General features: G+C 38.1%; 2 protein-coding genes and 1 pseudogene across 5 annotated transcripts; all 3 read left to right on the top strand.

Moving 5' to 3' along the window:
• Positions 1–29,499: 29,499 nt before the first annotated feature.
• On the top strand, positions 29,500–85,366 carry Cenpf (centromere protein F). Its single transcript, XM_077802828.1, has 18 exons — positions 29,500–29,661; positions 31,048–31,244; positions 37,159–37,265; positions 37,676–37,767; positions 39,883–40,174; positions 41,731–41,933; positions 49,455–49,580; positions 50,534–50,662; positions 59,518–59,640; positions 65,166–65,301; positions 67,826–71,223; positions 72,816–74,936; positions 75,483–76,217; positions 77,436–77,588; positions 78,018–78,177; positions 79,304–79,780; positions 81,487–81,665; positions 85,163–85,366. Exons 1-18 carry the CDS (start codon positions 29,500–29,502, stop codon positions 85,364–85,366), a joined length of 8,994 nt encoding a protein of 2,997 aa, XP_077658954.1.
• LOC144256934 (sal-like protein 4) lies at positions 54,439–57,591 on the top strand. 4 transcript variants are annotated; one of them, XM_077802812.1, is made up of 2 exons: positions 54,439–54,568; positions 56,888–57,591. In XM_077802812.1, the coding sequence occupies exons 1-2, from the start codon at positions 54,439–54,441 to the stop codon at positions 57,589–57,591; spliced, it is 834 nt and encodes a 277-aa protein (XP_077658938.1). The 4 variants fall into 4 exon arrangements, with proteins under 4 accessions (XP_077658938.1, XP_077658937.1, XP_077658936.1 ...); XM_077802811.1 differs by having other exon boundaries at positions 54,439–55,554; positions 56,881–57,591; XM_077802810.1 differs by having other exon boundaries at positions 54,439–55,573.
• A 36,610-nt stretch (positions 85,367–121,976) lies between the features above and the next one.
• Positions 121,977–128,642, top strand: LOC113182198 (squalene synthase pseudogene; annotated as a pseudogene).
• The last annotated feature ends 14,371 nt before the right edge of the window (positions 128,643–143,013 follow it).

Raw genomic sequence — 143,013 nt, 5'->3', positions numbered from 1 at the left:
GTGAAATATTTCCAGTGTGATAACTGGTATTGTGTTTATGCTTAAAATAAAGAATTTCCTTCTTTTAGAGTTACAAATTGAAATATTTATGGTTGAAGTTTCAGACTTCTGGGGTTTGCTTTCAAATAACACAGGAGTTGGGGAATGGATAAGGGTGTAGATAAAGCAGGTTGGCAGTGTTAACAGTGAGGTGATGGCTGTTGAAGCTGGGCGAAAGGGATGTGGTAGCTCATTATGTTATTCTGCTTAATTTTGTGCAGACTTGGTGGAATAATAAAATTAAAAATTTAATAAAAAGTTTTAAAAGAAAAACATAAAATTAATATATTCTTGTTTCCAACAATATCAAAGTATATCATTGGACAGTTTTCTGTTTTCACAACCCATTTTCACCTTTAGCAATCCCTCAAGGTAATCACTTTAATTCTCTTCTATACTGTTGCAGACAAAGATCTGATGTATGTGTACACATGTGTGCAAAAACAAAACAAAACAAAAAAAACGGTGAGGTAGCCAGGCATAGTGGCGCGTGCCTGTAATTCCAGTGACTTAGGAGGCTAGGCAGGAGGATCATGGGTTCCAAGCCAGCCTCAGCAATGTTGAGGCACTAAGCAACTCAATGAGATCCTGTCTCTAAATAATATACAAAAAAGGGCTGGGGATGTGGCTCATTGGTCAAGTGCCCCTGAGTTCAATCCCTGTACCAAAAAATAAAAATAAAAAGTGAGGTAAATCATTAGATGCCACAATATGTTGACTGTGGTCAATCCACATTTTTAGTTGGACATAGACAAGATTTTTTTTTTTTTTAAAGTCTGGAGATACATAGATAGACCAATAGACCAAACTATTCATCATATGGTAAGAAAAAAATGTTGCCAGTTGTACCAAATTGGTAATTTAAACTTAGAATAAAATCAAGGTGACTCACTTTGAAGAAGAAACAAAAAAAATTCCAAATGTAGAAAACAAATTTGTTTTGGATTGGATAGAAAATTTTTCACTAAAGGAAAGATGCATACATATACCAAGGACTCCCTTTAATTATGAATAAAAATTTTTGACTTTGACATTTCATTTAATTTATACATAACTTTTCAAATTTATTCACATGTACATACCCCATGTCCTCTGATCTGGATTTGAAGTTAGGAGACCTGAGTCTTTATAAGGTAACCCTTGTATAGGGCATGAAAGTTATGATTCAATCTTAATGATGCAGTTTTTTTAAGCCATCTTATTCAACTAGAATTATTTCATAAAAATAGCTGGTTAATGGCTGGGGTTGTAGCTCAATGGTACAGCACTTGCCTCGCACTTGTGAGGCACTAGGTCCTATCCTCAGCACCACATAAAAATAAATAAATAAAATTAAGATATGGTGTCCATGTATAAACAAACAAACAAAAAACCCAGCTGGTTAATCACAGTGGACTTGTCCAGGAAAGAGAAGGAGAAAAGAAAGCTCAGAAAGCATAAAAATATAAATAGAAGCTAAGAAAGATGTCTGTATGGGCCTTATTTAAAAACAGAGAAAACTTAGTTCCCACGGATCTTATTATCTCTCCTCTAACAAGAAGCAGGAAAATGGATTTATAGGGTCCTCTGCACGCTGGGAACCACCTACTCCACCCATCTGTCAAGTCAGCTCCATATGTTCTATAAATTCAATGTACTCTTTTTGTGAATTTTTAATTGGGGGGGGGAGCATGTTTTCTACCCAATTTTTCTACGAACTCCTTATAAACATTTACACCATTGTATTTGTGCAGAATGCAAACAATTACAGGCTATATACAGGTTAATATTGACCAATGCTACTTATCCTTTTCTGTATGTATGATAGTTAACATTTAATTTTACAACATTTAGTAAACCTCTACTGTTTGCTAAGTGCTGATAATACACAGCTGAGGAAGACATATTTTAGGTTGAGTTTTTAAATACCTTCCATTTTTAGACTGAAACAGTTTTTTGTCATTATCTTTTGAAATCTTCCTTTATTTAATATGGCATTTGCAATGAATATTTGTTTTTTGATAAAGACAAAGGGTGTATTTTTTAAAAATAATAGAATACAAGGAAAGTTTTCAATAGCTAGTTTGTTTGTTTGTTTTATTTTTGTTCAGTATCAGGGATTGAACTCAGGGCCTCACTCATGCTAGGAAAACGCTTACCACTGAGCTACATCCCCAGGGCTTTTTTAAAATTTTTTAATTTTTAGACAAGTTCTCCCCAAGTTGCGCAGGCCAGCCTCAAACTTGCAATTTTCCTGCCTCAGTCTCCAGAGTAGCTAAAATTACTGGTGAGCACCCCCACGCCTAATGTCTCTTTTTCTTGAAAGAACATTATTACCACATTATCTGTATTCTTTAAAAAAAGAATTGCCACTGGGTCTGCTGGCAAATGCCTGTAATCCCATAGGCTTGGAAGGCTGATACAGGAGAATCACTAGTTCAAAGCCAGCTTCAGCAATGGTGAGGCCCTAAGCAACTCAGTGAGACCCTGTCTCTAAATAAAATACAAAATAGGGCTGGGGATATGGCTCAGTGGTCAAGTGCCCTGAGTTCAATCCCTGGTACCTAAAAAAAAAAAAAAAAAAAAAAAAAATTGTTCAAATTAAATAATACTTGACATGAAACTTTAAAAAATATTATGAGATCATCAAATCATGAAAATGGGAGTAAGATTTATTAACCTAAAGAAACAGTGTCGAGACAGATGCAGTCAGCTGACCTCTAGGAATTTGGTGGTGCTGTTTTGGAGGCAACCATACTTACATTTTGCATAGTTCATAGGTCATTATATTGCCAGTGACAAACTATTTCATATTTCACCATTTATGGTAATAAGACTTTTCCCCAGAAATACTATAAAGTTTCTGTGATATATTGTCATCAGTTGCAATCAAAATTTCTGTGTTGCATCAACTGAAGATAAAAAAAAGGAATCAAAAGATTTAAGAAAACAATCCTTAGTAGGAACACTGAACACCATTTCTAGCTACAATAACATTTTGCTAAGAGAACTGTAAATGAACAGTATAAAAGATTCTAACTTCATTATTTTTAAAATATGAGATTCATAGAAAGGAAGGAAACAATGCTAAAATAGGGACCAAAATATTTCAGTGTAAATAGTAGCTGTTCTGAAAAGTGAATTACATTTTCATGCGTTTTTTCCACATTTTTAAATGGCGCATTATAGTTGTATAAAATGGTTGGATTTGTTGTTACATATTCATACATGCACAGAATGTAACAATATAATTTGGCCAATATAATTCTCCAGTATTTTTCCTTCCCTCTTCTCCTCCTTCCCATTGGTCCCTTTCCTCTATTCCTCTACTGATCTCCCTTTGATTTTTCATGAGATTTCCCCAACATTCTTTTCCTTTTTGTGTGTCTTTTCTTTTTAATATTTTTTTAGTTACAGTTGGACATGATACCTTTATTTATTTATTTATTTATTTTTAAATATTTTTTTTTTTAGTTGTAGGTAGACACAATACCTTTTTATTTCATTTATGTGGTGCTGAAGATAGAATCCAGGGCTTCACACATGCGAAATGAGTGCTCTACCACTGAGCCACAGCCCCACTCCCAATACCTTTATTTTATTTATCGATTTTTATGCGGTGCTGAGGATCAAACCCAATGTCTCCCATGTGCTAGGCAAGTGCTCTACCACTGAGCCACAACCCCAACCCCTTGTGTGTGTGAAAATAATGAGTAAATACACATCTTTATTGATTTTCAGCTAGTAAATCCACTGGTGTGGATTTTAGGGTAGAAAGCAAGTACTCTAAGAGAAAAAAAAAAACTGACAAAATTCCCTAAGTATAGGGAGATTAGTAATTTCTTAAACAAATTCTGTTACCATGAAAATACATAGTAATATGTGGTTGCATAAAGCTATCAGTTTCCTCATAAATGTGCAGAAATAAGTGTCATTAAAAAGTTGGCAGAGTAGAGATTTATGCTCCATGTGTCAGAGTCCTCTGCTCCAGCTGTTGGCTGCCATGCCTGGCTGCTGGAGCACATGGCTATGGCCTCACTGTTTGACATGTAGTGAGCTCACTACAGTGTCTCAGCAAGAGTTTGTAAGAGGAGAAAGTGACATTTTCATTTGTACCAAAATTGGGATTTCATCAGAGTAGTTTAGTGATGCCTAACTTTGGAGAAAACCTATAAAAATTCCAGACTTATGAAATAAATATGTATGGGGTGGCTTCTCATTCAAGGTAAATCACCAGGACTATAAACAGAGGCTCTTTTATAGCCTGTGTACCAACCAGTATTGATTATAATTATACATTCAATATTTACACAAATTTTCACACCTACACCCAGGATTTAGGGCCTGGACTTGAGGTCAGACACATGAGATTATTACAAGTTGTCAGGACCAGCTGTGTGACCCTACAATGCCCTTATAGGCCCTTACTGTATAGTAAGGGAAAATGGACTAAAGATTCTTTTCAGTCTAAAATTATATGATCCTCTGATTTTTTCCAAGACAAGCTCTCTATTATTCAGAGGCATTAGAAGTTCAGTTTTCTCATAAGTTTCTTCTCCAAATGTCCCATTTTGAAGAGCCATGGTTTTAGCCAGTGTTATATGAACTATACTAGTAGTGGACTTCCCATGGTTCTAGAACATTGCATCTAGACTTTTTGAGACACATCAATATAAACATAACCTTTCAATCTTCAAACACCAGCACAGAATTCTCCATTAGTACCAAGATATTTTACAATTAAAATATAATAACAATTGTCTTCTCTAAAAATCCCTGAGAAAGTTAATACATAAAATTTTCTCAATTTCCTGTGTTTCTCCCACAGTTTCTTAAATTTCTAGTGCCTATTACCACATGTCTATTACCAGAGGAGAGCAATATAAACAAGTAGCAAATTAACATACATAGAAAAACATAGAAGATCACTGACATCTAGTTCACAAATTTATGCTTACAAACTTATGGCCATAATTTTCTACTCCTATGTATATTTTTATTATTTATTAACTCAACAACTATATCTAGGTTCCAGTCCTTGCTTTGGACACTAGCTACAAGTGGATTCAACAACAGACTCTTTTTCTCATGGAAGTTATCGTCACATGTGGACATAAATGTCAAATAAATTATATCAGATATATTCATAAATACAAATTGTACTAAATGTTATGAAGGAACAAAAAAGAAACGATATTAAGAAAGGGAACAAGTCTCTTAACGCAGAACTCAGGAAACTCGAAACTTCAAAATAATCCATCATCGATTTAGGGCATGTCCTGTAGACCAAAACTGTAGGTGGTCTCAGAGGCCAGAATGGAGAATAATGAACATCTTGTCCTTCCTTTCCTCATCTTTCCTCTCTTGCTTCCTCATCTCTAGGCACTCAGATACCAACTTCTCTCCTTCCTTCTTTCAGGAAAACAAACAAGCAAACAAAACCAGACCCCCCTGAATACCCAGGAAATCCAGGGACCACCTGGAATTAACCATGACAATGGTCTCCCTGTTATAAATAGGCTGCCAATGGCAAACCAGAAAGTCTGAAGCCAATAACACAGCCCACACCAGAACTCACTGTGCTGGGCCATGCTTCCAAACCCTACCTTCATTTTTCTGTCTTTATTTTGTTGACTTCTTGGCAGACTTCACATGTTGACTACCTCTTTCTTGAAACCCAGCCTCTTTTGGCACACTCTAATTTTTGTTTAGTTTCTTCTATCCATCTCTCTGGCTGCTTTTGCAACCTACCTCTAAATGTCAGATTCACCCAGGTTTCAAGTCCTGGATTCTCTGTCTTCTCTCCTTAATCACTTTCATTCATGAGCCTTTAAAAGTATCCTATAAAGTGATGACTTCCAATTCTGAAACCCCTTCTTCTGCACTCTAGTACCAAAACTAAACTCTTAATTTGGATTCTTTCATCCTGTGCTTCTCTTGGTCTACATAATTTCATTAAGTAACACCACCATCAGCTGTTCAAGCTAGAAATCTGGAAGCATAAATTGATGCTTCCAGCTCCTGCTTTCTCCCTCCATTCCATCAGGGAGTCTTGAGTCAGCCCACATCTTCCTCTCCTCTCTGCCAAAGCACTGGATCAAGCCTCATAAATTTCTACCTGAACCACTACAGTAACCTTTGAAGTTTCTATCTATTTCCATTTTTGGTGCCTTCCAGGTTTCTTCTCCATGAAGCATCTATCTTTCTCCAAATGAATAATCTTCAATAGCTCCCTACAGTACTTTGAAAGACAAGTCCAAACATTTTACTAAGTCATGTATGAGCCAACTCTGCAAACCTCTCTGCCCTCATCATGGACCAAAGCTCTTTGACTCACTGTATCTAAGACATCCTGATTTCTTTCTTTCTTTCTTTCTTTCTTTCTTTTTTCTTTTTTTCTTGTTGTAGATGGACACAATCTCTTTATTTTTATTTATTTATTTATTATATGTGGTGCTGAGGATCGAACCCAGGGCCTCACGTGTGCAAGGCAAGTGCTCTACCGCTGAGCTACAACCCCAGCCCCTGATTTCTTGTTTATCTCTTCTCTTTTTTTTTCTTCCTTCCTTTCTTCCTTTCTCCACCCTCCTTTCTTTCCTTCCTTCTTTCGTTCTGAGGATCAAGCCAAGAGCCTTGCACATGATAGGCCAGATGCTCTAATACTGAGCTACATCCTCAGCCTTCTACTCTCTTATTTATGCCAACTTCTTTTCTGTCTCAGGGTCTTTGGTATGCTCTTCCCTTTGCAAAGAACACAGTTAACCTCGACTTTTCACATGGTTGGCTCCATATCCATTGAGGGCTCAGTTTAACTGTCACTTCTTCAGTCCTTCCTAATCACCCATCAGGATTCTGCAGAGAAACAGAACCAGATAGATAGACAAACGGGCAAATGGATAGATGAATGAATGGATAGATGGATAGACAGGCAGACAGAGCTTAACACTTTGTAAGGCTGGCAAAGTCTAAAATCTGTAGGGCAAGCTTCCAAGCTGAAAACTCTGAGGCAGGGGCTGATGGTTCAGTCTGCTGATGGCAGAATTTCTTCTCCTTCCTCTGAGAAATCTGTTTTTTCTTTTAAGGCTCTTCAAAGGATTGGATGAGGCCCACCTGTATTGTCTGGAATAATCTCCTTTACTTAAAGTCACCTGCTTTTAGATATTAACTGCATCTACAAAATGCCTCCACAGCAATACCTAGATGAGTATTGGGTAGAATAGCTAGGTCCTATAGCCCGGCCAAGTTGACACATAAAACTAACTAATCACACCCTGCTAGAAAGATTGGACTTTTGCCATCTTTATTTTTGTGTGGTAGATAAATGTATCTTATTTCCTCATACCAGTATCTTGATAAGGGTCTAGAACATTTTTCTTGTTACTATTTCCAGGCCTGGACTGAGACACTCTTGGTATGCAACAGAATTTCTTGGTTAGGAATGATTTCCTTAAATACTCCCCTCAATTGTGTTTTTTCAGTCCAAAATTTTACCCATTAGAGATAATACTTAAGTGTCACTGTTAAAATGTAAGCTCCACATGTGGTAGTGATAGTTACCTCTTACTGTGAATTCTAAGTAGGTGTTGGTAAGAAAAGGGAAGAGGGACATGAGGTTGACTCAGCTCCCAGTTTGGATCAGGCCTCCCTCTGACTCACAGAAAAATACCTTCCCCAACCTCTTTTCCGTCTAGTCTTCATGTTTATATTGAGTCACAGGAAGGCATGGTGATAGCTAAGGCACAGATTCTCCCCTCTCTTTATCATGGCATCCTGTAATCTCTGAATAGACGTTTTTTGCATTTCAGGCTAATTTTTCCTGAATACTTACTGTCTGATGGTCCCCAAATTAGAATCTAGATGTGTTGTTATTTAGTATTTATGAATCCATAAGTTCTTCTTGCAAGAAAATAATTTTCCTATGTTGAAAACTATAGGAAATTATACCCTTTCCTTATTAAGAAGAATAGATGCACACTGTCCTGGACACTGGTAGTACCAGCTACTTGGGAGCCTGAGTCAGGAATTTGGTGCCAACCTGGACAATATAGTGAAATTCCTTCTCTGGAAAAAAAAAAGGTATATAAACTATAAAATGTCAGAGGAAAATATTATTTGAGAGAGACAGAGTCTCAATTATTTTTCAGTGCAAACAATAATTAATAGGCATATCCTATGGAGAATAATGCTAAATTCTGCCTTATCAAAGAATATAAAAATTGCAAATACAGAAGTTCACTAACTATAGTCAGATGACCTCATTAGCTATAATTATGCTAAGTTTCCCAAACTTGGCAAAATGTAGTGTACTGACAAATTGGAAGCAGACCAAAACTAGATATGATTTTCATATTAATTGTAATCAATATTAAATGTGACAGCTACCTGCAATCTTTGCACAGTGAAGCCACGGAGAGAGGCCAGGTGGGCTGTGAGCCATGTGGGTCACTTGCTTTGTCTCCTTCTGTGATAATGGCCTTCCACCCAACTGACTGAGCACCTCCAGGGTCAGGTAGGGTGGGAGTGGGGACAGGATATTATCTTTAATTTGGTCTACTTTGCTTTTCTTTAGAAGTATCAAAATAAGGGTACAGAGGTTGAAATTAATGGGGTGGAAATGAGATTCTGAATTATCAGTGCATTTCAATTATCTCTGCTCACCCTAGCAGGTTGACTGCACCCAATTTCCTTTAGGTACAGAAGTCCAGAGAATTACTTCTCTCCCATGGATGTACTATTCCCTATCTCTACCTCTATTATTTTAAAGGGAGATTTTAGCACTTCAGGGAGTAGAGAAAAAAATATATATGTATTTGTTGCTTTTTGAAAAGCCTTTAAAATATTTTTGTTAACAGAGAAAAGGTTTTCCCTAATGTCTTTGCAGCACATTTCTGGAAAGCCCTTCCTTGTTATTTCTCTGCATGTGTTCCCCAAAGTAGAGGACCATAAGTGATATAATATACCCTTTATGTACTAACTTCTTCCTCTGTTCATCCTGTCCTTGTTGGAAGAATAACTTCATTCTTTGGATTGTTTTTGAATTCTAATGTCAGAGAACTTTTGCAAAAACCAAATATGGGCTTGCATGGATGTTCAGTGGATCAAGAAGTTAAGTAACACACTGTCTTGGTGTAACAGCAGAAAAAAGTCATGTTCTACCTCTGTGGGTACAGAAAACAATGACAAAAGTCAGGTAAAGGGATCATAAAGTCATTATTCTTTTTGTTTGTTTCTTTTAAGAAAAAGAAACATACATCCAGGAAAGAAAGGAGAAGGTTTTTTTTTTGTTTTGTTTTGTTTTTGTCTGTAGTCTATCAACTATATCAAAACCTCTACCATAAATAGTGAAAACCATAGCAACTTGATGGCTTATGGGAAAGTCTTTCATAGAGTAAGGCTTTTTGGAGGACTTAGGGTTATTCCTGGAAGAAAGTTTGGGTTAAAGGGAGGTGGGGAGACAGAATTCCAAGCAGAATTTGTAAGAAGGCACAGAGGTGGGAATGAGCTGAGTGGTGGTGGTCGGAACTGAAGAGGCTGTCTCTTCCCACCCTGACATGGGAGGGGACTGCTTCAGAGGAGATGTACTAGTCTCTTCCTCTCTGAAGGAGAGACAGGGACAGGTCTCAGCACGACAAGATTGGGTGGCCTGCACTGGTTCTGTTTGGAAGAAGTCTTCGTTAAAAGGTTTTGAACTAATTAGTCCTCAACTCAGCCACATTAAAATACAACTCCTATCATCCTCTTTATCCCTGCTGCCCCAGCTGAAGAGTTTGTCTTTTTGCCATAAGACCTTGAAAATCTTTGGAAAAATAGGCTGGGTATGGTGGCATACGCTTATAATCCCAGCGTTTTGGGAGGCTGAGGCAGGCGGATTGTGAATTCAAAGCCAGCCTAAGCAATTTAGCAAGGCCCTAAGCCACTCAGCAAGACCCTGTCTCAAAATACAATATTAAAAAAAGGTGGGTGATGTGGCTCCGTGATTAAGCACCCCTGAGTTCAATTCAATTCCTAGTATCACAAAAAAGAAAAAAAAGTTGGAAAAATGGGGCAGAAAAGAAAAGGTTAACAGTTTTTCCTGACCAATGCTGTTCAAATAAATTTGAATATGCTATTTGAATAAGTAGTATTCTCTTAGTTTTGTTTTCTACTGAAGATTCACATCAGACTTGTAGCTACTCCTTTTAAGAAGTTCTGGAACTTTCTCTCTCTCTCTCTCTCTCTCTCTCTCTCTCTCTCATACACACACACACACACACACACACACACACACATCCGTGCACATGCATGCACAACTTTCAGAGTTGTATCTTCCCTCTCTCAGTTTCCAGTAGGTTCTGACTTGGGCCCATTTAATTCCGCTCTAGCGGCTGAAGGCGGTGGAGGAAACTCCAACATTTCACTTGCAACTCCTAACAAAGATATGGCTGTGTATACAGCCTGCATCGGAAAACACTGAATAATCTTATCACTTGAAAAAGCTCTGCCATTTCTTCCCCTGGGGGAACAAATCCTTTTGGCCCAAGAATCTAATCATGTACTCTTCCTCCTTTCCCTTTTACTTCAACTCCCTTTTTTCTCTTTATTCCCCCAAAACTTCCAAGAAGATCCTAGGGAAGGTTTGGAATTTTCCAAGTTTGATTCTCAGTTATTTTGAAACATTCCTTTTGGGGCTATACACGGGTGTATGGATGTTTGTTAGATACCATCTTTACCCAGATGCCTAACTCTGTGTTCTGCCTGCTCTGTTATCTTCAAGTAAAATCCAAATCTCTGGAAGGAACTCTTTTTTTTTTTTTTTTTTTAAATAACACCTGGTCTGGCACCCAGAACCTTAAGATCTGGAAGCCACTGCAGATTCTCCAAGTATAAGAATCAAACCATTCATTGTCTGGCCTTGGGGGTCTGCCAGCTGAGAAGGAACAGGAAGCTTGCTTGTGAGTGGCAGGAATATGGAATGCAGAACTCCAAGTAGTTACTTGCTGTGGTTTAAGCTTCGTTAGGGAAATTAAGAACAATGTGAACTTCTCTTCGAAACAGCATTTCTAACCCATAAATACCTGCCTAGAACCTAAAGTCTTTGAATCCACTGTAATATGTGCCTTTTACATAATATTTTAATACCATATTAGTTTTTTAAAACCAATTTAATATGGTCCTAGTGTACAAATTGCCTAGATTGCCAGTCTGATTAGGTTGCTATTTAAGACTCCAACAGATCAAATATCCTCCCTAAAAATCCCTACTGGGCATTTTGATGCTTTGTATAAACCTCAGCCAGCTACTGGACAACATTTCTCATGGGTCACACTTGATTTATAGTTCACCAATTGGTAGAGGGGTGGGAAAGGGGTGGCAGTTTGAGAGGAAGGTTCTGCGTTTACTCTGGTTAACCCATGTGTGCCCTTAGACTCTATGTTTGCTGGCAAGCCAACTCATTTTCAAATCCCTTCTTGGAAAAGGAATTCAGATTACATAATCGTGAAAAACAAACCTGTTGCCACCCAGCATGAGCCAACATGTTACAGTACATGATGGCCCAAGGTTATTAAGCCAGCACCCAGTTTCACGCACCAAGGAAAATGAAAATTTGCAAGTTTTGTTAAAGTTAGGTTGCTTTGTCATGGTGACAATAGCTAATTCACCTTTCTCGAGTCAATTCAGGATTCCTTAGGACCTTGGGTTAATTAAATAAATGCTCATTTACTGCTAATTAGTGAAGAATGATTATTAGCAATCCAGAAGCCTATTAGAGAATTTCTTTGGATTAGGTCTTCTCAGTAGGAAGATCACCTTGGCTATTCCTAGTCACCCCACAATCCCCATCAGCTGTGTTGTTGGATGGGAAGCTTTTCCGGACACTGGCCATGGGTGGAGTGTAATAATGAACACTATGTAGAGTAGCTCTCCACATCATAAATTATCTATTAATTCTGCTGAAGAATTCTGGAGTTCTGAGTGGGGTTTTTTTTGTTTGTTTGTTTGCTTGTTTTATTTATTTATTTATTTATTTGCAGTGCTGTGGGTGGAAGCCAGGGTCTTGTGCATGCTAGGTACATGCTCTACGGCTGAGCTATATCCCCAGTCATGGGTTTTAAAATTTTTCATTTCTGGGGGGTTTGGAGATAAAGAGGCCGTATCTAAATTTTATTCTACACTACCTGGTTTCAGAGCCATATCCAGACTCTGTCTTTAAATTCCTATCTCAGCTTCTCAAAGGAAATCTGTCAACGTCAGCTGTGGAGCTGAATAGGTGGCCAGACATTAAGAGAGGTTATTTGTTCATTTCAGACAGGTAATCAGGGGAAGAAGGTTTTCTGCCTCAAGCAGAACTTTGACCTAAATTTCTATTTTCAACATAGAAGTGAAAAAAAAAAAAAAGAAAACAATCTGACTCATCAAATTAGGCAACATATAACTCAGTGTATGACCTTTTCTGTGATTAATATACCTTATAAACTTATTATGGGGTGTGAAAATTACTTTAGTCCTTCTAGCAGAAATTGTAGGCAATTAGATGACACAATCTGTCCAGAACAATAAGTACCAATAGTTATATTGTGAGTATTTACCATGCGGTTTTGTGCTAAGGGCTTTACATTGATTCTTTTGCATAATTCTTATAACTATCCTACCTACTAGGTGAAGAAAGGTGAAGAGAAGTTGCCCAGTGTCTCACAGGTGGTCGGTTGTAGCACTCAAGCTGTTCTTGGTTTTGATGTCTCCATCTCTGGGCTGTGCTGCCTCCTGGCTGCCAAGAAATCTAGAAGGTAAGAATAGCACTTCTCAACTGCAGTGGTCAGCAGGTTGCCTTTACATGTCCTGAATACAGATTCTGTTATATTTGAATTTTTCAGAAATCATGCCTTTTCACTTGGTAATAAAAGAATCATCAGCAAATCTGAAAAGTGTGACTAATTGCTTTCTATACATTGAAGTGGTCCTGCTCTCTGATTCTTAAATCCTTCTTCTGGAAGGGAATACAATAAATAATTTTATGCCCTTTATCTTTTAGGTATCTGGTCAGTAGAGATCAGCTAGGAGAGAACTTAGGTTCCTTCAGCTATTCTTCCCTTTTCAATTTCCAAGAGACTAAGGTGAGAGAGATGAAGTTTTTCCTCAGTTTATTTGTGGTTCATCTGCACTTCACCTTGGCCACTGAGCTCTTGGGCAGGACAGAAAGGAAAATGATTATTTTCAAACGTTTTTTTCCCATTCCTCTCCCGGCTTTTATCAAATAGCGGGGAGAGTACAGTCTGATGATTTCCCACTCTTTGGGGCTTTTCAGTTCACCACTCACAAAGTCTACATATTTTCTTTGGAAACTCTTATGTGCCCAGCACTGAATGAGGTGTGAAGGTTTGAAGCTCAGCCTTTTGGGGGCCACACTGAGAGCTGAGTCTCTGTGAAGTCAGGTAGGACCCCATGCTATGCAGACAGGGGCGGGGCATTTTAGGGCTGGGAGGATGAAGGTTCAGTCAAGACACCCCTGGGAAGGAAGGGAAAGGAAGTGAATATCACCAGATATTTGTCAGGGTTTTTCTCTGGTTGGAGAAGAGAGGATTGCAATACAAGGGAATCCCTGAGTTGCTGCCTATTTATTTTGCAATATACCAAAGGTAAAGAGCACCTCTTTTGAAACCATGGCTCACCGGCTCCCCTCCCTTAAACACATGGAGGTATGAAGTCATGTAATAGATGTGGGGAGACCACCATCCCTAGTTTTTTTGGGAATCTCTCAGTTTTAGCACTGAAAGCCTGATGTCCAGCGAAATTCCTCCATCCCAGGCATATTGTCAGATTGACCACCCTACCTGCTTCTTGAAATTCAGCAAGTTCTACTATGTACCTTCATATGTAGGTAGGGTATGAGGCATATGATTCTATTTTGCTTAGAATCAACTGAGACAGTTTTTATTTTATTTTATTTATTTATTTTGGTACAAGAGATTGAACCCAGGGGCACTTAACAACTGAGCCACATCCCCTGTTCTTTTTCTTTTGAGACAGGGTCTCACTCGGTTTTAGGACCTTTGCTATATTGCTGAAGCTGTCTTTGAACTTGCGATCCTCCTGTCTCAGCCTCCAGAGTTGCTGGGATTACAGATGTGTGCCACCATGCCTGGTGAGACAGTTTTAAAATGTTACATATTCTGGTCCTTCTTTTCCATGTCCTGTATCCTAAATAGAAGGACCTTGACCCAAATTCGTTTAAAAATATTCTAGAACTATTCTTACCGATTGGGGGCATAAAGGATTTAATTGTTTCTCAAATTTGAGCTTCAAATAGGGTGACCATACACTTTAGTTGCCAAATTAAGACAATTTGAGAATAAAAAGAGAAGACTAAAATTATTAAAAATTTATATTTGTAATATTTGTTTACCAACAAAAAATATTTATGTTGTTGGATCTATAAAATACTTTCATTAAAAAACATTTTTGAAAACCTAAATGTTTTTGAAGACCACATATCCATGTACATTAAAGCAAAACTTTTGAATTTTTTTTTTTTTTTTTTTGGTGGGGGTTGGGGGGTGCCAGGGATTGAACTCAGGGGCACTCGAATACTGAGCCACAACCCCAGCCCTATTTTGTATTTTATTTGGAGACATGATCTCACTGAGTTGATTAGTGCCTTGCTTTTGCTTAGGCTGACTTTGGCCTTGTGATCCTCCTGCCTCAGCCTCTCAAGCCACTGGGATTACAGGTGCCAGGCTCTGATCATGTTTTTTTTTTTTTTTGATGGACCTTTATTTTACTTATTTATTTGTATGTGGTGCTGAGAATCAAACCCAGTGCTCACACATGCTAGGCAAGTGCTCTACCACTGACCTACAACTCCACCCTCTTGAATTATATTTATATTGATTATATGAATATTAAAAAAAATAGAATAATTGTCATTGGTACATACTTATGCACTTTATTTGGTTTCTTAGCAGTTTTTTTTTTTTTTTTTTGCTGATAGGACCCAATTACTGAGATGTTTCTGTGGTACATTTTTTCCAATATGTTTTTATTGTTTTCCCATAAATTTCAATTGACTCTATAGCCCACAATGTATTCACCTGAGAGATTATTCTTTGGTAAACACAGAACAAGTTCTGTGAAACAGAGGAAATTCTCAATTCTATTCTGTTTTGAAATGCAAAAATATTTCGGTATAGTTGTTTTCACAGATATCCTCTGTTTGCCTCCATTTGTATTAGATTTTGTTAATGAACATTCTTTTTTTTTTTTTTTGAGAGAGAGAGAGAGAGAGAGACAGAGAGAGAGAGAATTTTTTAATATTTATTTTTTAGTTTTCGGTGGACACAACATCTTTATTTTATTTTTAAGTGGTGCTGAGGACTGAATCCAGCGCCCCGCGCATGCCAGGTGAGCACGCTACCGCTTGAGCCACATCCCCAGCCCAATGAACACCTTTTTTAGGACAAAACATCAATAAGGTGTCTCTATACTTCTTTAAAATATTTTGTGTATACGTGCTTCAAATTTTTTAACTTTTCAAATTCTTCCATTCCATTCTGCTACAGAATATACATTTTAAAATTTCTTTTCTTTTTATTCATTCTCCTTCTCCTTCTTCTTTTTTAATGATGCTGGGGATCAAGGCCTTTTGCATGCTAAGCAAGTGCTCTACCATGGAGCCACAGCTTTAGCCCAAGAATACAAATTTACAAAATAAAAACAAGGAACTCCATCAAAAGACTATTTCACAAATTTATATATTCTACGGCACAATTATGGAATTTCAAAATTAAATCTCCTCATTTAATTCTTCCTTGCTCTTATAGGATAACTTTCAGTATCTCCCTGTTTAAGTTTTCTTGTAAGTCTAAAATCTTCATAGAACACCTCTGCACTGTAGCTTTCTAATTTGGCAGAAAATTTACTGACAAGGAATAAAATATTTGCATCATCAGAAAATGTGTTCATAGAATCCTCACAAAACAATTTTATCTTCAATATTCAACTTTTCCTACTGAATCTGTAATAGTTATAATTGATTAACTTTCAAAAGCTTTGATTCCATGGATTTTATGAAAAAATTGAGCAAATATGGGAATTGACTAGTATTTAATTTGAAGCATCTGGTGACACAAAAAATAGGAATCACATAGCTGTTTGTAGAGTTCTGCTAATTAAAACAAACACATCAACAGCTATTGCTTCATATTTCAAACCTGTCCAAGAAAATATTAAAATAACATTTAAGGTTTGTAAGCAATTCTAGAACTTCTTTAGGATATTTATCTTCTTATTTTCATCACTACAGCCCTCATGGAGGGTAGTAAACGTTGATAAACATTTTATGTATGTTATATATTCATTATCAACTTTACTGAGAAATGAAAATTCTTTACTCAAATTTTCATTTAAACATATATGTTTCTGCCCCAACTCAATGCTGGAGATGGAACCAAGGGCCTCACCCAAACTAGGCGAGTGTTCTACCACAGAGCTACAATCCCAGCCCTTGAACATGCACTTTTATTTTGTTTTGTTTCTTGAGCACTTTGTGGATCAGAGGAGGGTTCATTACAAAATTTTCAACAAGTTTACCAAAAAAATAAGTAGTTATAGATTTACCCTATCTAGTACATGACAAAACCTATTTTCCAGGGTCATTCACAACACCCTATTGTTGTTCACCAATTTTTCTAATTTCCCACATTTCACATTTCACATTGTTGAACTGGCTTCATCATCTCACTGGCCCCACCAGAGACCAAGGGAGAGTGAGTCATACAACAGGTGGCCAGCAGGGGCAGCAGCCACAAACACTTCTCCATGTTACAGTGGTGAGTTGTCCCAAGCTACCTGAAGGCACCACATTTTATCAACAAGCATGCTGTATGCTGTCCTACCCATGTCAAGAAAGGTTTGGGAAGAGTGAGAGGGGTTGTCTCTGATAGTTCAGATTCAACACGTGCTAAACTCAGTTTGTAGCACATGTATCACACACATAAATAGAGGAGATTATGGTAGCATGCCACTTGCTTGCTTCCATGCCACTAAGAACAATAATATTTCACTAAAATAATAATGATGGGCTAGATGCAGTGGTGCATGCCTGTAATCCAAGCTATTCTGGAGGTTGAGGCAGGGAAATCATAAATTCAAGGTCAGCCTGGGAAATTTGGCAACACCTGGTCCCAAAATAAAAAGGGCTGGCAGGTAGTTCAGTGGTAGTGCTCTTACCTAGCATGGTCTAGGCTCTGGGTTTCATCCTCAGTACTGCAAAAAAGAAACAAACAACAACTCTAGAACATCAGCGAGGTAATAGGAAAATTGAGGTAAAATAGGAGGTATGTATACCTTCTCTGTTGGGCTCCCAGGTGCTTCATAAAATGGACTTTAGTACACTATCCCAAACCTACTCAACCAGAACTAGGTATGCTTTCAAAATAGGCATTTTATTTTATATATATATATATTTTTTTTTGGGGGGGAGGGTACCAGGAATTGAACCCTAAGGGGTACTTAACCACTGAGCCACCTCTCCAATCCTTTTTATTTTTTATTTTGAGACAGGGTCTCACTGAATTACTTAGGACCTTGCTATGTTGCTGAGTCCAGCCTTGAACTTACAATCCTTCTGCCTCAGCCTCCCATGTCTCTGGGATTATAGGCATGCTCCACTATACCTGGTTTAAGCATTTTAAAACTGCTTTCCATGTTATCCTTAGGGACACTAAAGTTTCCTGGTGTAAGTAATTCTCTCACCTTTTATTCTGAGGTGTCAAGCCACCTGATCATAGTGCTCAGAAAAATCATGTACTTTAATCCAGGGTTAGTCTAGTACCTAGACCAAAATGATTATTGAAAGAAATATAGAGGGCTGGGGATGTGGCTCAAGCAGTAGCGTGCTCACCTGGCATGTGTGCGGCCCGGGTTCGATCCTCAGCACCACATACAAACAAAGATGTTGTGTCCGCCAAAATAAATAAATAAATAAATAAATATTAAAATTCTCTCTCTTTAAAAAAAAAAAGAAAGTAATATTGAGACAATATGATCTTTAACTCAGTCATGTGATGAGACAATTTGATCTTTAACTCAGTCATGTGATGATAAAAACTGTCATCTCTTTCAGCAAACTTGTCCTACAAGTTGGCAGGTTCATTTTTGATTATATTATTTTCTTGTTGGAAATATGGACTTGTAAAAGCCACTTTCTTTGAAAATCAGGTTTCTAACCAAAAATAAAACAAATGTAATAAACATTTTTTTCTTTAAAACATTTGTGTTTTAAATAATTTAAATATTTTGGAAGCTATGGGCATTAGGTAAGTGTTTTCCTAAGAAATGCTACTGAAATCTTTTAGAGATTTTTTTGTTTTTGTTTGTGGTACATATAATAGAACTCAGGAGGGCCTTGTACATGCTAAATGCATGCTCTACCATTGAGATACACCTCCCAGCCTTTGAAATTTTTTAAAAATGTAAATTATTTTACTTCATTCATAAAAATCTCTACTGCAAGAATATTAAGAAAGTGTTCCAAATTTCTGTAAAGTAATTGATTCCAGAATGATGATATTTTATCTATTAAACTATTTTTTTCTTTCCCTTTTCTTTTTCTTTTTTGTCAGTAACTAGTTGTATGAATTACAAAAATCTTAATTCTACCTTCAGCTATGAGGCACTGGGTTCGATCCTTATAATCACATAAAATGTGAAATAAAGATATTGTGTCCACCTAAAACTAAAAAATAAATATTAAAAAAATAAGGATTTAGACTAGTGAATGTCCTATATTCATTCTAGTTTTCCAAATTTATCTCTTTTTTGAGTGTTTGAAATTTCTTATCATCTTATTATTTTATTATATTGTTAGTAAGGAAGATTAAGTAAGTAGTAGGATTATGAGCCATTGTGTGTGTGTGTTTTTTTAAATTTTTCTGTCCTTTAAATAAGCAAATGTGATTTTAAAAAGAGAGGGAGCAGGAGCAGAAGAGTGAAAGAAGAGAAAATGCAGGAGAGAGAAAGAGTGCAGGATGTGGGACTGGAAAAGTTTACTTTCAAAGCCTTTCTTAGGTATAGAGAATCACCTAGTGGTGGGAATAGAAAAAGCTCTTAAAAAGTTGATCCTTTTTCTTGTGCTTCTGGACATACCACTAAGTAGTGTTCTCATGCTTTGTAATCAACTTACCCAAAACCTACTGAGATGTTGAACTTTACTTTCGTAAGGAAATTCATTTAAATCATATCATTTGAATATTTAACTTTTATCCCCAAGACTTTCCTAGAAGTTCCCTAATATCAAGCTTTGAAAATAAATTCTTGCCCCAAAGAATGCGTTAAATTCCTTATTCTATACTCAAAAGGACTCTAGGGACATAAAACAAGCACTAGAGAATGGTCCTTACCTACAGAACCTTCTGGTCAGAAACCACCATGCAGGCCAGTCCCATGATGATGACACTTTTAATTTCCCATGTCAGTAACTGAGGTTCCATGTACATAATAGAAGTTTTTACAACATTTGGGAAAGCAGCATGGATATTTTTGCTTGCTGAAATTCATGCAGCATAGGTGTAAGAAGCCTTCTGTTTACTTTGGGTTCCTTCCCAAACAAAAGTCAAATGTACTCAGATGGAAGTAGTTGATTTGGTGGTTTATTTGAGTGATGATTTCAGGAACCAACTTGGTGAGCAGGGAGAGAGAGACTGGGAAGGAGGAAAAGTCAAATATCAGGATGCAATAGTACTATTGTTGCAGTAGGTACTGGGCTTGATTCTTCCGAATCTCTCAGAATTGCCAATGTGGAGGATGGAAGGTTAGGATGTTTATCCACTGGCTCTTGACCTCCTTTGTTGAGGTTCGCCCCTGGAAGTCATAACTGCCCCCACACTTCCTGACTGTGCTTGGGTGCTGGACAAGAGGGTGCCCTCCACTTCTGAGAAAGCCTGGAGCAGAAACACTGAGAGATCCATAAATTGAACTTGAGGGACGAATAGTCTGAGTCTTCACGGAACTGTCTATCACACCTGTGGCTGAAATCACAGGTAGGCCAATGGAATGTCTTTATGTGCTATAGCCCACCCCCTCCCCTGCTCAGATCCATTTGTCCCTATATTGAGTTCATTTTTTTCATTGTGTTATCAAGGTGGTGGTAGCCATAATCTCTAAAGAACACTTATTAAAAGAGAATTGAGCCAGGTGCTCTGGGTGCATGGCTCAGTGTGGGGTGGGCGGGATAGGAGGATCACAAGTTTAAGGACAGCTTTAGCAACTTCTCAAGGTGCTAAGCAACTTAGCGAGACAGTTTCTCAAAATAAAAAATAAAAAGGACTTAACTACTGGCTCAGTGGTTAAGCAGTCCTGTGTTCAATCCCTGGCATCAAAAGGGGGAAAAATGATGGAATTATCTATGGTCTCTGCTATTATAACAACTCCCAAAGCTATGCCTCATATTCGAGTGGTCTTTTCTACCACTCATCCTAGATTTCCCCAGCCTGGGCCAGTGTCATCTGGTCTAATTTATTTGCTTGGTCAGGGATCCCAGAACTTCATCCCAGAATGTTCTGGCATTGGGTTGCTTTGCCTTGTTGAGCTATAGTAACTGTAATTGCTTGTTCACTGTTTTTCCTAGACACAAAAGCAGATAGGAGTACCCCAATGATCTCCTGAGTTCTAGACACATTTTTCTTGTCCCCTTTTTGTAGTAGCGAGCCTAACTTTTCATGATAATCGGGGTGGATCAACCTCTCACCAACCAGTATTGTAATTCCTTTCTTTGCCTACTAGTTCACCACATAAGAAAATCAGAAAAAGGTGTAGCTTCAAGTTTTGTGGAACACTTCTTGTCATAGGAGTAAAGTTCTCCACTCTTCACCTTACTCCGTGGATCCTAGAGTAGAAGGAATGAGAAGCACAAATGCCTGGGCGAGGTGGTACACACCTGTAATCCCAGCGGCTCTGGAGACTGAGACAAGAGGATTGTGAGTTCAAAGCCAGCCTCAGCAATGTTGAGGCGCTAAGCAACTCAGTGAGACCCTGCCTATAAATAAAATCAAAATAGGGTTGGGGATGTGGTTCAGTGTTTGAGTGCCCCTGAGTTCAATCCCTGTAACCCCAAGCCCCACCCCCACCAAAAAAAAAATAGAGAGAGAAGTGTGCAAATGGGTTATTTGGAGCAATAGTGAGAAGAGTCAATCCTTCCATTTTTGGTTTCTAGACCTGTATATTCTGGCTATTGGGGACATTATTTGAAATACTGGCTCAATGCTTTTAGTGCATTATAAAGGATAGCTCCCTATTCTATGAGATATTATCACTGAACTGATGTCTTAATTGAGTCTTTTGTAAAGCATTTTAGTTTGGTATTTGTATTAGCTTCCCAGGACTGCTATAACAAAGTTCCAAAACCTGGGTAGATATAGAACAATAGAAATTGTCTTACAGATATGGAAGATGGTCTGAGATTAAGGTGTTGGTGGATTGGTTCCTTCGGAGGGCTATAAAGCAGTATCTTCCAAGCCTGTAGCCTAGCTTCTGGTGGTTTACTGGCAGCCTTTGGTGTCCCTGTCTTGTGGCAGTATCACCATAATTTTTACATGATATTATCCCAGTGTCTCTGTATTCACACATCCCTCTTTTTTAAAAAAATATTTATTTTTTTAGTTGTAAGTGCATACAACACCTTTATTTTATTTTTATGTGGTTGGTGCTGAAGATCAAACCCAGTGCCTCAGGCATGCTAGGTGAGCACTCTACCACTGAACCACAACATCCCTCTTTTTGTAAGGACATATTCATATTTGATTAGGGTCCACTGTAATGACCTTATTGTAACTAATGATATCTGCAACTACCCTGTTTTCAATTTAAGTCACCTTCTGGGGGTTAGGATTTCAGGATGTGAATTTATATAAGACACAATCCAACCCACAACACTGTCAGACCAGCTATGTTCAGGAAATAAGTAGGAATATGGTAGAATAAATGATACCTATGGTCATGTATATATTTCTCAATAAAACGGGTCCCTTGGTCCAAAGCAATAATAGTATGCAGGATCCCATAGGCCTATACTAGATATTCTCTAAATTCTCAGAGAATAGTACCTACACAGCATTGAAGAAAAAGTAGGTATCAATTCTTTCAGGGTAGAAGGAATCTCATGCAACTGAATTGCCATGAAGGAGCTAGCTATTTCTACTTAGGATGGTTCCATACTGAGGGCTTAGTGTTAGTCTTCTAACAACATGGCTATTTATCAGAGATAGTGGCGATGCCTGTCTGGTGAGAGGGAGATCACGCTCTTAGGCTCATGTATACCCACCACCCCTAATACCATAGCTACTCTGATGATGAGTTGGTGACTGAAGAGATCCTCTGAAAAATCCAACAAATCACCTTATCCACTCATCTGTTTCCTGCTCCTCTATAGTGGGTGTTCTGTGGTGGCACTGACATAAGACAGAAAGGCTTACATATGTTGTTCCCATTCCTTTAATTCCTTTAAGGTCTATTCATAGTCCTCTCAAACTCTATGGCTCCAATAATTTAATCTTGCTCCTTCCACATCTCTGACCTATCAGTGAAATCAATCATTTCCCAGGAGTACACTCTGAACTCAAACTACAGTATGCAATACCTAATCGACTGCTCTGCTCACAGCTCTGTCTGGTGGAGTTGCTCTGCTGGAGTAGTACTGCAAGAGCAACAGTCTATTTCTAGGGCATACCAATATACTAAGTCATCTCATCTGTGATGACTTCTTTGTGGGCTAGTTTTGGGGAGCCCACCATAAGGCCATAAATGTACATTGACAGGAACAGTAGATGTGATTTGTGGCTACCTATTTATGTAAGTTCTTTGGACCTGCTTGAGCCTTATTATAGGATGCTTTATTGCTGCCCTCATGAGAACCTCTGACATTGTGGTTTTGACAACACTCAGTGATAGACAGTTCTGTTTACATATCTAATGTTCCACAGTCTGTGCTTAGTTTTTTATCAAGGCCCAGTAGCACAATAGGTGCTGCATTTTAAATGGTAAGTCATTCTATAATAGAGAAAACATGTCTTTGCTCCAGAATACTTGAGAATTTGTGTAAAAGATCTTTTACTAAAGCTTGCTGGAGGGTTAACCTTATTTTCCATGGTTATTGCCATCGGTTATGGTTTGAATGTGAGATGTCCCTCCCAAAACTCCTGTGTTAATACAGGAATGTTCAGGGGTGAAATGAATGGATTGTGAGAGCTGTAAACCTGATCAGTCCATTCTAGTTTGAATGGAACAACTATGTGTTAACTATAGGAAGGTGGGGCTTGGCTTGAGGAGGTGCATCACTGCAGACCTATTCTGAGAGGGTTCATCTTCCCTGTGGTCTCTACCCACCCCCGCTTTGCTTCCTGGCTGCCATGAAAAATGGAGTAGCAGTACTCCACCATACCCTTCCACCATGATGTTCTGCCTCAACTTCAGCCCAGAGCAATAGAGTTGGCCCACCATGAACTGAACTTCTGAAACTGTGAATAAAATAAATTTTTTCTTCTCTAAGTTGTTCTTGTCAGGTATTTTGGTCACAGAAATGGAAGCCTAACTGACACTAGCATTGTTAGATCATCCAAATGATATGGCCAAGCACAAGATGCTTAATTGATTTTGCATTATAGTGGTTTTCAGCTTTCTTCTGGGCCATTGTATGAGTTTTTCTGGTTACATAGATCAAGCAAAACTCAAGTATGCTGTTCAACTCTATCTTTTCCTAGGAACACAGTATAATCTATTAGCCATAGTTACAGGTCCTTACCGTCTAGTTTCTACTCCAGTTGTGTCGTACATTGTAGAAATGATTTTCATTTTGTTTTGACAAGATGGTTAAATACTGGTCCTGGTCTAGGACATTCTGGAATCCTATCTTCCACCTCAACACTTCCGTGCCCAGTTCCATAGTAACATGTCCTATTGTCAATCCTGGCCTACAGAGGTCAGCTACCACTAAACTTCTTAAAGACATTGGTGTTCCACTTACTAAAACGTTCTTTATTACCTTATTGAAGGCATTGTTCTCTAGGCCCTCCTAGAATTGATAATCAGGTGGTGGTCTTAAGTAATAAATCCAGTCTAACTTTCCTATTTTCTTGAGACTTATAATCCTTTCAGTACTCTTAAATATGGTTCTATTATCTCAACCTCACTAAATGTCAACTTCAGGTTCAAGTGGTAGGGAGCCATCCCCATAGTACCAGCTCCAGGTGCCCTTGCCAGGATGTTAAATCCCCTGTAGAGAGAGAGAGTTCTCTAATGCCTGTAAGCCCTAACCTACCAGCTCTATATTTTATAATCCCTTGCTTCCCAACTTCTTTAAGATCTACTCTCATACTATGCATCCCTGATTTCAGCCAGCACAAGCTTTTTTCAGTAACTATTTCAGAAGCTATTTCCTGGCATAAGGAGAGGTATAGAGACAAGGAAGGAAAGTGGGTTAGGGATTACAGAGTCTTGACTAGAAAAATCATCATGAAAGGTGCTGACTTGGACACATTTGAATATTTCCAATTTAGGTCTTATCTCTTTCATATCAAAGTCCTAACTTAAAGAAATAAAATCTCAGTTATAAGACCAACCTGGAGGCTTTTGAAGTAACAAAGAATTGATGGTAGGTAGGACTATGTATGGGGCAGTAAGAATGGAGCACACAGGACAGATTTGGGGATATTTGTGGGGGTCAGACTTGATATGATAGAGAAGAAGCAGACAAGGGTGACTGTAAAGTCTCCATCTTGGGCAGCTGAGTGAATTGGGATATTATTTATTCAGAATGGATAGTTGAATACACAAGTATGAAATTTAAGAGGAGACCTGGGTTATAGATGCAGATTTGAGAATTAAATTTATTGATGGTTATAGAGATTGCAATACTGCTGGAGCCAAAGGAGAGGATATATAAGTCAGAATTTGGGGGAGGCCACAGAAGGTGAGATTTACAGAAAAGAGGACCAGAGAGGAAGCAGTGATGCAGAGGTGAAACTTAGGAAATCTGATGTGGGTCTCCTGAGTCTTTGAATATTTATCTGCGCATTCATATCTATGCATTCTGTGGGAAGTTTGGAAAACAACAACTGTCAGGAAAAGAACAATTTGGGGGAGAGCTGTGAGTCATACATTCAAAAAGCTCATTCAGGGCTACAGGTTGTCTGAGTTCCCATGAACCAAGAGTGGAAAGAACTTGCTAACTACATGGGGAAGTGCAATAGAAACCCAGAAGAAACATGTCTTAGAAATGCCCTAAATAGAGCGAGGCATTGGGCTTGATCTTCAGCACCACATTAAATAAATATATAAATAAAGGTACTGTGTCCATCTACAACTAAAAAAAATACTAAAGAAAGAAATGGCATAAACAGCCCTAGAAGAGAGGCTACTCTCAGAATCATCTTTATGAAATTTAAAAACAGGGGCTGGGATTGTGGCTCAGCGGTAGTGCACTTGCCTAGCACATGCGAGGCCCTGGGTACAATCCTCAGCACCACATAAAAATGAAATAAAGATATTGTGTTCAACTACAACTAAAAAATAATAAATATTAAAAAAATTTAATAACAACTCACAAAATAAACTAAATCTTGAGTAACCTGTCAGAATTACATGTGTCATTCTTTCGAGCAATAAAACAAAATTAAAAATGTAGAATTTACCATATCTGGCATACAATTAAAAAATCTCTATAAAAAAGGAAAAAAAAAACCAGGAAATGAAAATCTTAACCGACAAGATAATAAGTCAAGAGCTGGAAGTAAAAATTCAGTGGACAAAATGAGCAGCAGAATAAATATTAGAAAAGAGAAGATCAGTAAACTTGAAAAAATATTAGTAGATCCTTTCTAAAAGGAAATATAGAGTGGAGAAGAAAAATACTGGAGAAATAAATAAAGCCTCTGTGACTTTTAGAACCACATTAAGTAGTTTAAAACCAATGAAGTAGTGGTATGAGCATTGCCTTCAAAATGTTTTTGCTTGTGGAAAGAGAACTATACAATTGAAGACAAAGAAATATCAAAGAAATTACTAGAATAGTTTTGTCACCTGATTCCTTTGCTCAAGAAGGGAATGTATTATTTTTGTTTATTCTAGAATGTAGCACAAGGCTTGGTTATTCAGTGGCCCCTAGATAAATATCTTCTAAGTAATGAATAAAATGAACGTTGTGCATTCAAACCTTTAAAATCTTCTATTATTTTTCTTTCCATTTTTATTTTCCTTAGGCAGTTAATAAATAATTGACAAATTAGGAGGCAATGAAATAGCAATTGGTGGGCTGGAGATGTGGCTCAGCGGTAGCGCGCTCGCCTGGCATGCGTGCGGCCCGGGTTCGATCCTCAGCACCACATACCAACAAAGATGTTGTGTCCGCCGAGAACTAAAAAATAAATATTAAAATTTCTCTCTCTCTGTCTCTCCTCTCTCACTCTCTCTTTAAAAAAAAAAAAAAAAAAAAAAAAGAAATAGCAATTGGTGTTGGAACTAGAATTTGGGTCAAATCCCAGAACTACCCGATACTAGACTGATCTAACTGTGTTCCACAAAAGTTCTTCTTCCATGTGTTCCCTGTTCTCCTCTTGGGGATTCAAAGATCTCAGGGAACTTGATCTTTCTTCAGATGGCAGTTTTATCTCTAAAGAAGATGTTTTTTAAATTAATATACGTGCAAAAATAAAACAGATTTTACTCAAAAGGAATTTTTGAGTCTGATGGAGGAACCAACTATGGCCATAAATATAAGACATGTCAAAAAACTTAAAACTGAAGTATAGCCAAGTTCTAGGAAAGAACTAGGAAATAACTATTTTTAAGGGGTGCGTCGGGACAGAGAGTTTTCATAAAGAAAATGCCTTTTGAATTGGGTACTGAAGGATCAACGGAATTTCAGTGAAAGGTGAAGAGCAGACCAGGCTCTAGGAATACTTTAATGAAAGGTAGTGTTTGGAACTTATTGAAGAGTACAACACATTAGACGTATATTAATTTAGCAAGTCACAGTTTGCTCTTGTGTTTAGAAGCTTACTTGTAGTTGAATAGGAAAAGAAACAATTATATAAGAATATACAAAATCAGTGGGCTTCATAAAAAGGAGAAATTAATTACATCCAATTTTGATGCAATATTTCTGAGTCTGATGGAATATTTTCCCCTCAGATTCCGGTTAGCAAGTGTTCAGAATCATCCCCTTCAAAACCGGATCAATAGAGGTCAGCAGGAAAAAGGGGGAGTCTGTCTGTCTAGATCCAATTTCAAATTACTTGGCTTCTACGTGCTTCAGTTAACTTTTAAATAAGGCTAATAGTTCTCTCAAAGAATTAAGAATTTTCGCTGATTGAAGAATGCATGACAAGCTTAGTACTTTGTATTAACGTCTTAAATTTAATACAGAAGTAGATATGTGTAAGTTTTCACCAGACAGCACCCTCCTGCAGTCAGTCCGCGATAGGCCACACCTTTCTAATCGAGCCGGCCCATTCCCTGGCTCTTGGGGAAGTAGCTGTTCAAAACTTTGTCCAGCTTCAGCAAAAGCACATGGTCTCCGTCTCCAAGGCAACAGTAAAAATGCTTCTGAGCCCTGGCGCAGGCACCACTAGCAGTGAGGACTGGTTTTTTAAAATTCATCCAAAAGAGCCAATCAGAGGCGGCAGGCCGAATGAACGGAAACTGATTGGTGCACATCTCATTACAGTGACCAATAGAATTGAAGGGGAGTTTGGTCGGGACCGGAAGTGGGAGAGTGGATCGCGGGCAGTTTGAATTGGGATCAGGGCTTCAGCCTCGCGGGGGTTGCATCGGAACTGGACACTCTGAGAGATTGTTTTCTCTCCTTCCAACAACCTTAGAAACAACCTTAGAGCAAGGTAGCAAGGTGAGCGTACTGCCTGCGTCCCGGCTCTGGTGGCCGGCCCAGTGACCGCTAGTTGCTGCCCGCGGATGCTGGTCAGGGCTGCCTCTGACTGGGCAGGGCTGCCTCTGACTCGCGCTCGCGTCCCTGTGGTGCTGGTGGCCGGTCCCACTCCTAACCGCGCTGGAGTGTGGGGTGAGGTTCGTGGGGTGGGCCCACCTCGGCTCGGGCTGAAACGGCTCCTACTAGGTAGCGGAGAAGCTGTTCCGTCACGGACTAGCACTTTGGGGGAATCGGTTTCCTCCTCCTTAAGGTAACAGAACTGGAGATGACCAGGTATTTTCAAGCAGCTCTCCGGGAACCATGGCTTCTATTTAGAAATAGGAACCTAGTCCTTTGTTGTTTTGGTCTGGGCGGCGGAGTTTGTGCCTATTGTTGTTTAGAAGATGGTTGCTCTTCCCTCTTCTCACTTTTCCTCTCTTCCACATTTATTGGGAAGGATCTGTGTGTCAGGCTCTGCTATGTGATGACCCAGAAATGAATTACACGAATACTGTCCTTGAGGACCCTGTCCGGAGGAGGCAGAATACTTAACCAGCCCCGGGACGGGACCATAGGCGGGGACTCCAGGTTTTTAGTGAAGGGGAATTTTGATAAAGGGAAAGGTGAATGCGGGCCTGAAAAGCTGGGGATGGGTGGGTCACAGAAAAGAATTGCCTTGGGGATTTTACAAGGGTTAGGTGATTGAGGCCTGAAGAGTGCCCTGTACATACTTAATATAATTAAGACAAAGCATTTTTCTGGAAAGGATGTTAGTCCTGAAAATCCTCCTTGCTGGAACCTTCACATACAGAATTTTCTTCTACCTTCTTCCTTCTCCCACCCAAACCATGCTCCTCAAATTTTATTTTTCAGGTTTACTTTTTTGTTCTTTTGTCCCAGTGGGTCAGTACAGATGGCTGAGAGCTGATGCCTTAATTTGTCAAAATGTGTGTTAATTATATATGTAGCATATATTAAGTATATTTATAAATATAAATATATTTAGATAGATATATTTACATAGCTGTGTGTTAGACTTTGGAGTGGAAAAACATTTAACTTACCAGTTTTCCTTGTTTAAATTCCCTCTATCGTCTAAGTTGCTCTTTTTTATCTCGGAAAGTTTTCCCAGAAGATGAGGGATGAGGTGTGAGTGGTAATTATTGATGTGAAGAGGGAAAGAAGAGAATTTGCAAATTAATTTTGTACTTTATTTGTTTATAGGTAGGGCATATTTCACCTGAAAACAACCTTAGAGCAAAATATTCATGTTTTGTGTAATGAAAGCAAACTAAGCAGTAGAAAGCAGGTAGCCATATAAGAAGTTAAAACTGAGACAGAAGAAAAACAAAAAGCAAGGGGAAACCCAACAAATGTATTATCTACTTCATAATCAGAATTATTGGTAGTCACCTTTCAGAGGATGGAGAAAATAAATACACTGCATTATCTTTTGAAAGTTGTCATTTTTTGAAACTTGATTCTTTGAGGTAGTCTCTGACTTTAAGTTTCCTTTTACTGCAGTAAGACCAACAGTCTAGTTTTTCTTTTCAGTTTTCTTATAAATGTTGGAATAATAAAGCAAGGAGAACAGAATGAGCTGGGCTTTGGAAGAATGGAAGGAAGGCCTCCCTACAAGAGCTCTACAGAAAATTCAAGAGCTTGAAGGACAGCTAGACAAACTGAAGAAAGAAAAGCAGCAAAGACAGTTTCAACTTGATACTCTAGAGGCTGCACTGCAAAAACAGAAACAGAAGGTATCACAGACATTTCACAGTATTCATTTGTTTTTTGGATTAATTATTTCACCTTTAAATTTAGAGAGAGGGCTGGGGTTGTGGCTCAGCAGGAGAGTGCTTGCCCAGACTGAGTTCGATTCTCAGCACTACATATAAATAAATGAATAAAATAAAAGTCCATCAATGTCTAAAAAATACTTTTTAAAAAATTTGATTTAATTAGTTACAAATGACAGGACAATGATCTTGACATATCATATATTTGAATCAGATGGGATATAATTACTCATTTTTCTGAGTGTACAGGTTGCAGAATCACATTGGTCATGCATCAATGCATCAATGTCTAAAAAATACTTTAAAAAAATTAGAAGTGATTTTGTGTAATCCCCTTCCTTCTCTTCAGACTTTTTTTTTTAAATTTGTTTTAATTTTTTATTCTAATTTGTTATATATGACAGCAGAATGTATTACAACTCATAATATACTTATAGAACACAATTTTTCATATCTCTGGTTGTATACAAAGTATATTCATATTGTTTGTATCTTCATACATGTTCTTAGGGTAATGATGTCCATCTCATTCCACTGTCTTTCCTACCCCCTTGCGCCCTCCCTTTCCCTCCCATCCCTTTGCCCTGTCTAGAGTTTGTCTAATCTTCCCATGCTCCCCCTCCCAACCCCACTATGTCTTCAGACATTTTTAATTGCCTCAAATTTTCTTGATCTTTTTCCCCTTTTTGGCCTATTTACTGATATTTAGGGCTATTGAGTTCCTTTTAAACATCTGTTTGGGAACCTGAATTGGAAATTGCAGTTGCATTTCACAGCAAAGGCCAAAGTTTCTGGCTTCAAATCGGGTTGTCATTACAGTCTTTTTATAGAAAATGGAGACCACTTTCTGACATGCGCTTTTTGTCTTGGTATTCCCCAATTTCTCTTCGGGGCTAGTAAATGAAAACTTAAATAGTACTTCTTTCTACCTCTGTATTAACCAACAAAGTAGTGGTATGATCATTGCTTCTCAAAAATTTTTTTTTTTTTTGCTTGTGGGAGAATTTTCTGATTTCTTGCAATAACTGACTTTAGCCAGACTTGAAAATGAATTGCTGAGGGAGAGGTATAGTGTTCATTTGTAATTTTTTTATTCTTAAAACGATGATAAAGCTTGACTTGCTAGGATGAGTAGAGGTAGCCCTGACCAAAAGATAGTGTAAAATGTGATTTTGTAGAACTTTTCTGTTTATAGGCTTCAGAATGTGGTGACCTAAAATTTCTGTGTTCAGAAACATTGATGTCTTGCTTATTACAACTGTACCTCAGAGGATTGTTAAATCCACAAGTACACTTGGTAAATTCGCAAAATAAGGGACCTGTTTCCTTCCCAATGATTCTTATTAGGTTGAAAATGAAAAAACCGAGGGTACAAACCTGAAAAGGGAGAATCAAAGATTGATGGAAATATGTGAAAATTTGGAGAAAACTAAGCAAAAGATTTCTCATGAACTTCAAGTCAAGGAGTCACAAGTGAATTTCCAAGAAGGACAATTGAGTGCAGGCAAAAAACAAATAGAAAAACTGGAACAGGAACTTAAAAGGTAATTTATTTGAATGGGATTTATATGAAAATTATTTCTATGTCATCAGATACATTTATTATTTTCTTTAATGATATAGTTGATATATTTTGAAATATATTTTTCCTCTGGTGGAGTAAGCAGTGATTCAGTTCAGTTATGACATGGCTCAATACAAATTCATCAAATGGTTGCTTATTTATTCATTTAACTTTATTAGGCTGGTCCATGCGATAGATGCTATATTGGTCACTGGGATGATACAATAATGGATAATAGCTCATTTGTTAATAATGGTCACTAATAGATGGAAGGAAGTGAAAGCATGGCTTATCCTGATGGCTCATGTTTTCTCTGGCTGGAAAAGCTATTATAGAGAATGAAGGGGAGAACTAAAACTAGGGAATTGTGAAAGGATTGAGGAGCAAAAAAGGCCCAGTTGAAGTTGCAGATTAGAAATTTGTAGAAGAACCAATATGGAGGAGTGTGTAGGGTGGGGTGAGGTGAGGGTTTCTTATAGCATCTGGGATCTGAGGTGCTGAGAAACTGAATAGGCAGATTGGTTTAAGTTTGCTTGGGGCAGGATAATGGGGTTGAATAAAATGGAATAATTGAGGGTAAAGCAAAACTAAGCAAAAGAATTCTCATGAGCTTTAAGTCAAGGAGTCACAGAGAATGGTTTAAGTAATATACCATAGGTTCTAAGCTGGACGGAGTAAGTAAAGTCCTGAAGAGGTTCCTACTGAGATTCTTCTCTGAGAGTTCCATCTTTCATTTTAAGCATTGTACAATCAGTTTGCCAGTTTAAGCAATAAAAAAGTTGTTTAGTGCCACTTTCATTAAAAAAATCCCCCAATTGGAAGTGTTGATACAAATAAATTCAATGGAGTGTAATCATTGCTAGCTTAGAAAGGGTATACTCTTGTTCTAATGATAGAATTTTGTCAAAATAATAAGGGGTGATGCCGCAGTCTGGCTGGGCACAAAATAACCGAGCCGCCACAAGGCACTTAGGCACTTGTACGTTCAAACAGGAACTCCTTTATTGCTCGAACGCCACCCACAGTGGCCCTTCCAGGAACACCACTCCAACTGGAACTCCCCCCACCAGATCATCACCCACCAACTTGAACTCCAAAGTAGCCTAAGGTGGACAGCAGGGGTCTATATACAGTTGAATACACAGCTTAACTTAACTACCATCATCTCAGTGGCTTGATGGCCTCACCTCTCAACCACTCCCTTTGGCAAAATGCCAGGTGCCACCCCTATTTGGAGAAAGCCAAATGATTCCATAAAAGGTAGTGGGTCCATTTCAAAGATGCCTAATGATGAAGGTAAGAACATGAAATCCACACATTATGTCCATCAAAATAAACTCCAGATACTTAGAGACATTAAATGTAGAAATCATCAAAGTACAGGAATAAAACAAATGAAAGTTTGCACAATATAGGAGGATTTCTAAACCTCAATGTGGAAAGCAAGGATTCGGCTGTGGCCCTCAACAGAGTGATAATAGCTTAAAGGACTTAGGTACATTGTCCCATTGACTCCATAAACATACACAGAAATTAAAAAGTAAACAACCACCACCTTATTTTTGAAGTAACTTGAGACTTGAAGAAAATTTGCAAGCCTAGTAGAGTTCTTTTATATCCTTTATTCAGATTTCTTCTGTTGTTAACACCTTATATAACAAAGTACACTCCCAAGCAGGAAATAACACTGATTTTGTACTATTAACTATAGATTTCATTAGAGTTTCACTGGTATTACTAGTCATGTCCTTTTTCTGTGCCCAGGATTCCACACTGCATTTAGTTGAGGTTTTCTTTGCCTCTTCTAAGTTGTGATGGTTCCTTATCTTTTGTGACCTTCATATTTTGAAAAATACCTGTCAGTTGTTTTGGAGAATGGCTTCAATTTGGGTTTGGCTGATGGTTTTTTTTTTTTTACTGATTAGATCAGTGTTTCTGAACAGTAACCCTCTTGATGTTTTGGACTGGATTACCTGCTTATTGTAGGATAGTGGACAGCATCCGTATCTCCTAACCACTAGATGCCAGTATCATCTACTCCATTCTTTTGGGATGATCAAACAAGTCTCCAGGCTTTGCTAAATGTCCTTTGGGAGAGTGAAATTTTCTCTGGTTGAGAATCACTGGATCAGATTGGGGTTATGAATTTTACTGCAGAAGTACCAATGTGCTTTTCTCCATGTAGCATATCAGATGTCTGTAACTTAAGTTTCTTCCTTTGTAAAGGTCTGGGACCACTACTATAAAGTTACTGTTTTTTTCCTTTGTAACTAATGAATACCTTGATATCATGAAATTTTTCTGGCATAGCTATAATAATTTTAATTGTAACTGTTACCGCTGTTGACCGATGAGGAGTCCTTGCTTCCCCAATGTTGAAGAATAACACCAGAGAAGCACGCTGAGGCAAGGTCAGAGTAGAAATTAGAAGTTTATTGAAGGACAGCAGAAAAGACTTCTCCCGGAGGAAGAAGGGGACCCAAGAGGTAGAATCCGTGGAAGTGCGGTTGTTCCCCCTTTTTATAGTTCTTTCAGTGATGGAATGTAGGTTGAAAGGCCCGAGGGGTGGGACACAGGTGGGCCAAAGAAGTAATCTGGACAGGAAGGACTTCATTAACATTCCTTTGGGATGGGCTATCTTCAAATCTGCTGGGGCTGTTCATTAACATTTCTTTGGGATGACTTGGGTCTAGGGCTTTTCTTGGGACTTCATTAACATTCCATGAGTTGTCCTGCGTTTCCTGGCATTCATTCAACATGGCCTCCATTTTAGATCTTACTCCATATTAGACCCGATTTACCTAAGTACACTGACTACCTAATTTTAAATCTGGCTTCATAACTACATATCAACAATATTTTTGAAAGTTAAAATATTTAAAAATCACTTTCATCTTTCTGTGAAGGTGGTAATTTTCCTGTATAAAAATCGTTTTTCTAATTTTTCTTCCTATTCATGTAGAATGATGGCTATTTGTAAGTTTCATGTTAAGAAGATAAACTTCTATCTCACTTAGTTCTATGAGAACAGGAACCTTTTCTTCTTCTTTTTTTGCCGGTAATTTTATAAACATTTATTTTAAAAATACTACAGAGGAGAGATTTAGATTAAACACACACACACACACACACACACACACACACACACACACACAGTCATATTCAGAAACAAAAATGTATTGGACCAAGGGAGAGAAAAGGGGACCCCTTGGCTTCCAGAAGGGAGTACAGTGGAAAACCATTTTATACATCATTTATAAAAGAGCATGTCTATAAAAGAATAGAATATACATGTATAAATGCAAAATATAGTGGCACATCATGTAAGAAGAGAGACCAGTACCTCGTGGACACGGGGAGTGGGAGGGTGTGTGGCTTTGTCTCAAGGCTGCTGGCGGTGTGTTGTTGAACAGGGACCTCTTCTATCTTGTTCAGTGCTATATCCATAGCACCTGAAGTGGTATATCTTCAAATATTTGTTGAAGGAATCAAAGAAAGATAATTAGTTTTGGAAGACAGGAGTTAGGGAAGTAGGAAGCTCACCTTATTATGCTGGAATCTCTGCTTCTTTGGAAAGCACATTTTGGGAGCTGGATTTAGAAATACTGGTTTTGGTAATTTAGGTAGAAATAGAAATGCTTATATTTTTAACATCTTAATAAAAGGTTACTATTGTATACATTTCTATATTAGATTGCAAAGTGTCATTTGGTAGCAATACCAATGTACACCCAGGTTTGTGCAAGACATCTAGCAACTATAAATATTATCCATGTTAATAGTTGTCACCTGGCACCGTGGCATAAGCCTGTAATCCTAGAAGCTCAGGAGGCTGAGGCAGAAAGATTGCAAGCTTAAAGCCAGCCTCACCAATTTAGCAAGGTCCTAAGCAACTCAGTGATCCCCTGGCTCTAAGCAAAAACATAAAAAAGGGCTGAAGATGTGGCTCAGTGATTAAGCACCCCTGGGTTCAATCTCTGGTACCAAAAAAAAAAAAAAAAAAAAAAAAAAGTTGACACTGTCGTCCTCATGGGGTTAGGACACTTTTATGGTATATTTAGTTTAAAAATATTACCAGGCATGGTAGCTTATAATCCCAGCTACTCTGGAAGCCAATGCAGGAAAATTGCAGGTTCAGGGCCAACCTGGGCAACCTGTATAAAAATAAAATAATTATTAGCTATATGGTTATACATACTGATAAAATTTTAGAGTATAGAAACTTGAATGTAGGTTTCTACATTATAAAAATTTATGAGTGCAATAACTATAGATTACAGAAAAGATTGAATATAATTTTTAGATTCTTACTGATAACTTTCAAATGGCAGGAATTTATTTTCTCTATCAGTAGCTACTGATTAAGTTTCCGGAGAGTCTTCAACAAGTTAGACTTAACCTTTTAGAATATTTGTCAAAAGTATAGATATTGGCAATCTCAAAGGTTCAACATAGTAGAAACATTTTAATTTAGTGCTTTATTGGTAGCAGTGTCTTTTATTTTTCTACCTGGGGTGGAAGGAGGAAAAAAAATGTTAAATAGTAGGATATATTTTTTACTCAATATTAAGATAAAGTATATATTTTTTGTTTATAAATGAAAGGATAGTGAAAAGGAAGTAAGATGTGAATTTGAGAGGGAAAAGAAACATTAGTTTTGCAAGGTTCTTCAAAATTTGTCTCTAGAATCAGCTTGTTACGCCTTTTATAGCCTATACACTTGCACTGCCAATATGGTACCCACTGGCTACATATGGCTCTTAAAATGTGCTCCTAATTGAGATGTTTTGTAAATACATATTGCGTACTTAGTTCTGAAGATTTACTACAAAAAATGTCTCAATTTTAAAATTTCAAGTCAAACTGAGAGTATCTCCACAGTGGCAAGTTAACAAAACGTAAAAATTAATTTCACTTGTTTGCTGTTGCTCTTTAAATACTAGCAGAAAATTTCTATTGGGCATTGCTTTCCCAACTGTAAGCTTTCATGTGCTGAGTTGTCATTATTTTTAGCTCAATTGGTGTTTCTTCATTCCCAGATTGAATTGGAGCTGGGAGAAGTTAAGGGCACTGACTTATTTCCTTTACTACTTTCTTCACTCCTTGCTTTGAGTAATGTACTCAAGGAAAGAGAGCATATCCTTAGCCATTTTAATAGGGTGTTGATTTTATTTCTTACATTAAGCAAAATTTGAGACATTAGAGACTTGCAAGAGTTGAAAATTCTTTAACATCAGAATTGAACCCTTTTTTAACTTGGATTATTTTGTTCTGAGATATATTTAAAATTTATTTGAGGATAGGAATATTATTCTATTCATATATAAATTACTTAACTCATTTCTTTGTAACTATTTCTAGCCATATATTTTCTAGGTGTATATTATTAATTTTTATATAAAAATGTCATATAATGCCTGATCTAGACATCAAGACTGATTTTGAAATGATTAAATATCATAAGTTGTATCATCCATTCTTGTGATTTGTGATTGCTTCAATGATATAATTTTTTTCCCCATGTTTCCGAAGTTCTGAGTTCTTATAAGTCCCTATTCTTTCTTTGACTTAGAATATAAAATTTGTTGTAATATATCCTCAACCCTCCAACTCTTTGCTGATGTAGTGGTTATTACAGATCTTCATTAAAGTCTTTATAACATTTTAATTATTGGTGTATAGTTATATTTCTGTAACTGGACTCCATTCTTTTGAGGAATTACTGCATTTATAATTAGCACTTATTAAATTAATTTTTATTCAATGTCTATGATTAGTAGTTCTTAAACAATGGGTTTCTTTGTAAGTCCTTTTTCCACTGGTAATGTATGACATTGGTATTCTGTAGCCTTTCTTCTAACTGATTTGTCACCTTTTGCATTATTTTCTAACAGGTATAAATCTGAACTTGAAAGAAGTCAACAAGCTGCGCAGTCTGCAGATGTCTCCCTGAATCTGTGCAATACACCACAAAAACTTTTTGCAACTCCACTAACACCAAGTCATTATTACAGTGGTAAAGATTATTTTTCTTGGTATTAACAGATTTTTTAATTTGAGATTTTAATTCTGTGAAAAATTAATTCAACTGTGAATTCAGTTTTTAATTTCGGTGTTTAAAAAAATTCAATGGCACGTCTGTGGAATTATGTTGAGCCACAGGGGTAAGTGCTCACCTTTTCACTTTATCTTTGTATGGTGTGTTTTAAAACAGATTGTTTCAGAATATTCCTGTGTCTCCAAGTATGTTGATACTTGATCAGTTTTTTGATCTGTTGCCCTAACCAAATGTTCCTTCTACTTGGTGCTCTATGATACTCTACCTCTTGACTATCACAGTGATTATTGATCTGTGAATTCCTTCATGAAATCAATGACTGAAATAAAATAGTATTTGTTGTCTATGTTTAGGTTCCAAGTATGAAGATCTAAAAGAAAAATATAATAAAGAAGTTGAAGAACGAAAAAGATTAGAGGCAGAGGTTAAAGCCTTACAGTCTAAAGTAAGTTAATGATGGGCTCTGTAGTGTAGAATATGCATTCATAGAAATCCTTGATTATAGGATAGAACAAGATTAGAGAAGAATCTGTTTTATGTAGAGCTGATGTTTTTTTTTTTTTTTCTTATACTGGAAACAATTCCTGGCTCATGGGTAGTGTTAATTCTTAGTTTTAAAATTAGGTGGGAGTGAGTAAAATAGAGAGGTTAATTTGACCTTAAATTCTAGGAGAACCATAGCCATATAATTATTTCCTTATTAAGATCTAGGGATAAGAAGTTTGTTTGGAGAGAGCAGGACCCAAGAGTTATTCCTGATACTGGCTGGCTTTGGCACCTGGAGGCGGCTGCTTCCTATATGGTCCTCTGATGAAATGCGATTGCTACTAGGGACATGTTATTTGTGACATGTTCATTTCGGAGAAGAATGTTATCAACTCAATTTTCTCAATTTTTTAAAAACATAAGCTGCTGAGAAGGGGTTTGCACTCCATTTTGATATGCATAAACAAACAGAAAATGGCAAAGAAGTTTATTCAATGTCAATAAAATTAAAAAATAATGCAGGTTTCTACATGTAGTTCAGGGATTGACTTTGAAAATACCTGATGCCTGTTGAATTTTACCTTCATCAGTTCTGTTCACATGATGTCATTTTCTTAAAAAAAATCTAAGTTTGGTACTTATAATACATTTCCTAGTTATGAACTATTTTTTTTTTTTTTTGGTACCAGGGATTGAACTCAGGGGCCCTTGACCACTGAGCCACATCCCTAACCCTATTTTGTATTGTATTTAAAGAAAGGGTCTCACTGAGTTGCTTAGTGCCTTGCTTTTTGCTGAGGCAAGCCACTGGGATTACAGGTGTGTGCCAACACACCTGGCTCCTAGTTAGGAACTTAATGTAATAAACATAGAAACTTACTAGGTGGCATAATTCAGCAAACAGTTTTGGGTGCCCCTTTAACTTTTGAGAATCAAAATCAACCTATATCATAGAATTTTTTTTTTTTTTTGGTGTTAGGGATTGAACTCTGGGGTGCTTAACACTGAGTCACAACTCCAGCCCTGTGTTATATTTTATTAGAGACAAGGTGTCCCTGAGTTGCCTAGGGCCTCGCTAAGTTGCTGAAGCTGGGTTTGAACTCTTGATCTTCCTGCCTTAGCCTCCTGAGTTGCTGGGATTACAGGAGTGTGCCACTGCACCTGGCTATTTCTTAGAATTTTAACAAGTATTTACCTTCTCATGCCTTTAACCCTTGTTTTGAGTTCACCAAAGGCATTGTTCCTCAAGATGAATGAAAAGTAATAATTCTCTCATTTGTCCTAGAAATGTCATGTGCTTTGTCATCCAGTTCAGTCATTGGTACCTGTTCTGCCCCTGACATTGTTTCTCCCATAGTTACTTTATGTGGAATGTGAATCTTCATCAACACTAAACCTCTTCCTATGGCAAAAAACAAGTTCTTGGTATAAAAAGTTTAACGTAGCATCTAGAGCCAAGTCTTAATATTTGTGAGAAAGAGCAATTCATAACTGTAGATAATTCACAAATGTTTGTATTCTGTAATATAAAACATCCTAAATAGCATTTTTGGGAGAAGTGATATGGTTGAAAGGGTTCTGCAGGCTAATATTTAATTTTGATTCTGAAGTTGTAGAAAGGTGACCAACGATAGGCAAAGGAAAGCCAATTTTGGTATTTAAAATGTCAGCAAATACTCACATGTTGAATGGAGTTTATAAGCAATGCAGAAAAAAGTCCTTTTGAAATAGGTCAGGTCTTAGATGATACGGCTTGCCCCTTCAATGACAAGAAGATTGACATTTAGAATATTCTATCACTGCAAATTGGGACTTAATGGTTTCCTTGACTTGATGGTATGCAATGCAAGTGTCAACAGCTTGTAATTTTAGCTTTATATTCTACCTGAAAATATTCTACCTGAAAAGAAATAGTCTTGTGGGGCTGGGGTTGGGGCTCAGAGGTAGAGCACACGCCTAGCATGCATGAGGCACTGAATGCAATCCTCAGTACCACATTAAAAAAAAAAAAAAAAAGAAATAGTCTTGAATATTGCAATTTCCAATGGTCTCTAAAGAGTTTCTGTTTTTACAGAAAGCTAGCCAGGCTGTTCCCCAAACCCTCATGAATCATCGGGACATTGCTCGACATCAGACATCATCATCTGTGTTCTCGTGGCAAGAGGAGAAGACCCCAAATAGACTTTCCTCTAATTCTCAGAAAACTCCAAATAGGAGAGATTTCTTTGCATCTCACATTTTTGGGGAAGAAGAGGTGACTCCAAGCAGATCAACTTTTCAAACAGGAAAAAGAGATTTTAGTAGCAGTGGCTGTGATAATTCTAGCAATTCTCATCTTTTGGATCAATGTAAAGCCCAAAATCAAGGTAATTTCTATAGCTAAATTAAGTTTAAATTAAAATTTTCTGAGATAACTTCAGAGGCATTTCCAGATATTTTTATTCCTGGTTCGTGCTTATGTGTTTTAGACACATCAGTGGTCAACATCCCTGACTGATGATGTGAAATACTGTCTTTTCAATAGTAAAAAAGACATCACAGATTTGAAATGTACTTTTATTTGTATTGAAAGCTGGTGCCCTGAGCCTTTAAAAGTTGGCTGAGAGGCTTAGATTTATCTTTCCTGAAGTGGAGCAAGTAGGTTGGTAGCAGTTTGCACTCTCCACACTTCTTATCTGGCTCCTGTTGTGGCCCATGGAAAAAGCCTATGTTCTGACCAACTTTGGCCAGAGGCAGGGTGTGTATCAGCAGAGCAGCTTTTCCCTGCACTGTCAGGCTGTCCATATGGGAGCAAACCTGTAACCCTGGCTGCTGTGTCACGAAGCAGCTGATAGCCAAGTGTACCAGGTGGTGTTTGGGAATCTACTCTGGAGAATATGGTAATTTACAGTACTGTGATATATTGGAAATCATTCTCAGTGTTCACTGGTGAGAGCTGTCATGCTGCCAGTGCCATTGGAAACACTATTGTGTGCATGTAGGAAAAAAATGGAAAAAAGAATCAGTGTTAAATTTGGTAGTATGAGAGGTTCATGCCATCTTGATTTTTACTGAAGATAAAGCTACCAGAGACTGAACAAGGGTGAATTTTTACTGCTTAGCATTATTTTTGGGCACAGAACAAATATTTTTTACCAGTGTATAATACCAAGTGGTAATTTTTATTTTTTGATACCAGGAATTGAACTCAGGGGTGCTTTACCACTGAATCACATCCCTAGCCCTTTTTTATTTTTATTTTTTAATTTTGAGACAGGGTCTTGCTAAGTTGCTTGAGGCCTTGCTAAGTTGCTGAGGCTGGTTTTAAACTTGACTATCCTCCTACCTTAGCTTCCCTCATCACTGGGATCACAGGCATGTATCATCACACCCAGCCAAGTGATAATTTTAGATTTTAGGTGTTTGTTGTACAAGTTGTACTTTTTTTTTTTTTTTCCAGCTCTGTAAGATGCTGTTTGTATTTTAGAGAAGCATTTTCTCCCCATATTTCTCTGTGAATACATAAGAAAACCTATTTCTCTGCTTTCTATAGAATATTTAAATACAAATGAGTTGGGTGTGGTGGTACACATCTTTAATCCCAGCTACTGGGGAGGTTGAGGCAGGAGGATCTCAAGTTCAATGCCAGTCTAGGAAATATGGTGAGACCATGCCTCAAGTAAATAAGAAGGGCTGGGGATGTATGTAGCTCACTGGTAGTGTACCATTGGGTCTAATCACTAAAACTACAAAAAGAAAAGAAAAGGAGGAAAAAAAAAAGACAATAGATATTAACCACTGAAATTAAATACAGTTAGTTTCTGTGTGTAATAAAAATTATTTATCTCACCAAAGATTTAGAGTAAAGTAAAATACATAATAAATTCTGAACATTTTGTAAAAATATATATGAATTGGAGTTTGTTTTCATTTGTGGTTTAAGAGCTAAGAAGCAAGGTTAATGAATTGGAACTACGTCTACAAGGACAAGAAAAAGAAATGAAAGGCCAAGTGAATAAATTTCTAGAGGTGCAACTTCAACTGGAGAAAACAAAAATAGAATTAACTGAAAAGGAGAAAGTTTTGAATAGAAATAAGGATGAACTGGTGAGAACAACAGCACAGTATGACCAGGCAGCAACCAAGGTACTTGACTTTCCATGAATAACTAAAAAGTTGCTATCTTTTCATACAGTTCTTTGGAAAGAGTGTTTTATACTTAAGTTTATAAAATAAATGCTTGTAATGATTTTTGTTAGCGTGTTCTAGGCAGTGTTGATGGAGTTAAACTAGAATTACAGGTCTAGAATCAATCATGGCTGAACTTTTTCCAGTTGAGTAACTTTGGGCAAGTCACTGGTTTCTTTTATAAAGTCTCTGGGGGTGGTGAAAAATGCACCTGGCATAGTGTATGGCACGTAGCATAGGCACTTAAACAAATAGAGGTTTTAAACAGTTTTGGAAGATGTGCTGGAATTTAATTGATCTATTCGTGGGATCCAGTAAATATACTCTTTGCCATAGAATTTTTTTTTAATATTTTTTAGTTGTAGATGAACATAATGAGTGTATTTTGTTTATTTATTTATTTTAATTTGTTATATGTGACAGTAGAATATATTACAATTCGTATTACACATAGAGAGCACAATTTTTCATATCTCTGGTTGTACACAAAGTAGCATCACACTTGTTTATTTATTTTTTATATGGTGCTGAGGATCAAACACAGCGCCTCACATGTGCGAGGCAAGCGCTCTACCACTGAGACACAACCCCAGTCCCTTGCCATTGAATCTTAAGACTAGCCTTCCTATTTCTTTGATAATTTATTTTTGCTTTGGCCTGGATCTACCTTACCAGTTGTCTCCTTTTTCTATTACTCATTTGTTCATTCACTCATTTATTTATTGAGTGCCTACAATATATTAGGCACTGTTCTAGACCTGGGGATACAGTGGTAATAGACAAATATCCTTGCCTTATGGAGCTTCATCTTAATGGAGGGAGGCAGAAAATAACAAAAACAAATAAGTAAACATAGATAGTATAGTATGTGGTAACAAGTATTATGGAGGAAAATGAATTATATCCTAAGACTAACAATAATGATTTGAAGTCTCCTGAACCTAATCTTCCTCTGGGCCCATTGTTTGCTTTTATCTTCCTGTCTTCTTGGAGTATCCTGCTGTCTTGGACTAACTTTTTTTGTGGTACCGGGAATTGAACTCAGGTTCCTCAGCCACTGAGCTACATTCCCAGCCTTATTTTGTATTTTATTTTATTTTATTTTATTATTTTTTAAAGAGAGTGAGAGAGAGAGAGAGAGGGAGGGAGAGAGAGAGAATTGTTTAATATTTATTTATTTTTTAGTTCTTGGTGGACACAACATCTTTGTTGGTATGTGGTGCTGAGGATTGAACCCGGGCCGCACGCATGCCAGGCGAGCGCGCTACCGCTTGAGCCACATCCCCAGCCCCATTTTGTTTTTTATTTAGAGACAGAGTCTCACTGAGTTGCTTAAGGCCTTGCTGTTGCTGAGGCTGTCTTTGAACTCAGGATTTTACTATCTCAGCCTCCCAAGCTGCTGGGATTACAGGCATGCACCACAGCACCCAGCCTGGTCTAACTCTGGATTTTTAATGTGTTTCTTATTCTTGTGAGCTCCTTTCCTCATAAGATATTTTCTCTGGGATCCCCTTTGTGCTTTCTTTGGATAGGTCTGTCTATCATTCCTTCCTTTCTTCCTTTAATTAAATAATTATTATTATTATTATTTTGTTTTGGGATAATTATAGATTGTTGCAGTTGTATAAAATACTAAATTGTTAAGGTAGCGGATTACACTGAATTCTACATATTTGAATGAGTCTTACATTTTGGGAATAAACCCCACTTGGTTTTATTTATAGTTGGTATTGTTGTATAATTCTTTTTATATATTTCTGAATTTTATTTGCTAAAAACTAGTTTTTTGTGCATACTTTCATGAGGGATATTGGTTTGTTCTTTTTTTTCTACCATCTTGGTCTGACATTTGTATCAAGGTAATTCTAGTTTTATAAAATGAATAAGAAAGTCTTCCCTCTTCTTCAATTTCTGAAAGATTGAAGACAATTGGTATATTTTCTTCTTTATGCATCTGAGAGAATTCTCTAGTGAATTTATTTGGGCAGGAGATTTCTTTTGGGGAGTTTTAGAATGATAAATTCCATTTCTTTAGCAATTATCAAACTATTAAAGTTACCTATTTCATACTGGGAGGATTGGAATAGTTTGTATATTTCTCTAAGTTGTCAAATTTATGTATTCTTGTCTTTTGACTTTTGATATGCCTACATTGTTAATTTGAAGTGAATTTCATGTAGAATGTATATAGTTGAGTGATATTTTTTAATGCACTCTTCCACTGTCCGTCCCCCCCCCCCCCTGCCCCACACATTTTTTTATTGGTCCATTATAGTTATTCATACTGATGGGATTTATTGTTACATGTTCTTACATGCACGTGATACACAATATAACAATATAAGTTGACCAGTATCATTTCTTAGTACTCCTTCTGCTCCCCATCCCTTGGTCCCTTTCCTCTTTGCATCTCTTTGATTTTCATGAGATCTGCCCTTATCTTTGTTTTTCTCTTTCTCTCTAGCTTCCACATATGACAGAAAACATAAGACCCTTAACTTTCTGAGTAACTTCTATAATGATTGTACTGGATGTTTTATTATATACACATAATTTATCACATTCTATTGATGACTTTTCTTTTTTACCAGTTCTAATAAATTATAAAACATTTATCTTTCTTTTCATGCTTTTATATCCTTCCCTATTTATAAAATAATCTTCTTAGTTTCTATGGGTATATTTGGTACTATATTGACTTGTAATTTTGGTATCAATTGTTGAACTTATTTTAAAAAGCTCAAGAACAGAAGGAGGCCTGGGTTTGTAGCTCAGTGGTAGAGCACTTGCCTAGCATGTGTTTGGCACTGGGTTCGATTATCAGTACCACATATAAATAAGTAAAATAAAGGTCCTTGGACAACTAAAAAAAAAAAAAAAATATATATATATATATATATATATATATATATATATATATAGAACAGAAGGAGTTTGTTACATAAGTTTATATTGTTGCTTAACTTGTTCTTTCTTTCTAGATGCCTTCCAGGGATCCTTCTTTCATCCTTTCTTCTCAGTTTAGAGAACTTCCTGTACTCATTCTTTTAAAGTAGGTCTGTTGGCCACACATTCTTTCAATTTTCCTTCACTTGAGGATATATTGTTTTCATCTTCATTCCTAAAGGGTATTTTTGCTGCATTGAGATTTTGGGTTGTCAGTGGTAGGGTGTTTTTTCTGGGGTCCTAAGCTCCCTCATCAGTCTGCCACTGTCTCTCCACTCTTTCTTATGTCCATCTTACTGTCCAGAGTTTTTATTTGTTCTTATTGGGATTAATAGGGAAAAGTGTGTTTATTCCATCTTTCTGGAAGTAGAAGCTGTTTTTCCACATTCTCCTCGTGCAGTGCTTTATGCAGGGACCCCTTGAGGAGCACTGACTAGATGTGTGAAGGAGCAGTGGAGCCTTAGTGGGACGTGGCCTCTCTGGATCTGTGCATTTATTCTGTTGACAAAGAGTGTGTAATAGGAATTTGGTCTTTCAAGATAGAAGGAGTTGGATTTGAGCTCTGGCCCTGCTACATTCTAATTGTGTTGCTTTTGGAACTGTTTAATTAACTTCTGAACAGTCAACTAATCAATAAAGTGGTGTTAATGATGATAGCTGGGCCGAAGGTCAGTGTAAAGATTGAGATAATTTTTGTAAAGGCTTTAGTACCTGGTACAGCGTGAACATGTAATGAGATTAGTTGTTATTATTATCAGAGCCTATTGTTGAGTTCTTATTTAATTAAGATAATTGAATTCCTGCTTGGCCAGGACTTCTTGTATGTAAGAATTACCATTATTCTTTTACAGTTTATCTTGTTAGTTTTGTTGAGACAAAAAATCACCAAATCCTTGTTCTAACATATCTGATGAAATTTTTTTCTTAACAGATCTTGAGTTAATTTGTTTGAGTAGACCAGTGCTGAGAACATAAATCTGGCTTTCTTTCTATTAGTGTTCCTTCCAGGTTCCAAACACTCATTTGTTTAATGCTTTCTGGATTCCTTTTTTCTCCCAACTAGCTACAAATTCACCTTAGCTGAAAATCCAGTTTGTGAAATGTTTTGCTGAAGTTGTTTTTCTGGCCTAGACATTACAACTACTTATTAAATAGAGCTAATATAATACTGTTTTTTTTTCAGTACTGGGGATTGAACTCAGGGGCACTTGATAACCGAGCCATATCCCCAGCCCGATTTTGGATTTTATTTAGAGACAGGGTCTGAATGAGTTAGTGCCTCACCATAGCTGAGGCTGACTTTGAACTCTCAATCCTCCTGTCTCAGCCTCATGAGCCTAGGATTACAGGTGTGTGCCACCATGCCTGGATTCTAATACTGTATTCTTAAGTGAATGTTAGCTATTTTATGTTTTTTCCCCCAAGTATTTGTAGACTTTGTGGGGTATAAGGCTTAAATTCATGAGAAAAGAGTGTTAGGGCTGGCTGCAGACTTGGAGTTCAGTATATATAATATATTTATATATTTAAACTTATTTATTCTAATTTGTTATACATGACAGCAGAATGCATTTCAATTTATAGTATACATATAGAGCACGAATTTTCATGTTTCTGGTTGTGCAAAAAAGTAGAGTCATGCCATTTGTGTCTTCGTACATGTACTTAGGGTAATGAGGTCCATCTCATTCTACCATCTATCCTACCCTCATACCCCCTCTCTATCTCTCCTCCTCTTTGCCCTATCTAAAGTTCTTTCATTCCTCCCATGCTCCCCTCCCACCCCCATTATAGATCAGCATCCACATATCAGAGAAAACATTTGGTCTTTGGTTTTTTAGGATTGGCTTACTTCACTTAGGATGACATTCTTCAATTCCATCCATTTACCTGCAAATGCCATGATTTTATTCTCTTTTAATGCTGAGTAATATCCTATTGTGTATACATACCACAGTTTCTTTATTCATTTATCTATTGAAGGACATCTACCTTGGTTCCACAATTTAGCTATTGTGAATTGTGCTGCTATAAACATTGATGTGGCTGTGTCACTGTGTGCCTTTTCCCCCACATCCTCGTCAACACTTATTGTTGTTTGTATTCTGGAGTGAGATGGAATCTTAGAGTGGTTTTTATTTGCATTTCTTTAATTGCTAGAGATGTTGAACATTTTTTCATATATTTGTTGATTGATTGTATATCATCTTCTGAAAGGTGTTTGTTCAGTTCCTTGGCCCATTTATTGATCGGGTTATTTGTTTTTTTTTTTTTTTTGGTGTTAAGATTTTTGAGTTCTTTATATATCCTATAGATTAGTGCTCTATCTGATGTGCTTGTGGTAAAAATTTGCTCCAAATATAGGTTCTCTTCTCACCTCACTGATTGTTTCTTTTGCTGAGAAGAAGCTTTTTAGTTTGAATCTATCCCATTTATTGATTCTTGGGAGTTTTTTAAAATATATGCAGAAATCTTAAAGAAGTGTACAGGGTCACATGCTACATACTTTCAAAGGATTTGAGCTCTGGTCACTTATTTTAGAACACCATGGAGCATTTATGACACCTACTGATTAACTATTTTTACATGGATTGTGCATTATTGATACTAAAATGCCATTTAGAAAGGTTTATATAAAATATAAATACCTTGTAAAGGGTCTTTTTAAACCTACAATGTCTTAATAGGAAAGTATTGTCGATTCTGAGATGGGAGTAGTGGAATCTGTTGCAGTTTCAGGAAATGCCAGTAGAGGGCACCAAGGGTTCATTAGTAGTACATGTAGGTTTTGTTTATGGTTTTTTTTTTTTTTTCTTTTTTCCCTGAGAATTGTCAATCATCCAAATTTTAGGCCATCATCTGGGCAGTGATTTGTGTCTGAGTTATTTACTGTTATATCTTCAGTGCCTACAACAGTTCATAACCTAAAGTAGTCTGTTAATAAATATTTGTTGAATTCATACCTATTATTGTTTTAATCTCTGTAATACTCTTTCTTGGGCATTTAAAAACTCAAGGATGATATAAAAATAATGACAAAAGTGTCATAATGTTCAATGTAGTGGACTGGTTCGAACCACTGGCTCAAAATTTTGCTGTTTAAATTTGATATTTTTAAAGTTCTGATATTTCCAAAATCATTTAGTCATTATTGACCAACTCTACACTTTTTATCTCTGGTTACTTAATAATTGGTGTCTGACTGGTCTTCCAGCAAAGTGTTATATAGTGTTTTCTTTTTCTCTGAATTCCCAGTTAAATTTCTAATAGCTATAAATTAGATTATGAAGAATCTTAGAGAAAAAAAATCACAGAGAGATTTGCCAATATGGGGCACATTTCTTTTGGAGTGAAGAGTTCCTTTCCACCAAGACAAAGTTTTCTTATTATCCCCTGGGTCCTTAGAGTGGTTTTAGAGGACAGTTTAAGGATTTGAGCACAAGGGGATGATATAGAGGAATGGATTTCACCACTTCAAGAATTATGACTCTTGGGCTGGGGATGTGGCTCAAGTGGTAGCGTGCTCGCCTGGTATGCGTGCGACCCGGGTTCGATCCTCAGCACCACATACCAACAAAGATGTTGTGTCCGCCGAGAACTGAAAAATAAATATTAAAAATTCTCTCTCTCTCTCTCTCTCTCCCTCTCTCTCCCCTCTCTCACTCTCTCTTTAAAAAAAAAAAAAAAGAATTATGACTCTTTTGTTTCAATCTGTTTTTAGAAGAGCATTCTAAATTTTCATGTAGTTCACATTTTTGAATTTACTTTATGGATAACTAGATATTAGGAAGGCAGTAGAATGTTCTTTGTGTTGCTTATAGCAGCTTGATTAAAAACAAGTTGTGGGGCTGGGGTTATGGCTCAGAGGTAGAGTGCTTACCTAGCATGTATGAGGCACTAGTTTCGACTCTCATCACCACATAAAGTAAAATAAAGAATTGTGTTCGCCTATAACATTGTGTCCACCTATAACTAAAAAAAAAAAAAAAAAAAAAGAATTAAACAAACAAACAAAAAACCTAGTTGTGATATTCTTGAGCCCTGTGAACCCTCAGAAATATAAAGTGGCATAGTGGGAGCCACATTGTGGAAAGAAGGATTTTAATATTTAAAATTTCCTGCAAGATCCATTATGCTTGAAAGAGACTATCAGAGAAAGGTAATGGGCACCCTCTAATTACTGGGTCAACACCACTACCTTTTAACCTCTCCTTCCCAGCAGAAGTATGTTAGATGAATCTTTAGACATCTTGTCTCAGTTTTCATAGCATGGACTATGAAGTTATTTATTTAAATGGGTTAATTCTTACATACTTGATAATATTTCCCAAATATAGATTTTATATGTGCTGAGATAAAGTGGTTTTTGTATTTGGCTGATAGATTCAAACCCAACTTTTTATGAAATAAAAAGATCAAAACAATGGTAAACTTAAAACAGATTTTGGGGCTAAGATTTTTTTCTAAAAAACAAAATATTTGCTTCTTTCCTTGAATAACTTTTCTTTGGTGTCAAACATTTTTATCTGTTAGTGTACTGCATTGGAACAAAAGTTGAAAAAATTGACTGAGGATTTGAGTTGTCAGCGACAAAATGCAGAAAGTGCCAGGTGTTCTCTGGAACAGAAAATCAAGGAGAAAGAAAAGGAGCTTCAAGAGGTAAGGCAAATGGGTTCACGAAGAGTGTGTCTGAAAGGCTCTTGTGGAGTCTGTGTTCTTGAAAAGTTTGATTACTTGGAAAGAGAAGCAGTTTGTCATAATTTGGGAAATCATTAGAGGGAAATGCTTTGTAGACAACAGGTCACCTATTTCTCTCATGTTTCTGGTTTTGATTGGAGAGAGAGGATTAGTAGTCCAGAGTTTTCTTTTTTATTCATGTTTTCTGAGGTGCTTGAGATACTGACTAGGAACAAGTTCTGTTGCTTCTTTCAAACACTTTATTTGCAGTGAAGGGGATTACATAAGGTTCTCCAGTCTGTTAGGCCTGTGGGATGGCAAATGAACTAGGAAGGTAGTTAATGCACAGGGAGAGAAGTCGGAGGAGTTAGGGCAGAAGGTGGGCTGGTAGGTATTGCTGCCAGTTTGGTCCTTTCAGGCGTTTTAGCTTGAGAATCTAGTCTTTTAGTAAGAGTGACTGGGAATGTTAGCTGGTATCCTATGGTTATCAGAGTTAATTGTGTCCTTTATTTTCTATCTTTTAAAATTTAAGAACATTATAAGTTGTATAACTTTGGTTTTTGATTATTTAACCCGTCTTGAGTGTTTGATTGCTTGGCTGAGTTGTGATCTTTGCAGTTCAGCTCTTCTCACCTGCCTGATTCACCCAAATAGAGATGGTTAATTTAAAATGAGGGATGAGGTGGGAATCTGCTGGGCTGGTTACCACATGGTCAACTTTTAGACTCCTTTGCCTTCCTTTCAGAGACCTGGATTTGATTGTGGGGTCCGCTGCTTAGGCTGACTGAACTTGTCAGTCAGTGGATGGTTGGTTTGGCTCCCTGTTGTCTTGTGCTCTTTCCATGTAGCATTAACTGATGGGATGTTTGTGCCTCATCTTGGAATCTCCCTTGTCAATCATTGTCAGTTTGATGCATGTATCCTTTGCTTTTCAGGAACTTTCCCGTCAGCATCGTTCTTTCCAAACCCTGGACCAAGAGTGCACTCAGATGAAAGCCAGGCTTACCCAAGAGTTACAGCAAGCCAAGAATACTCTCAATATCCTACAGGCTGAACTGGATAAAGTAGGACACAAACTTATTTCTCTCTTCCTCTTTTCCTTATGCATGTTACTTCTCCGCCACAGTTGACATAAGATGTCTTTATTTTGGGGAGAAGGGGTAACTGGGGATTGAACCCAGGGCACTCAACAACTGAGCCATTTCCCCATCCCTATTTTGTATTTTATTTAGAGACAGAGTCTCACTGAGTTGCTTAGCACCTTGCTTTTGCTGAGGTTGGCTTTGAACCTGTGATCCTCCTGCCTCAGCCTCCTGAGCCACTGGGATTACAGGTGTGCACCATTGCGTCTGGCAACATAAAATATTTTTAAAACCAGTATCTGAAAACATAAAAGTTGTACATATTATTGGGGTACTATGCATGTTTGATACATGTGTACATTGCATATTGTTTAAATCAAGGTAGACATCCTTGTCTCCTTTATCATTTCTATATGGTGAAAACTTGCAAAATCCTTTTAATTTTTTGAAATTATATAGTGCATTATTGTCATCTTAGTCACCCTACTGTGCAATAGCACATCAGTACTTCTTTGATCTTCTGTCACTTAGCACGCACTGATCAACCTCTCCCCGTTCTCCTTTCCCTTCCTCTGCTCTTCCCAGCCTCTGGTAACCACAGCTTTAATCTCAATTTGTGAGAGCAACTGGGTCATATTCCATGTGTGAGTGAAGATTCTTTTAAAGCAAAAATGTTCTATCTTCATTTTCTTTACTCATCAAAGTGGAGAGTGAACAGATCCTTTCTGATGTCCATTTTCTCATCCAGAGAAAGCAGGATGTAGAGTTAGGATTTCAGATCTGAAGGTCAGTAGAGGTTTCTGAGATTCTGCTTGTTCTGGATCATGTGAACAGATGGGAACTGTCCCAAGTAATTTATGCTCTCTGATAGCTAATGTACTGGAGAGTAAAATCAATTGTCTTATTTGAAACTCACTCCAAATGTGATCTCACCTAGGTTTATAACTTTATGTCCCTGGTTTGGAGGTCTCCTCTGAACTTTAGATTTGTAGTATGTGCTTGATGTTCCACCTGGCAGTTGACAGGCATCTCGTGCTTAATGTGTTCATAACAGAACTCAGCTAGTTTTTTTCTTTGTTTTTTTTTTTTTTAAACCTGCTTCTTTCTTAGTCTTCCCCATCCTAATAAAGAGCCATTCCTTTCTCCACATTGCTCAGGCATATTAGAAATTGAAATCCATGCCATCTTCAATTCTTTTTCTTTCACACCTGAACCATTTCTGTTAAAACTGCTGACTTGATTCTTCTTTGTGCGCTCTCTTGCTCTCTCTTTCTCTCTCTCTCTCATATACACACACACACACTTGTGTGCATATCTGTATATGTGGATTTATGTGTATATTTGTATGTGAATGATATAATAGTATATTTAAACTTTTGGTGTAAAAGATACAAAAGCTGCATAGAATGAATGTGAAACTCAATAAATTATTATATGAAATGATCTCTTATAAAGGTTACCTATGTCAGAAGCTAGTCTTATCAGCCACCCTACAAAACTTACATGTGTCTCTATCTCCCTTTTAAGCATAAGCCTGACTTTTTATGTCTATCTTTATACTGTATATTGAATATGACTACTTTCTGTCCCATCTGGTGCTGTAACCTGGCCTAGGTCATCATCCATCTCTGCAGATTCCATATCTGTGGACTTAAATATCAAAAATATAAAATATTTTTTTTTGTGGCACTGGTGTTTGAACCCAGTACACTTTACCACTGAATTATATCCCCAACCCTTTTTACTTTTAATTTCAAAAAAATTTGGAATCAGGTGCTCCCTAAGTTGTTGAGATTGGCCTTGAATTTATGATCCTCCTTCTTCAAGCTGCCCAAGTAGCTGAGATTAGAGATGTGTGTCACCATACCTGGCTCAAAAATATTCTTAGAAAACAAAATTCCAGAACATTTCAAACAGCAAAACATGAATTTGCTGTGCATCAAGTGCTATCCTGAATCCACACAAATGAGGTGGTGTGTAGATGCATCCTGCTGTAGCCTCTACCACATCACAAGTCCTGTTTCTGCAGCATTCATTATTTGAGGGTTGCTTGCCTTGCATATGTTTCACATACTATGTAGTTAATCCTGTGATGTACTGAACCATACATACTTTTATCCTTGTTATTCCTTGAATAATATAGTTTAACACCTATTTATGTACCATTTAGTTTGTATTAGGCACTATAAGCAATTGAAAGATAATTTAAAGTGTATGGGAGTATGTGCATAGGCAAATACTACCATGTTCTATGTGAGGGACTCACTGCTTCTGAGATTTTGGTACCCTTGCTAACACCAAAGGACAATGAGTGTATGGTATTCCAGTCCTTTTCTTATCTTTACTTTTTTCCTGTCTTCTCTGAGTTCTCCAAACTTTACCTCTTTTTTCCATATGTTGCTCACCAAATGATGTCAGAGGCTCTCATAACGGTGTTTTAATTTAGCATTTAGTTGTGACATATATTTGGTTTCCACCAGAATAGTTACCATCAATTCTTACGATCCTTGAAGTTTTTTTTAATGAGAATAATGGATGTTTTTTAATTATAAAAATTACATATTATAATGGTAAAGTAGACAAATAGTATTCTTCCAGAATTTTTCTACATATATGTGGGTACAATTCTGCTTTTTTTTTTTTTAACTTTTTTTTTTTTTTTTTTTTTAGTTATAGGTAGACACAATATCTTTATTTTTATGTGGGGCTGGATTGAACTCAGTGCCTCACATATGCGAGGTGAGCACTCTTCCTCTGCCACAATCCCAGCCTCCAATTCTACTTCTTGAAAATACAAATAAAGGCATAGGGCATGATTTGTGCTCTATCTTATTTTTTCAATTAATATGTCTTGGTCATATTTTATATCAGGACTTGTGGATCTATCTGAATTGTAACATTGGTTATATGGAACTTGAGCAAATAGCTGTATCATTACTTACTTTGCCAATTGATTTTTTTTAACTTTATTCTAATTGTACATGACAGTAGAATGCATTTTGATGCGTCATACATTTTTCTGGTTTTACATGATATGGAAATCACACTGGCAGTGTAATCATATGTATTTCCTTCTGCCTAATGCAAAGTACCTTGAACTTATTTTATTTATTGTGGGGTACTTGGGATTGAACTCAGGGGTACTCTATCACTGAGCCACATCCCCATCCCTATTTTGTATTTTATTTAGAGACAGGGTCTTACTGAGTTGTTTAGTGACTTGCTTTTGCTGAGGCTGGCTTTGAACTCACCATTCTCCTGCCTCCACCTCTAGGGCCGAGGAATGCAGGTGTGAGCCACTGCGCCTGGCTTGAACTTTTTTTTATTTAAGAATGAAATTGTGGTATAAAGGTGTATTAAGAATTGTAATGCAAATAATAATAATAATAATAATAATAATAATAATAATAATAATAGAGCTCATGTAAAAAAAAAAGAGCTAGGGAGGAAAATTACCTCTAGATAGGGAATAGGGGTGGGAGGGAAAGGGAGGGAGACAGGGAAATAGCTAGGATGGTGTAAGGAGATCATCATCATTATACAAAGTACATGTATGAAGATGTGAATTTGGTGTCAACATACCTTATATACAAACAGAGATATGATAAATGGTGGTATAAAGGTGTATTAAGAATTGTATGCGATAATTACTGGGACATGCGCGTTCTGGCCGGAGGGGGGTAAATTTCCCAACTCCAGGAATTTGTGGCGGAGAGGGCAAATAACCGCGGCTCTCCCGGCGCCCCGATGCTCGCACCATGTCGAGGCGCAAGCAGGCGAAACCCCAGCACATCAACTCGGAGGAGGACCAGGGCGAGCAGCCGCGGCCGCAGCCGACTCCAGAGTTCGCAGATGCGGCCCCAGCGGCGCCGGCGGCGGGGGAGCCGGGTGCTTCAATGAACCACATAGGCAGTGGCGATGAAGCAGGTGGGGACAAAGCCACTGCCAAGCGGCTCCGCCAAGAGGACACTCACATCTGTGAGAAATGCTGTGCCGAGTTCTTCAGCCTCTCGGAGTTCTTGGAACATAAGAAAAATTGCACTAAGATTTCGCCTGTCCTCATCATGAACGACGGCGAGGGACCAGTGCCTTCAGAGGACTTCTCCAGAGTGGTGCTGAACCACCCGCCACTCAGCCCCAGCAGTAAGGATGGTCACCAGGGGAGCAGTGGCAGTACCAAGGAGAAGCCGGGCGCCGAGCCTGTCCTGTACTTGAAGGCAGAGGCCGCCCTGCCGCCCTCGCCCCAGGACATAAGCTATTTACCCAAAGGCAAAGTGGCCAACACAAACGTGACTCTGCAGGCACTCCGGGGCACCAAGGTGGCGGTGAACCAGCGCAGCGCCGACGCCCCGCCTGCCCCGGTGCCCAGCGCCCACGGCATCCCGTGGGTCCTGGAGCAGATCCTGTGCCTGCAGCAGCAGCAGCTCCAGCAGCTGCAGCTCACCGAGCAGATCCGCGTGCAGGTGAACATGTGGGCGGCGCACGCCCTGCACTCGGGCGGGACCGACGCCCTGAAGACCCTGGGCAGCCACGTGTCCCAGCAGGTGTCTGCCACGGTGGCTCTGCTCAGCCAGAAGGCCGGAAGCCAAGGCCTGTCTCTGGATGCCTTGAAACAAGCCAAGCTACCTCATGCCAACATCCCTTCCACCGCCGGCTCACTGTCCCCAGGGCTGACCCCCTTTGCCCTGAAGCCAGACGGGTCACGGGTGCTCCCGAATGTCGTGTCTCGGCTCCCGAGCGCTTTGCTACCTCAGGCCCCAGGTTCTGTGCTCTTCCAGAGCCCTTTCTCCGCCATGGCGCTAGACCCATCCAAGAAAGGGAAAGGGAAGCCACCGAACATCTCCGCTGTGGATGTCAAACCCAAAGACGAGGCGGCCCTCTTCAAGCACAAGTGTAAGTACTGTAGCAAGGTTTTTGGGACTGATAGCTCCTTGCAGATCCACCTCCGCTCCCATACTGGAGAGAGACCCTTCGTGTGCTCTGTCTGTGGTCACCGCTTCACCACCAAGGGCAACCTCAAGGTACACTTTCACCGACACCCCCAGGTGAAGGCGAATCCCCAGCTGTTTGCCGAGTTCCAGGACAAAATGGCAGCAGGCAATGGCATCCCCTATGCACTCTCTGTCCCCGTCCCTGTAGATGAATCGAGTCTCTCTTTAGACAGCAAACCTGTCCTTGTAACAGGGACCCCTTGCGTAGGGCTACCTCAAAATCTCTCTCCGGGGACTAACCCCAAGGTCCTCTTGGGTGGCCCGCTGCCCGGCGACCTGCAGCCTGGGCCTTCTCCGGAAAGTGAGGGTGGACCCCCACTATCTGGGGTGGGACCCAACCATAATTCCCCAAGGGTTGGTGGCTTCCAGGGGAGTGGGACCCCCGAGCCAGGGTCAGAGACCCTGAAGTTACAGCAGCTGGTGGAAAACATCGACAAGGCCCCCACCGACCCCAACGAATGTCTCATCTGCCACCGAGTCCTCAGCTGCCAGAGCTCTCTCAAGATGCATTACCGCACCCACACCGGGGAGAGGCCTTTCCAGTGCAAGGTCTGTGGCCGGGCTTTTTCTACCAAAGGCAACTTGAAGACGCATCTTGGGGTTCACCGAGCCAACACATCTGTAAAGACCCAGCATTCGTGCCCCATCTGCCAGAAGAAGTTTACCAACGCGGTCATGTTGCAGCAGCACATCCGGATGCACATGGGTGGCCAGATTCCCAACACGCCTCTGCCGGACAGCCCCTGTGACTTTACGGGTTCTGAGCCCATGATGGTCGGGGAGAGAGGCGGCACAGGTGCCTCCTGCCCCGAGGAGGTCGAGAGCATTGATGTAGATGAAGTAACGTCCCAGGATGCCCCCGCTGGCTCCTCCAAGGTCCCTGCACCTCTTCCCAGCACCCACTTGGCATCACCCACCCTGGGGTTCCCTGCGATGGCTTCCCTAGATGCCCCGGTGAAGGTGGGTCCTGCCCCTGGGGGCCTGCAGCACCAGAGCAGCCGAGACAATGGCTCCGTGGAGAGCGACGGCCTGACCAACGACTCGTCCTCGCTCATGGGCGACCAGGAGTATCAGAGCCGAAGCCCAGATGCCATGGAAACCCTGTCCTTCCAGGCCGTGTCCCCGGCCAATAGCCCAGCAGAAAGCATCAAGTCCAGGTCTCCCGATGCTGGGGGCAAAGCTGAGAGCTCCGAGAACAGCCGCCCCGAGATGGAAGGTCGTAGCAGTCTCCCATCAACGTTTATTCGAGCACAGCCCACCTATGTCAAAGTTGAAGTTCCCGGCACATTTGTAGGACCCTCCACCATGTCCCCAGGCATGACACCTTTGTTAGCGGCCCAGCCACGCCGACAGGCCAAGCAACATGGCTGCACGCGGTGTGGGAAGAACTTCTCATCCGCCAGTGCCCTTCAGATTCACGAACGCACGCACACTGGAGAGAAGCCTTTCGTGTGCAACATATGTGGGCGAGCTTTCACCACCAAAGGCAACCTGAAGGTCCACTACATGACACATGGGGCAAACAGTAACTCAGCTCGCCGCGGGAGGAAGCTGGCCATCGAGAACACCATGGCCCTGTTGGGTACGGATGGAAAGAGAGTCTCCGAAATATTTCCCAAAGAGATCCTGGCACCCTCGGTACGTGTGGACCCTGTCCCTGTCGTGTGGAACCAGTACACCAGCGTGCTCAATGGCGGCCTGGCCGTGAAGAACAACGAGATCTCTGTGATCCAGAGTGGCGGCATTCCCGCCCTGCCCGTCTCCCTGGGGGCCAGCTCTGTGGCCAGCAACGCCACGGTCTCCAAGATGGACTCCCAGTCCGGGGGCAGTGCCGAGGTGGAGAAGCCAGGTGTTGCCGACAGCGTTGCCAAACACCAGTTCCCTCACTTCCTGGAGGAAAACAAGATCGCAGTCAGCTGAGCCCAGGAGCACCTGCCGGCCAGGAGAAGTGCAGATCCTGTGGAATGGACGGGAGCTGGACTGGTTTTTGGTTTTCTTCAAGAACCCATCTCCTCTTTTGTTTATTCTTACTGATATGCAAATGATGTTTACGGTTGTGACCTCAACCTTGGGCAGTCCTACAATCACGATCCGTTGCTATGCTGCTTTGCAAAAAAAGGAAAAATTGAAAAACAAAAATAGGCATACCAAAACAGACTAGAACCTTTTTATTTTTTATTTTTTATTTTTTTCTTTTGGAAAGAAGCGGGTCTTGCAAAGTAGCTTTGTTACTTGCGACAAACTGTATGTATACATAGAAGCTTTGTACAACCTAGAGTGACTTTCCAAAGACTGTTGCCTCTTTCAGGGTGAAACAGTTGGAATTTACTGCACCCTGGTGGAAAAGACAACTACTTAGCCTAATTGGGTGGGTGGGGGGTACACTCTACCTCCAGGGCAACCAAATGTGCATAAGTAAGTGGATGGACACCTTCTGCCCTCTACTTAGGGGCCTGTGTTACATGACCTTCAATCCTGTGCCCATCTTTTTTTTTTTTTTTTTTTAAATTTTTGAATGTACTTTAAAAAAAAAAAACCAAACAAAAAACAAAACAAAAAACCCTAAGGTTGTAGAATGAACAAAATTCCTTCAACCTTAGAATCTTAGGTAGGATGCCCTTTCATGGACTTATTTTAGTCCTTAGGGAGCCAATGTGTGTGTTGCTGCTTATTTAAAGACAGTTCATTTGAAGCCCCAAGAGTGCCAGCTACTCCCCCCATGTCCAGATGCCTTGTCTTCCCAGATACCAGAAGAGGGGGGGTTCTCAGGTGACGTGATGTGGTTCGCCAGTGCCTACTCTAGTGAAGAACTACATTCTCATTCTCAAGGAGAAGCTCATGGAAGGGCGGACTTCTATCACAGGTTCACATTTTCTTCTTCTTCCTCTTTTTTTTTTTTTTTTTTCCAATTTCCCTAGTGCAACTGACGTCAAGTAATAATGAAGATTTTTATTTTTCCTTGAGTTGCATGAAGGCTACGAAGTTGAAACAGGCGAGTCCTGGGTGTGAAAGCTTTAATTTATCTACCTCATTTATTTTTTTATATGTTAGTAGCCATAGTCTTTATTTTCCTATTTTATGACCGCTGAAGTATTCCCAGGCCCTGTCTTAAACCTAAGAGTTGACGTATTGGTGGGAACAGCCAGACATTCACAGTGTCTTTGTGATTCCTTTTTTAAATCCCCTTTTCGTGCATGTGATAATGTAGAGCAGATGCGGAGAGGCTGCTCTAGTGGTTGAATGAGGAAGGAGAAAGAAGGACCCTCTGTTTGGGTGGCCCTTGTTGAAACGTGGATCGAGACTGTTACCCAAAGTTTTGTCTTAGTTATTGCACCTGGCTTTAGGATCCAAAAAAAGAAAAAGAAAAAAAATATATGTTTTTGCCAAGTTGTGCCTTTCCTTCTGGAATTGTAAGTGAACACAGTCATAGCGCCTGTTTACACTGTGACGCGGTATTGTTACGGAGAACACCCCAGTGGCTCTCACTGCTGAGCTCACAGTGCCTAGTGAATGTGTGACCAATGGAGAAACCCCTGTAGGACCTGCTGATGCTGTTTGTCTGTTGCAAAATAAACTTTGAATGTTTTTTTTTCCACTTACAAAAAAAAAAAAAAAAAAAAAAAAAAAAAAAAAGAATTGTATGCAAAAAAAAAAGAACTCATGCATAATTTGGCATGAACATACTTTATATACAGAGTTACGAAAAATTGTGCTGTGAATGGATAATTATGAATGTAATGCACTCCACTATTGTCATGTATGTAAGAAATAAAAAAAAAGAATGAATGATTATTTACAAATAAAAAACATAAAAATAATGCTTTTTCTTTTTCCTCCCCATTGTAGGTCACATCTGTAAAGCAACAATTAGAAAAGAATTTGGAAGAGTTTAAGCAGAGGGTCAGCAAAATGGAGCAGGCTATCCAGGCGAGTCAGATCAAGGAGGATGAGCTGAGGAGAAGCAGTGAGGTAAGTAGGGGCAGAGCTGAGTATTTCTCACCTGCTGTGCAGGATGAGGTACGAGGATTAGAAGAATTTCTGTTCATTTGTCAGTAGTTTATCACAAGTGTATATATTTTTCCTTATTTGCCAGAAGTAAGTATTACAACTGTTTTGTTATATAACTATGACATGGAATATGTGTTTTTTACTTTGCATTACTTGCATGCATCTAGCATTTATAAGAAAATATGATTTGTATTGAGAACACAGACTCAGTTGTTTTTTAGAATCATTCCACCTGGGAGGTAGAAGAAAGAAAAGAAAGGAGTGGATTTTCTGAATGGAAAGAGACAGAACTGTTGACGTAAGCTATTGATTAAATCCCTTTACTAAGGGTTGGCTTTTGAGTTAGGTAATACTAAAAACCTGTAGAAAGTCATATATTTAAATGAAGAAGAAAAGTAATGACAGACAGTGTATAGATTTAAAATTCTTATAAAAATTGAGAAGCTGGAGGTGTAGTGCAGTGGCCGAGCCCTTGCCTAACATATGTGAGGCCTTGGGTTTGATACATAGTACCACCAAAAAAAAAAAAAAAAAAAAAAAAAAAATCATTATCAATTGTATTTTGTTACTCTATCTTCAAAACTAAACACCAATCTTGGTGTTCAGTATGTGCAAACACTGGTAAACATTGTTTTTGGAGATTCCTGTTTATCCTACAGAATGGTGGATAAGGGTCTCTAGGTGGTGGTGTGGATGCCAGGAGTACCCCAGTGTTTCTACTAAGATTTTGTTCATGCATACATGGTTTCTTTCTGAATTTATTTAGTGTCCTAGACTTTATTTAAAGGGCTTAATTAAGAACCATTTAGGAACAGGCAATAGACTGAAACAATTTGAATAGAATCAGTATTGTAACTTCAGAAGGAGGAGTAGCAAAAGTTCAGTGGAGGTTTCTTTCCCCTGGGACATAATAGGAAAGAATATTTTCCTGCTTATTTAAATGTTCTGTGATCAGTTTTAAAGAAAAGAATTCTCTATAAAGCATAGTTCCTTATACAGGTGATGAAAATCTAAGTGTACTTTCCTCCAGGGCTTTGCAGAGTGTGTCACAGTTGTGAAATTAGAACATCTGTCATGGTGAAGAAGTGGTTGTTTCAGCAGGTAGCTATGAAGGGGGAGCACTGCTGGAAAGGTGGGCCTCCCTCCTGCAACCCGAGTAGAAGGAATTTCACATCCAGTGATAGTTTTTCAAATGGAAGTGTTTGTTGCAACAAAACAAATGTTTGCCTTTTGGCCAGTGGGGAGCAACCAACAGATGCTTCTGCTAACATTTCCACAGGCAGACTGGCATCAACTCTTCCCTCTGTGAGCTTCTCTTTCAGCCAGAAACTCTTCTGCAACTCCCCTGGCTTCCTGGAGGAAACATTTTGTAAAAACAATCATCTGGTCAAGAGAGTCCAAACACTTTTCAAGTGGCATGCTAGGCTGAGTCATAGTACTGGGCTGGATGTCATCATGCAGGTGTTTCTGAAGACTTGTGCATCTTTGCAGCGTCTGGCTATCATTTGTAGAGCTATCTCCAATGAACTCCACCCTATCCTCAGTTACATGCATATCTTGTTTCACTTATATTTCACTGATTTCTGTCACATAAGGGTAGTCAGTCATGTGTGGAAAGTACCTAGAACAGGGCCTGGGAATGAATTTAGTGCTCTTCTTAATTGATGTATATGATCACATGTGTCTTTCAAAAATAACATCATGAATTGACAGGGGTCAGCTGGCACTTGTCCTTTGAATTGGGATTGGGATCAGATAAGTGACTTATCAGTAAGAGTGATGGTTGCAGTAGTGCACACCTGTAGTCCAAGTGACTAGCAAGGCTGATGCAGGAGGATTGCATGTTGGAGGCCAGTCTGGGCAATTTAGCAAGCTCCTGTCTCAAATAAAAAAGACCGGGGATATAGTTCAGTTGTAGAGCATCCATGGGCTTAATCCTCGCTACTGCAAAGAAAGAAAAAAAAAAGAAGTGGTGGTAGGACTGGGGCTATAAATGGTGGTGTCTTTGGAGGGAGCGAGATCTGAATTTGCATTGCTTTTCTGCCACTTACATTCTCTGTAACCTTGAGATGGTGACTTAGCCTTTCTGAGGGACAAATAATACCTTTCCCTTTTCAAGGCTATATTCATGATTAAATTAAATATTGTACATAAAATCCTTGGCTCCATGCCCAGCACAAAAATGCTCAGTAAATTATTGTAACCCACCTGCTCATTGCTTTAGTCTTCACATCTATTAGGACCATTTTGATGTTAACATTGTTTGCTGTCACCTATAGGCACAGAAGGTCATGACCAGGGGACAGTGCATTTGAGGTTTTTCATATTTAAAACTTTGCCTGTTCTATTATACTACCACTCTGGGTGTCTTTCCATATCTAATTATAAGTAAGTACAAACAAGTTTAGCATGCTTATAGGTTTTGGATGCTGAAACAATGTGACAGTTGTACTGAAATTTTCCTTGTTCGTATTTAGTAAACTAATATGCTGCTCACAATGAGAAATTATCAGTGCTGGAAACGTGATTTAATGGCCCAACCAAGGGTAAAGTTAACATTTAGTATCAAAGTGAGTGGAGGGTTTAGATGGGCTGCTTATCTGGAATCCAGTGCCAGCCCCCATTGCATTGGGGTTTGGCAATAAAATCCCATCATTTGACAGGCAAGATGAGGGAACACTTGCTTGGGGACCTTTCCAAACATAGGGATCTGTATTATACTAGATACTCTAAGGAGCTCAGTCTGGCAGGCAAGAATGATGAGGTGGAAGGGGAAAAGCGCATCTTCTGCTTTCATCTCATAGTCACATAGAGACTTCACCCTGGCAGGGGACATATTAAGCTATATTCAGGGATGGGATCATGAAACACCGAACACTAGCTGAAATTTGTTTTGTCTGGCCCTAGGAAGTGATGCTTCCCTTGCTGCTCCTAAACCAAAGTTGATCTGGGTGGAATTGCTTGCTAAGCTCTAATGCTGGCTCCTGCTTATAGGGATTTTTGTCGTGTTTTTCCTGAGTAGTGCCCAATTTTGCAAATCATGTGAGGATGCACAAGGTGCCTAGGAGAATATATCCTTGTACGCTTAGCTCATTGTTGGTAATGAGCTACCCAATCAAGTCTTAAGTGGCTGTAGCCTCGAAGAAAACTAATTGCTGATGGATGTCAGCCTGCACATCCATTTTCAGATGTTCGTTTTCTAAATTCTGGCCTTTTAAAATTCTTGGGTTGGTTATAGCTGGGGCATTATAAGCCTGCTGGGTCCCAGGGTTGGCTGAACATTTTTTCATTAGAAACAAATATTTACGAAGCTAGTGCCAGAATAGAGAAAGACACTCTAAATCTTTCCATTGAGCTTACTATTCACTTAAATGTCTCCAGTTATGGTCAGAGAAGAATGGAGATCAACAGACACATACTATAAATTACCCCCCTGCCTTGCTGGTCCCTTCCCTCCCTTTTCTCCTTTTTCTTACCTTCCTTCCTGTTGGGATGTCTTCTCAGCTTTGTCAGTCTCCCAAAGATTAGATGTGATTGATTTGATCAATTTTTTAGGGTAAGAATATTTTCTAGGCTGTAAAATAAAAGTGGTAAGTTAACCCAGGTAGTTATGTTCTAGTTAGTCTTAATGTTGACCTTATTTGCCATTGATCATGATCTTGCAAATTAAACTTTGGAAAGAAAAAATAATAATAACACTCCATTACACTTGTCAGAGCGGTTCCATCTGTGATCTCATTGACTGGGAGATTTTATTGAGCCTGAAGAACAAACAAGGGATTACATTTTCTGTGGTTTAATGATGCTAACTTAAATCAATAACATTGTTTCACCTTCATGATCTTTCTTTGCAAAATTTAATACTGACTGGTGTGAGTTAGCCTCTGTCTAGAGTTCACTGGACAATCAGCCCTTTAGTTCTGATTGATATCTTAATTTGACAGAGTGTCAGTTTTGCCATGGAAGAAAGGCAGGATTAGGATGTGGGAGACAGGAGTATAATACCGACAACAGGTTCTGTCTCATTTTAATGATGAAATGAATGTATATACATGAACAGAGCAGCTGCCAGCAAGTTTTCAAGTACTTTCTACTAGCCAGATTCTCCCTCTTCTTGAATTTGGCTTTGCTGCATCAGTACCCATCTGCTGGTAGTAACCAGACTGATAATTGAAGGCAGTCTTCCAACACAGCTTTGCCAGGGCCATCTGTTTTCAAACGGTGCTGTAGGATTTTGGAGGATGGGTCTTAATTGTTTCTTTAAGATTCAGAAATTTCCCCCTGCTTCTCAGAAAGGTATTTTTGAAAGGCAGTTTTTTAAAACATTAGCCTTTTTCCTCACTCAAAAGATGTGAGGCACTTGGTTCTGTCAGTTTTTAATGATATCTGCTAATTCCATGTGGTCCAGAGTGTGGTACATAATATAGGTTGAGATACTTATGAGCATAAAAAAACTATGATAAGTTTCAAGTAGGTATGGAGTATTCATAATGTTTATTATATGAGTCCTATGTGGTTAAGGAGTAATCATGCTTTCATTTGGCATGTAAATATTGCTTAGTTTTTAAGATCAGAGGTCTCCTGAGATAATGGGTTGGAACTGTATATGTATGCATCTCTGCTACCTTATTGCACACAGATGCATGGGTACTTATTTACTCAAACACCCAATGAATCTGTTTCATGTGAGAGCTCAAATTCTCCTATATGGAATTAATTATTCGTCTTCTCCCCAACCTTTGCTTTTTCACCCACACTCAATGTCTCTTTGGTATTTGGCACGTTCTGGTGGGTATTCAGTGATTATTATTATTATTTATATTTGTTCTTCTCATAATTACATCCCAGCATCTTGAACATTGTACATTTTCTTGATGAAAATGTTTCTTGAAGGTAATTTTACTCATAAAGACATTCCCCAACAATGAACCTTTAGATGATATTATAATGAGAAGTAAAAATTTATCACGTGAATAATTTGTTTTAGGAATGCATCAACTCTTTGCAAAGATATATTTGATAAGAACTTGGAACCTTTGTCCTTGAGGATCTTATAAATAGATTTTTCCATGTAAGCTAACTCTTTAGCAGTCATAAGCACAACAAGAAATTGCAAAGAGATAAATTTTTTTTTTTTTAAAGAGAGAGAATTTATTTATTTATTTAGTTTTTGGTAGACACAACATCTTTGTTTGTATGTGGTGTTGAGGATCGAATGCGGGCTGCACGCATGCCAGGCAAGCATGCTACCACTTGAGCCACATCCCTAGCCCGATACATGTTTTTTTGAAGGAAAAAGATTATCATCTGCTTTGGCTTTGATTTCAATTCATGACATTATTTGATTCAAGGAAAAATGTCTATCTTCATGAGGTACTCGAAGGGAGAGATATACAGACAGTTCTGCTAAGGACCCTTATGAAGGCAGAAGTCATGACTTGTTTGAGCATTTGTTTTGATTGTAATCAACTTAATGTGTATTTTAGGAAATGAAAAAGGAAAATGGTCTCCTTAAGAGCCAGTCTGAGCAAAGGGCCAGAGAAGTCTGCCACCTGGAGGAAGAACTCAGGAAAGTCAAAGAGAGTTTAAATCAGAGCCAGAATTTTGCAGAAGAAATGAGAGGTGAGTAAACTTAGTGTTTTAGTTAGTTCTCTAAGTTATTACCCCAGTGAAGGAAGATGGATGACTTTAACATATTAGAGAAACTGAATTTTACCATATATTCACCCCAAAAGATCCTGTAGTTGATGTGGAAAAAGTATTCTCTCTTCCACTTTTTAATTTTCAAGAGAAAGAGTTGTATTTTTAAAAATGAATGTATTGAGACCTTGAAGGCAAGGTTTTTACCACTTTGAAACCAGAGGGTAAATATTTTCCACACGAAGCTCAGTTGTCAGTGCCGTCTCTCGTCCCAGTGTTTTCTTTTTGTCCAAAGTGTGTTTGCCCATTACCTCCATTTCCCTCAGAATGAAAAAACTCTTGTGTTTAGTGTATGTTTTTCAAACCCTGTAATGACTATTTGCATTTTTTTAATTTAAAAAAATTTTTTTAATATTTACTTTTTTTAGTTGTCCATGGACCTTTTATTTATTTATTTATACGTGGTGCTGAGAATGGAACCCAGTGCCTTGCACATGCTAGGCATGTGCTGTACCACTGAGCTACAACCTCAGCCCTGACCATTGCAATTTGAATAACCTATTTGACTGAATGATTTTATTTCCTGACTTTAAAGTCAAGGAATTATCTATTTACAGCAAATGAACCCATCAATTGTTTCATTTTTGTCTGTGCTATGTTTTTAAATTATATATATATTTTCTTCTCTGGGGTGTCTGCATGTCTGGGATTTCTTCTCAAAGAAATATGACCCATGAATATCTGTCAATGTCCCTATGACTATTCTATTTGTTTGTTTGTTTGTTTGTTTATGCAATTGAGTCTGTGTTGCCCAGGCTGGTCTCAAACTCCTGGGCTCAAGTGATTCTCCTGCTTCAGCCTTATAAGGAGCTGGGACTAAGTCTGCTCAAGATGACTTTCATTTTCCATAGGCAAAAAATGCCAGTTTTTTAGCTTTCCTGAAGGAAAATTGTAACAGGGTGTAATGGTTAGGACTCTTTTAAGTGTTGTTTACCAGTGTCATTATTGGAGGGCCTTCCACATAGAGCAAATTGAAGTTTTTGGATCATTGTTCCACAAGCCATCAATGCCTAGTGGATAGATTTGAGACTAGCAGGTTAGAAATGTGTATGATTATCATTCAGTATTGCTTCTGAGAGTGTGATACGTGCTGCCTCTGTCATACTGTTGAGGTTCTCAACTTTTTTCCTCCCCCAACATACTTGAGGAATATGAAGCCTTCTCATCACTGTTCTATGAACACATTATGTTTATCCCAAATGCGAGGGGCTGTGGGTAGAGGTGAGGCATTGGGCAGAAAACAAGGTCATGAAAGCTTCCAGATGATTCTCATATCTTCTTGTCATCCTTACTGTGAGAAGCTAAACTGTGGATGATATTGTTCTCCAAGATTACTCACATATAGGCCTTGAGAGTTAACTGATATGTAGCATCATGAACTTGTAATTAAAATGGTGTTGTGAGTAGTTTTTTTTTTTTTTGAGACATCAGAATTACCATAGCGTGAATTAGGATATTTCAATTTTAGTTCTCTTCTCCTAGTTTTCTTGGAATAAATAATCAAAATATGATATACACAAAGAAAAAGAAGTAAAGAAGTGCTCAAGGAAATATTCCCTTGGTATTTTTTTTTTTTTTTTTTTTTTTTAGAGAGAGAGAGAGAGAGAGAATTTTTTAATATTTATTTTTTTAGTTATCGGCAGACACAACATCTTTGTTTGTATGTGGTGCTGAGGATAGAACCTGGGCCGCACACATGCCAGGCGAGCGCGCTACCACTTGAGCCACATCCCCAGCCCCCCTTGGTATTTTATATAGCACTTTTATTAAGCTGCTTAAAAGAAGACTTAGTGTGATACTATCATACTATCCTTAAAACGAGCTTTTTCCTCACTGTCTTTATATAAACTTAGGTAATTATTAGATGATCTGCTTTCCAAGAGGGATATAGCAATAATGTTGATTTTTACAAGGCTTAAGAAGTTATTTATTTGTTTCTTTTTTTTTTTTAACGTCAGTGCTGGGGATTGAACTCAGGGCCTTATGTATGCTGGCAAGCACCCTGCCACTGAGCTACATTCCTAGCCCTTGCTATGTTATTTTAAGACAGGTTCTCCGTAAGTTGCCCAGGCTGGCCTTTAAATTACAGTCCTCCTGCCTCAGCCTACAGAGTTCCTGAGATTTTAGGTGTGCACCACTGTACGTGGCTAGAGGGTAGAATCCTTTTTTTTTTTTTTTTTTTTGGTACCAGGGATTGAACCCAGGGCCACTTAACTACTGAGCTACCTCCCCAGGATCCCCCACCCCCTTTTAAAAAATGTTTTGAGACAGGTCTTGCTAGGTGGTTAGGGTTTCACTAAGTTGCTGAGGCTGGCTTTGAACTTGTGACTTTCTGCCTCAGCCTCCTGAGCCACTGGGATTATGGGTGTGTGCCACCATGCTTGGCTAGAATTCTTATAGAATAGATAATTATTAAAACATTGACAATTTTTTCTTTTTAAACTAGCTAAGAATACCTCTCAGGAAACCATGTTAAGAGATCTTCAAGACAAAATTAATCAGCAGGAAAACTCCTTGACCTTAGAAAAACTGAAGCTTGCCTTGGCCGATCTGGAAAAACAACGGGACTGTTCTCAAGACCTTTTGAAGAAGAGGGAACATCACATTGAACAACTGAATGATAAATTAGGCAAGATAGAAAAAGAATCCAAAGCTTTATTGAGTGCTTTGGAGTTAAAAAAGAAAGAGTATGAAGAATTGAAAGAAGAGAAAACTCAGTTTTCTCATTGGAAAAATGAAAATGAAAAACTATTAAATCAGTTGGAATCAGAAAAGGAAAGTTTGCAGAGTAAAATCAATCACTTGGAAACCTGCCTTAAGACTCAGCAAATAAAAAGTCACGAATACAATGAGAGAGAAAAGACCCTGGAGATGGAACGAGAAAACCTAAATGTTGAGATCAGAAACCTTCACAATGTGATAGAGAGCAAGACCATGGAGATAGAGACACAGAAAAAAGCTTATGTAGAATTACAGCAGAAAGCTGAGATCTCTGATCAGAAGCATAAGAAGGAAATAGAAAATATGTGTCTGAAAACTTCAGAGCTAACTGGGCAAGTTGGAGATCTCGAACACAAGCTTCAGTTACTGTCAAGGGAAATAATGGACAAAGACCAGCATTACCAAAACTTGCATGCTGAATATGAGAACCTCAGGGAACTCCTCAGATCCAAGGATTCTAATCTGGTGTCGAATGAGGATCATCACAGAAGTTGTTTGGTTTTTGAACAGCAGCCTACAGTGAATAATTCCTTTGCAAATCTAACAGGGGAACAAGGAACCATGCTTTCCGAAATAAGCAAATGCCACTTAGGTGCAGACCAAAGTCCAAAGCATTCAGCTCTCTTACAAAACAGAGTTGTTTCACTTGAATTTTCCTTAGAGTCTCAAAAGCAGATGAACTCAGATCTGCAGAAGCAGTGTGAAGAGTTGGTGCAAGTCAAAGGAGAAATAGAAGAAAATCTCATGAAAGCAGAACAGATGCATCAAAGCTTTGTGGCTGAAACAAGTCATCGCATTAGTAAGTTACAGGAAGACACTGTCGTTCATCAGAATGTGGTTAATGAAACTTTAGTTGCCCTGGAGAACAAGGAAAAGGAGTTGCAACTTTTGAAAGAACAACTAGAAGCTGAGCAAGCAGAGATTCAAGAATTAAAAAAGAGCAACCATCTACTTGAAGTCTCTCTAAAGGAGCTACAACTTTTATCTGAAACCCTGAGCTCAGAGAAAAAGGAAATGAGTTCCATCATTTCTCTAAGCAAAAAAGAAATTGAAGAATTGACCCAAGAGAATGGGGCGCTCAAAGAAATTAATGAAACCTTAAGTCAAGAGAAAATGAACTTAATCCAAAAAAATGAGAATTTTTCCAGCTGTATAGAAGAACGAGAGAAAAGCATTTCAGAGTTATCTGATCAGTATAAGCAAGAAAGACTTCTTTTACAACAGAGATGTGAAGAAACCGGAAGTGCATTGGAGGATCTTCATGAAAAATACAAAGCAGTGCAAGAAAAGAACTCTGAATTAGAATGCTTACTAAAGGAATGCACTGGCATTTGTGAAAACAGAAAAACTGAATTGGAACAGCTAAAGGAAGCATTTGCAAAGGAACATCAAGAATTCTTAACAAAATTAGCTTTTGCTGAAGAAAGAAACCAGAAACTAATGCTAGAGTTGGGGATAGTACAACAAACTCTGAGATCTGAGATTACAGACATCCAAAACAATTCTCAGAATGAGGCTAATGGTTTAAAGCAAGAAATCATGACTCTAAAGGAAGAACAAAATAAGCTGCAAAAGGAAGTCAATGACTTATTACAAGAGAATGAGCAACTGATGAAGCTGACAAAGACTGAACTGGAACAGCAGCATCCAGATTTGGAAACAATTAGGGACTCTGTGAAAGAAACGGAGAATGAGATAAATAAATGTGATTTTCAGCATCACATGGATCTTGAAGTTAAAGACATTGCTCCAGGCAGTTGTACTACACAGTTTATACAATTAGAAGCTTTGGTGAAAAATATGGAATTGAAACTTCAACAAAGTGAGAAGGAGAAAGAGTGCTTGCAGCAGGAATTACAGACAATTAGAGGAAAATTAGGAACTGGAAATTTGCAAGATGATCAGCCACAGGAAATTAGTGGCCTTAAAGACTGTGAAATAGATACAGAAGAAAGGTACCTTTCGGTGCTTCATGAATTGTCAACCAGTCAGAATGACAATGCACAGCTTCATTGCTCTCTGCAGACAGCAGTGAACAAGCTGAATGAGCTAGAGAAAATGTGTGAGGCACTGCGGGCTGAAAAGCTGGAACTGGTATCTGAGCTGAATGATTCAAGATCAGAGTGTATCACAACAACTAGTAAAATGGCAGAAGAGGTAGAGAAACTAGTAAGTGAAGTTAAAATATTAAATGATGAAAATGGTCTTCTTCAAGATGAGTTAGTGAAAGAAATGTCAGATGGTGAATTTGGTGAGCAACAAAACGAGCAGATGTCAGTGTCCTTGAATCCTTTGGATGACAGTAATTCCTATGAGCGCTTGACCTTGTCAAATAAAGAAGTTCAAATGCATTTTGCAGAATTACAGGAGAAATTCTCATCTTTACAAAGTGAACACAAAATTTTACATGATCAGCACTGTCAGATGAGCTCTAAGATGGCAGAGCTACGGTCCTATGTTGATACATTGAAGGCTGAAAATTCGGCTTTGTCAGTGAATCTGAGAAACTTGCAAGGTGAATTGGTAAAGGACTTGAAGCCAGAACCTGAGGAGGGGCGTAATCTGTCACTGTCCTTCTCTTGTGTGACAGACAGCCCTAGCCTGACAAGTTTTGGAGAATCCTCTTTTTACAAAGATGTTTTAGAACAGTCTGGAGACCTTTCTCTCTTGAGTAGTTTAGAAGGAAGTATTTCAGCAAACTTGTCTAACATAGATGAAGTATCTTGTAGCCATCTGGAGGAAAATCTGGCAAAGAAAGAAATCCCAACTGCCCCCATGAAGAGTGTGGAAGAACTTGAGACCCTTTGTCAGGTGTACTTGGAATCCCTCAAGAATCTGGAAGAGAAAATCGAAAGTGAAGGGATTCTGAAAAATAAAGAAATTCAAGAGCTTGAGCAGTTATTAAGTTCTGAAAGGAAAGAGCTCGATTGTCTCAGGAAGCAGTATTTGTCAGAAAATGAACAGTGGCAGCAGAAGCTGACAAGTGTGACTTTGGAGATGGAGTCCAAGTTGGCAGCAGAAAAGAAGCAGACGGAACACCTGTCACTTGAGCTTGAAGTAGCACGACTCCAGCTGCAAGGGCTGGACCTAAGTTCTCGGTCTTTGCTTGACTCTGAAGTAGAAGTAAGTACCTGGGATTACGTGCTATTTCTGTTGGCATGATCAGTAGTCACTCAACAAATGTTGACTTGAAATTGACATGAAATCTAAGTTAGTGTATAAATATATGGTTCAAGGAAATATAAAATATTCCAAAATTTTTCTAAAACCAACTATAACTTTAGAAAAATGAGTAAATCTTATTTGAGGAATACATTTCTATAATGAGTAGATTTAAAGTGCTACTATTTCAACTATTACTACTATTTATTATATGGGAAATTATTTAAGGTGTTGCTAAAGCCGGGAAAAATTATGGATTCAGAAGGTCTTTAGAATCTGTGTTTTCATTGAGAGTTAATAAGGCACACTTATGAATGGCAATATGATAAGGATTTTATAACTCATGCCCTTTTTAGACTATTGTAATGTTACAGCATTATAGTCATGAAACTAAATATACCAGATTGTTTAACATATTGCTTAACAATTTCTCTCTAACAATTTGCTGTGGTACAAATCTGTGATTTGGTATTATGTCATTTAAAGAAAACTTTATTTCTCTCTCCTTAGTTTTTGTACAAGGAATGGAACCCAGGGGTGCTTAACCTCTGAGCCACTTCCCCATTCCTTTTTATTTTTTGTTTTGAGACAAGGTCTTGATAAGTTGCATAGGGCCTTGCTGAGGCTGGCTTTGGCCTTGTGATCCTCTTGCCTCAGCCTCCTGAGCTGCTGGGATTCCAGGCATGTGCCACTGGGACTGGCAGTCTTTATTTATTGGATACGTACTTGTTTAGTTATTAAGGACTTGGTCCTTTCTCGTTGACCAGTTCAAATAATAATACTGTATAGTTTGAGTCTCTCTCTGTATATTTCTATGAGGTGGGGAGGGAGTTCATGATGAGGGTCAAGAGGACTAGCCAAAATATCAACTCCTTATTTTGTAGATGAAAGGGAAATGAAATGCTTATATGTAATTTATCTAAGAATGTACATGGTAAGTGCTGTATTGGGCATGGAGACCTTGGGCTGGAAATCTGGTTATGAAACATTATACTTTCTTTTATTAAGGAATATCATAAATACTGAGGATGGAAGCTAAACATTTATATGGAATTTGTTGGCTACTTAATTGATATTCACAAAGAAATCTTTAAATAAAATTTAGTTATAGTTGGGCACAATACCTTTATTTTATTTGTTTATTTTTATGTGGTACTGAGGATTGAACTCAGCCCCTTGCACGTGCTAGGCAAGTGCTCTACTGCTGAACCACAACCCCAGCCCCACAAAGAAATCTTATATGTAGAGCTAGAGTATTCCTAGCAAGGAAGAAAAAAATTTCAATATATTAAATTTAATTGATAAAGTAACTTATATCTTCATGATGAATACATTGTCATTGCCTTGCACATATTTGGAACCTATTGAATGTTTAGTTCTGTTGAGTATTTGGACAGAGAAAGCAGATGGAAAGATGTGATAGGAAATATGTGATTTGGAAAGATCTGCTTTTAGCAGAAGCCAGATAGCATTTTCTATAAAGTAGTAATATTGATTTTCTTTGATGCTTCTTGAAAAATAAAATGCATTCTTGTGATCTATTATAATAACAGGCTATTCGGGACCAAAATGATAGCTGTGACATAAAGGAAGAACATAATTCAGAAACTACAGAAGAAACACTCAAGCAGGATATTCATCAGATTTGTGATAAAGATGTTCAGCAAGACCTCAATCTAGAGATTGAGAAAATCAGTGAGACCAATACCAATACAGCCAGACTTATAGGAGAGGAGTCTGGGGAGAAGTCCTCAAAAACCAATTATGAGATACCAGCAGAAGACAAAATCCAGGGCGATTCAGGATGTATTTCTGAATTGGCATTTTCTGGTCCAAATACCTTGGTACCCATGGATTTTCTAGAGAATCAGGCATACATCCAAAATCTCCAACTGCAAGTGAAAGAGACATCAAACGAGAATTCGAGATTACTTCATGCAATAGAAGACCGGGACAAAAAAGTTGAAAGTTTGCTACATGAAATAAAAGAGTTAGACTCAAAACTCAATTTACAGGAAGCACAACTGAAGACCAAGATTGAATCATGCATGCAATGGGAGAAAACAGTTGAGGAACTCAAGAAAGAAAAATCTGATTTAAGTGAAAAGTTGGAATCCTTTTCTCATAACCAGGATAACCAGGAGTCATGCCAGAGAGTGGAAGCTTCAAATGGCTTTAGTTCTGATTTGGAGATGGGCACAGATGAATCATTGCATGAAGTTATTGAAGGTAACATATCCCTGGCAGATGACAAATGGAAAGAGAAATTTCTTGATGTGGAAAATGAGCTGAACAGACTCACATCTGAGAAAGCTAGAATTGAACATCATGCCCTCTCTGTGGAAGCTGACTTGGAAATAGTTCAAACAGAGAAGGTACGTTTAGAAAAAGACAGAGAAACTAAGCAGAAAGTTATTGTCTGCCTTGAAGAGGAGCTCTCTGTGGTCACAAGTGAGAGAAACCGGCTTCAGGGAGAATTAGATTCTGTGTCAAAAGAAAATGAGGCCCTGGATCAGATGTCTGCAAAGATGAAGGAGAAAATTCAAGAGCTGGAGTCTCAACATGGTGAGAGTCTTCATCATATTCAGGTGGTAGAGGCTGAGGTCAAGGACAAAACAGAACTCCTTCAGACTCTGTCCTCTGATGTGAGTGAGCTGTTGAAAGACAAAGCTCATCTTCAGGAGCAGCTTCAGAATTTGGAAGAGGACTCACAGGCCCTGTCTCTTGCAAAGTGTGAACTGGAGAACCAAATTGGACAACTGAATCAAGAGAAAGGATCACTGATGAGGGAATCTGAAAGCCTGCAGGCCAAACTGCAGGAGTCAGAACATGAAAAGTTGGCTGTCTCCAAGGCCTTGGAAGTTGCACTGATGGAGAAAGGTGAGTTTGCAGAGAGGCTGGGCTCAACCCAGGAGGAGGTGCATCAGCTGAGAAGAGGCATCGAGAAACTGAGAGTCCGCATTGAGGCTGACGAAAAGAAGCAGCTCCATGTCATGGAGAAACTGAGAGAAAGCCAGCGGGAGAATGATTCCCTGAAAGATAAAGTGGAGAACCTTGAGAGGGAATTGCAGATGTCAGAAGAAAACCAAGAGCTGGTGATTCTCGATGCTGAGAATTTCAAAGCAGAGATGGAGACCCAAAAAACTCAGATGGAAGAGATGGCTGAAAGCCTGAATGTTTTCAAGTCAGACCTTGTCACAATTAGGGCTGAAAAAGAAAATCTGACAAAGCAACTACAAGAAAAACAAGGGCAAGTGTCAGAATTAGACGAGTTGCTCTCTTCATTAAAAAATCTGTTAGAAGAAAAAGAGCAAGAGAAAATACGAATGAAAGAAGAATCTAGAACCGAAGTGGAGATGCTTCAAACACAATTGAAAGAGCTAAATGAGGAAGTAGAAGCCTTGTATAATGACCAAGAAACCCAGAAAGCCAAGGAACAGAATTCAGACCCACCGGGGGAAGAAGTATGTCAGCTGAGAAGCAGCTTTGAAAAGCTGAAAGTACACATAGAAGCTGATAGAAAGAACCAGCTCCAGGTCTTGGAACAACTGAAAGAAAGTAAGCATCATGCAGATTTGCTTAAAGAGAGAGCTGAGAACCTTGAAAGAGAACTAGAGCTGTCAGAGAAAACCCAAGAACACGTGATTCTTGAGGCCAACAATTCCAAAGCAGAGGTAGAGACTCTGAAAGCAGAAATTGGAGAGATGACCCGAAACCTGAGAGACTTGGAATTGGATCTTGTTCATACAAGGTCAGAAAAAGAAAATCTGACAAAAGAGTTACAAAGAGAGCAAACACGAGTATCTGAATTAGAACTACAGAATTCCTCATTTGAAAATCTATTGCAAGAAAAAGAGCAAGAGAAAATACGAATGAAAGAAGAATCTAGAACCGAAGTGGAGATGCTTCAAACACAATTGAAAGAGCTAAATGAGGAAGTAGAAGCCTTATACAATGACCAAGAAATCCAAAGAGCCAAGGAACAAAATTCAGACCCACCGGGGGAAGAAGTGTGTCAGCTGAGAAGCAGCATTGAAAAGCTGAAAGTGCACATAGAAGCTGATAGAAAGAACCAGCTCCATGTCTTGGAACAACTGAAAGAAAGTAAGCATCATGCAGATTTGCTTAAAGAGAGAGCTGGGAACCTTGAAAGAGAACTAGAGCTGTCAGAAAAAACCCAAGAACACGTGATTCTTGAGGCCAACAATTCCAAAGCAGAGGTAGAGACTCTGAAAGCAGAAATTGGAGAGATGACCCGAAACCTGAGAGACTTGGAATTAGATCTTGTTCATACAAGGTCAGAAAAAGAAAATCTGACAAAAGAATTACAAAAAGAGCAAATGCGAGTATCTGAATTAGAAATACAGAATTCCTCATTTGAAAACCTATTGCAAGAAAAAGAGCAAGAAAAAATACAGATGAAAGAAGAATCTGAAATTGCAGTGGAGATGCTTCAATCACAATTAAAAGAGCTAAATGAAAAAATGACTACATTGTGTAATGACCAAGAGGCCTGTAAGACCAAAGAACAGAATCTGAGTAATCAAGTAGATTCTCTTGAACTTGAGAAGGCTCAGTTGCTACAGAGCCTTGATGAAGCCAAAACTAATTATATTCTTTTGCAATCTTCTGTGAATGGCCTTATTCAAGAAGTGGAGGATGGCAAACAGAAACTAGAGAAGAAGGATGAAGAAGTCAGTAGGCTAAAACATCAAATTCAAGACCAAGAACAACTTGCCTCTAAACTGTCCCAGGTGGAAGGAGAGAAGCAACTTTGGCAGAAGCAAAAAGCAGAACTGGGAAATGTGACAGTGGAATTGGAGCAGAAAGTTCAAACGCTGCAATCCAGAAATGACACTTTGCAGGACACCTTCCAAGCACTGCAGCACTCTTATAAGGATCTAGAGAGTGAGCTTGAACTAACAAAAAGGGAAAAAATGTCTTTTGTTGAAAAGGTAAGTGGCTACATATATGTGTATTTAAATATGTAATACAAGGGAGGGAAACCTCTTGTGAATTATAATTCCTTCTAGATGGTGTGTGTCCTGTTGTACCATACTGTGTAAAGATGTATTTGTGGGGTCTTGAACTGTGGGAATGCTGAGTTGGCTCTGATGTAGTAACTGCTGTGACACATTCATAAGGGACATCTTCATGGATTGAATCAAATTTTTAATGTGACACCTGCACATGGGGTAAGCTTTGGATTATGTGTAGTTACTGGTTCTTGTTGTAGTTCCCTTTCTTCCAGTAAGTACATCAGAGTGGCAGCCTCTTCTTACCCAGTTGAGAGCCACTAATATCAGATTAACAGGCACTGGTTGGTATTGGAGGGGTCTCTTGCCTTTTTGCCCTGCCTTTTTTACTTTTAGGAGAAAATAAAGACACTGAGCATTCATGGCTCCTAGAATTTGTCTGAGGTGCTTTGTGGTATGAGCTCCTTCTTTTATTACCTTCTTTTGTGCAGTCTTCTGTCTTGTGAGGTGATGATTAAAGGGGAGATCTGCCATTAAGAAGCTTAAATTATTAAAGAAAAAATAAGTGTGGCCCAATATGTTTACTCACTGATCTAGGAAGTAATTTTAATCAAATTAAAATTTTAGTGAACAAATCATAGAAATTGTCAGGAAAATGTAATTCATCATAACTCTTGTGTTTTCCATGATTCAGGTTTTTGTGCTCTTTGTGAGAGATGGCAGTTAATGTAGACATGATAAGACAAACTGTACCAGGCTGTTTCAACCTGAGGGGGCAAATGCAAATAATACAACTGTTTTTAACTAATCATAAGCATGTTTCTGCAGATGAGTACAATACAGGGGGATTTATAGAGGTTTACGAACTGATAATTAGCTAAGGTGTGCCTCACTGATTATTCTCTGATGCTTCATTCAAATTAATACCTTTATGAAGGATTTTGAGACATAGTAATATTAGCTATCCTTATTATTCTTTTCCTTATTCCTGTCTTTTATTAAATCTTTGCTGAGAAGAAGAGGTAAGCTTGCCGGTAGGTTTTGAGGGTACTGGTTTAGTGGAATAGAAAGGAAGATTAGCCAGGTTTCATTTCATTATCTCAGGCTAAAGCAATGTCACAAATAGGTTGTATCAGAGTAGTTAATTTGATCAAAACAGACCACCAAAAGCAGAACCTAATGAACATTAAATTTCAGGTAAACACAATGACTGCGAAGGAAACTGAACTTCAGAGGGAAATGCACGAGATGGTACAGAAAACAACAGAGCTGAAGAAAGAATTTAGTGAAGAGAAGAGCAGGCTAACTGAAGAATTGAAGGTGATGTTGGAAGAACTAAATAACAGCAAAGTGACTTACTCTGGGGCAGACTCTTTACACTCTGATAATTCAGTGTGCACATTTCCCTTGTTTTTTTTTCTAAGATCTGTAATGCACCATACTCTTTTTCGCTTTTGAAAAACTGATACCAGACTTATGTTCTGATCAGATTTGCAGTGATCTCACCATCATGGCCCTGAAGGAGCCATGCAACATTATCTTAGGAAACGTGGTTGAAGATTGTGAGACTAACAAAGGAAAGGAGAGAACAACATTATCTTTTGGGAGACTTAGGAAACTGAGTGGAGGGGTACTGTTGTGTGTGTCTTCAGAAGTTCCGTTTTGCACACAATTCTTAAATTTACAATATATGATTCTTTATTATGTCTTGTAATTGTTTTCCCATATGCTTATAAAGAGAAATTCAAGATTTTAATTGGAATTACTTCTGTTTTGTAGATGGACCATCTAAAATATGTAAATCAGCTAAAGAAGGAAAATGAACGTGCCCAGGGCAAAATAAAATTGTTGCTCAAATCCTGTAAACAGCTGGAAGAGGAAAAGAAAACACTGCAGAAACAGCTCTCTCAACTTGAAGATGCACAGAAGCAGAAGACAGGTGGGCATTAGCTAAACACATCAGTTACAAGACTGTCTCCCAGTGGTGAAATAGCATTGTGGTGTGCATGTATAGGATCTGTTTATTGTGCTCTATTCTCAGTGCTGATTTTGAGCACTTATCTATTTTCCAATTTCTGAATTTTGTTCTTGAAGTCATTATAGAATGCAGAAGCAGGCCTGCATTTTCAAATAGAATTATTTCATCTACTCTTCTATAAAATATGCAAAAACCTGATAGTTTTTTAAACAATAGTACCTTTCGTTAATGAGCCTCTAAGAAGAGCTTTTCATGTTGATGCCTACTTAAGTCCTTTCTCCATCAAAGGCAGATAGGCATTTGATCTGCATTGACATTGCTAATTTATAATTGGCTGATTCTGGTTCACTGTGGCCCATCCTCATGGTTTGCTTAAAGGGAAAATGTAGGGAGCTGTATTTTTGGGTACGCTGGCAATATTAAAAAAGCAAAGAAATGATAACTTTCCCTATCAGTTTTCTCCACTTAGCCCTCAGTGTAGCCTGCCTCCTGTGTGGGCAGATGGTGGCGGGCACGGTGTAAGTGTGCTTAGAATGCAGCGTGCAGGGCACACAGCACTCTCCCCTGTCGGAAGTGTTCTGGGTGGGAGTAGGTTGGAATTTCAGGGAGATTTGTAGTGCCCCCAAACTCCTGTCCACCAGGCCCTATATTACCTCTAAATGGTTTCAGAGCCTTTTTGGACTTCCCTATTCACTGGTCCCCTACACTTTTTCAAAGCCATACAATAGAGACTTATGTTTATTCACTTATGTTGGAAAGAATGGGTGAGGAAAAAGCCATTTTTCATGTAAGCGCTCATGTAATTAGTTTTACAAGGAAGTCTTAATAGGGTGGCTGAAATAGGAGTTTCAGATTTTGGTGACTTTTATTTAAGCTATTCCAATAAGAGCATGCTAAAATTCTGCTAGAATAAGTAGATTCTTCCCAAAATAGAAGTTGTTTGAACTCTTAGAACATGAATAGATAAATCTCCATAAATCCTCTAAAAAATTCAAAGAACAGGCCTAAAATTATTTGCTGTTTCTCAATGCCCAATGTGTCTGGGTCAGCATCAAATTACTATAATATATCATTTTATTTTGGACAGGCAATGTTGTGGAAGCTAAAGTGGATGAATTAATGACTGAGCTCAAAGAGCTAAAAGAAACTCTTGAAGAAAAAACCAAGGAGGCAGATGAATATTTGGATAAGTACTGTTCCCTGCTCATAAGCCATGAAAATCTGGAGAAAGCAAAAGAGATGTTAGAAACACAAGTTGCTAGTCTGAGTTTACAGCAATCTAAACGTGATCTCAGAAGTTCTCCTTTGCTAACTTCACCCGTTCCAGGACCATCTCCAGCCTCTTCTGTTAGAGAAAAGAAGTCATCATCTGGTCAAAATAAAGCTTCAGGCAAGAGGGAAAGGTCCAGTGGGATTTGGGAGAATGGTGGAGGACTAACACCTTCCACCCCAGAGATGTTTCCTAAAAAAATTAGAAAAACCAGCAAAAGTGGGGTTCAACCTGCTGAGGATGAAGAAGAGACTGAATATGAGCCAGAGGGACTCCCTGAGGTTGTGAAGAAAGGTACGCATAATTTTAAAACAAAATTCTAGGGCTGGGAGTGTAGCTGGGCGATGAGTGCATGCTTAGCTTTTGCAGTCTCTAGAACCAAAATTAAAACAAATAAAACAACACCACCAACAAAATAACTAAAATTATATGTGTTGTTTTGAAAAATTCACATGTAAAAAAGTTAGAGGTATTAGATTATTGTGCAACAATCCTAACTGGCCTCTAGAAACCACTTTTGTATTGATAAGATATATATCTTCCTTTCGGTCGTGAGGGAATGAGTAGGATTAATTACTCATGGCATACTACCTAAAGAACTGGTTGATTTGAAAAATGACTGTCAAAATCCTTTTTAGAATTTGATATTTCTTTGCAGACAAATCTACAAATAAGGACCCCTCAAGCTTTCTTTTCTTGAGTCAGGTCCAACTCAGATAGTATACAAGCTGGACAGAGGGCCTGGTGAGGTTGACTACCCTGCCTGAAACCACTGAACACTTTTTTTTTTTTTTTTTTTTCAAAAAAACCAAGTGTGGCTCAGGTACCTGGGGCTGGTCTACAAACTGCCCATTGCTAGTTCATGACAAAGAAAGGTTCAGAAATTGAAAGTAAGAGTTTGGAAATTTTCATAGCAATGTGATAATTGCTGTAATGTCAAAGCACATAGACTTTTTTCTATTTTTTTTGGTGATTCTGGGAATTGAACCCAGGGCTCTGTGCATTCGAGGCAAGCACTCCACCAACTGAGGTATATCCCCAGCCCTGATTCAGTCTTATTATACAAAAATATTACTCCACAGCTGATTGACATTTTGCCTCATCTCTTCCTACCCCCACAAAAATCAGGATGCATTCTTTGCCATAGATGGTTTGAGAAACATTGTTCTGAATAACTAGCCACTATATAGGTAGCTATCTCTCTCTCTCTCTCTTTTTTTTTTAGAGAGAGAGAGAGAGAGAGAGAGAGAGAGAGAATTTTTTAATATTTACTTTTCAGTTTTCAGTGGACACAACATCTTTATTTTTTAAATTTTTTATGTGGTGCTGAGGATTGAACCCAGCGCCCCTGCATGCCAGGCGAGCACACTACCACTTGAGTTACATCCTCAGCCTTAGCTATCTCTTTTTTGATAGGAGATTTTTATTTGTAAAGGCTTAGAAATGATCACTGCTTAGTTAGCCCTGAAGGTCCTTGTGGAGTGTGACATGATTTTATTGTCCTTGGGATTGATCTCCTCTCTTAGTCATGAAGGTCATGTCATTTCCTTCTCTAGAAGGAGATACCCCTAGAGAGTGTGAAGTCCTTGTCTGGAAGGCTAGTCTGTCCTACCTAGTCCTGCATGGGAGTGGCTGCCTAAAGCTGCTGTTATCATTTTACATTCCCCTCTTTTTTTTCTCCAATTCATATTTTTTAATGAGGCCTGTTAGTGTCCTTTAGATCTTAAAAGAAGAAGCAGAATTTTTTTTTTCTGTGTAATGCTATTTCCCCCCTTTTTTTCCATTACAGTTTTTATGTTTCTAATAAAAGATAACATATAAATTATTCATTCAATTTGATAACTCCTAGAATAACTATTAAATTTACTACATTTTCTCTGTGACTGAGAGAAAATAGTTTGGGACCTTTATCTTTGTTAAAACTTTGCCTCATAAATGTCATTTGAAGCCTATATAGTATTGGACCTAGCAGTGTTGACAGTCACCTTTTTTGGACTTAGGGTTTGCTGACATCCCAACAGGAAAGATTAGCCCATATGTCCTGCGGAGAACAACAATGGCTACTAGGACCAGTCCTCGTCTTGCTGCACAGAAGTTAGCCCTGTCACCCTTAACTTCGGGCAAAGAAAACCTTGCAGAATCCTCCAAACCAACAGCTGGTGGCAGCAGATCACAAAAGGTAAACTATTGTGAACATCCATCCATCTCCTATCTTCAATTCAGAAACTGCAGTGCTATCTGAGCCAGGGTTGGACTCTGCATCCTTTTAAGTCTGACCTTCTTTCTTTCTAATGTGGTATAGATAAGTCAGCAGTGAGCAAGCCCTAGGATAAGCATTACAGTGTCCTGCAGCATGATCTCATTCTCCACCCAACCGACCACTTACAAATAGTTTGCTGAGAAATGACATTGTTGTGTGAAACCTCGGTGGACTTGTAGGAAAGTTTGAAGCATGACTGTTAAGGGATTCAAATACAAGTTTTGTTTCTGGCCATGCGTATTGCTTATTGTTTGTTTCAGACTTTTTATTCTCACTCATCTGCCCCCAGCTACTTACTGTTTATGGCTTTTATTCTTTATTTTCTGCAGAAAGCACTATTTTAGTAGCTATCCAAAGAAAAGAGCTGTTTATGTATTTCTCTGTTGTGATTGTTGAGGATAGGGCAAAATGTTTGAGACCTCTGTATTTCTGAAAGTAGCTTATAAGCAGCCCAGAAAATGTATTTGAAGTATAGAGAATATTTACTTAACAGATCTTTTTTTAATATTTATTTTTTAGTTGTATTTGGACATAATACCTTTATTTTTATTTATTTTTATGTGTTGCTGAGGATCGAACTCAGGGCCTTGCATGTGCTAGGTGAGTGCTCTACCGCTGAGCCACAACACCCAGCTTCTGCTTAACAGATCTTTATTCCTAATACTACATATTCCAACAGCTGCTGTTTCTGTACACAGAGTCAGGAGGAGTCAGGTTTGGGTTCTTGGTATAGACTGTGTCATTTCCTGGAGAGTTGACTAAGAGCCACCCTTATTCCCAGTAGAAACCAATATCCATTCCTGTTTGATACTTATGGAGAGCAAATGAAGTATTTGGCCCTCCCTTGAAACAGAATACTATGGCACTTCGCTAGTCCTCTGTACTTCTATTATCTTAAGGCAGTTGCCTTTCTTGTACTTGCTCAATGTCTGTCTTATTTGCAGAGTGAGTAGGTAGCTGATTATGTCTGTGGTTTACCTGTGTCTTCATGTCTAATGAGAAGCCTGACAGTGAGCAAATATTTGTTGAATGAATGGAGCTGTGAATGTTGTCTTGAAGTGACCAAAGTAATAGATGTTTATAAAGGTATTTTAGGAAATCATCTTATGAAATCAGCTTGTGTTGCTGTTCCCCCTTCTTTCATGAGGAATTGATGGTAAAAGCTGTTCGAATGTGGTGTTCAGATTTATTATCTAAGAAAAAGCTCTTTGCACACTAGGGGGCCCGCTTTCTACACTATTGTTGAGCCTGCTGCTCCAGAGCAGTAACCATGGTTTCCTGCAGATTTGTGTTCTGTGCATTAGCTATGCAGTTCAGTAGGCACCAGTAGTCATGAATTGCTAAGCAATGTTGTGCACTTTGGAGATGAATGGTGGGGGGTCCTCTTGAGAGGAGTGTATAGGAGGCTTCATGATTAAATTCAGCCTTTTCAAAACTTAGCCTAGTAATTTTCAATTTAATCCCGTATTTTCTGAGTTGCCCTGTAAATTTGCTTCAATCTGTTAATCATATTTTATTGTTTAGTTTTGAAAATCTAGAAGAAGGTATTCCTTCAAAATCACTTGCTTAGACACCCAGGATTATGAGCTTTCCCCTAAGGTGACTGGCTGAGTTTTGAGAGAGAGAGTTCTCTCTCACATTGAGTGACATCTGATAAGTTCAAAGGGGGAAAATGGATGAAATGCAGATTATGTATGAATCCCCAATCTTTATTGGGGATGAATAAATCCAGGAGCTCCCAGTTTGCTGGGGACAAGGAAGCCAGTGATGGTAGACTTAATCTGACCGTGGACTTGGCATTCAGTGCCAGAGGACCAGCCTTATGTTATAAGCCCATCACGGACAGTGGTGGTTCTGTCTGTGTTTCAATGGGAACCTTGCATAGTTTTCTGCCAGTGAAGTTTGTTTTCACTGAGACATGCACATCGTCACTCTCTCCCCACTGTGGCTGCCTTCACTGGTAAGATGATTGGGGTACGGATACAATATCTTAATAGACTAAATACTTGGTGAATTTGACTTCATCTGTTCATGGACTATTCTAAGGTTAACTAACCAATGTGAGGTTCAAATCCCTAGTTTAAACTCTAATCACAGAATATAGCTTCTTTGATTGAGTATCAGAGAAATAGGGTCTGGAGAGCAGAAGTCAAGGAGTGCACTTTAGGCATTTAATTGGGATTAAGAAAAAGCTTTACTGACTCAGTTTATTATTTCTTATGCATTTTCTCTCTTGGGTAGAAAAGATTTGACATTCCTATATTTTGATGCATTCAAGGGAAACACTTGCTTTGATATTTCTCTCTCTCTCTCTCTCTCTCTCTCTCTCTCTCTCAAGATAATACCAATAAAACCCTGTTCTTTTCCTTCAGCTTTTCATGGATGGTAATTTTCCACTTAGTCCTGGTCCTTCATTGCTGCACATGATCTGAGATAGAAGTAAGCTTTCCAGGGTTTGAATTGTTGGCCAGATTCACTGTTTTCCATAATGAAAAGTATTTAATTGCCTTTTAAAGTTACATACTTCCTATGGAAAGAATATAAAGGGGAAAATAATTTCCATTCTCTTTTCTTCTTGCTTCAGAAGGGGGTCCCTGGAAGTCATTCACTCAGGGAACGTTTGTCACATCATGATTTTCCAACATCTGTGCTGACCACCTGTTGGCTTTCTCTTTTTCTTTTAAAGATCTCCTTACTTGTTGCTTCAACTTTTGCCTTTAACTGAGTTGAAGCTTTTCTATACTTCATTTGTCTTGCTCTTTGTTTTCTGACTCCGTATTTTTTTTCACTACTAGGTAAGTCTCAAATCTTGACTCAGTTTTTTTGGATACCTCCTTCTCTTGAAAGGCAGGGCCTTATAGAGGGCATCTGATAGCTGCCCTGCGGCTGTAATTCAAATCTAGTGGTGAGACAAATAACAACATAAGGAGCCCAATTAAAATATCTTTATATGAAGAATAGGTCCTGGGTCTTCTAAATGTTGTAAATAGAGCTCCTACCTATGAGGTTAGTATTACTCATTTGGATTATACTTATTTTAAATGACAACAGAGGTTCAGTTGGGACAAATGGAGGCAGATTTTGGTTCTCACTTAGGAATATATTAAACATTTACCAAGTAATGGAGCATATTGTTGGCAGTGGAGATACAGAAGTAAGAAAGATAGTCTTTGCCTTCTAAGAGTTTAAATTCTTTCTTGGGAACAAGCTTGGCCATCAGAGGTGTCCAGGGAAGTTGGATGACTTGTTGTAAGTTCATGTCTGATGTTCTAACTCCTCTGTTAGGTGAAGCCTGTTCTCAGGGAAGAATATATTAAAATTGTATACAACTTATGAGCTTGGTGACATAGCGCTGTATTTTCATGTTATATACACATGATTATGATTTTAGTCTCTAACAGAGGTGTGTGTTGCAGGTCAAGGTTGCTCAACAGAGCCAAGGCGGTTCAGGCTCTGCCTTCCAAGAGTCCACCACGAAATCTCTGTCTGTCAATCATCTTCCTGAGAGAAGTTCAGCTGTCAACCCCAGAGAGGGCCTGAGAGCCACTCGAGGCCATCCTGTCCCAAGCCCAGGTGCTGCACCTGAGCCCAGGAGTAGTGAGAACTGCAAGGTCCAGTGAAGAGCCTCCAGGGTTTGAACTCCTTGATAATGACTGTGGCTGACCAGAAGATACTGCCTATAGGGACTTTTCTTTGGTCAGGGAGCACTTTGTCAGTGGGGAGCAAACCATTCCTTATCTTCTGGATATATTGTCCTCTTTAGATCTCCACATGTAAGTACTGGAGAAGTTTGGAAGCACTGATCCCCTGGCCACCATTGCTGGTGTAACATATCTATTGTAATGTAAATAGTGTTGTATAAAGCATTTTGGTAATCTGTTAAAAGTAAATAGCAAGCAAGTAACAACCTCTATTTGTATGTAGATTTTAACCACCCCCCCAAAAAAAATGCAATCAACAACTCCCAGGAAAATGCAAAATTTTGCTTTATACTCTTTCCTTTACATGTGTTAGGCATGAAATAATTCTAGATTGAATTTCTGTAAGCTTAGTAAAATGAAAGAAAACCATGCTATGTTTCTAAGGAAAACATGTACATTTGCACATGTGGGTATGTTCATCCTGTTCTTCCAATGTGTTTTAAAAATCATTGCTCATACAGCCTGTACATACATGTGTGGGGGGTACTGGGGAGGTATGTGTGTTTATTTCTTAGTCTATTGTAGGCTCCTTAGAGGTGTACTGTATCATGATTTCTGTCATTGTGCTTTCTTCATCTTAAAGACCATTATAGTTCTTTGATATGCATTGTCACATCTGGTTTTGTATTAAAATATGGCCTTTTCTCCCTCTGATTAAAAAAAATTACTTTCGTGTTTTTAAAAGTGAGTCATTCCTAAATATAAAGGTATTATGAATGTTGGCATTATTACTTGTTAACTACAACAGCCTCTTATGAAAGTAAAATATTTGGGAAAATGATATAGATCTTTGAGCACACGATACAAGTATGTTCAGTGAACATATTCAGGTATATGAAAAGATATGATTTACAATGCAGGTCATAAAGATTGAATGAAAATATGTCCAGCCTCATGCCTAGCATATTGGGTATACCCACTAAATTACATTAGCAAGGATGCAAGTGTATGACATTTTCCAGCTCCATTTATTGATGAGAGTGTTTTGAAAATATGCATGTGTTACGAGCCAGTTCAAATTAAAAAAATTTCAATAAGCCTTTATGTCCTTGAATCAGGGGAAAAAAGTTTTTCAGGACATGAGTTAGTAAAAGATAATTTATTCTTGGCTTTTGGTTCAGATTGATGGTCAATCCTTGACAAAAACATCATTTTATATTTTAAAATTGCCCTTTGCAAACTGGCCTCTATGGTTGGATAATGCTTCAGCCATATTAAGCGACTTAGTATTCATGTACTGAAAGTGATAGCCTACTTTCCTCTTGTTTCTTCAGTTGCTCAGGGTTATGGCCGGGTACAAAATCCTTATCATAAATCATCCCAAGGTTGCCATGTGCTCAAGGGCACATCCCTGAATAAACATTGCTGGGATCAGGCCATCAGCTTTATTGGCTGTCTCTAGTGACTGGAAGATTCCACTCCATACACCCTGCCGGGCAGCTTCTTGGGTCCTTGAAAGCATCTTCATCTTTTCTTAGGTTTGCTGGAGCTCCTGATTTTGTTGCACAAATACTTCTGTTATTGACAGTAATAGGTTTGCCCCTTGGTGAGTGCAAAGCCCATAGGCACAACCGGGAGATAAAAAGATACATTCCTGAGCATGCTCAGTTCCAGGTCATGCTTCTTTATACATGGCATGTTCAAAAATGGCAGACTTCAGGAAGGTCTCCTAGGTGGAAAATTTAGCATTATAATGGGCAAAGTTTGCTTTAGGTCACGTAGAAGAGGGGCTATTGTCACTTTAGGTGATTTTTATCAATTCCTGTCTTCTCTAGTGGGCCTTATCTGAAATACAGCTTGAAAAATTAGCAGTCATTTAAAGGGGCAGCAACTCTTGCCCTTAAGGAGCTTGCCCCTAGAAGTACCTGCCTCAGCTACCATCTTCATTTTTGTAATCATAGAGAATTGTTCAGAATTTTAGAAATAAACAGTGGGTCATTCAGTATTATGTTTTCCTTGAGCTGGTAATATGTCTTGTACTGAGAGCTGATCTATGTATGGGTTACAGCCCGACTCTCAAGTACTTTATAAACTGGTTGAATCACCAATAAGATCCTAGCTGACAAAACACTGTGAAATAGACCAAGTTCAGAAATCTGGGAATCTGATTCTCAATGAAGGTCTTGGTTGAAATTGATACTTTTTCCTTGAACATTCTACTGGAACCAAAATGGCTCTTTGTGTTATTGGCAGTTTTCAGGAGTACAAAGAAATGGCATCTTCAGTAAGAATGGAATTAAACCTTCCATTTAAATGTAGCCTGATTCCTTAAGAGCTACCTCACACACCTTTAAGATTTGTACTTTTTCTCATTGGATCTCAATTTATTTGTTTAATTTGAACTGTCAATTTTTTTTTGGATATTTGAGCCTGGAAAGAGGTCAGGGCACTTATTCCCTAACTGGGAGGGGACACCTGCTTCTTCACTTTCCTACTGGCTTGAATCTGCAGAGGGCTTCTTACTACTATGAAGAACTTCAAAGTTGTTCCAAAGATTTGGACTCTGGCAATATATCATGAAAGAAATTGAAGTGGAAGACCAACTGATCCATTCTTGCAGGGCATAGATTTTATTGTACCACTGATAGAAGCTGAGCTCATCACTAACATGTTTTCATAGTTCTTTTGTGGTTGAGTGGGAGTTACAATTATTTTTTGAAGAGGATACTGCTTGAAATTGGTACCTGCCAGCTGGTACTTGAGTGTTGCTGTCTCCCATTTCTATTGGGATAAGCTGCCTTCCTTTTGGGGAACAGGCTTTATGCCAAGTTCACTGGCTAAGAACCCTGGGGACCTATGGCTTGTGTCAATCCCCAGGTGTTGTGTATCTCCTGCCACTACTCAACCTAAACTATGGCCCAATGCATGAATGCTGTGTGGGAAGTTCTATATGTTTCACAAGGTGTTTTCACAGGTTTGCTCAAAACTTATACCTTTGTGAGACAGACAACTCTCCAATGTGTAGGCTGAGATTAAGTGATGCTTAGAATTTGGGTAGAACATGTTTAATAATTACAATGTATTTTGCCAACAACCTTGCAAAGTGGGGATCATCAATATAAGAGTTGAAGTATTTACTCAAAAGCAGCCAAGATGAGTTTCAACCCCTTTCGTTTGTCATTCTGCCACTCTAGAGGCAAGCTGTTCCTGGATAATTCTGATAGTAGATGTTCAGGTTACATAAGTAGCTTTTCTACTGTCTATGTGTGATGGAGACATCTCTAAGTCTAGGATGATTGCATCTAACTTGTGCCACCTTATATTGAATTTTCAAAACATGAGACTAGCTATATATTTTAACCCCCCAAATTGTAACTAGTCACTTCATTATTACTTAGTAAAGTATTGTACTTAAATAAAGGTAAATTTTTTAAAAAGAGTCTTTTGGAAATATGTAAAATCTAAATATTTGCAAGGCTTTGATTACAAAAGTTTAGTATAATATTGACATTACAAGTGAAAGGTGTGGGAAAACTTGGGATTCCATATGACTTTGAACAAATTACTTACATTGTGTGCCTTTTTAAACTCATTGGTGAAGTTGCAATCACACCTTTTGGAATCCTTTTGATGATTAAGTTGATTGGATAGTACTTAGCTATTCTTATGATATTGCACTTCATAAAATGTTGGTCATACTATATATGCAGTTAATTGCATGGACAATTTAAAAAAATATTTCAACTTAAAACTGTTAGATAAACTTGTTCATCTTACATAAAGCATTAGTTTCCTATTGTTTTCCTATAAAATTTTCATCTCAATAATACTAATACTTTTTTTGCAAATAAAATTTAATTACCTTAGATTTGTACATATAATCCTATTGCTGATCATGCAAATGAACCATACACTGTTTTTTGTTTTTGTCTGTTTGGCTCATTAAAAATGCCCAAAGAAAACAATTACTGCAATTTTGCTTACAAAATTGACTTGTTTTTGTACACCTGAAGTTCGAATATAAATTGGTTATTTGCAACTCAGACTACATTTCCTTATAAAAACAACATAACAAACTGTTCTTAAATTCAAGCCCAGAAAGTCAATTTAGCTCATAACATGTCAAAATGGCAATTTGGTTCGTTTCAAACTATACAAAACCTCCACTCATAGCATTTTTTTTTCTCTACAAAAACATTTTAAGAAAGAGATTGTCCAAAACTTATTTTCCTATCCTTTAACTATTTTTCCAGTGTTTCCCACTCTTCTGCTTCTGTGCTAACAGACAGGAAGTGTCTAGTGGTCTCAGGACAGAGACAAGGGGATGCAGGCTCCTGTCTGGGATAGCAGCTGTTTCCAGTCTGAAAGGAAAAGTGGTGGCTTTATGTTGGTTTTGATGCTGCAGGCAAAGGCAGCTGGATAATGTTGGTATGTTTGTGTGTGTAAATTTAAATGGTTCCATTGATGTTTTAGAAAGTCACAAGGAAGCACACATATCCCCAAGCTTTGTACATTTTCTGCTCACTTGCAGACTTGAGTTCCAGCCCACAAAATTCCCACCAGCCCCTGTCCCTTTAATTCAAGGATTAGCAGTTGAATAGATTACTGTATTCCTTTCTCCTCTAGGGCATCTTGCTGATGATCAGAGGATAATGTGTAAAAAAATCACCATATTTGCCAAACCAAATCCTTATGGTTTCAAATGCTTTATCTCTTTGATATTAAGTCATCTTGCAAAGTGAGCCCTATATTACCATTCAAGAAAAGACCCAAACAGGTTAAGTTTGTGTCAAAACACAACTGAGGGTTGTAGTCTTGACCTCCCAGTCCAAAGATCTTCATAGATAACCATATGCCTCTCTGTCAGCTAAGAGGCTGACCACCAGCCTGTCAGGTTTCTTTGAGAATTCCATTCTGAACCCAATGGGAAATTTCCTTCTGTTAGGGACCAAGACAGCTTCACTCAAGAAAAATGCACTTTACTTCATTTACTCTTTATGCTATAGTGGGGAGTTTGCCATCCAAATTTCTAGTTGAGATTATCCTGTTATCAGAACAGGGAGTTTTATATCTGTTTTCTCTAGTGCTTCTTATGCAAGGGGGTGGGAAAATTTCCCAGCTGTGCACTTTCTAGTGAAATTGGGATATTCCCGAGTTTGAAATGTGAACAGATCCCTTTGGTGTTGAAATCACAGCTGTGTTATCTAACAGCGTTTGCTGGCTGTGTGCCCACTCCCTCCTGCTAGACCTTGACTCCTTGGGCAGTCCACAGGAGGGGGTTATTTGTCCTGGTTACCATCTGTCTGTTGTTTTAGTGGCCATCTTCCTGGACTTAGGCCAGTTGAGGGTCATGAAGGTGTCCTGCGTTGGCCCACAATGATTTGTTCCCTCTGTGATGTTTATGGACAGCCTATGTGGATGCCTATACAGTGGCCTGGTGGCGATTTGCCTTGGACATGTGAGGAAAGAGAGAAGTATCATTGTTCAGATTTGTTAACGAGCACCATAAGTGTGGGGACCATGTTCCTCCTGAAATGGCCAAGACTTGGTGACAAGTGAACTACCTCTTGGCTCTACCCAACTCGTGTTTTTCGAGTTTCGAGACTGCATGTATGGAACCATCAGAGGCTCTTTCCATGGGAACATACCAGATGTTCCTGGATTTGCATATAACCTATTTGCATGGCAGGACTAATAAATGGAGGATACCCATCATTCCTAGAAATCAAAACAAATTCTCATTGAGAAGATTTACTGCAAATTCCACCTACCGATCTGGTGTTATTAAAGCCAGAGACCCAAATTGGCATCCTAAATCTTGTTCCAATATGTCTAACAAAATTAGATTTTCTACCCCCCTCCCTTGAGTTTGTCATATACTCATTTAAGAAGAGAATATGTTGATTTGGAAGTCTCACACTGATTGCCCAAATGTGACATAGATTGTAGTTAATGAAGAGAGATTATTTAAACCAAGTTTAGCCATGTTTTAATTGTCTATAGACAGAACATAGTTGGTGTGGCACAGGTGGTGATTGCCTATCCAACTGCCACTTTTACTTTCTTGTCACAGGACCCTCACTTTTATTCAGATGTTGGGCAGCAATTTGCTGGTTGAGTACGGACCCATCACCAAGGAAGGAAGAATAATTAGGATTAGTCAATTTCAGTCACCCCATTCTCTTTTGATGGTGATTGGTTATAGTGACCACCCTGGAATAACCAACTTTGAGACCCAAAATGAGGTATTTCCAACACACTGAGGCTGCCAAATCAGAAAGATGGAAAGCCACCAGGTCCTTGATAACTTTTGTTAAACTTCTGATCCAACTTGGGACTTCTTGTCATGTTAGAAAACTTAAAATTGTATTTTATTTAACTTATTTTTGGTACTGAGGATTGAACCTGGAGGTACTTAACCACTGAGCTGCATCCCCCAGCCCTTTTTTAATTTTTTAAAAATTTGAGACAGGGTCTTGCTACGCTGCTTAGGGACTCAGTAAATTGCTGAGACTAGCTTTGAACTTTTGATTCTTCTGCCTCACCCTCCTGAGCCACTGGGATTACAGGTGTGTGTAAAGCATCTTTCAGTGGAAGATTCTGTTATTTCACTCATAAGTTTCCTGATAACAGTTGCAAAGCCTGTTTTCAGACGGGTCAGTCAGCATATACTCTGTCTACACTTTCTTGAGTCTGGTATGCTATAGAGTGAAACCCAGTTACTTAACAACCCTCCTTTCCTGAGGTATGTCACTGAAAACAACCAATGTACAGGGGAACCTGTCTGAAACCCAATTTTAGCCTTGAAATGAACTGAATTGCATAGAGGAATTCACGAAAAAAAGTATATAATTTTTTTTTTTTTTTTGGTGGTACTGGTGATTGAATCCAGGGCCTCCCACATACTAGGCAAGTGCTCTACCACGGAGTTATACCCACAGCTCTTTTTAAATAAAAATTTTGTTTTGAGACAATGTCATTCAGTTGTCCAGCCTGGCCTGAAACGCATGATCCTTCTGCCTCAGCCTCCTGAGTAGCTGGGATTATAGGCAATCACCATTGCATCTAGCTCTTGATTCAAATCTTTCAAGTGATTCATTACTCCGTGAATTGTAATCTACTTAAACATCACCTAATTTAAGTTACAGTCACCAAAGTTCCAAAATTAGATGACTTTTGGGGTGTCTATAACTTTTATTATAACGATATGGTTTAAGGATCTAGGTTTACTTTATCACTTTGAAGGTGAAGAAATTGAGATCCAGAGGGAAATAATTTTCTCTACACAGCCTACTGTGTTTCAGAACTGACATTCCAGGAGCCCAGAATGGTGTTTTAAAAACTATAGGGCTGGTGGTGGCACAGAGAAAAGAGTGCTCACCTAGCATGAGTGAGGCTCTGGGTTTGGTCCTCAGCACCACATAAAAATAAAATAAAGGTATTGTATCCACCTACAACTAAAAAATAAATGTAGAAAAATATGTAGAGCTTGTGATGTCTGTTAATATGAGTAATTTTCACCTTTTTTTTTTTTTCCCCTTTCATGGCACTGATGGACAGCAAGGGAACCGGGTCTTAAGTTCCATGTAACAGTGCCTCCCTCTGCTCTGCCTTCAAAACCACGGAATAGTCCTAGATGAAGCTGAAGGTGTGTGTGTGTGTGTGTAAGGAACCCATATGTGAGTCCACTGTCAGAACCACAAGCATCTACAATTCCTTCATTTCCCCCCAAGCCCACACTCATTCATCCACCCCCTGCATTCCAGAGCTTCTCTGTTCACAGCTCTCCATCATGGAGGTGAGTGGCTTTTACACAATTTGGGCTTTAACATTTAAAAATATTTCCTCAGCTAGAACCTGTCAGAATTTTAAGACCTCCTTCTTTCTTCCCTCAGACCTCTTTGCTTTACATGGACAACCTACTTGGAATCATTATCAATTTATGAAAACCAGGGCAAAATCAGAGGACAGATACTGACATTTCCAAACTATTCCTTAGTATTCTCTTTAAATAACAGTGGTAAGAGTGCTGTCAAATTATTTTGGAGACTATGAACCACTTGACAGAAATACTGGGTTTTGGAGAAAAATTTAACAGCAAGGTGTTAGAGGGTCACACTTGACTGAAGATCAAAAAGCAAGATGAAGAATCTCTGAAATGGTCATTGGAAAAGCAAAGTAGTCAAAGCAAATTTAGAAAATATTGTTTATAAACCCAAGCTAACTCTAAAAATTATTTTTATCTGTAGAAAGAGATACTGAGGACACATTTCTTCTCTTAGTGACTTTTTAATGACACATCCATCCATGGAGAAAAAGGGCTAACCATGTCACCTATTGAGACAGCTTTACCAGGGTTTCCTCTCAATTCTGTCCTTTGTTTATTGCTGACTTGAAGTGTGAAAGAGGCAAACATTTTCAAAAGTCTTTTGTTTTATTTATTTATTTTTTTATATCAAATGACCACTTTAACTGGTTCCTAGTTTCCAAACTCAAATAAAAATGATTGAGGTAAATAAACCAGGAAACTTTTAAAATTTTGGTTGACTTAGATACCATATCCACTTCATAAGTAATCGATAATGGATATACTATAGAAGGCAATGGGACAGGAAGAGCTAAGAGATGCTCAGTAAGAAAAATACAAAAACGAAAACCAACCCTCACTGGTACAAAGGTTTACAATTCCTTGAAGTGATGTTGAAAACTAGACTCTTCGCATGACCACAGTGGTCACCCATGAGATCCACTCCATGAAGGTCAAACATTCATCTGAAAGTAATGCCAGAAGTGGGGAAGGCAAATTTCATAGAAAAGTTAAGCCTCTAGAGCTTGGTAATTTTCCATGTACCCCATCTCCCCTTTTCTGAGAAGCTCTTCTCAGTTTAGTCTCCACAGTCCAGAGGGCTAGAATCATTCTGGAATTGGCTCTCATACCAACAGGGAGGTGGCTCAGCTATTAAGGCTGTCTGAATGTGACATTTGGACCCGCTTCTCTGTTGGTCTCCATCCTGCTCCCTTTTATTTTCTTTTCCCTTGGCCTGGACCCATGACTCATCTGTTCCTGACCAGGATGACTTATTTGTTGTCAATCTCCATACGGTTTTGACTCTCTACCAAAAAAAGCAAGCCAACAAAACACAAAGTTTCTCTTCCTAGTTATAAAATATACCCATACACACATCCCTTGTAGAAAAATCAGAAAATACTTTTTTTAAAACATGGAAGTAAAATAATTTACCCATGATTCCAACAAAGTCATGACCCAGAAACTTGTTTAGTTCTTTCAATCTACATGTTGAAATTTTAAATATAATGAATTCTACTTTTTAAAAATTGTATGAGTGTTCACCAGTGTAAATTCGAGAAATATAGAAAAACAAAAATAAGTAATCTCATCATCCATCATTAAGAGATGACATCGTATTACCCCACCCCCAATTAAATAAATGGCACTTCATCCTCCTCCAATTAATTAAGTGGCGCTTCCATCTTTTCTGTGTCTTAAGCCAAGAACCTGGGAGACATCCTTGGCTTTTCTTTCTGCTTTATATGTTGACTATAATCAATCACCAAAACTGTTAATTCTGTCCTCTAAAAAATATCCTGACTCCATCTGCTTATTTCATTGTTCACCAATGCCACCCTATTCTAAGCCACCTGGATTGCTTACTACCCCAGATTCCTCCTGGGTCTTCCTGCATCCCATGGGACGCTGCCATCTTGCCTGTTCTTCTCCCTTCAACCAACCTCATGCATTTCTCTTCCTCCTTTCTCCTTCTCTCTGGCACAATACTGGTTTATTTAGTCCAAGATCAATGCACACTTATTTGGTAACAGTTACTCAAGCAGCAGACATACTCCCTCCATTCCAGGCTACAGAACACAATGGTCATTAATACCATGTAACTCATTTTCTATTCATCATGCATTGCCTTAATTTTTTTATTGCTTATCATATCCAATGTCTCCAAATGAAACATATCTTAAAATTCTTTGCAGATTTGGTAATCCCCAGCACAGGGCCCTTCATGGAGAAAACTTTAACTCACTATAGCTGAGTGATGAATGAAAAAAAAATGGAATATAGTCTGAATGTGGATTTTTTTTAACAAATGGAAAAACAATAATATAATTATGGTCTTTTGGATTTTTCTAAAAAAGAAGAAAACTCTAGTGTTAATTGAGTTTTATTTTTCAAGCTGCTGTAGTTATAATAATTTCTCAAAACATTATATTTTACTGTACCTTAGAACCAACATTCACTTCAACCAAATTACGTGGTTTATAATTCCTTAAGGCACCTATTCTTATTCCTGCTTCCAATCTATTTTCACCATTCCTTGGACTCCTTCCTTCCATGTCCTACTTAATTCTCCAATGCCCAGTGTGACTCCACTTTCTCTGTACAGTTTTTTTCTGTCCACCTCCTTGATTGATTGCTTCGTCTTGGGATGAACTTGGTGACTTCTCATTTGGTTATCATATTAATCACCCCAATGTAACATGTGCTATAATAATGTATATATTCCTACCTCCTCATCTGAATTTGAAGACTCTTTGGGGACAATAGAGCATTTTACATTTTTTATATTTCCCATTCAAATACAGGGTCCAGCCTATAAATATTTATTGATGATTATTGCTGGGATGACATTTGCCTTCTTTCTTTTGCCAGGATACAGGAAGGATGGGAGATGGATAGAAATGAACTAACTTGTAAATGTTAGCCCGGGACTGGTAATGAGAGCCACCACTTTCCAGGGCTCGTTTTTGTAAAGACCAGAACCAATACATCTTAATAAACAACCAAATATTTGCCCACAGTGGCTTTAACTGATGGATTGGGTGAACATTTCATGGAAAATTCCCATGTGATTAATCTGTTCTGGGATCCACAGGGCCATTCTTATTATCCAAAGAGTTATTGTCATTACCCAGATGAGCACTTTCCTCCCACTTGTTTGGTGACTATTTGTTTGCCATCCAGGACAACTGGTTCTCAATCTTTCATTGAGATAAATAGAGATGGCATACAGTTCAAAGATCTAATCACAGAAAGGTCAGGAAGTTGGAGCCCAGCAGGTTTGCGTACACTTCATCTTTTTCCCTTTTAATTGGATTATGTCATATGACTCTACAAGTTACAGTAGAACCTAAACCTATTCTTGGTGAGTTTAGAATTTGTGAGAATGTCTTACAGACTCTGTTTCTGCATTATCTCGAAAGAATAGGTTTTCTAAAGGAATTCAGTTAAGATTTCTGGAGAGAAATGTTTAAGCCGGTAACTTTTAAAGTTTATTTTTATTTTTTGGACATTTATTATTTGCTTTAAGTCTTTCCCTCTCCCATCAATGGTTTGCCATAAAATACCATCAAAAGAGCTCCTTTCTCTCTGCTTCTCATCTATTCTGCACGTGCTTTGTGGAAGAAGTCCTGTGTGATTGGCTCCTGGCTTTCTCAGTAATTAGGGGTTGGAGGGTCACTGAAAACTTCGGGGACCAGCCACTTGCTGTTTACTTCCTGTCTGTGTTGCCTTCAGCCTTTCTTCCTTACTCTGACAGTGGCAGTTTATTTCAGTAGCAGCATCTGGATTCCGTTTACAACTTTCCCGACAAGCCTCAGCCTCCTCATGCTCCCTCAGAGAACCAGCAACAGTGAGGCCCTTGCTCCAGGCTTTTACGTTTTAATAATTTACACCTCTTCCCTTTGGCCATTAAAAATGGTCGCTGCTTATTGCACTTGCAACTTCTCTGTGTGTGCTGTGTTCTTTTCTCCTTCTCATTTCCATACCGACTTAGCAGTTCTTCAGATGAAGTTCACTGTATTTAAATAATAGAAAGGATTTCTTTTGCTTGTCTGGACCTTGACCGAGGAAGATCATGTTGGCTGTCTTATGTATTTGGAGTTTAATAAAAATAAATTCTTTAATGCATATTTTCCCTTTTGTTACTTTTCTACCAAATGTGTCTGAATTAGGGACATGTTCTAAAAACCATCCCCCCACCCCCATGATAATCTACTCATCAGGGTTGGTGCTACTACCAACAAACAAATAAACATAACAAAAATCAAAACCCAAAACCCCCCAAGCAACAACAACAAAACCCCAAATCTCTATTTCTAGGAGGTGAGAATTGATACTGCTCAGAATCTTCAGGAATAAAGGGGTTGACTTGGAATGGGAATGTGTAAGTCAGTCCCTCTCTCAAGACACTTCTAAATCAAAGGATGGAGACACAAAGACGCCTTAAGAATCATCAGCCCCCGGGATGCTGATGAACCTGACCCTTTGTTATGCCCGCCAGGGGGAGGAGTAGCCCCCATGGGAGCAGCAGAGTTGATTTAAATGTTCCTTTCAACATTGCTCAGCATGTGTGCAGAGGGATTTTAGGGATAGATGCTCTGGGTTGAAGTTGGCTATTTTCAGGTCAATGCAAAATTTCTCCCTTGAACACTTCAATGCTCAGAGGTACATGTTGCTCTTCATCACCTGATTGCTACCTAGGCTCCCCTGTCACATGTCTTTTCCTCACTAAGGGATAGTAATCAATCACTCACATGAAGGACTGATTATGACTAATGACTGCTCTAGAAATGTCCATTGACCACCTACCTTAGGCAGTGGTTGTTGGTTTCTTCATTTTGAAGTTACTTCCCTCATCTTGGCCACAGGTTGCTCTTTGCAAGAGCTCATGAGACTCAGCCCCCACTTAGAGAATGGGGGAGTTTTGAACTTGTTCCTCTAGGGTAGAGTATTTAAATAAAATGTTTAGAATTCTTCTGAATGGGAATTTTATCACTTCTTTCCATATATTAATTCACCAAATCATTTATTTATATTAGTCTGGATTCTGGGTGTTTATTTTATATTTGGATTCTAATCCAATGCCATTTATTTTTTGTTGTTGTTGTTTAAATGATTCCAGCTTTGGACATTGGGAGCTCTTTCAGTTGGCTCCTGTGCCAGTTTGACATACCCCCACTATTTTAGCTTCTCTCCTTACTTGCCTATAAACTCCCACTCTAGCAGTAAGAAACCTGACTTCCATCAGCCATTATTTGTTTACTTAACTGTTCAATTCTAGTACAGGGCAGCAGTATTGGCATCATTAACTCATATTCTTACAGGCCACAATTGTGTCAACTAGAGTATATTTCTCATATGTAGTTCATTTAAAATTTACTCTTATAGACTCTGACTTATTTCCATAGTTACTCATTTCGAAAGTCAGCACATTTTCCTCATGTCTTCACTGAGATTATTTATACGTATGTAAGATAGGATTTCTTGTCATAGGCTGTATTCCTTCCTGGAATCTCCTTACCTCTTAAATGATATTTTTAGTTGTAGGTGGTCACAATATCTTTATTTTATTTTTATGTGGTGCTGAGAATTGAACCCAGTGGCTCACACATGCTAGGCGAGCACTCTACCTCTGAGCCACAAGCCCAACCTTTTTAAAAATTACTTATATACACGAAAGTTAATACTTTGTATCATAAATTCCAATAGATTTTGACAAATACACAGTATCATGTTTCCACTATTATAGTATGATAAAGAATAGTTTTATTGCCCTAAAAATCCTGGGTCCTTTCCTTATGTATCTCTTCTCCTTACTCATGAACTACTGAGAGCCACTAATATTTTTATTGTGTTTATAGTTTTGCATTTTCTAGAAGCCTATAGTAGTTGTCCACTTTTTATATACCTTTTTTTTAAAAGAAATTTATTTATGTCGTGCTGAGGATAGAACCCAGTGCCCAATGCATGCAAGGCAAGTGCTCTACCACTGAGCCACAACCCCAGCCCCCAGTTTTTGTTACTATAATAAAAGACCTAAGGCAAGCAAACTTTAAAAAGAGAAGAAGTTAATTTAGATCACAGAAAATTCAAGGGCATGACACTGATATCTGGCTGGGCTCTGGTGAGGGCTTCCTGGTGGATGGCAACACGATGGTGGGAGCATGAATGAAATGAGAAATTTCAATGAGAAATCACATTGTCATATAGGATGCTGAAGAGGGACTTGGGGGTCAGGCTCACTCTTAACAAGTTTCTCTTGGGACAACTAACTCAGGTTCCACGGGAATACTTTAATCTCTTTTAAGGGGAGTGCCAGCGCCATCAATGACCTAAGGTCCTCCCACTAGACTCCAGTGCTTAAAGGTCCCATCAGCTCTCACATTGTCACAGCAAAGACCAGTTTTTTCAACACAGAAATGTTTGGGGGACAAACGACATCCAAACCTACCAGTGATATAATTGGAATCAACAGCACATCACTTTTTAAAGACTGGCTTCTTTCACTTAGTAATATACATTTAACGCTCCTGCTTATCTTTTTATGGCTTGAAATTTCATTTTTTTTTATTGATGAATAATACTCTATTGTATGGATGTAATATGTGGTTTATCCATTTAACTATTGAAGGACACGGATTCCTTCTTGATTTGTAAACCATTAGTCAGGCTTCTAAAAGCAGGCATGGATAGTTTTCTATGCGGACGTGTTTTTCAAATCAATTGGATAAATATCTGGGAAAGCAATTACTGCATCATATGGTAAGATTATGTTTAGCTACAAAACTGCCACATCACCTTTCAAAATAGCTTTAGCATTTTGCATTCCTACCAGTAATGAAAGAGAATCTCTATGGCTATCCTGTCCGCATTAGTATTGTTAGTGTTCTGAATTTAGCAATTCTAACTGGTATATGGTGGTGTCTCTTGTCTTAAATTGCAGTTCCCAAATGCTAACTGATGTTGGCCCTCATTTTTATGCTTATTTGTTATCTTTTGCTCATTTAAAAAAATATCTACTTTTTAGTTGTAGTTGGACGCAATACCTTTATTTCACTTATTTATTTTTATGTGGTGCTGAGGATCGAACCTAGGTTCTTGCAGGTGCGAGGCGAGCGCTCTACCGCTGAGCCACAACCCCAGCCCCATTTTTGCTCATTTTAAAAACTTTTTTTTTTTCTCAAAACAGCAGACGTTTATTTTCTCATAGTTCAAGTGGCCAGAAGTACAAAACAACGTGCATCAGGCAGCAGTGGATCCTTTTGGGTGCCCTGAGAGGGAATCTGTCTCATGCTTCTCTCCTAGATTCTGGTGACTGCCAGCAGTTATTGGTGTTCCTTGTCCTATTGATATACCACTGCAATCTCTATCTTTGCTTTCTCTGACATTCTCTCTTGTCTCTATGTATGTCATCCTCTTTAAAAACATTTTTTATTGTTGAGTTTTAAGAGTTCTTTGTATATTTTGGATACAGATCCTTTACTAGGTAAGTGTTTTACAAAGATAAAAATTCCAGTCCGTGGCTTATCTTTTTATTCTCTTAACAGTATCTTTTGCAAAACAGAAGTTTTTAATTTTAGTGAAGCCTAAATTAACAATGTTTGCTTCCATGGATCACACTTTTGGTGTTATATTTAAAAATTTTCCACCATACCCAAACATGCATAGATTTTCCCCTTGGCTTTATTTTGGAAGTTTTATAAGTTTACCTATTTTGCTGAAAATTAATTCCACTAAAGAACAAATAGTGCTATGACATATTTCAAGATTATATAAACAATCCCATGTGTCTTTGACAGTTTTATCATATTTTCAGAGAGTTACAAAAATATTTTCTTTCCTATAGTATGTTAGGATCGTAACTTGGAAGTTGAAGAGTGTCTTAGGAAGCATATAAATGATTATACAGTCAATCCAGTAACATTAAATGTTTTTACCAAAGTCGGTCTAGTAAAAAACGAGGAAAGATCTTTTTTTTCTTTATTCTTTATTGTGATAGAACAGAGTTGAACATGCTACTTTTGTTGTTCAAAACAGCTGTAATTTTTTAAAGTTTATTGTCTATTAGAAAATCATGAATATACATGTCTTAAAATGTTCTAAGTTTTCTCTTTAAATTTGCAGTGCTTATCATTATTCAATGTAAATGATTAAAAATTTGCCTTAGGAATTTCAGGAGCTCGAAGTACTGGACTCATTATTCAATAAAGTACAACTAAGAAAGAATGGAGGATTTCCTGAATCTATGTTTGTCCTCATAATTCTATACTTTTTTTTTGCACATTACAACAACAACAACAACAAAAAAGAATTTACGCTTTGCAAGATGACACTGAGTCTTTTCATTTGGTGTTTTTATTCTTAGTTTGTCTTAGAGTTTCAGGGATGGAAAGAATGGCTTACATTTTGCTGTGCGAAGTCTGACTACAATATTGAAATTTTCCTTGCCTATAGACACATTTTCTTAGGCTCACAAAGGGGAAGAAAAAGTTGACTTGGTATTCTCTTTATTCCCTTGGAGGGTTCTTCCTGTTCTTTTCTTCCTCCATTTGGTTCAAGAGCAAAGATGGATGTGAATGTTTATTAAGTCATCACTTGTTACAAATAGCTCATTAGGAATTTGGGTTATGTCAACAATTGCTGCTTGCCAGGCTCTTGGCAGAGCTGTGATCACGTTAGGTTTTGGATAATCAATTTATTCTAATACAAACCATATTGGAAAATGGAGATTTTATGCCTTTTTATTTCTTTTAAACAGCCTTCTGAACCAAATGCTTATTATTTTGAAATGCAGCCAAATTCTGGCCACCACAGGAGTCCACTGTTGAAATGGAACCCCTAAAACTTCAGATGTTTTGCTAACTGAGGCTGAAACACTTAGGAAGCTGCACAGAAAAGTGTTTCTGATTTTCTTCCCTATCTTCTGATTATCTGAATTTTATTAGGAAACTGACCCTATCTTTTTACTTAATGGAACTCCTTCTACAATAAAACCTTCTTCCTACTTTATGTTACCTACTTTTTGGTCATCAAAGAGTACTCGAGAATTCGGGATTCAAATCTAGCCATCGACAGTAATGAGAGACCAACCCCAGAGAAGGGGGGACATGGTCAAACAAACTGACAGCCAGCAATGCAGAGGATTAGAAGGTCGATTAAGCTGAGAGTTTGAGCTTAGGAGTTGTTTCAGGGCCTGGGTGAGAAGGGGGCTACCACAAAGCCACATTTCTAAAGGTCACATAAGGAGAATGTCAACAAGCCAGATATTTTGAGATGCAGAGGGCAGCAGAGGAAAGTCAGGAACTGTAGATGAACATGTGTGCTTGAAGATGGGAAGCATCTGAGGTTCCAGCCGAGGTGGCACAATCTGACACCCGTGAGGAGTGGCCAGGTGGCAAACATGCAGGGATACTGATAAGGCACCAGCACTTCCCAGTCAGAAGAGGGCCAATACCCTTTCCAGGCCACTGGAAAACTCCTTGTTTTCTGGATGGTAAGGAGGTCTGGAGTGTTCTTGTGGAGTGCATCTGGGACAGCTGGAGAAGCAGAGATACATTTGTAAGCCATAAAATAATGCTGGCTTACCAACCAATATAAACTCTTTCAATTTTTAAATTTTTTTTGGTATAGGGATTAAGCCCAGGGTGCTTAACCATTGAGCCACATTCCAAGGCCTTTTTAAGATTTTGAGACAGGGTCTTCCTAAGTTGCTTTGGGCCTTGCTAAATTGCTTAGGTTGGACTAGAAACAGTGATCCTCCTGCCTCAGCCTCCCAAGTAGCTGGGGTTACAGGCATGGGCCACGATGCCTGGCTTAAACTCTTTCAATATTTTAACAATATGTTTGGCTAACCTGGTGTGTACTAGTAGATTATCTGCCCTTCTTGCATGGTTAAACACGGCTGTGTGAAGAGATAGATGTCCACTCCTCACACTTGTCTATTCCTCAGAGGTGATGTTGAGCAGATGTGTCACTGGTACCCAGTGTTAGCTGTAGTACAATGGACTATTATGTCCATTGGAAATATCTCTTTTCAAATCTCTTCTTTAACTCTGAGCGGGTGAAACAAAACACATCTGCAGGATGGTCACGGGCATTTGTTACCACATAAAACTTCATACTGAGGTTTTTATCTTAAGTCTTATGTCACTGGTGACTCAGGTAAGAAACCTCAGTTGTTTCTGACTTCTCCCCTCATTTATTTCTCCATTTCATCCTTTATTCATTCAATATTACTGAAGACTATGTTTGTTCTTCACACGTCATCATTTAGTTCTTAATATCTTTCTTCTTAAACTGTTCATCTTCTTCTTCCAATTGGCTTATCAGAACTTGACCTTGATATCACATGCTAATTTCCAAGAGTCATCTACTTTTAAAAAAATCCATTTAATTATTATTGGACAACTCCCATGCACCAGGCATTGTGCTAGGGGCTAGTACAGAAAGACATGAAACAGCCAGGTATGGTGGTGCATGCCTGTAATCCAGCTGTTCAGAGGCTGGAGTAGGAGGACCATATACTCTAGGCCAGTCTGGGAAACTTTGTAAGACCCTGTCTCAAAATAACATTTCAAAAGGGCTGGGGGATGTAGCTCAGTGGTAGAGCCCTTGTCTAGAATATGTGATACCCTGTGTTTAGTCCCCCTGGGGGGAAAAAGGAAAGAAAACAGACTCTACTTATTATCATACTGTGTAAACTCAACTATCCACTGACAGAGTTAGTGAACTGAATGTCTGTTTCTCTTGTGTTCTTTCATCTCTCTCCTCATGCCACCATAGTAGTTTTCTCAGCATCTTATATTATGGCTATGTCCTTCAGGATTCTCCAGAGAAATTATTATTTTCATTATGGGAAATAGCTCACATGATTATAGGGGATGGAGAAGTCCCATGAAAATCCATCTGTAAACTAGAGACTCAGGAAAGAGAGACTCAGGAAAGCAGGTGATGTAATTCAGTCCGAGTCCTTGGGCCTGAGAACATGGGAACCAATGGTGTAATTCCCAGTCTGAGGCTGACGGTCTGAGGACCAGGATCTGTGATGTCCAAAGGCAGAGAAGATGGCTTCCCAGCTCAAGAGGAGAGAGGATGAATTTTACCTTCCTCCACCTTTTCATTCTTTTCTGGTTCTTAATGGACTGGATGATGCCCAGCCACATTGCTAAGGGGGATGTTTATTCAGTCTACTGATTCAAATGCTTCTCTCTTCTGGAAATACACCCAGAAATCACGTTTTACTAGCTGTTTGGGCATCCCCTTAGCTGGGTTGAGTGGACACGTTAAATTTCCATCATAAGGGCTTAGCTCATGTTCTGGGTTTCAAAGTCCTTATTGAGCTACCTTGGACCACTCTACTCCTCAGTGCCTCCGTCTCCATCCTTTTCTCTTTGTGGATTGTAGACTTGTTTATTCAATCTGAATCCTCTTCCCGCTGCTCTATTCTCTTTTAGTCTCAGGTCCCGCTCTTCACCCAGCTCTGATCTACCACTAATGCAATCACACTTCATCTGGGGAGATCCGTGGCCATCGCCCTTGGCTGGTCCATTATGTTAACAAGTTGAAGGATGAGGTGCAACGTACAATGCCACACCCAGCAACAGAAGGCTGTTGCTTGACAAAAAGGAGCATCCTACTGACTCAGCAAAGGGAAATGTGGGGAAAGTCACGTGTACTTTTCCTTTTGAATGCTAGAAGGCAAGGCTTTCTCATTTCAGGCTCTAAGAGTATGGTGAGCAGTGGTGAGGTCAGAAGGCAGCACAGTGTAGGCCAGACCAGAGAGATGGGGAAGAGCCATACCTTGGATCCCGTTCAGGTGGTGTTCTCCTGATTCACTGCCAAACCTGCACCCAAATGAGAGGGGAAGACACTAGGAAGTTTAGATGTGAGTGGATGCAGAGGCTCGAGATCTCCTGCTCACAGTTCTGTGGTCCATGCTGGAAGTGGGAGCCCAACAGGATCTTTGACCTGGTCCTGCTGCCTTTAATGGACTAGATTGGGAAAGGAACCCGGTTGCCAAGGAGCTTATTACTGTACCAAATGTTATATGTTGAATTTAGAATCACTCCCCCCAAATAGAGTAAAGTCCTATCCTCCAGTACTTCATAATGTGACTTTGTTTGGATGTAGTGTCTTGATAGCAGCAATCAAGTTAAAAGAAAGTCATTAGGTTATTAGAATGGGCCCTAAAGGGAAAGACACAGAGACAGACACATACTGAGGAAAGATGACACGAAGACACAGGGAGAAGAGGGCCATGTGACCTGAGTGATGTAGCTACAAGGCAAGAACACCTGCCTAGGACCGTGGGAAACACCAGGAGCTTCAAGAGGCAACAGGATTCTCTAGAGTTCTCACATGCAACAGGGCTCAGTGAGCACTTTGAATTTTAACTTCTAGCTTCCCAAGCTGTAGAGCAATAGATCTCTCCTGCTTTCAGCTATCCTGATTTTTAAACATTGCTAAGGAAGTCCTGGGAAACGCAGACTCCTCCTTTGTAAGGGGTCCCTCAGCTGGTCTGCCTACAGCCTGTTACAGGTGGCTTTTCATCATCAAGCTCAAATTCAGGTTAAACTAATAAAAGGAAAAGTCAGTTCCTTAGGCAGAGCAGCCTTTATCAGGTGCTCAATAGCCAGGTGTGGCTAGTCGTGACTGTGTTGGATGGCACTGGTGTAGAATGTGTCATCATAGAAAGTTCTCCTGGATGGGAGAGTGAGATGAATTAAGTACCACATCTCTAAGAGAGGGTTGGGGGGTGGGGTGGGTGGGGATAAGAAGCCAACGCAGTGAACTCAGAAAGTGGATTTTCATAATTCTGAAGGAATGGTATAATCTTGAAATACTTTAGGGGTGAGAGTATGAATTTCAGCACTCACTGTATTGACAGAGGGCCAGAAAATGCTGGCAGATTGAGAGTTGTGTTGATTGTATGCTAAATACGTCAGTGTGTCTTGCAGTCTAAACTACGATTCCAATACAAAAATCTAAACAAGTCTGGGGAATAATTTAGGAACACTTAAAGTCATTAGAATCATTAGATAGGACTTGAATAAGGCAAAATAAAGAACCCTCCCAGCCAATTTAGAAGCAGTTCTTCCACTGCCTTCTAAATTCAGGCTAAATCCTCTGAGTTGAAATACGTTACATTTTTTTGTTTTGTTTTGTTTTTGGCTGGGCTATGTTTATTTTCACTCCTATGTGTTTTTCAGTGTCTGTTTCATTGTTTTCGGTACCCCTACTCCCTCATTGTCTCAGAGCCACAGGACTGTGAAGGACCCAACAGTTGAGTTTGTCTCTGCTGTCTAAACTACGATCCCAATACAAAATCTAAATGAATCTGGGGAATAATATAGGAAAACTCCAGTTTTGGGTTCAACAGAACAGACAGTCTGTACCTGCTGCATGCCAGTGTCCCTGTCCTTCTTAGAAACATAATCAGTCCTGGAATGTACCTAGCCATGATGACCACCATTTTTCTTGCCCTTTCATTTTTCATAATGGAATTTTTACATTCTTTCCAAATCTTTGGGTCAGAGTGACATTAATTTTGCTCCTCTGACCTCTAGTTGTAATCTTGGTCTATGCCACAGAGAGGGAGACTGCATTTCCCTTTTCTTGTGGTTAGAGGGCTCACCAAGGAACAGTGGTGGGAATGGAACTCTGAGTTCTTCGATCATGGATAGCTAAGTGATACTTTATAGACAGAGGAGATGACAAATATTCTTGACTGGTTGACTTAAAGAAATGAACGTACTCCTCTCTGAGTAGGAGTTGCCCTGAGAACGTGGGCTGGGGCTATCTCACACCCTCGTTACTTTTTAGGAGGATGGCGGGATGCTTACCTTCCCATGACCAGTGATCTAATGGTGAGATTGACAGACGATGCCAATTAAGAGTAAAGATGAATTGACAACGTAAGAGAGAGAGAGAGAGAGAGAGAGAGAGAGAGAGAGAGAGAGAGAGATGATGGGAGAACATTCTCTGTGTTAATAGTAGAGAGGTTCTTCCCCATTGTCTAGTCATTCTTCACCCCAGCTGCCTAAATATCTTTAGGAGAAGATATGAAAAAAACTTAATATGAAAAAAACTTTACAAATCACCAAAGGATGGAGATATATATGTATGTGTGTATATATATATATATACATATATATATATAACTTTACAAATGATTTCTTTGAATAATAAGAGTTGCTAGAAATCTTTGTTCTAGTTTTGTGCGAATGGATTTTTTTTTTTCTCTGCCATCTGGGTTCTCACCTTATCAATCACTCACATTTGTTTACAATAAGTGCCTTTTCTATGTATTAGGGATCTTATTCTAAGTTATAGGCAATTCTCAGTCTCCACTTTCTCATGTGTAACTAGCCCAGACCTCTTTTGAACTCCAGAACTATATATCCAGTGATTTCCACAGCTTCTCCACATGGTGGTCTAATGGACCTTAGAGAGTAAACACCATTCAAAATTGTTCTTCAATCCCAAATCTGTTCTGACAATAGTTTTGCCCATATCTGTTTTTGGTAATTCTAATATTCAGGATGCTTAGGTAAAAATCCTTGGAGCCAACCTTAACTCTCTTTTTCCCACATTACGTTATCTACCCAGGTCAGGAAAGGCTTTTTCAAACTATCTCCAGAGTTGGACCATTTCTTGCCTCCTGCACGGATAATATTTGCCACCATAATCTCTCATTATGATTATTGCAATAATCTCCTAGAAGTTTTCTCTGCTTCCATTCTTGTCCTCTGTGATTTCTGGATCCAGCAGGCAGAATATAGGAGCCATTTCAGGGTTTGGAACAGAGGAGTGACAAGACTTGTCTTAGGATTTGAAACAGTATCCTTTGTCAATATCATGAGCCCCCAATAAGGCCCACAAGGATTTAAAATGATAAATTAACCTGATTTAAAATTATAAGCTAATGGGGCTGGAGATGTGGCTCAAGCGGTAGCACGCTCACCTGGCATGCGTGCGGCCCGGGTTCGATCCTCAGCACCACATACAAACAAAGATGTTGTGTCCGCCGAAAACTAAAAAATAAATATTAAAAAATTCTCTCTGTCTCTCTTTTAAAAAAAAATATAAGCTAACACTTCCTTCAGTGTTCTTAACGAATCTAGACTGATCAAGTTTTCATTGCACTAATCACCATTTGCCAGGACACACAATTTACCTACTTATATGACTATCTCTCATACCCCTCACCCCCAGAGAATGCAAGTTGTAGGAAAAAAGATATTTTATCTGTTTACTGATATATTCTTTCTTTCTTAATTAACTATTTTTAATTAGGTGTGTATGACAGCAGAATGCATTTTGATTCATTGTACACAATTGCAGTACAACTTTTCATTTTTCTGGTTGTACATAAAGTAGTGTCATACCATATGTGCAGTCATACATGTACCTAGGATAATGATACCCATCTCATTCTACCATCTTTCCTGCCCCACATGCCCCACTCCCCACCATCTTTCCTGCCCCCATGCCCCCTCCCTCCCCTTTGCCCAATAAAAGTCCCTCCATTTTTCCTTTGTCCTCCCCTGCCCCACCCCCCATTATGGATTAGCATCCACTTATCAGAGAGAACATTTGGCCTTTGGTTTTTTGGGATTGGCTTACTTGGCTTTAACATGATATTCTCTAGCTCCATCCATTTACCTGAAAATGCCATAATTTTATTCTCTTTTAATGCTGAGTAATATTCCATTGTGTATATATACCACAGTTTCTTTATCCGTTCATCTATTGAAGGGCATCTAGGTTGGTTCCACAGTTTAGCTATTATATTCACTGATACATTCTAAGTATTAAGAATTACGCATAGTGCACTGTAGGCAATCAGTAAATATTGTTGAATGATTAAAACCAATTTTATTTATAATCCATCTATGAATCTTTGAACTTGCTCATTGAGGTCTACATGTTTTCTCTTCTGCTCATAGACACATTCTTGAATAGGTCTTCTGCCTGTTCCAGTTCCAGTTGAGTGATACAAAGGCCCTAGGACACTTCTCAGCCTAGAGATACTACTATTTCAGTGCTTTAAAAGACCCAGTCCCTTGTGCATAATAAAATTCAGAACTTCAGATTGAAAGTGTTTCCCTCTCTCTTGGACATTGCATCTCACAATGAGGAATAAACATGGATGATGTCAGATCCATATGCCCATCTGGTTCTGCTCCTCCAACTCAGCTCACAACCCTGAAATCTGACCCCTTTGGAACCAGGAAGAAGGAAGAAAGGAATTGTACCATATACAGAGACTGGCATTTCATAATCTGTCCTCAGTGTTCATGAGGCTTGGCAAATGTAAACCTAGGTCTTTCCCTAGGGATGCATTTTATGGGATTCCAGGAAACTCCCCATTGGGAACCTCTAGTGACTAGTCCTGTGATGTGGAATATGGCTGGTCACTTAATGATGCAAACTCTGTGTCTGGGCATCTGGCCTTCCACCCCACAAAACTGTCTCTGGTAAACCTCTTGAGCAAGGCGTCTTTGAAGGTGGCTCCAGCCTGGCTCCCACAAGACCCACAAGGCCCCTGGTTGACGGGAGCCTCCGCTGTATCCTTGCCTGCCTGGAAGCACATATCACCCCAATGCTACCCACTTTTCCAGAATGGTGCTCCTCAGCCTGGCCCAGTCACGGCCTCCCACTTGACAGTTTTTCAGCCAAACCAGACACCAGTCCATTACCACTATGTCTCATACATAGTGTGGGGGTGAAACAACACTCTTCTCATTTGTGGGAGAGACAGGGGAAGGGAGGGGGATACAGAGCATAATTACAGTTTCCCAGGAGAAATTCTTGCTCTTTATCTTTGCAAAGCAACTCTACTGTACTCTTGAGATTAGTGGTAGGCTAAGCATTGGCAAATGGGTTTCTGGATACCCTTTCTCATGTCCTGTGGGAGCTCTTGGGTCCTGTTATTTTGTTGTCAGACTATGAGAAGATCAAACAGAGACAGAATGAGTCATCCCTTTACAACTTTAAAATGCTGCAATAAAGAAATCAGCTGGGATTATCAGGAAGACCTCCAACTCTCCCTATTCAAATACACACTTCCTTCCTGGCTCAGAGGCTTCATGTGGCTGGAACCTCCATTTTGGATCTCTGCGTAGGTGTATTTTTCCACAGAGGACTTCTTTGCTCAACCAATCTAAAGCAGGTCCTTGTTATTTTTTGTTCCTTCCTATATTATTATAGTTTGTCATCATATACAGTCATGTATTGATACATTCATTCTGAGAAAAGCATCATTAGGGAATTTTTGTCATTGTGCAAATATTATAGAATATATTTAAACAAACCTACATAGGGTAGGCTATACACATCTGGCTTATATGGTCAGTCTATATCTATCTATCTATCTATCATCTATGTTCTATCATTATCTGCACAAGATGGTATGATGGTCAGCTTGATGGTTATGATGTCACTGAGCAATAGGAATTTTCAAGTCCATTAAAATCTTATGGAACCACCTCAACGATTGAAGTGTTGTGCAATGCCTGTCCATATATTTGTGTGATTCATTTCTCCATCCCACATCAGACCATTGGTTAGCTTTAGGAGGACAGAGACAGTATCTACTTGGTTCACAGTGCCTTCCAAGGAACCCAGTATGGAATCTAGTACATAGCTCATGCTCATAAATGCTAGTTGCAACAGCTGTTGCTTCTAGCCATGTGATCTCAAGAAAGTTTTAAAGATTCTCCCTGTGCCTTAGTTTCCTCAGCTGTAAAATTGAGACAATAGTACCAATTATTAAGTATTGAATGAATTAATATAAAATGTCTTGAAGAGTGCATGGCACACAATAAGTAGTTTCAATGTGTCTGCTATTATTATTAATTCTGTGGGTGAAGCATTGTCTATGTAGTAGAAGAAGCATTTTCAGGGAATATTTGGTTAACAAAGAGTCATCTTTCCATACAATCCAAAGAAAACTGTATAGTGTGTTTCAGGAAATGTGAAGTGAACCCTAGTACCCTGGAGCTGAGAGGTGGCTCCTTATTCCTGCATTATACAAAACTGGGAGGCACCCATTTGGAATAGCAATCCAATTTAGTGGCTTAAGCACACGTTTTGGAGGCAGATGGATCAGGATCAAGTCTTGCCTCTTCATTTATTGAGTTGACATTCGGTTTCTTAAAGGCTCAGTTTCCTTATAATTAAAATGGGGACAGCAGTAGTACCTACTTAACAGGGCTGTTGTGAAGATGACATGACTTTTAGGTATGTGATGGTAAATATCTGGCATATCATGAACACGCAAAATGGTAGGACAAATGGGTTTCTGGGTACCCTGTTATTATTACTAGTAACAGTAGCTTAAGTCATAGAAAAACAGTGGACTTTGTACTGGAGAATTAAACTTTTTAGAAATTACACACACACTGTGTGTATGTGTGTGTGTGTGTGTGTGTGTGTGTGTTGCTGTTAGTGTTGTAACTTGTATGTACTTTTTGGATGTAATTCCATTATAAGGAAAACTAAGAAAAAAATGTATAAAATTAAATAAGAATACTTCCATTCCCTTGTTATCTCAAGTCATGTTTATTGCAAGTAATTTCTAGTATCAGTCAGATTGCGAACAGGAGGAACGGTTTGAATCCCAATAGTACCTGGATTTATGAGCACGTGAAGCAACTCCCACGAAGGCACAGTACTGAAAGCATCATGCAAATCAAAAGCGCTAGTGTTATTCCAACCAAACTCTTCTGGAATATCCCTCTCCTCACACAGATAAATATTACAATTTTAAATCTACAAAAAATTAATGTAAGATTTTCAGTGTTTAGTTTGCTGAAAAAAAATTTGCTTGGATTACTTTAGAAATGCAGAGTTGTAGTTAGTTCTATGATAAGTTGGATGGGAAAGCTAGACATTCTTCCATTTACATTTATGCCTTTGATTAAATTGTATACTCATCTACTTAAAGTGTATAGAAGGGCTAAAGCTGATACCTCACCTACAAGGTTACATCTCAATTCAGAATAGTCTTAGAGTACTGAGTCTTGGTGCTGCATCCAACAACTCGCTGTTACTATAATCCATCTTGATGATTAAATGTTTTGAGACCATGCTCTTGCTTCATTTTTTTTTTTTGATCATTCTCATTTTTGACTATGTATACTTGATGTGAGGCTCTTTTCTTGTTTACCCAAGGAAGCTAAATGATGAAGATAAAGTTTAAATTATTCTCTCCATATTTATGGATGTTTAATGCATTCAACAGGATTCCAAATTTGTGACCACTTTTTGCTCATGACAATCACATGTCTTTGCTGCTGACCAGAGAAGCCTGGGGTTATTGTACTTTCTTTGATTCCCCCAGGCTGCACTTCTAAACTGTGGGCTGTAGAATGTCAGAGGAGCTGTGTTTCAAATGTCAGGGAGCCCTGTGGTCTCGGGCAGGTCAAGCCCTTGTGTTACCTCCCAGCCCGGCATCTGTTTCCTGTAGGGCTCCTTCTCTTTCTATTAGGTCACTGGAGTTCAGGCTGCTGTTTGATGTTCTTACTCAAGATTCAGACAGCCAGAGCTTGGGAGGTGGAAATGTAGAGAAAAGGGGCTTTTCTTTGCATCTCTCAGTATAGTGAGATGCTTGATCAGGGTTCTGGGGAGAAGCTCAGACACTCAATCCCCTCCTCTCCTTTCTTATCACCTTCTTCCCTTCACCCAGAAGCTTTTCTTCTTATGTTATAGAGCCATGTTCTGCAGCCCCCCTGACTTGTTGAACTAGCAGAGAGGGAAAGGATCTCAGCATGTCTGATGAAAAATGCTGCTTCTAAGTTTGTACAGGCTGCAGTCCACATTCATGGTGCTATGTGGAGTCGCGGGTGCCAGCATCACTGCCTGCGGTCTTATCCGGGACAATGGTGCAACAGAAATCTAACTTGCAAGTTAGGCTTACTGGTCTTCTTTTAGTATTGGCAACTACCTTCCTTATAAGGCTCCATATTCTTCTTTTGAACACTTTTATCAAAAATATTAAGTATTTTATTAGAAATTTCCTTTAAAAACTTACAAAAAAAATCCATCATGGTTGACAAAACCAGAGGTTGGGGCATTTGAGAATGCAGACATGACAGCACTGTCTGTTAGAGAATGCAGAGGAGGCGTGTGGTGTGGAAAGAACAAATTTGCATGTAGTATTTCATCAAGAGACTCATGGAATGGTCCAGAATGAGGAATACTATGGCTTACCAGATTTTAAAACATCCAGATGGAGAAAGGTTCCATCTGTTACAAATAAAACTATCAAAGCATTAGATATAGGAGGGTATTTTTGTCATCCTGAAGAGGAAGAGGCTTTCCCATGCAGACACAACACCAGAAATTATAAGAAAAAAAAAAAACTGACAGAACTGACTAGAAAACCAATTACTCATTTAAAAAAATTTTAACTAACCTTTTTATTTTGAGATAATTATCGATTCACTTGAAGTTATAACACACAAGACAGAAGATCAGGTGTACCCTTTACTCAATTTTCCCCAATAGTAATATCTTGCAAAACTATAATGCAATATCACAACAGGGATATTGACATTGATACAGCCAAGATACAGAACATTTCTATCACCAAAAGGAAACTTTGGAGACCTTTTGATAACCTCACTCACTTCTGAATTTTCTACCACTACTGTAGTCCCTTGCAATCACTAATTTGTTTTCCATTTGTATAATTTTTTTATTTCAATGATATTGAAGAGTGTAATAATACTGTATGTAACATTTTATGCTGTATTATTTTTAATACAGCATAATTTTCTGAAGTCTCATCTAGGTTTTTATACTATCGTGTGTATTTACAGTTTTTTATTCCATGTCATAGTTTGCTTAACTATTCACTTCTTGAAGGGCATTCAGGTGGCTCCCAGTTTTGGGCTACTATAACTAGAACTATTGTAAGTGCTAGTGTCTCTGGATGAACACAAGTTTTCATTTCTCTGGAATAAAAGTCCAGGATTGCAATATGGAGTCATATGATAGATAGAGATTTTAGTTTTTTTGAAGAAGCTGCTACACTATTTTCCAGAATGACTGTAATTTCTGAGATTTCTACCTGCAATGTACAAGTGATCCAGTTTCTCTGCATTCTCACCAGCATTTGGTGTTCTCACTATGTTTCATTTTAGTGATTCTGATTGGTTTGCAGTGATCTCTCATTGTGACTTTAATATGCATTTTTCTAGTGCCTATTGATGTTGAATAGTTTTCATGAACTTATTTGTTATGATTATTGTTATTATTATTATTATTTCATCTTCAGTGAAATGCCTTTTGCTGATGTTCTAATTGTATTGCTTACTGTTAAGTTTTGAGATTTCTATGCATATATTCTAAGTCATAGTCCTCTGTGGGATATGTGGTTTGCAAATATTTTGCTCCACTTTGCAGTTTTTCTTTTTATTCTCCTTTGAAATTTTCATCAAGTAGAAATTTTTAAGAAAACAAACAAATTTAATACAGGCAAAGGAAAAGCCCACAAAGAATACAAGTGGCTGAAAACTAGTATTATGAAACTTGATATCAATGAATTCAGTTTGAAACAAAATGATGAAATTATAAAGGTGCTGGACATTTTAAGATTCAAAGCTTGAAGTTTTAAGGAAAAATTTAGTGACATATCAGTGACAAATCAGGGATATCTGTGTCTATAGGAATTTTAAAAAATATACACAATTCTTGCAAACTTTTAGTCTTAACCATGATATCTCTAGTTATAATGAAAAATTGAATATATTTATAAGCCAAAGGAAGATGATGATCAATGTGTAAGAGATATCATGGAGATACTAGAGACAATTTTAAAACTAGAATTGTAGATTATTTTATTTTTATTACTATTGTGCAATGCACAAAAATACATGAAATTAAAGCACTGGAAGTACTTAGGTAATAATTCCCCTCAAAGGTTTAGAATTTCTAATAATCTAGCTGAGGTGAATACTCTCTGTGAGCGTTACACGTTCTTTTTAGTGTATAAGGGAATCACATTGTAATTTACTAACTGCATCAAATTACTAGGCCCCACATAAAGAAAGAAATATTATCTAACTTTGAGTTTCCTCTTAGGGTTATGACTTACTTTTCCTATTTCCCAAGGTACCTTCAGTCTTTTATGTGCTTTTTATATATAGTATTAATTTTGTGACACAATGCTCTTGAAAATTCACAGCATATCTGTTTTCCTCAGAGAAGTGTTTGAGAAGATTCTATTGTGTGTTTTGGTATTACTGGCTTCATGTAATCACATGATATTGTATCTCACTAGATGAAAATTACCTTAGAAGTTTTGGAAAATTTTATGGAAGATGATGTAGATATCTATTTCACCCACTATATCTGCAATTGGCATTTGATATTCTCTGAAGAAAGAGGACATAGGCACCGCCTTAGTCTCCAAACTTCATTTAATCTTTGTTCATAATAAAAAGTTACCAGAACTATAAACTATCAGGAAAATGAATTTTATTTATGCTTGCCTTCTCCTGCCTATTTTCTGAGACAGTTGCTAATGCAATATGCAAGACTGTTAGTGATAATAAAGGAAAAACAGATGAGTGGGTTAGCTATAGTAGGCTGGGAAAATTTCTTTTCGAATTATAGCATCTGAAATACTCACGAAATGTCTTCATGTGATGAGGTAGGTATGAGATAAAAATAACGATATGTGCTTGAGTATTGAATTGTGGGAGAAAATAATGGTACATTAGTAGTTGACAGCCTGACAATGAATATTTCTTAGACTAGCTGTATATTTCACTATCCTGGAGGGCAGTATTTGTATTGCCATCTTTTGTAGGTCAGGTATTGACAATGTCATATGGTCCAATCTATACAAATTGTTTAAACAGGCTGAATATATCGGGCAAGATATTTTTTAAAAAATATTTTTTAGTTGCCAATGGATTTTTAACTTTGTTAATTTATATGTGGTGCTGAGAATCGAACCCAGGGCCTCACACATGTTAGGCAAGTTCTCTACCACAGAGCCACAACCCCAGCTTCCCCGCCCCCCCCCCCCCATATTTTCAAATGGCAAAATCCTGGACTGCCCTCAGTGTGGTAGGTGTTAGGGACAAGGCTGGGAAGATACCTTACAGCCCACAGGATAGGTAGCAAAAGAGTGAATTCTTCTCAACAGTGCAATAACTGGCCAACTACCAACTTTTAATTACACCCCACCTCTAGCAGCACCTGTGTGCACAGATGTGTTTGCAGGTGCTTAGAGACTGGAGAGTATGGATCTGTCCAGGGCAAGGGGGAACAGCCACGCCCAGCATGACAGGGAGCTACAACCAGTGCCACACCATAGAAAGAGCAGTTACCTCTTAAACTGCAAACCAAACAGGACGAGTGTGGCCATGTAAATCATGGCTGAGGGTGCTTCTCAGATCTAAACTTCAAGTGACTGAAATCAGAGAGACAGATGCTTCTCGGCAGCAAGTATAAAAGGCAGACTGGCTCCATGCCAAAGCAGCATGAGACACAGAAAAAAAAAATAATCACAGAAAGATGTAGAACTACAATAAAAGGAGCTGTGACTCACATTTATTCCTATCCTGGTATGGGGTCTGCGATATTTCTTTGGAGTGTATCATTTCAGGAAAGCTCTGAGTTTTATTTTCCTATAGAGAAAGCTGGGATATAGCTCAGGGGTAGAGTATTTGCTTAGTGTGCACCAGGCCCTGGGTTCAATCCCTAGTACTACAAAAAGAAAAAAAAAAAAATTTTTTTTCCTTATAGACAGATCTGTGTGCTGTACCTGTTGTATCACTTGGGAACTGGTTTGAATTTATGAACCCACATACTTCAGGGAGGAACAAAGCCAATGCTTTCTGTTTGAAATGTAGCTGGGTTTCTGGAATTAGTTGTTCCGGTTGTTGGCACAAGGAGCCAATGTAAGTTTTAAAAATCATACAGCCTTCAATATCAGAATTTCTTGGAGCTGCTTTTTTTGGCCTAGTATGATATCTTTGGTGTATTATTAAGAGGAAGAAGTACATCACAGACTACATAATGCTCTCAAATATGGAGCACTGACTACGCACAACTGGGAGATAAAGGGAAAAGCAGGACAAAACAGTCATTTATTTCTTTTACTGTGTGCGGTAATTGTCTCTGTGTTTGCTCACTCTGGTTGAAGGAAAACATAAAAGACACAAAGCCAGGCAGAGTTTGGGGGTTATTTTCCAGGGTTTTCTTTGTTCACCAAGGAAAAGGCAGGGATGCCAACCATTGCACATAGTAAATAAAGTAAAAATTTAACTTAAAATTATAAATCCCAAAGAAAGGCATATCACTGTCCTGTGGAGAGGAGTTGAGGGCACACCTTGGGCTGACTCTGAAGCTGTCTCAGGTAGTGTCCGGGGCTGTGTTTTTTAAGAACACCACACACCAACAACCAGCTGAAAATCAACACCATGTGGACACACTCATGTGGAAGAGACACTATTACAAAGGAGAACAATCCCAAAGAGGAGGGAGGGAGGGAAGCACAGATCACTGCAGGCACGCAGTTCTTTCCTCAGGGATCCTTTTTGTCAAGAAGATGAGATGACTTTAACAGATCCCAATTTATTTTTCCTTATAAGACTCTTTGGTGCCTACTGACTGTCATTCAAAGGAAAATTTAAACAAATGCTGGAAACATCAATTCTATACTGAGATCTCATAAAGAATCTAAGACTATTTTTTTGGCATGTGTGCTTTGAGAGTGTAGATTTCGATTTAATTTTTATACCTTATGAACATTTTACTCCTGCACATTCATAAAACAAAACAAAACAAAACAAGGAAAAAACCAAACACGGGAATGCTGATATTCCCAATGTATAAGAAGTTAGTGCCAGAAGGGGAGGGGAAGAGGGACACTCTGTTGGACAAGGTGCCAAAATACAGTTACATAGAAGGAGTAAGTCCTAATGTCTATAGCACAGTAATGTGACTACAGTTGTCAATAATTCATTATAGATTTCATGAAGAACTAGAATAGAGGAGCCCAAAGGCTCCCCAAACAAAGAAATGGTGAGTGTTTAAGGAGATGGAAATGCTAATTACTCTGTTTTGGTCCTTATAATTATATATGTACATATACATATATATATATATATGTATATATATATATATATACACACATATATATATATATATATAAAGTATATATGTGTATATATTAAGTTATCACACTGTACTCTTAAGTATGTAAGTTATTATGCCAATAAATTATATTTTATATTTTATCATGGCAATAAAAAATTTCTAGATGAAGAAGTTATAATAAATCTTTGGGAAAGTAGAGTTGACCTGATTTTTCCACCATTTGTATCATTTTTCAGACCACAGAACTTTCATTTCACAAATGTCCTTTGCTTCTGATTTGGTTACCAGAAAATGGTTGAACTCAGATCACATGAAGAGTATTAGAAAATCTCGAGGAAGCAATCACCGTGAAGATTGGAATACATTATTATAATTATTTTAGATAAAATCAAATTGGTTACAAACACATTTCCTTGAGGGCAGATTTCTGGTTTTCTTTCTGAGGGGCCTCATCTGTGTGGTCAAAAGAAGTGCAAATATTCATCATCCTACTGAACGTATTTTGTTAATCATTTCTCCCTCCAGGCAAGGCCAACTCAGTCAAGCAAATAAAGCCAGCTTCTTCCACAAGGGCTGCCATTGGCACAGAGCCACACAAACCAGGGAACAGGTATGCAAATTGCAGTAGGGATCCTTGTCCTGAGAAGGAAGTGGTTGTTAGTGAAATCAGTGTTGCTAATTATAGTATTGTAATCACAGAGTGAGATCGAAGCTCCTTATTTCATTCATATATATATATATATATGATTTTATCAAATATATATATTTGATTTTATCTAAAATATATATATATATATATATATATATATATATATATATTTTTTTTTTTTTTTTTTTTTTTTTTTTTTGGTGTGCGTGTGTGTCTCCAAACATATCAAGTGTTCTGGTACAACATTCTTTCCCTTGATCCTGTCACAGTCTTCAGTTCCATGTATCTTTGTATAGTGAAGGTTTAAACATCTAGAATCTATGGTTAGATTGCCTGGGTTCCACTTCATTGGCTGTGTGATGTGAAGAGCTCCCCTCTCTGTCGAGTAACAGTGTTGTTAATGGTGTTAAGGATGTTAACAGTTTTGTGGGCATGGGAGAGAAACAGCCCTGATTTGTGAGTGTGCCAATTTCTATTGTGTAAATACTCCCACCCTGGTGATTTCAAATTACAGATAGGACCTCATTGAGTTCCTAGTGCTCACATTTAGTTCTCTTGGAGCAGGTGCCAGATGGCTGCAGCTCACCACTGAGCACAGTTATGACTGAGAATAAACAAAGTACTCACAACAGGACCTATAGGACTATGAGAGTTACAGTGATTTCTAACTCCTTGTTCTTCCCCCCCACCCCTTCTTTCTTCATCGAACTCAAACTCGACATTATAATGTATGTTTACTTGATTTTGTCCACCACTGACATCAGAGGGTAAGCTTTATGATGGCAAGGTCTTGTTCGTCCCAGGGCCCCAGTGCCTACTGTTGGACACACAGGAGAGGTGCAAATGGCTTTTTTCTCAACTTCAAGCTCAGAGTTAATCCTAACTAATTCATAGTATTATGAATGGTTCATGAAAGACTTCATTTTAAAAAAATTTATTACATTTTGGGAAAAAAATCTTTAATCTTTACTCCCTATCCACATTCATTTCTTACCTTCCTTTTCTCTCAAGGTATCCACTCTAAACAGGTTTGAAATATTTCTGCGATATACTTTTTGAGAAATAAGATTTGTCTTGTCAATTTCTGTGTTACAGTGCCACAGACTAAATCTGCTTTTTAAAATGTTTTTCACCCTACTATGTTTTTAGTGTTCTGTGTTAACTACTGAATGGTATTATAAATTTTTTGACCTATTTTACTTCCTCAGTGATGGTCCCAAGGCTGACTCAACTCTGGCCAAAGCTAATATTGGCATGAGCATCTAGAACTTTACAAGTGTTGTAGGATACACACAGAACTGTAGGAAATTCTTCTAGGATATGCATAGTACCCAAGAGTAGGATGGCTAGACTGTAGGCATGATATGTTTCTTCAAGGACTATCCGATTATTTTCAAGAGTAGTCACATCTGTTTCTATTCCTTTCAACACTGCATGGAAATCCTGTTTTCCTATAGCACCTGCATTATGTTACATCAAATTTATGCAATCTGATGAGGATAAATATTTGTCTTACTTTGCATTTTTCATAACTAATAAGGTAATTATGATTCATTTGAGATTTTTCTTCTGTAAATTGCCTCTTCACATTATTTACTAATTTTTTTCCTATCTTTTTTTTTGTCTTTTTCTCATTGAATAGAAAAAAGTTCTTGGTATATTTTAGATATTAATTACATTAATTGTTTTGGAAGTCATGAGTAAATTTGTGTAGTTTTTTAAATTGATTTTTTTTGTGTAGTTTTAAATTGATTTTATTTTTTTAAATACATGACAGCGGAATGTATTACAATTCTTATCACACATATAGAGCACACTTTTTCATATCTTTGTATAAAGTATGTTTACACCAGTTCATGTCTTTATACATGTATTTGTGTTGTTTTTTGCATTACAATTCTTATTACACATATATACCACAATTTTTCATATCTCTGTGGTATATAAAGTAGGTTGACACCCAATTCATATCTTCTTACATGTACTTTGGATAATGATGTCTATCACATTCCACCATCCTTGCTATTCCCCTGCCCCCTCCTTTTCCTCCCTCCCCTCTTCCCTATCTAGAATTCATCTATTTGTTCCATGTTCCCCCTCCTTACCCCATTATGAGTCAGCCCCCTTATATCAGAGAAAACATTCGGCATTTGTTTTTTTGGGGGATTGGCTAACTTCACTTAGCATTATCTTCTCCATCGCCATCCATTGTAGTTTATCACATTTTGATTTTTTAATTTTCTAATCCATTGATTTTTGCCTGTATAGCTACAAACTTCCTCCTTATTCTTTCAGGTACATTCTGTTGCTCTTTCTGCCCTTGCAAGTTGAACATGTAGCTCACTTATTTTCCATCTTTCTTACTTAAACTATAAAATATCTTTTGAGTAGTACTTTAGTGGAGTCCTACACAGTTTTTTCATTGTTATTTAGGTCTAGGAAATTTTATAATTTCCCTTATAATTTCTTCTTTAATTTGAATATTACCTTTTAGAATATCTCTTTGATTCCAGATGTGCCAGCTTTTGTATTTTTATATTATCACCTGTATATTATATTATCACAGCTTTTTTATTTTTATATTATCACCATAAGCTCCCTGAGGGAGACATGCTGTGCTTCTCACTGCCTTACAACACATAGCACAAATATTTCCTACCTCTATCTACTCAAACTGCAGTAAAAAATATTACTAAATTTATATTTATGTAACACTGTCATCATTACTGGTTATAGTGGCTGAATCTTCATGCCAGACTATAAAGAATTCTCCTCTCAAGAAGCTCATACCCTATAAATTGTTCAGCTGAAGAGGTTTGTAGAACAAAAGCAGAAGAACTAGAAGTAGATGACTATATTTCACTTCCATGCAGCTCCCATGTCAACATAGACATGGATCAACTTTTCCTTTCCTTCCATGATGGTAGAAATATGCTGAAAAGCTCTAATGCAGGCTTGGAAAACCAGTGGTACAGGCTGACTCCAGCTCTCTGTTGATTTGTTTGGCTAGCCCGATGGAGGTAAGTGACTTAGACTAATACATGCCACCAGACCTTATTTTTAGGTCCAATAGCTTTATGTGTAGGGCCACATCACTGACCTCTGATGTTATTTGAAACTCCTTTCTCTTCAACTAAGTTCTGTGTTTTATCACTTGATAAACTTGGAGTCATATTTCTAACATTTCTAGGTCTTTAGAATGTATAACTATGTATGGATTTATCCCATTTTGTTTCTTACTTTAATTTTTTTTTTAGTTTTTGATTGACCTTTATTTTATTTATTTATTGTATACTTATTTATTTATATGTGGTGCTGACAATCAAACCCAGTGCCTCACACATGCCAGGTAAGCGCTCTACCACTGAGTTACAACCCCAGCCCTTGTTTCTTAATTTTTAAATCCAGAGACGAGGATATGGACAAACAGGTGCACCTCATGTCACAAACTGGCATAGGACATTCTTAACTTTCATTTTACCCAGCCATCCCCCTCCACTGCTGCTTTTATGCCATTTATTATGCTGACTTTGACTCTTATTTATGAATGAGTCTAAAGAAAGCACCCCAGGCTCAACAGTTTTTCTGCTGCAGCTACTGGTCACTCTGAAGAAGTCACTATGGAAACTGATCTCCCCTTCCCTCTGTTCCCTTCCTAACCCTCTTATCATTTTACTGTTAAAAAGCTGGAGGCATTCATGCACATCACATGGGCAATGGGAATTACAGAAAGGATGACCTTCATTTTGAAGGCAGATCAAAGTTCCTTGGAGGAAAGAATGTTTTCATTAGAGGGAGATTCATCAGGAAAGAGACACATCCTTGGACATGATTTGATAGAGCCCACATTGTCCAAATTGATTACAGAACTGACCCCCACAAAAGGAACATTTCCAATGTAGTTTTATATTTTGTTGTTTTACATATTCCATGGTTGTAAAAATGCATGTTTGTACATTATTGTCATTTCCTTGAGTGTGATATGAAAACTCAGTATATAATACTGTACTTACAGGAAATCACAGCTCAGCTTACAATATCTTGGCTTGTGGCTCCTTGAACCAGTGGGGTTATATGTTGGGAATGTTAGCACTCACATTTGCTTCAACATTTCTTTTAGCATTGCTTGTGATCTTTAAAGCAAAGATTTTATATTATATGTTGTGTTTAAGACTTGCTTATTACTCTCAGTATGCTGCAAAAATAAATCCAAGTTGCTCAATGTGGCTCCAATTCATTCCTGTTCATTGCTCCACAGTATTGTATTGTATGAATGTACCACAATTTATTTATCTGCTCTTTATTCAACATATATTTTCTAGTATTTTTTTTCTGTGGAGATTCTTGTCAATCTCATCTTGTTCACATTTGTAAGATTGTCTCTAGCTAAGGTATACACCTAAGGATAGAATTGCTAGGTTGAATGGTATGAACATCAACTTTACAAGATAATGCAAATTTTTTTCAAAGTGATTGTTTTAGTCAATTTTAAGTCACTGTGATCAAAAGAACTGACAAGAACAAGGTAGAGGAAGAAAAATTATTTTGGCTCATGGTTTCAGAGGTTCAGTCCACAGTTGGCTGACCCCATAACTCTGGGCCCAAGGTGAAGAAGAACATCACAGCAGAAGGGTATGGAGGGGAAAATCAGCTCAGGACATGGCAATAAGGAAGCAGAGGGAGAGTTCTGCTCACTTGGGACAAAATGTAAACCCAAAGGCATGCTCATAATGACTGATTTCTTTCAGCTACAACCTCGCCTAAATTTATCACCCAGTTAATCTATATCAGTGGATTAATCCAATAATTAGGTTATACTTCACAATCTAATCATTTCACCTCTGAAAATTCTTGCACTGTCTTACATATGAGTTTTTTTTTTTTTTGGAGGGGGGACACCTCACATCTAAACCATAGCAACAATTATACCAATTTATATTCCCACAAGCAATATATAGGAGTTCCTACTGATCTGCATCTGCTATCTTTGGTATTGTCAGTAATCTTCATTTTTATTAACATGTATGCAGAAAATGGGATCTCATTTGGTTTTGGTTTGTATTTCCCTGATTTATCATAAACCTGAGCTCTTGGAATTTTTATTGCTCATATGTGGTTCCTGTGAAGTGATTGTTTATGTTCTTTTTGTTCTCTCAGCTTCAGTTTTATCTTTTCACTTCCAGTGTTCAGATAATAATGAATATGGTATGGGATTTAATTGGATACTATATTCAATTCAATACCTGGCTCAGTGTCTGTCACATGGTAGATCTTTAATAAAACTGTTTTTCCTCTTGGTTCCTGAGGTTACTTCTGTTCCCCTCACCCCCATACCTTTTTTTAGATCCTTCCTCTCTCTTTCTCCCTGCTTCTCCCTTGGTTACCTGTTTCCCTCCCATCTTCTTTTACTCCTTCCTTTCTTCTTCCTTTTATCACACCAACCCCAGAGTCCTTCTTTAATATTTCAGCTCAGTGTCTGAAGCTCTGTAATCTATCTATATGGACCTTCCAAGGAACTAGAGGGTACCTACCTCCTATTGAACTGATAAGAAACCTGCTTGATGGGACCACTGCTATTTTTCCTTATTGTGAAATACTTCTACTTGGTCTTCAACCATATTTTGTTGGCATTTACCTAGGCTATGACCAGAGACTCACCGCCCATCCCCTCTCTTTTCTCACTGCACTGGGGATGGAACTCAGGGGCACTCTACCAACTGAATTACATGCCCAGACTTTTTTATTTTTTTTGTTGAGACAGGGTCTAGCTAAGTTGCTTAGGGCCTCACTAAATTGACCAGGCTGGCTTTCAACTTGTGATCCTCTTGCCCCAAGTTCCCAAGTCACTGGGATTAAAGGCATGTGTCACCAAGCCTGTCTTCCTTTTTCTTTTGTCCTGTGCCTACTCCTCTTAGAAATGATTCGTTATCAGTATCAATTAGGGGATCAGTTTCCCAAAGGCTTCTTTCATTTCTGTCCTGTGCTATAATAAATGATCAGACATGCCTATGTCCCATAGTAGGGCTATGGCCAGAATAATTTAACTCAGGACTTTTGCAAACTTTATTGTACCTGCCAAAATGCAAACTCTGATCCAAGCCATCTGGATGGGCTCTGAGAAAATGCATGTCTAACAAACTCTCAGGTGATGCAGCTGATGCTGGTCTGCAAACCACACTTTGAGGAGCAAAGATCTCAGTAATTTCTGGAGGTTTCTTCCAGGTCTAGATGTTCATGATCTGTGAACAACTGTAATGTTCTATTATGCAATCACTCTGCTATCCTTTCTCAGTATTCTCTCTGGTTTATTAGTGATTCATTCATTTCTTTTTTTTTTAAGAGAGAGTGAGAGAGGAGAGAGAGAGAGAGAGAGAGAGAGAGAGAGAGAGAGAGAGAGAGAGAGAATTTTTAATATTTATTTTTTAGTTCTCGGCGGACACATCTTTGTTGGTATGTGGTGCTGAGGATCGAACCTGGGCCGCACGCATTCCAGGCGAGCGTGCTACCGCTTGAGCCACATCCCCAGCCCCTCATTCATTTCTTTAGCAAATGTGTTCTGAGCACTTACACCGTGGCTGGCACTCAATAATTTAGAGCCATATCAATGGACAAAGAAATACTTCTGTATTTATGGAACTACTACAGGTTAAGTGTGTCTCCTAAATAAAGAATAAATGGCATATATTCTTTTATACTATCTCTGTGCTATTCCATATCTCATAAAGTAGCACTTTCAATTGTTTCTAAATATTTTAAATATTTCTAAACTAATTTGATGACAAAGACAAATAGCACTACTCTTTTTTTTTTACCCTTGGCTTTATGTGCAGTTCTTTTCTTTAATGCAATTTAAAATTTTATTAGGATTAAAAAATACTTAAACCGTTTGCAATATTGTCTTGTTTAGGATGAAAAACTTGTACCTTTTGGTTGCTAATCGAATAAAGCCGTGAAGAAAAAGCATGCTGAAACCCTTAAAAATAAACTTTTTTTTTTTTTTTTTGGTAAAGGAGAATTTGATTTCTATATCTCTTCAAGTTTCCTTTCAGAATGACACCCCGTTTATTATTTTGCTTCTATTTTTCACAACAGGAAGTAATTCTTAATAAATCTTAATATTCAGGATGTCCCTCCGTGCATTTCTTTCCACAACACACTTCAAGGCAAAGCTTTTGAAGTGGAGAGAACTTCAAAGTTGGACTCTAAGCTTTTGAAGTGGATCTACCCTGAGACCGATTTTTCAGAAAGAGAGAATATTATGTCTATTCTCTCGTGCTTCACACATGAGAAGAAATTTGTAGTGACAAATAGTACCTCCATCAAGCTCTAAAGAACTTAAGCCAATAAACACAGTATTCAAGTGGTTTAGTTTAAGATTTTGGCGTTAGTAAAATGTGTTATAAAAAGAAGTTTAGAGATTCATTTACTTTTGAGCAGCATGGATTAAAACAGCTGTTTAATTTACAAATGTGGTTTGGCAGATAAAAAAAGACTGGGAAAACACAAATCTAACATAGTTCAACTAACCCATCGCCTCACACTCAGGTTTATCTATTCTTTAATATGTGTTTAAAATATGATCAAATGACCTTTGAAATTGAATACAAGAATAAAAAGAGATTATCAAGAAAGTAAAAACACAAGATAGCTGGCCTTGGTGTTGCTTACCTGTAATTCCAAATACTTGAGAAGGCAGCAAGTTCAGGGTAACACAACGACAACCTGTCAAAAAACAAACAAGAAAAACAAAAGTATCTGTGGGCTAATGTGTGACACTTATTTTAACTGTTTGACAGATTTCCTTGTTTTCTAAATAAAGTTGGAATTTTTTAGAGCTTTTTAAAACAATAAATATTTGCAATAATCAATGACATGTAAGGTGGGAAAAAGTTCTGAAAACTCAATGTCTTTTTTTTTTTTTTTTTTTTTTGGTACTGGGGATTGAACCCAGAGGTGCTTACCCACTGAGCCACATCTGCAGCCCTTTTTATATTTTATTTAGAGACAGGGTCTCACCAGGTTGCTAAATGCCTCCCTAAGTTGTTGAGGCTATTTTGAACTCATGATCCTCATGCCTCAGCCTCCTGAACTGTTGGGATTATAGGCATGCAACACTGTGCCTGGCTAAAAACTCAGTGTCTTTTAATTTTTAATTAGTAGTTTCCAAGTAAGGATAAAGGAGTTCAATAAAAAAGGGAATATAAAAGCATGAATATTATAATACTAAGGTATGATAAAAGATAACTTTAGGACAGGTAAGTATGTAACATTCATTCAGGCATTATTTAGGACACAGTTTTATTTTGTCACTTCTGAATAGGTCTTTTTGTTTCAATTCTCTCTAGTTTCTAAAACTGTAGTAAATAAACTGTATTTTATTAAAATAATTTAAAAGTCCTCTAGCTTACTCCTGTTGGCTTGAGAACCTCAATTTCTCCATGTTGTATTGGCCAAGCGGGTGTCTCACTTTAGCCCAGCTTTGAGAGGGAGGAAAAGACTTCACTCCTTGATGGGGAACAGGGTGCTTGTTGAGAGAGGGAAGTATTGGTGGCAGATGACTGGATGTAAGCCATCTCAAAAAATCTTGTCTTGTATGATACGTGAATCAACTATCACAAGACCTTGGGGGTCATCATCTATCACTCTGCACTGATTTTTTTTTTTTAACAGATGTTCACATGGCTTCTCCTGAGTAACTTTTTGAGGAGGAGGGTTTCTGGGCTTAATTCTCCTACATTTTGAAAAACAAAAGTTCACGTTGCAAGGAACTGAATAGAAGCAAAAAATATTTCAAATAAATTAATTTAGAAGCTTCAACATTATAATTGGTATTTGTTACACACTTTAAAAAAAACTTGTCCTTGAAATCATGTTATCTGCTGGTAATAATTTTATTAGTAAAACATAGCTATAGTTCTGAAGTCCATTCTTTAAACTTTTAATAAAAACTATTAAAGTCTAAACACAAATTTTCATAATTAACATCTATCAAATGTGTTTGAAGTTAAATACTAGGAGTTGCTAGTTGCTGAGGACCCAGAGCCTGCCAAGTCTATGCTCTATTTTTTAGAAAACTAATATCATTCATGATTCTCTAGAGGACCAATAAGAAGGGAGAATTTGGGCCTCAAGAGATTTGAAGCAGATACATTAAGAAGTTAGCATTTTGCTAAGCCAGAGAATATCGACTCATTTGCCTGAATGAACTTATAATCACTGCCGTGCACCACGTTCCAGATGTTGTTATTTACCTTTCCAGACTCAGAAACCAGAGGGTGCTTAACTTCTGTTATTCTGTACTCATGGCATTGCTGCTTTGGCTGCCAGTAATCAGCAGGTGTTCAACCAGGCAGTGAAGATTGGGAAAGGGCAAGCAGTAACCCTAAAAATGAATGCCACCTTGTGCCAGTTGTCAAAGTTATAAGCTGTCAATGCTATTAAAAGATCAGCCTATGAAGAGATTTATCATAGAATCTTCAACTCAGGCCCATTTTCCACTCAAACAAGGTGAATCCTCTCCCAAATGTCATCTGATCTCCCAAAGCCAGGACTCCCCCATTTATCTGTCATTTCTCATGCTCTTGGTTGCCCTGAACTGGCACTATCTGGGCAGTCTTTCTTCCAAAACAGAAGACTATGTTCAGCCAGAGAATATCGATCTGACTTTTTCTGGAATCTGAAGTTTGCTGGGAAACGGATTTACCTTGAAAGACGGATGTTGGTTTCCCTTTATTGTTTTTCTCCTACTTCAACCCCCAATAGAATTCTGTGTGCTCAGACCTTTAGAAACTGTGAAGTGTAGCTAGAAGCATATAAAAATAACAGGAAAGGATGCCTCATCCTCAGCCGCCTGGTACTGTGAGTGGTGGTCCCTTCTGCCTCTGTGGTCAGTAACAGGACACTCACTGCTGCGGTTTAGAGGCAGTGGTTGCCTGTGGGAGTGTCACAGATCACATTCAGGGGGAATTATGGGCTGGAATCATGGTTAAACACATTTCATTTACCTATGGTAGTAGAAAATGAGATGAATTTTCTTTCTGTGTGGATCCTATTTTTCTCATAAGTTAGTTTTAATTGGTTTGAATGTAGTAGATAGGACTATGTATCATTCTGGGTAACATCTCCAAGTTTCTAAGAATGCAGGCTTACCCTCTGCACGTCCAGGCTGGCAAAACAGTTCTGTGTGTTCTGGTGCTTTTTTTTCTCATAGTCTGAAACCGGTTGGTCCTTGAGGTCCATTCACTGTTTATAACATACACGATCAAGTATGATCTCAACTATTTAGCGTGTAAGACTGTGAAGACAAACTGTTATAATGTTATTTTATAGATGGGAAAAATGAGGCTTAGATATAATTTTTTTCCCAAGGAGAAAAAAAAAGCATAGTGTCTTGCACAAAAATAAAACTAGTGAACAGAGGTAGCAGGAAACACTTTCTCTACTGCTGAAGTTCACAACTATCAACTCTTGATCTCTGCTTTCTGATTTCTCCACATCATTAAGTGCTAAAATTTATTAATTATTTGTTTATTTATCAATAAATATTTAGTTAGTGCCTAGTACTTTGTTAGGAGGTTGAAATACTTAGATCTTTCTTTTTCATTATTGTCTCAAGATTTAAGAAAGCATATCCCTCAATATTTCTTGTTTGAAATAAATAAAGCAGAAGTTCACTGGCATCTGATTGAAGTTTTAATTTTTATGTCAGGTCTGGGATGGGTGCGATTAAATTTTGGGGAAAACCAGTTACCTGAAATTCGCTGAGACATGACCTTGTCAATTTTGTTGGCAAATTTTCTCCTTGATAAGGAAAGGTCAAGGCCTGCTCTTATCCACCGCCAGAATGATCTCTTTGTATCCTGGAGGACGTGGCCTTCTCAACTCCAAAGCAAGTCATAAATTCAAGTTGGAAAAGGACTTGAGAGGAAGAACCTGTTGTACTATGGAAATTGACATACAAGTGACACGTGTCATGTGAAGAGTAACAATGTATTTGGGGAAGAGTGACGTTATTTCTCAGTGTTTTCTAACTTCCTTGATTTTTAAAATATACTTTTAATTTTTCTTTGTAAAACTGAGACACACAAGACAAATCTTAACACTAATGCTACCTTTTGCATTTACCATTTCTTTTATAACTGTGATGCTTTTCTGAGAAGAAGTACTTAGGATGGGGTAGGGGTAGGGGTAGAAAGTGTATCATTAATGTGTTGTTAGCGTTAAATGAATTAGGGTACATCTATACAATATTTTTGAGAAAATAAAGACAAGGAAAATGTTCATGATATAAATGAAAATTTAAAAAAATGAGGAGACAATATCTTACTATAGCTTGAGATCACAAGGCTAGAAACAACAGACTGGAATGAATTAAAAAAAAGCCCACATTAACTGGTTATCTCTGGGTGGAAATGCTCACTGTGATTTCAATCTCCTAGTACCTCCTAGTACCTTCCAATGTTTCTAAACTCTCTCTGTTGATCATGTATTATTAATACCCAGAGAAAAGATCCCTCAGGAGAAATGATGTATATTTTTTGCCTTGACCAACTAGATTTCTATTATGTTCTGATCTAGTTAAAATCTGTCTCCATAAACCTCATTGACTTCACTGTTTTGTTGTTCTTTTACCCCATTAGTGAATTGTGCATAATCATAGAGTACTACCCAAGGGGAGATGGGAACTGATGAGACACTTACCAACATCCCGAGAGAGAAACAAGAGCAAAGAAAACCAGGAGCCCAGTAGGAAAACCAGGGGAAGAACCAGGCAAAAATTCAGGAGTCCCATTTCAGCATGTACAGCAATGAGATATTTACCATTCACATTCTTGCTCTTTTTCTTTGCCTATTTCCCCCCCTTTCCTCCCTTTCTCTTATTCATCCTTTCTTTTTTCTTTCAATCCTATGTTCCTTTAGAATCATGATAATAATCACACCTGTTGTGTGTTGAGCATCTGCCACAAGCACTGCCACACAGGTCATTTTATAAGGGGCAGGACCAGGGTTCCAATTTATGTTCTTTTTTTTTTTTTAAATTTCTTTTATAGCTGTAGATGGACAGCATGCCTTTGTTTATTTTTATGTGGTGCTGAGGATCGAACCCCGTGCCTCACACATGCTAGGCAAGAGCTCTGCCACTGAGCTACAGCCCCAGCCCCGAATCTATGTCCTTTGGACTCCCCCACTTGCTTTTTCCTATATTACCTTGCCTCTATATTTAAATCCAAGGGAAAAGAAGACTACTATTTTTCTTTTGTTGATGTTGTTAACAATATAGGAAAAGGTAGGATTGCAAAAATGTGTTTGTGATACTTTCATGTGTATATTTAAATCCAAGGGAAAAGAAGACTACTATTTTTCTTTTGTTGATGTTGTTAACAATATAGGAAAAGGTAGGATTGCAAAAATGTGTTTGTGATACTTTCATGTCATTTGATTTTTTTTTTTAACAAAAAGAAATCCAAACCCCAAATCAACATATCTTCCAGGTTTTTCAGTGTCAAATCCTGTTGCAATATGTGAAACCTAGACCCAGATATAATCATCAGAATCAAAATATGACTATAAGCTGGAAAAGTCAAATGCATAAGCTGTTGGGATAAAAAATATAACCACAAGGGATAGGCCATTTAAATTCTTTTTTTCTAAGTAGCTTGCATTCATTATATACTTAGCTATAATTCTCTTCAGCTGAGGTTAAATTAGTAGAAATTTCCTACTCGTTGTGGTGGTGGTGTTAAATCAAAAGGCAATTTGTATTTTGTTAAAGATTGAAGGTGCTTCAAGGCTTCCCTGCCCAAATGTGGCAGAGATTTAGCATCAGCAGCCATCCCCACTCTCTTGGCTGTGTTTGCTTGTTCAGTAAATTACAAACAAATTTGCAACTTTGCTTGTTATGTTAGTATTTCAACAATGATGACTGTCATTTACTGGGGATCTAATCTTTTGGAAGTCTTTCTGTCAAGCTTTCTGAAGAAAATAAATTGTGTTGGTTACTACAAAGCTTAATTAGAGCTCAACTAATTGGCAATTCACATCTAAAACTTGATTACATATGGCATCTGTTGTTTTTGTTGGTAGCTTTTAGAATAATTTATTGAGGTGAAATTCACATAATACAAAATGAACTGTTTTAAATCAAACAGTTCAGTGGCATTCAGTATAATCGCAATGTTGTAAAACCATCAGTCCTGGCTGGTTCTAAAACATTCCCATCTCTCCAAATAACCCCCCTGATTTATTTATCTATTTTTGGCACTGGGGAATTGAACCCACAGGGGCTTAACCACTGAGTCACATCCCCACACCTTTTTAAAATATTTTACTTAGAGATAGGGTCTCACTGAATTGCTTAGGTTCTTGCTAAGTTGCTGAGGCTGGCTTTGAACTTGCAATTCTCCTGCATCAGGCTCCTGAGCCATTGAGATTACAGGCGTAGACCACAGCAACCCTCACTTTGCATTAATTTTTTTTTGTAGCTGTAGATGAACAGCATGCCTTTATTTTATTTTTTAATGTGGTGCTAAGGATCTAACTCAGTGCCTCAAATGTGCTAGGCAAGCGATGTGCCACTTAGCTACAGCCCCAACCTTTACTTTGTATTTTTTTTTCTCCATGGATGCATCTATTCTAGATAATTTATATAAATGGATTCATATAATGTGTGTCCTTTTGTGTCACTTATCATTATATGTTGAAGTTTTATGTATGGTAGCATTATCAGGACTTTGTTTATTTTTATGGCTGAATAATATTCCATCATATGGCTATTTCAGTTTGTTTAACCATTTGTCTGTTGATGAATATTTGGTCCATTCCTAATACCTTTTGGCTATTGTAGTAGTTTTCTGTCTCTGTAACAAACACCTTAATTAATCAACTTATAAAGAGAAAAGGTTTTGTTGTGCATAGCTTTAGAGGTTTCAATACATGATTTTTTTTTAAAGAGAGAGAATTTTAATACTTATTTTTTTTTTTTAGTTTTCGGCAGACACAACATCTTTGTATGTGGTGCTGAGGATCGAACACCAGGCCCCACGCATGCCAGGCGAGCAAGCGCGCTACCGCTTGAGCCACATCCCCAGCCCTCAATACATCATTGACTTGCCTTATTCTTTTGGGTCTGTGGTGAGATAGCACATCATGGCGGTAGGATAGAGTGCAGCAAACCACTCACCTCATGGTCAGGAAGCTAAAAGAAAGAAGAGACTTTGGTTCCCCAATCCATTTGTGGGCTTGCTCCCAGAAACTGAAGGACCTCCCACTTAGGCCCCACTGCTTAAAAGCTCCACCACCTACCCATGGACCCACAAGCTAGAAATAGAGCTGTTTATTTGTCACTAATATATTATTTGGGCTTTGGGGGGACATTTAAGACCAAACCACAGCAGCTATTGTGAATAGTGCTGTTATGGTGTTTTTAAAAATTGTGTTTTTTAAAATTTTTTTAATTAAAGTCATGCAGACAAATAGTTTCAACAGTCAAATAGTCCTCCAACACCTCCCAGGAGAAGCAGCAATTCCCTGAACAATTCTCAAGCCACTTGGCTGCTTTATTTTCCTATTGCCTAAAAGTTGGGAATATAGCTATTGAGGCCCTGGGTGGTCTTTGGGAATTGTTCTGCTCCCTCCTGATAGTTCTTTCTCACCTCATAGGCATCTGCCAATCAGTCGACAGCCTTGGGTCTCCAGGGCTCAGGTTCTCTGTCTTACCTGCATCTTCTCCTCTCTTTTACTCTGTCCTGCAAATTCCAACCACCCAGGCCTTCCTGCAGCCCCTTTCTCTCCTTAACTTTAGGTTCTCTTACCTGCCTTGCAGCCTGGAACCTGCCTCCTTCTGGGCCCACTGCAGGTCCACTGTGCTGGCCATCTTTTTCTCAGAGACCACAGTGCTGCCTGCTGTGCAGTGTCAGAAACCTTACTTCATACGAGCTTACAATGCATTTCAGACAGGAGGATCAAAAAAATCCAGTTACAGTTATTCCATCCTGTTGGGAAGCCCCTTGCTGGGGATTTTCAGGGATGGTCTTCTTCTAAATTTCCTTCTTGCAGGCCAGTCTATGTTTTGCAGCTTTCTTTGGTTTATTTTTGTCTTTGCTTTTGACAATAGAGAACTCATATGCTAGATGATTCCAAGCTGTTCATATTAAAGACTACGATGTTAAAATAGATTGGAAACTGTGTTTATGGGAGGAATTTGTTAGCTCATGGGTTTCACTGTGGAATGATTTGATTTTAGAGGTCTTTAATGTCTAAAATTGACATTTAATTAATAGCATGATTTGTTTAGAATTAAGAAGTGTGCTTACATCCTTGAACATGTAGTAACTGAAGAATGATTTTTAAGTGAAAGGTGATAGAATGAAGTAGATATTCTCGTATATGTGTAATCCTAAGCTGACCATTCCTTACTGTGTAAGCACACGAGCACTTTGTTTTTTATGTATATATTTTTCTTGTCTTATACATTATATATAATACATGTTTTATATATTTATATATTATATATATTAATGCATGTTTTATATATTTTTTCTTGTCTTATGCATTTTTTTTGTTTTATGTATTTTCTTGTCTTATGCATTTTTCTTGTCTTACATAAGACAAGAAAAATATATGTTCTTTGAAGAGAGAAACAATAGCTTCCTCTTTCATTTGTTGTATTACATTCTTTTTTTCCTCCAAGACCTCTATTGATCCATCTGCTCTCTTAGCATCATGTTCAGGGGGCTACAGACTTCAGGATTTGCCTGTTTAATGAAGTGTCCTGAGCAGTGTTAAATAAAATGTATGGGAGGTCACTGTTTTGGACTGAGCTCCTGTGCTATGCTCCAACAGACCAGATCAAACCAGAATGGAGTCTCTCATGCTAGGGGCCACTTTATCACATCCAATTTTAAAACTGTCCAGTTTTCCAAAACAGAGGAGATTCATACCTAATCATATCAAACTTTAAAACTGGTCAGCTTTCCAAAACAGGGGATTCACAGCAATTGGAAGAGGCCCAGTTTGCTTGATCCAGTATGATAATCATGTTCTCTCTGTTTTAACCCTGTAAGGAAAGGAATTTTGTAAAGGCCAATCCTCTGTTACTTGCTTTTGCTTTCTTTAGCCTTTTTCTGTCTAGGAAGCCCACCTCCTCTGTTCATGTCATTAAAGGGGATTTTTAAAAAAATCTTTAGATGGATGATTACTGAGTCATGAATCATTAAGAAAAGCCAATTAATTATTATTATTATTATTATTTGGGGAAGTTCTCAGGGTTGAATCCAAAGCCTCATGTATGCTAGGCAAGAGCCTTGCTACTGAGCTACATCCTCAGCCTTTAATCAGACCTTTAAACCAAATAGGTTGAAATATTTTTTGAAAGCAGGTTAATTCCAGGTATATCCTCTTCCATTCTTAATTCCCATTATAAGGCTCTCCAGAGTCTACTGTTTGCAGTGGTCCACAAACATTGAATGATTTGTGGAGTTGTTCCGAGGCTGTGAGAGGTGATGTAGAGAAGTATGCTTCTCTGTTGATTTTTTTTCTTTATCTCCGGAGATGACCAATTATCATCTGGGAATAATGAAGAGAATTATAGCTCCCTATAGTAAAATATTAAATGTCAATCTTAAATGGAAGAATTTTAAGAAAGCACCTGTTTCCATTATAAAATCCTCCTCTTCAATCACCTTAACCATTACAAACATGTGCACACAAAAGTTATTCCAAGAGAAAATAGAAAAGTACACCACACATTGTTTTGCAAGAATGGCAATGATTAACAGTTTAGTCAATACTTTCCCCTAGTATTTTGAATTATAACTACTCTATTATCAAATTAATCCATTGCTAATTGAGTAATCCCATACTACTTTATTGTTTGACAGAGCACAATAATTTACAAAGATGGTACCATTTTGCATATTAGTCTGCAGCCACTCAGCTTCTAGCTGACCTTTGGCTAGTGCTAGTCCTTGAATTAAACATAAAGATAGAGTTTGTGACTCATTTGGATTTTAGATATTGGATGCTAATAGGATACATCTTTCAAATAAATATTGCATCTTAATATGCTTATTTTTCTGAAGTGAGTGAATTGAAATGTTTCAGATTTTAGAGCCTATAATTCATATCTCTCTGTTTTTCAAACAGAAAAAAGACTAGAGGGGAAAAATGCCATCTTCATTATTTTAGCTCTGTGTCTGACCTGCCTTGGTTTTTAGTGAGGTCATCTCCAAAAGGTTAAATGTTTTGGAAATTTACAATATCTTCCTGGTTTGTGTTCTATTCAGTTCTTCCCCCAGGAGAGGATATTGAAGAAACTGTTCTCAATATTTCTGACCCATGTTTCCTTTTGAGTAAAGCTGTACTGAGGAAAAAGGAAAAGAATAATAAAGATAGAATGTAGCTAGAGCTATGCAGGACACAGAAAGAAAAACCACAACGTGATTCCTATACATATGGTGTTTTTAGTAAAATACTTTAAATCAATGTGATAAAAATTAGAGAACAATACAGGAAAGCTTATAATTAACAGCTCAACTGTGGTTTAAAGAGATTCCGAGAAAGGAGGTATTAGTGTGGGTTTACAGGAACTGAGACAGATGTGGAATGTTCTAAAATATTTATATTTTAGTTTTAGGTGGACACAATACCTTTATTTTTATGTGGTTCTGAGAATCGAACCCAGTGCTTAACGCATGCTAGGCGAGCGTGCTGCCACTTGAGCCACGTCCCCAGCCCCAAATTTTTGAAATTTTTTGATTGCTTACTTTGACATTCTTAAGAATTACTTACTAAAGTTTGTTTTTAGAAGTTAAGGGGGGAGAGGGGAGTAGCCAAATCCATGAGAGTTCTCATTTCCATTTTTTGAGATCTTTCACAGTGGAAAACAGGTAAAAAATAAGAGAATGAAAACTTAAAAAAAAAAAGTCTAGGAAAAAATAGAATAATAAAATCTATTTATGGAATGTTTCTTAGTAAGTTTTCCCACATGATAGTTTCATAATTTTAGGTGATCAACCACACAGCTGCATTTCTCTCTTTAAGAAATTTTGTATTTTCATTAATAGATCCCCTGAACATTATCTTATTAAAATTCATTATATTTTAATGTTTATTTTCTATGCTGTGAGCTTTGAGAATTGTCACATATTAGAAATAATTGCCATGATATTTTCTAAAATCACATTATCCCTTCAGATCAGTTTCATAGGCATTTTAAATTATAAAAGTAAAGCTTTGGCCAATAAAACGATCATTATTATGCAGATAATATGATCATCTCAGAGAATTGCTCACATGTGAGTTGCTAAAGCAAGCTTAGAGAAAGTTTTATTTAGGAAGATAGACACATCACACTCCAGAAACTGTGGAGCCTCTTAATTGGAAGTTGGGTGGAATAATAATGCACATTTCTTTTTAAATATGTGTATTTGAAATATTCAAGAGATTTTTTTAAATGCAGTTAAATTAAAACCATTTTTCTATGTTATGTGATTTGCTAAATTCTTAAGAAGCTTGTTAGAAGTGTTGAAAATTATACTGAATGAAGTCACCAATGTGACTTTAACAATAGAGCAAATGGCAGACCTCGACAGATGACCATCATAATGTAGTATTAGTTTCCATCAGTGAATACAGTGAGGCTCTGTTTAACCCTGATCTTACTATAAATTGATCAAACTTTTGGATTTCTAGTATAATAAGGCAGCAAACAAGACAATGAATTTTATCTTGTAGTTTTATATAGAAAATCTATTATTCTTAGTGATGTTTAACATCTTTTAAATGTTTCAGCCGATAATCAACTGCATCTTATGATTTTTATTTAGAATTTCTTTTATTTTGAGTGAAGTGTCCATCATCTTTTAAATGTTTAAGACCAATTTTTACTATATGATGAATCATCTGTTCATATTATCTGCTGATTTTTTTCTATTGGTATGTTGACCTTCATGGAAATTCATTTGATATTAATGGATCATGACATGTTGATGCAAATACTTTTTCCTGTTTGCTTTATTGCCATGAAGAAATTCATGTTTTCTCATGTATTTGAATTGATTAATCTCTTCTTATTTGACTCCTGCATCTTTTGGTCATATTTTGAAAGGTCTTTTCACCTTAAAGTTAAAAACTTTTTCCCTTGATGTTTGCTAATGATTCATGGCTTCTTCTTCTTCTTCTTCTTCTTTTTTTTTTTTTAACTTTTTTTTAAAAAGATGTGTTAAATAATTGTTCCCTCTAATATTTGCTTGGATAGAAGGAATAAGAATGAAGTCATTTTTCCTTATATGGCAACACTGTTAATACTGAATTATTTATTGAAAAATAAAAATAAAATTAAAATGAATGTATTCAGTAATAGCATCATTTTGTTCTGGAATAGAATGGCAGCTTTATCATGCTTCAGAGACCTCAATGTTTTTGCCTCCATTTCTGAATCTTTTTCTCCTCCATTCGTAGTGTGTTTTGGATGCTGTAGTACCTCATACTGTTTTAATTGCTCTTTATTTTAAAATTCAGGATTTCCCTATAGCATTTCCATAGAAATTTTAGAATAATCATGCCTAATTATTAAAAAATTCCATCTTATCTTAATGGCAATTACAATAAAATTACATATTCATTTAGGGAAGAATTGGTATCTTTGAAATCATGAATCTTCCTATTTGATAATGAGACTGATCCTCTTAGTTATTAAGGTCTCACATGTGTCTTTCAGTAATGTTTAAAATATTTCCTCACATGTAGTTATTACATTTGGAGTAAGTTTATTTCTAGAAATTTTATCCTTTTGATACTAGTTGCAGTATGTGTCTTCCCCTCTAGTATGTCTTCTAACTGGTTTTAGCTACTTTTTTGGAGTTAATTCTAAACTCAATCTCTTTTCTGAATTCTCACATTTTTTGCAGTATGGTAGTTTTCTGGTAGGTTCTTTTGGATTTTCCAGATTTATAAGCATCTCATCTTTAAAAAGTGTAAATGATACCTCCTCCTTTCTGCTTTTACCTGGTCTTTCTTTTGTTGCACTGCATTGGTTAATGTCATGGTTTGAATATCGTTCATCCCCACCAAAATGTACATTGACCTTTGATTCCCAGTGCAGCAGTTTTGGGAGGAGGAAGCCTAGTGTGGGGTGTTTGGTTCTTGGAGCTGGACTCCTTGGGGATGCATTAATGCCTTTCTTACATGAGAGAGGTCTCCCTCTTACGGGACTAGTTTGCTTATCACGAGAGTGGGTTGTTATAAAACAAGGCTGTCCCTTGTATTTTTTTTCTCTTCTGCACATGCCAGCTTGCCCTTCTGCTTTCCACCATGAACTGAAGCAGCATGAGGTCCTCATCAGAAGCCGAGCAGATGTCAGTACCATGCTATGGACTCCTCAGTTTCCAGAACTGTGAACTAAAATAAACTTTATTTCTTTATAAATAATTCAGCTTCAGGTATTTTTTAATAGCAATAGGAAATGGTCTAAGAAAATTAATAAGTTGAAAAAAAATGAAACAGTGGTAATAGACAATCATCTAGTCTTGCCCTTGACTCAACAGAAATTGTCTTATTGCTTTTCAACTGTTCTAAAAAGCAATTCATTTCATCCATGTTTTTATATTTATTTGCACATAACTGAGAGTTCTGTTTTGATTTGTGGTTTTATTCCCACTGTGGTCTTTCTCTTTCATTCTTTTTTTGTTTTCAGTACTTGGGATTGAACCCAGGGCCTCACGCATGCTAAGCTACACATTCTGCCCCCTCTTTTCTTTACTAGTTTTCTATTTATATGTAAAAAGCCACTTAATAAAACTGAAAGTTCAATATACTGGAGACTGTCAGCTGCTGGATTTGGCTTTCATATTCATGATTTTACTTTATTTTTGAATCTGGAGATTTGTCTTAATTTCTTATAAGCTCAGCAATGTATTTAAAAGAGCTACAACTGTCTTATTTAGCATTTCTGGATGTTTTTATGACCAGTAGCTTTCAGGATATTTAATTTCTGTGTGCTAAAAATGGAAGTCCCTATATATCTTTCTTAAAGGTTACCAATTTTTTTTTCCCTTGGGTATCAGGGATTGAACCCAGGAGCATTTAACCACTGAGCCCCATCTCCAGTATCCCCTATATATATAATATAATATAATATAATATAATATAATATAATATAATATATATATTATTTAGAAACAGGATCTCTCTAACTTGCTTGGGGCCTCACTAAGCTACTGAGGCTGGCTTTTTTGAACTCATGATCCTCCTTGTGAGCTGCTGGGATCACAGACGTGTACCACTTGCTCAGCACTATCTGTTTTTCAGGAAGTACTCTTGTTTAGCTTCTTTCACTCCTTTTTCCCTTCTGTTCTTCCTCATTATTATTTTCATCTAATAAGCATTAGCTTTCGTTTTGTAAACTCAATTTGTTTGCTGAGCTTGTTGGATTTGAAATACAGAGAAGCTCAGAAATCACGATGCTTCATTGACTACAGAATGTGAATGGATTAAAATTGTCTTTTGAAAGAAGAAAGTGGCGGCCTGGATTACTGCCGAATCCACTCACTAGCTATGCGTTCTTGGCCAAGTTGCTCAGTCTCTTTGAGCCTCAGTTTCCTCACTTATAAAACATAGGTAGGTAGAGCTAATTTCGTATATAGATTAATTTCAGATGAAGACTATTGCATGCAAAACACAAAGAACAATCAATGAATTTTCTATAAATGGTAGATTTTTAAAATTATGCCAATTGCCAAGCAGAATGCTTGGTGCATGGCAGTCATTCAGGATATGTAGAAATTGAATGTTGAATCAGTGGTCTTCACATAACGTAGATGATCACTTCTTTTTTTTTTTTTTTTTTTTTTGGTACTGGGGATTGAACCCAAGGGTGCTTAACCACTGGACCACACATCTCTGCCCCCCCCCCATTTTTTTTGTATTTTATTTAGAGACAGAGTCTCACTGAGTTGCTAAGTGCCTTCCCAAGTTGCTGAGGCTGGCTTTGACTCCCAAGTTGCTGGGATTACAGGCATGTGCCACTGAACCCAGGACGTGATCATTTCTATTTAGTGATCTCTCATCACTATGCTGATATTGTGGTTGTCTCCCTCAATGCATGTTAAGCACCCCATCCTTATATTTCAGCAATATCCACCTCTGGACTTATATATATATTTCTGTAAGAAAAATAAAACCTCTAGTTTGGTTAAACCACTATTTGGTTGAATTTTATAATACTTGAAGCTAAAACTAATTCTTAACACATTCAAAATTTAGATCAGAAGAGCCCACCCAACATTAATCTATCATTCTTCCTTATATCAGCTTCCAAACCCAAACCAAAACAATACAAAATGAAATGACATAAAAGAAACCCTCAAAATAAAAACAGAAACAAAAACAGAATCTCTGTTATCTGCTGTTGTCTGACAGACACAACTGTCCATTATACAAGTAAAAGCAAATTCTTGCTCTCCCTAAAAGAGGGCTTTCAAAGTCTCAGATACTAGACTCATTTCTAAGTATAGATTTATGAAATCTGGCTCTTTCGTATTGTAGTTTTGTTGCAAGTCTGTCTTGGTATTTTGTAACCTAAGCTTAAAACTTCAGAGTTTACCATCTCGGATACACTTCACACACAACAGTAGGTAGAGGGAAAGAGAATGAAGGAAACTTCCTTATCACATATGAATGTATGTTAAAAAGTAGTTGGCATATATAAATATGAATAAATGGAAAGCTATTTTAGTACTCTTTCTACAACTGGTCCTGAGACTGTAAATGGTATTTATAAATTTCTTGCGCATTTTCCATTTGCTCTCATGCAGCACTTCAACAGGTCTGTGATCTTTACTTTATGGAGTGATCCACATCTTCATGAGGCATCTTAGCACTTGTTGATACTGCCTCTAGAAGGATGCTATAGTTTCTGTGAGACCACCACTGGACATAATAGTAGATGGAAATGTTCCAGAAGAGTTCCTGAATTCCTTTCTATTTACCAATGCTCAAATAGCATCTTGTAAGCCATATTTCTGCTACCTGGGACAGAAACCCCAATCCACATTACAATCCCATTTGTCTAGTGATTTGATAGCCCTGTAGATCCTAGAAGCAATGTCAAAGTTCAGTTTGATGGAATCACCAATGTATAACTATGTCCTCTACATATGCCAACACCTCTACACTAACAGAGCCCAGAGTCATGGGCATGAGAAGCGAAACTTGACAAACAGACTCGAGGTGTAGTGACAGATGCCACTCATACTACCATCCCACTTCTGACACAAATTACTGTATTGGCCAATGTTCTTGTCACAAATGATGAAATTCACTCGAGATAGTTAAGCAGAAAGGGATTTTTAAAAAAGGCAATCAGAGTCTAGTGATGAGGGTTTAACTATAATACCATTCAGGAATAATGCTCCACTATATTGTATGAGTGTCCCATTGAAAACTCAGCTGCTGTCACTGAGTGTCTTGTGACAATGATCATGGGAGAAACTAGAGGATAGATTCCTAGCACACTTGTCTTGGAAGGAGCAAACCCTACTCTGCCATGGTGGCCAGAAGACTGAGTTCCTTGCACATGGCTGTTCCTTCCTGTCTCTTCTTCCTTGTTCATGTCTGGCATAGGTGCTTACTATTGGTAGAATGTACATCACTTATCTGCATCTATATTGCAATGTTGTGGAGGAGATGATCATGGTTTTATGTATATATTCTTTGGGTGGGGTGGAAAGACTCATGCTGTGAAAAACTGTCAAGGTAGGGAAATATTGTTCAAGAACTATAAGGTAGCCACAATTGACCTGGTCACTACAGGTCCATTTTGACAATAATGTAGGCTTCAGTTTTTTATTTTTATTTATTTTTATTCAGATGAAATTCATTTAACATAGAACTAACCATTTAAATTCTACATTTCAGGGACATTTAGTACATTCACAATGTTGTGCAACTGTAACCTCTAAATAGTTTTAAAACATTTTCATCATTCCCAAAGAGAACTAACTCCAGGCCCATTAACTGGTCAATTCCTGTTCTCCCCTTCTCCCAGATCTTGGG

Source organism: Urocitellus parryii, chromosome 9 (assembly GCF_045843805.1).
Source record: "Urocitellus parryii isolate mUroPar1 chromosome 9, mUroPar1.hap1, whole genome shotgun sequence".
NCBI classification, from domain to species: Eukaryota; Metazoa; Chordata; class Mammalia; order Rodentia; family Sciuridae; genus Urocitellus; species Urocitellus parryii.
This window is presented reverse-complemented; position numbering and strand designations above follow the sequence as displayed.

Bases quoted from the DNA above. Each gene is read 5' to 3' on its own strand.
- Cenpf (XM_077802828.1), top strand. From the start codon at position 29,500: ATGAGCTGGGCTTTGGAAGAATGGAAGGAAGGCCTCCCTACAAGAGCT. The intron at 29,662-31,047 runs GTATCACAGACA...GATTCTTATTAG, and splicing joins TGCAAAAACAGAAACAGAAG to GTTGAAAATGAAAAAACCGA. The intron at 78,178-79,303 runs GTGGGCATTAGC...TATTTTGGACAG, and splicing joins TGCACAGAAGCAGAAGACAG to GCAATGTTGTGGAAGCTAAA.
- LOC144256934 (XM_077802809.1), top strand. From the start codon at position 54,439: ATGTCGAGGCGCAAGCAGGCGAAACCCCAGCACATCAACTCGGAGGAG.